Genomic DNA, 135,950 nt, shown 5'->3' on the forward strand with positions numbered 1-135,950 from the left:
GATACATGGCACAGAAGAAAAGCGAAATAACTTTGAACATGGCTCCAAGTAAGTTAAAGCATAAGTTTTGGGACTATAGCAGAGAAAATAGCTGTAAGAGTTTGCCATAAAGAAGTTAGTACGATCAGAGAGTTAAGAAGAAAACGTGGAATAAATCTGAGTTGCAATGGTCCAGAAGATAAATGTGCAATTGGTATGATATAACACTATATAAAATCTGCTTTTTTGTAGATAAAATGTAATGTTTTAGTGTGAACAAAGCTTATAGTTAATCCATACTATACCCATTCTGAGGTTAAAAGCTCATTTATTCATTCATCCTTTAGCAGCACTGGTCATTGGGGAGGAAGGGGAGGGGTGCAACTGGTGACAAGACTCACCTGTCTTTGGTAGTGGTGAGTAGATCCCATATGGAATGACCAGGTCACTCTTTCATGTTGGTGAGCCATTCTTCCTCTGGCATTAATCCCTCTGCAAGGTACCCTGAAGGACAGTTTTAGACATTCTCATGCCAAGTTACATGGCCAGCCCAGACCAGTTTGCACTGCTTGACTGCTGGAAGAAGGGATTCCTGGTAATATACAAGGGTAACAACTATGATTCATAAAATGTAAATGGTTTACTGTTTCCTGATCTGGAGCAACTTCCTCCATCACTTGTTCTCAAATGCCTGTCTTCTCCACCATGTTGGCAGTTCATATCTGTACAGGACTGGAATTATGAGGGATATGTACGGTGTGTTCAACCTGGCCTCTACTGCTGTCACTGCAATCTTGATACAGATGTTTTCGGTGAAGTAGCATCTCTAGAAAGGGTGGCACCCAAGTACTGAAAGCTGTTTACCTTCTCAGCCTGTATTCTGTTCATGTAGATCCCTACTTTACTGTTGCTGCTGACCATGACTTTATCAATGCTGGTCTCTGTTACCATATACATTCAAAATGCTTTTTGGGAAGATCATATATATGCCTGCTATGAGATAAATATTGTCTGTAAAGCATAGATTGCATATGGGCCTCCCACTGATAGAAATAGAGGTGTGATGGGCTCTTGAAGGATTTCTTACATGGTGGTGTCTCAGGTGATTTTGAACAGTACGGGCAATGGGGCTACACTTGACAGACACCTACTGTTGTTTGAAAGTTTCCATTTGGTTATCCAGTATTACTACACTCAGTGCTTTATCACAGAGCTTCAGTAACAAGTATCTCTTTGTTTCTTCTGTCTCAGCCCCTTGTGCCAGCCTCTGTCACGTGTTTATAAAGTCAATGAAGTTGTGGATGAGATCCCACAGATGTGGTAGACATGTTGGGCTTTTTTTCTGTCAGGATGTGACAGTTGATCTGTTTAGCTGTACTTTTGCTATAGTAGTTCCTTAGTGGAGGTGCTGATATGATTCTGGATTACCTTCAGCATAAGTTTGATTAGGCCTATAGGTCTGTAATTTTGGCACTATTTACTGTTTCCTTTCTTTCACAGTGGTATGACAAGTGATTCCATCCATTTCTTGGGCAATGTGTCGCATTCCCAGATTATTTGACATAAAACAGTACAGGTCAGTGTTGAATCTTCCCCACTCTTCTTTAGCAGCTTGGCAGAGACATTGTCAACACCAGCTGATTTCCCTCCCTTCAGATTGCATATGCTTTGGTTGACATCTTTCATTAGGACTGGTAGGCCTGCTGGCTCACTAGTTGTAGCCTGGTTGATTTGGAGGACTTGGGCTTCTGTCCCCAGCTGGAAAGTGTATAAATGATTGCAATATTCAGTCTATCAGTATAGTACATCAGTACTTCTCGTGAGAAGGTGGCTATTGCTGTCTTCAATGTGTTAACCTGTGCCGGGAAGAGTCTGCCTTAGCTGGTAGTTGGCACCCATCCCATTTCATCCTCCATGGTCTGGTATTGGTCCAGTTCTCCTTTATCCCCTTCCGGATTTCACAATTTATTGTTTTTTTATTTGAAAACTGTACATTTTGAGATCGAAAGTAGGTGTTCTTATGTATAGTCTTGGCATGCTTGCATATGCATATGATTTAAATAATCTTTTGCAGCCACATAACATGACGTTGACATGTGTTGACGAGTACATTTTCCTTCTTGTTGGGGGAAGGTATAATTAAAGCATGTGTGATAGCATGAAGAAGGAATGCTTTCAATTGATCTCAAGATTTCAACTGCTAAATATGAAGCTTTTTCATCTGCCTCATGGCCAGTCAACAGTAACTACATTTTATACATGAACTATGCATTTTGCTTATAGCATTTTTTATGTTGTCCAGTGTGGACAATTGTTTATGAAGCTAATGGACATTAAAATGTGTTTTAAAAGGTACCAAAGACTTACTTCTGATGAGGATGAAAAAGGAATTCATTTCTGTTATGTAACCCCCCAAAAACTTCTGTAAAGCTTGTTTAATAGTAGCATTTGTTTTATTTAAACTAGCATAACATAAGATAAAAAATAATGTCAAATTATGTTAACATTGCACAAGAAAGCACGTACTAAATAAAATTATTTAAAATCATAGTAATCAAAAAAAGCAGAACAAGACAATTTTGTCCTCAGCTTAAAAAAATAGAAGTAAACTATAGACATTTAAAAAAAAAGCGTATCACAGCTGCAGGAAAAAAAGTAGCAAAAAATAATTAAAAATATTAACATTTCTTTGTATGTTGTCTGTATGGTGTGTAGCAATGATGTGTTCCTTATACATCATTCTAATTCTTAGGAAATTTAACAAGTCTTGGTCACCTGGTGGGAACAACTGAAATAAAAGATCTTTAGTCATTGTTGTCTAGGAGTATTGCCAGCTGTAAAATCACAGGCAGATAGTTAAGGGTTATCTTTCCTGCACTTTCCTCAAAAGCTGAATAATCAACACCATTTTTGAGTGCCTTTAAAACACCTTTCAAGATTTCTTCACAGTAAGAGGCACCAAGATGATCAAGAAGATACCTGAAAAGCATCTGCTCAGATGCATGCTTGTCATGTCGTCCCTCTTTGACCGATCGATATAAAATCTGCAGTATGCAGTTGGAGGATTCACACATACACTGTTCACCGTATTTTCTTTCCATAGCACCTGCATGTTGAGATATTAATGTATAAGTTGCAGATGGAGTCACCTTACTTTCCTGCCCCTTTTCAGCAGGATGGCATTGCGTTCCTGGTTCAGCAGCCTTTTGAAATTTGCAGACACTGGAATTTGTGACTTGTGAAATGCTTTGGTTGCTACTGCAGTCTTCAGATTCTACGTCTTGCTTCTTAATTACTTGTCTTTCAAGTTTATGTGCAGTCTCTAAATCTTTTGGTCTACATTTCATTTTCTCTTTGGATTTGCAATTCATAAACATTCCCTCACTGTAATTTTGCTTGGGTGCCTGATCCAAAATGTTGTTGGAAGAATCTTCATCTGTTAAAAATGGATCTTTATTATTTTGGACCTTTTCACACATTGCATATTTACAATTTTCACTATTATCTTCAAACTCAGAGTGATGTCTGTGAGAGATGTTTGTTGAGTGCAGCACTGCATTCTCCAGTTTGAAGACAGGAGCAGGCTCCTGCAACAAAACGATGGTACCCTAGTTATTTACAACTCCATTACTTAAGCAACTTTTAAAGTTAAAACTATAATTAAGTTTTTAAAAAATAAAATTTGACTTGTTTGGTTCTCTGTAAATGAAGAATCCCTAAGCAAAATATGAATGGAGAGGAGGCCAGCCATTCAAGAGTAACATCTGTTACAAAACCCTATGAATATGCTCATATGGTATATACTGCTATTTCTGAACCACACTTAGATACAATTTAATTTCCTTACAAGAGAACTTTTTGCACATATCTTGATACCAGGAATTTACACGAAAAACATAGACACGTAATATTTCAAAAGGATATATTCAAATACGAATTCAAAGAACTGCTGACAAGACTGACAATCCACAGGATAATTCCAGGACCATCTTCAACAGCCTTTTAGAACCACTAGGTGGGGATGAAGTGTTGAAAGCAGAAGAGAAATTATATAAGCAGAAATTTACATTAGACAAAGAGATAGAAGCAGAATGTTTAGAGTTAGAATCACACCTTATTTGCTATCATTTATCCTGCTGCAATGCAAACATACAATCAACTCATGAATAGGACATGCACATGAATGCAGATTTTCATACTGTTTGCTCTCATTCTGTAAACTTTTGGGGAACTACAAACGAATATAGACATTTTATGTTCAGACACAACAATTTATCGAAAAGGATTAATAAATATGTTTTATATCTGTATTTGGGGGAATGGGGGTTTATGCCAAGCCAGCAACTTCACAGCAAAAGACTTAAGCTGGCCCTATAAACCAGTGCCACACATAGAGAAAGCATGTCCAAGGTGAGATCTGAACCCAGACAACCAATTGCCCACTGTACTTGGTGACAGGCACTAACCACTGCACCAATGGACTGGCCAAATCAATGCAGATAAGGGACCTAATTAGGTAAAAAAGTTGTTAAAGAGGGCAAGTATTGTATCATCTGTTCATCTGTTTCTCATATATGTAAAGGGTCAAGAGACTGAAGGATTTGAAAGAGATTTACACTAAATACCTTCAATCATTTCATAACATTACTAGTTAGTGTAAATGGTCTATATTTCTTTAAATTAGAAGGGCAACAGGTCTTCAAAACTGGAGAGTGAGTCTAAGATAATGGACCTTTCGCTGCCGTTTGGGTGCCAAAGCAGCCTCTGCAGAATGAGCAGATTTCTTCTGCTGGGTAACACTTGATCTTTTAGGTGTGGCTACTGACAGGCGTCGGAGAACAGCCTTTCTTACTGCGTAAGTTTTTTGCTGTAATGAAAGTACTGGTGTTTCCACCTGAAACAGTCCATTCACCTTCAGTTAGTTAAGATCATATCATGGAACATTATATTGAAAACTTAACAAATCATCGTAGGGATGCACACATTTATCAAACACATTTATATACTTTTGCAACAATACATTGTCCATGTCATAAAAGGAATCAAGAGAGTTTTTATGTACTGTTCATAGTCTTCATAGGAGAAATATACTTCAAACTGCAAAGGATTTATGTTGGAGAAGTGATTGTTCAGATGTTAATCCAAATGACATAAGTTTGTGTGCTATGAAAGAGAACTGAACCACTTTAAGTTGTGGTTTCCCAGATGAACCTGTTTCAAACCTACACAATTGCCTGGCGATTCTGACTGCTTAGCTAAACTTCTTAACCTCTGCTGAATCTCCCTGTGTCGTGCACACTTCCTGTAGCTTGTTTCGACATAACTCTGCAGAGCAGGAACGTTTAATATTTGCACAGCCGAGGGTCTCTGATATGGGTCACTGTTCAATAAAACAGTGACAAGGTCCTCAAGAATAGCACCATTGTGACTGGAAAACAGGAAACAAAGAATGCATTGTTTTCAAGGTCTTCATATTCAACACTTATCATATTGAGAGGTTGGAGATTCAGATGAATATGTTAAGTGTTTAAGTTAGACAGTTCCCTCCAGCCACCATCTTCACCTGTGTAAAACACGACAGTTACAAGACCTCTTTTTTTCTCTCTCCATTCTCACCAAAAAAAGTCAAATCAAAGCAAAGCAAATTCCCTTGGAATGTAATCAAAACTGTCACACAGATGCAACCACTTGAGGTCAATAAATTCAAATAAGTAAACCATGCATAACTAAGCTCATTACCTTGGTATAGGCTCATAATTTCCATCCAAAATCTTAAGGACAAGAAGTGGCAAGTTCTGTGCTTGAAAAGGCACATGAAGAGAGCACAGCTCATAGAGAACACAGCCAGCAGACCACATGTCACTCTTAAAGTTGTAGCTGTGTACTGGTCAAGGTTTTGTTTCATCTTTGGAAAGTTAAATGTATTTTTATGTCTTGTTGTTTTGAAATTACATATCTGAAATCCATATTATTTCAGAAAATACACAAAATGTCACAGGTCAACACCAGTGGCTGCTATCCAAACTAGCCATCACATGGTAGATATTCAAGCCAACCTGAAGGCATTTATCTGATGCAAACAATGCATGATACTACTGGCATGGATAATGGTCAAGATGTGGAAAAACATAACACACCAACCACCTATAAGCAGAACATTTTAAAAAACTGCAAAATATCTACCACTTCACATTGTATCTTGAGATGGTGGCTTCAGTGCAGTGTTCATACAGAATCATTTATCAATTTTGAGAAACAGAAGGGGGCACCACTAAAAAGCATGAACTTACACTATTTGGTCAGCACACAAACAATGTTCCACATAAAGCAAGTATTTCAGCAGAAGGATACGGTTGCCTTTGGCAGACCTCAGGGCTAAGATAGTAAGGTGTGCCAATGGCTGTAAAAGCATGATCTGAACTATCTTGAAGAATCTTGGCAATACCGAAATCACCAAGTTTTACAATGCCATCTGCAGTCAAAAATAAGTTCTGTGGCTTCAGATCTAGAGGACAAAATAAAACATTCCTTGTAAATAAAACGTTCCTTTGGTTTATCAGTGTCCAATTATAAAAAACACAGTTACAACTTGATGAAAGTTCTTTCTAAAACTGAACTGTGAATGTTCGTCTGTTAGTAAGTTTACACTTTCAGTTTATGCTTAGATGCACAAATATTAAGTGTCAAAGTTTCCTACTCTACAGCTGTTACCAGGGCTGTGCTTAGGGGCAGGCAGACCCAACCCTTGTGACAGTTGTCAGGAGACCTGCGCTTTTGATTAATATGGTAATAGGCTCCAAATGGTGAGGGCTTCGCACATGCCCTATGCCTTGCCCCGCAGGAGCTAAGAACGGGCTTGGCTGTTACAATGGTATAATTTTTATTAATGTGGAAGTATTTGCATCAGTCCATAACATAAAATCAAAGCTGTCAAACATAATGAGAGTGAAATGTGAATGAGAAAAGATTTATTACTTGCCTCTGTGTAAAATATTCTGAGCATGCAGGTACTTGAGTGCAAAGCAGATCTGTATAAACCAGTCCAGAATGATCTAACAAAAAAAAAATCCTTTAAAAATCAGTGTACAATCTTTTTTTGAGTAGAGTGTAAATTACTATTTCTCCGAATATGAATGGATAATCTGCTTTCACTCTCAAGATGCAAGTTAAATATGAACAGGATCAATTAATTTGTATACACATTTATACATTGCTACTCTATATGTGAGTCATTTTTTAATATAAAACATTTTGATGGTCATACCATCTACGCTATCTGCTTTGTCGACAATGTCGACTCCTCTTATACGTTTCAATTTCTAGAACAGTTAGTGTGTAACCGTATATTACCTCAACGTCAAAATGAATTCCCCTTTGATCTAAAATTTTCCTCTGCATATCTCCTGCAAAGAAAAAGGGACAGAAGTCCAAAGTAAATGGTGAACTTCCAAAACAACATATAGTACTCTTGTCAATATTTCCGCCACACAACACGTAAGCGCGTGTAAATTTCTTACATTTTCGATAAACAATGCTACAGTTTTCATATATACAAAAGGAACATAAAATACAATATATTTATAGATAGGAAACTTAGCTCTTTCAGCATACCTCCATCTGCATATTCCATGTCAATCTGAAGACAACCATTATTGACATTCGCTTCGAAATAAGCAACGATGTTCACGTGCCGACACCGAGCCAGAACTTTCACTTCGACCAACGCTTGATCCATCTCTTTTTGTCCCAGTACATCCAGTCGAATTTCTTTTATGAACTGATTTTTTGCTTCTCTTATTAGAAAACACTAGCCAAGCTTTACCATAAGACCCTGAACCCAAAAGTGCTATCTTTTCATATGTTCCCGCCATCTCGTCCTCTCCAAAAAAGCAGACGAAAATGGTAGACAAGGGAAGCTACTCTCGTAAGTAAAGTATGGTAATTTCATAGTGCGCATTTTTATTGGTCGAAATCGCCCACGTGGTATTATGTAGTCTGCTTCAGCGAGTTCTGTTTACATCACGGACAGTCTACAGATTCATGGTTTAAATCCTCCACACTTTACACTCAACGTGGTGTCGGACGATGTCTTCAGCAGAAGCGCTCACGATCCCGTATGAGCCACCTAGCTGGACGAAGAGACTAACATGTGTGCCCAAACGAAAGATTGAGGTGCAGTATAATAATGATAAGAAAACTGAAAATGAAAATGATCTAAATTGATAATACCAATACGACTAATACATCATAAACAAAAATCGTTATTTGACAAAAAAGTGGGGACGACTTTGTCAGTTTCAGTAAGTTGGCGAATCTTGATTGTATAGAGTAAAATAAAATTAATTCGTACCATCATAACTTAATTGGTGGCAATCAACATTCTATGTGGGTTTCTTAATGCAGTGTTTTTTGCCCTATTGGATATAGGAGTTTAGATATGCATATATCTCATGAAAGTTAAATATAAAGGCATTATCATTATTATTAGAAAAGGCCTTTAAGACATTATTTTTCCAGAATGTTGAAAACTTTTCATGGGCTTCTTGTACCACAGTTTGTAAAAGCAAACAGACATATGCACACAGACGACAAGTCACATCATACTTAGTGTTATTTAAGTGATCTAGTGTTGTTGCCATCCCAGAGGGGTTTTAAATTTATGATTGTCATAAAAAAAATTCTGGAAACCTTATGCCTCTAAGTGTTTGTGTGTGTGTGTGTGGAGACACTTACAGTTAGCACATCCCAACACACCGATTCACAAATGGACTTTACCTAGAGTACCTGAAGGATTTTCTGTTTTCATTAAACGAGATGACATGACAGGCAGTACTCTGTCTGGAAATAAGGTAAATGCAATTTTTTAAAATGTTGGCATACTTACAGATAAATGATCGTTTAAGGTGATCAGTTTTGCTTAAGCTGTATCTTGGCAAGAGTACTGCAAGGAAAAATAGGCAATTATGTTACGGAACAAAACTGTGCATTGACATCCTGATAAATGTAAAAGCTCACCTCTGATTTCATATGCAATGTTTATAAATCGACTTGCCACCATTAGATGAGTCTCTAGTTGCACAGAGCAGTTTCATAGTAAAGGTTCAGAAAGTCGATTAAGGTCAACTTTATGCCATCAGACTTGTACACTTCAAACCTTTATAACTCACTCAATTTTAGGACTAGAACAACTTTCATATCCAAAATTAAAAAGCTCAAAGCTGTACTTTTTGAAAAATATACAATTTGCAAAATCTCAAATTTTTCACTCATTCTGTGGTGGCAGGTCACAAATATCTACACATATATAGAAACAAATATCTGTTTTCATCACAATAACTATCACTATAGTCACAAACTTTACAAATATCAATAGCAACAGTAATATGTTCTACATGTTGGTAATATGTGTGGAAGTATTTTATATTACTCTTGAATAATATCCTGTCCACTTGAGGTGAGAAAACTGGAGTTCCTGCTGGCAGATGCCATTGACAAGGGCTGCAGTCACCTGATTACCTGCGGCTCAGTTCAGTCCAATCACTGCCGAGCTGTAGCAGTTGCTGCACGGCAGGTTGGCTTGACTCCACATCTCTTCTTGCGTTCGGATGCTGAGGTATGGGTCCATTGCTAGAATAGTCAGGCCATCTTATCTCTTGCTTCACATTCAGTTAATTACAAAGAGAATTTTAATTAAGACTGTTAACCCAAGGATTTTACTGCATATAGTTGTGACTTTCCTTGCATTAAAAGGCAGTTTGTGATAACTTACGGCAGAAAAACACTATTTGCAGCTGACTGTTAATAAATTAAAGATACATTCTTATCAATGTAATATTGTATGTCATCAATCATTTTTCTATATGATCTATATTCTTATCTGATGCTTAAAGTTTGGCATACATTTTTTTCTTTATTTGGTTTTGGTATGTGTATCAATTTATGGTTTTCCTGATGTGTATTTCAGGATGTATTTGATGTTGGATGTGAGGGCAATATTCTTTTGGATCGCCTTTGTGGGGCACATATTTATCTTGTCCCAAAGATCTGTCCGTACTACACACATCTAAAACCCAGAATGGAACGGCTTGCTCAAGAAATACTGTATGTAAAAGCAAAAGCGACATTTGTTTTTGTGTGTTAGTCATGTGTAGTTCTTTCAGTGTTCATTCAGTACATGGTTCTATTACAATACTGCCTGTTTACACATATGTACACACATATGTGCATTCATATATGTCCTTATTCATTTTTGCTGAATGGTTTTTCTATATTTGTTGGTAGCGATGTTTTACAGTAAAATAAATAGCCTTCAGGATTATATATGAAGCTGTTCATGTGATCTAGTAAAATTGGAAACTGCATTTATCAAGTAGATGAGGAATTAAAAGGAAGTTTACTCATGAAAATTTGTCAAAAATGTAAGCAAAATTGAGCAACTCTTGAGACAGAAGACAAGGCAATGTCTATAAATGAAGCAGGCTACTAGAATAGTGATCTTTATTGGTATAATTTATCTTCTTATCACTGCTGCATCTCATTTGGAGTAGATGGAGATAATGGCAGCTTAGGCAAGTGTGACTTTTTATATTATTTACTATTATATTTTATTTATATGTGTGTATTATGTATGTAATATTATTTGTTGTTCTAGTTCTGAAATAAGTGACACTTCAAAATTTTTTTTTAATTTTAAGTTCTTCTCAGTCTTCAATCTTATCAATTGGACTTATCAGTTGTTGTTTTCCTTGCAGTTCCAGAAGAGGAGAAAAATCCTACTTATTCCCAGTTGGTGGTTCAAACAAAATTGGTTTGTTTGGCTACATCAATGTGTTTGAGGAACTAAGACAGCAGGTGTGTTAAAGTCAATGGCATTTCTCACAAACAGTATCTTTTGGCAAATGCTTGGAGAGGGGGGGGATTTATTTTGTTCTGATTTATAGTGGAGGTAACAGTTTAAAGCTGAGGCAACATCCCTTACAGTTTTGTAATTTGTAATGATGGCATGTTTCAGAATGTTATGGAAAACTTTGATGACATGGTCTTTGCTTGTGGCAGTGGAGGAACGGCATCAGGGTTGTCTGTAAGCAATTATCTCCTGGGGTCCAAAATAAGGTATACATGTACTAGATGAACAGAAAGTTTATATACTATTAAAGGTTTATTGGTTAAATGTACATATATGTCTACCTTTGTGTGCAGATTCATAACTGTCTCTGAATATGTTGATTTGCCTTACTTTCTGGCCAAGGTAAATAAAAACAAAAGCTCTAAAACCATTATGTCCCCATTCTGACACAGTAAAAATACGATGACAGCAGCAAGATCAGGTCTACGGCAGTTTACCACTACATTTCTTTCATAGATAAAGATAACTGTGGGTGGTAAATCTCATGAAAGATTTAGTCAAAATTTTTAATGGTGTTTTTAAATCTTCGTGTGCAGTGTAGGTTGGGACATATTTGGAAGTTCTGAAGCATCTTCTTTTTGAAACTAAAGGTCTATAATAAGTGTGAAAGGGTAATCTATGTTTTTTTCAAAGAATATCCTCTCAGCTCACTTAGCAGTTCAAATTTCATCTGAATTATGAAAATTGTGATATAATCTGTCTTACAGCTACTTACCATGGCCTTTTCATGCTGTATATAGGCTGTTGTGCTACTGATTATTCACTTTGACATTTTCCTCCATTTCATTATATTGGACTGCTTTAACAAGTTTTTTGTGTATGTTGCTTTTGACTTGCACCTGTTGAATCCCAAGTTGTAGTTCCTTAGCAAGCATGTGCTATGTTTTTTGCTTTTTCTTTTTTTTCCTTAAAATGTTCATAATTGACATGTACCCATGCCTGTTCTTTTCATTAGCATGCTGGATAAATTCAAGCATGTAGCTTCAAAACATTAGTCAATTTGTGTCTGCTGCAATCACCTTATTTTATTAATTTCAGACTATTGGAACCAAGCTACCTTCGCCATGCAAGTTTGAGTTGTGCATTCTATTGTTTGGTAATCAAAAGCTCTGCAGTGCATCTAAGCAACTAATTTTTTCTTTTGGCAACATATTCTTAATTTCTTTGCAGTGATGCTTGGATATCTTAAGTATACTTTTTTGATGTCATTTCTTTTAACATCTGTAAAAGCTTTTCAAATTTTGAAGATGTTTCGGCTGGTTAGTTTTAACTGTAATTTAGCAATGGTGACTTGACACCATGTGCTGTCCTGAAGCCATACAAGATGTATCTTTCAAATACAGGAAGATATCCATGCTTATTTGAAGTAAAATAAGCATGCTGTGTGTTGCTATAGACTGGATTTTTTTTCATTCAACAGAAAATTATGGAAATAGCTTGTACAAGAAATAACTTTGTTGTACAATCTTTCTTGCCTTAATTATTTTTGGCTACTTAACTTCACTTTATAACACGTTATTTTTTACTCATTAGTTTATTTACATTAAAAATTTTGGTATTTATATTTTTTATTACAAAATTTATTGATTTTGAGAATCATAAAATTTATTTAAAAATTTTTGTAGCTTTTATTTGCATGTATGTTGATGAGGGTAGAGGACGGGAATTTTGATTGCTGGTTATAATTTAAGAGCATTAAGTAAAAGATGTTGACTTTTATGCTTTTGACATAACAGAGTGTTTCATTTCTTGTGGAAAGCAATGCATTTGATAAACTTTTTTAAAAATAGTTTTTATTCTGTTTGATAATTTACCTCAGTGGCCTTCTGGTATGTTGAAGAAAAATATAAAAAAACTTATTTTAACTGTTGGTAAATTACTGCTATCAGGTCAACTTTTAACAGATTTTTCCCATAGATATAAATATTTTATATGTGAAATTGTTTGTTTAAATCATGTTGATGCCAGATTACATGGCATTGTGGTGAGCAACAGTGAGAAGCATTTTTATCACCACTGTGACAAGACATTGCAGAAAGTTGGTCTGACTGATGTTTCTTCAAAGGACCTGGTCAACATTGTAGATGGTTATAAAGGAAAGGGTTATGGTCAGTCTACAGAAGAAGAGCTTGGTATGGCTTTCATTTCAACTGTCTTCATTCGCTTGAATATGAAAGTGAGAGGGTGGTTGTGGGCAGCTGTTGATACATCTGCTATTTATATCTATTTTATTTTTAATGTGATTACAAGTTCTTTCCTCTCTCCCTTTTTAGTTCCTACCTTTCAAAATCAAACACCTTATTAGCCTAATTATAAAATTTCTAAAATTTGTTTTGAAGTTAAACTTAAAAATTGGTGACAAAGTGCTTTCAGTACAGTTACATTACCATTACTGGTTTGCTACAGATTTCATCTGTCAGGTGGCAACATCTACAGGTGTATTGCTAGACCCCTCCTATACTGGCAAAGCTGCTCTTGGAATGGTAAAAGAGATGCAAAAAAATCCATCAAGATTCAAGGGCAAAGAAATCCTTTTCTTGCACACAGGTGTGTTACTGTTCAAGTAAATGGAGCTCGTTTGAGTGTGGGCCATTTATTTGTATTTGTTACATCCCACACAGTTAAGAAACTAATCTAAAAACTGATGTTTAAAATATTGTTGAAATACAAATATTTATTTTTCTTTATTTGTTGGAGGGGATCAGATAGCCTAGTGGCTAGAACAACAATGTCTTAACCCTAAGGTGCACAGACACACCCATTGGTTTAATACCATGTTGGTGTTATTGTTCATCTATGTTACACTTGGAGGACAGCCCTTGAGATGAAACTGGCAGCCATCTGTACAGATACCATGTGGTGCAGCATCTTTCTCCCCTCTCCCTCTCCTAATTGACCCAGATGTGTAGTGAGAACCTGACCTTGTAGAGGGTTGGGGAAGTTAAGACCGAAAGGGAGAGAGCTTTAACACCTTACCATGGCTGTCAAATTAAGGACTCCCTTTATTAGGGATTCTATTAGTATAAGGGCATTTTTCATCTAGTGGGCAAGCAAGTTATTATTAAGTAAACCCAATATTATTACCTATATTTTTCTCTGCTTTTCTTATCCCTTTTTACTAAACATTGAGTTCTTCTATAAAAACATGCTTTTGAATCACACATAACTCACCTACTTCATGTCTTACTGCAGGGGGAGTTTATGGACTTTTTGATGGAAGGATGTCAACAGTATTGCAGAAGAAAGAGGACAGCCAACCATCCATTAAAATGTGGCCAGATGTGGAGGGACCTTGTCCTGTTGATGTCTGATAGTGGAGCTTTATGTAGCTTGACAGCTTAATTTGTCAATCATTGTACAAGCTATCACAGCTGTAATTTTGGATGTTCATGTGCAGTAGAAGAGTAGCTTTGAAAAAATATGGGGTGGTTTTTTTTAATATATCAGTCAACATTTATCTTATTTTTTAATGTGCTATAAGTGTGTGATCATCTCCAAAGAACAATGAGCAAGAATATCTTTCCATGAGCATGTTTTTGAACTCGGTTATCAATTTTGTTTTCCCTTCATGTGACCACATAAAAGCATAAGATTTAATTATCCACAAACATTAGGGAAATATTAAATTATACTCTTGAGTGCATGTCACATATATATGAAAATATGAAACTGTGATAGTTGCATTTGCATTTATTCTAAAAAGTGATATTTTTTATTAAATGTGTCTATTTGAGAATACTTTGCAGCTATGACTGCTTCGTGAAATGAACAATTGTAATAAGGATCATATAAATATAGTTTAGATTTGAGAACTTTTTGATATTTAGAAATTTGTATGTGTTTATTGCCTTTACATTATAACTTTTTTTGCATGTTTAGCATCTTTTTACTTAAGGTTCATTAAGTGCATTTAGAAGCAGTAGGTATTGACTAGTAAAATAGATACACCTTTTGAAGGCACTTATTGTGCATGATAACAACTTTTTTGAAAATTTACTGGGACAAAAGAATATTTATTGTGAAGTCACACTTTTGACATTACCTAAAGGACCCAGTAGACCAGAGACATGGATAGTGCTATGCTTTGCTGTCTTCGTAAACCACTAGATAAGATTTATTGCTTCTTTTCCAATTATAGTGCCAATATGTGCTCTGCAATAAATAAGTCAAAACTGTGAACTCTCTGTTCACTCTGTGAATGCATGCCATAATGGAAACTTCAAGCAAGGACGACCACAAATCCTAAACGTTTGATGCTTCAACCATCCAAGAGAAATGTACAAATGATGGTGAAAGAGGAGAACTATCCTCCAGTTTTGCTTCTTGTGAAGTCGACTTAGTTGCAAATGAAACTTTATTTGTGTAAGGGTCAAGGGGGGTGCGGGTATAAATATCTAACACAAAAATACTTTGGACCTTTCAACGTAAAATTACTTTATTATGAGAACAAGTTAAATAGTGCAGGATTTATACTATTATAATGCAAAGTCATTCATTACGCACTACCTTTAACCACAATCCCTGAAGTACAGCTGCACCCGTTGCAAGAGCTAAAGGGACATCATTCACAATTTGGAGATTAAAGAAATCTAAGGACATTAAGACGAAAAGAAAAGAAATAAAAAGCAACGCTGCTCCAACCCAGTACAATTTAGAGGACTCTGCTTTCAAATAGAACTGAATACACAAATTATGAATGAGTTCAAATGCATTTAATTTGAAGTGTAGCTGCGGGCATCAGCTTCTGGATTGTGGCCCTTGCGAGTTGATACGCACCTGTGACTGAAATGTTTTTTATACAAGTCATCGAAGGTCGCACGAACAGACTCAGTCGCTGTGTTGTGTGGTTAACGTGTAATAAAAGTAGGAACTCAGCGTGCTTTTCTACACAAACAGAAATTGAAACGAATAAAACTGCCTCAACTGGCATAGCTACAGTTCGATATGATCCACCGGACTGGGCAAATAATCTCGCAGGTGTACCAAAACGAAAGATCCAGGTACAGCAAGGAATAAAAAAAAATGTGCAAAATTGTTGTATTATCATTAGAGTGCACAGAAATAAACAATATTATGCCACCATCTCATATCTTACCGCTGTATGTGTGAGTGTGTGCAATGTCATATATCTTTCAGTTGTACACAAAATAACAGAGAAGCACTTAAAAATATGTCTTACTAAATGCTTATTTTAACATTACAGTGTTATACAAACTTTTTTAAACAATGTTAATAATGTACAAACGCAGAGTGGATGAAATTATGCCTGTTTAATATCAATTGCTTTATTTTACACCATAAGCAAATTTGTGATAGTGTTTCCCCTCTCAGTTGTATTCCATAATCATGACCTGGTGATGGGAAGTGTAATTGGCTGGCCACATGCTGATCGAGTCTTCTGTGCTATATAAACATCATTGTTATTATTATTGTGTAATTAGTATTATGTAGTAACTTTGGTTTTTGTAGAAATACATTTGATAGGATGGAAGAAGTGTTTTAGTGTAATGTATTTTTTAATTGCTTTGCAAATTGGAATGTATAAATGGACTGATCAGGTCATAGAGACTTGATGGAAAGAATTGTTTGAGTGTAATTTTTTTCTTGTAAATGTCATTGGGGGAGGGATGTGTATAAGCCTTCGCTCATTATTATTGTTATTATTTATTGAACTAAACAGTATTTTTAAAAATAATAACAAATCTGTTTGTTGTTCCTTTTTGTTTCTAGCTGGCACATCCCAACACTCCTATCCACAGATGGGCACTACCTGGCCTACCTGAAGGATTTTCTGTTTTCATAAAACGAGATGACATGACAGGCAGTACCTTGTCTGGAAACAAGGTAAATTTCATGGGGATATAATAGGGTAAATATAAGATAAATTTCATGGTGGACATGTCTAGAACATTTTTAGAAACTCATTAATGATAGCTGTTGACATTTTTTCACACACATGGTTGTGTATATATATATACACACACAAATATTAATTTTGACAAGTTGCATGTGACTGGCATATTTCTTATAGTATCACAGCATCAGTTGATGCCATCATCTTATTCTATTCTACATTATCATTATACATTAGTCATCGTTTTTAGCCACAATATTATCACTGGCATCATCCAATCATCTTTGCTTTTGATTATATTTCTATGCCTCCACGTACGTTTCTGCGACACAAATCAATTTTTTGTGTTCTTAACTCTTATTTTTTTTCACTGAAGGTGAGAAAACTGGAGTTCTTGCTGGCAGATGCCCTTGACAAGGGTTGCAGCCATGTGATTACCTGTGGCTCAGTTCAGTCCAATCACTGCAGGGCTGTGGCAGTTGCTGCTAGACAAATTGGCTTGACTCCACATCTCTTCCTCCGCTCAGCTGCCGAGGTATGATCAAGACTGGTTAGAAGAAATGTGCTGTTTGATGACAAGAAACTTGGATTTTAATATTCATGGGAGCTGAAACATAATTAGTTTTGGTAAGGCAGTGAATTAAACTTTATCAATTATTTGACAGGAAAAAGTCATTTTTATTAGGCCTTTATCATAAATTTTATTTTTTTAAAATTTAAAACAAGTAAAACGGTGTAGTGCAAACATCACCACATCAGCTGTAAGCATGGTCCATGTTTATACACGTCTGTTCCTGCTTCAATAGTTATTGGTAAATTTTAATGTATAAGGAAGTAATCCCCAGCTGCAGGCTTACTGATTCACTGATAGCCCTTTTTGAAAGGGCTCATTATTTGCTGCTAACCAAATGCTCTATTTAGTCCCTTTTACTCAAGAACTGCTAACCATTCTAGGGAATGAACTGCAGTATGGAATTAATTCTCTGTAAAAATACCTTGAAATATATTTCTGATGTCACGACTGAATTGTTTGGTCTGGATGGGATGTGCCCACACACAGTGTAAAGAATCTAGTGCCTTAGAGTGTACAACTTTAGCCTCACAATAATTGTCATTAATTTTGCCATCTTGTGAGCTTTTCTGCATCTTGGCCTCTGTGAGCTTTTATTTCCTTTCATTGTCACAGGAACATTTCTTTCCAGGATGTATGTAGCTTAGGATGTGAAGGTAATGTCCTTGTGGATCGAATGAGTGCTGCAGATATTTATCTTATCCCTAAGATGTCTCCCTACCTCACACATCAAAAACCCAGAATGGAAAAGCTGGCTGAAGAATCAAGTTAGTATGTCTAAAACACACACATCCACACAACTAAAGAAGTTCACTGCTGCTTTGTTAAGTTTGATGTGAGTTACAAATGCAATAGCTTGAGAATTTCTTTTAGGAAAATAGCAAGCAAATTTCTTTTGGTAGTGTTCAAGAATAGTATTAGTAAGCTATATATAGCTATAGACAGTATTTCAGAGCTGTTTTCATGTAGTTATTGATACAATATCTATAAATATCTATGAAGATCATCAGAGGTTATTTATGCTGCATTGCAATGTTTTATCAAAATTTCTCTATTGGCTGATGAGTTCAAATCTAAATTTTAGTGATTGGCATCTTTTTTCAGAAGCTCCAGAGGAGAAAATTCATATCTGATCCCTGTTGGTGGGTCTGATCATGTTGGGCTTTTTGGCTACATAAATGTTGTTGATGAACTGCAGAAGCAGGCATGTATATATTCATAAGTTGTGCTTGGTTGAGGGCATGTACTTGAGAAATATATATATGTGTGTGTTTTGAGAGAGAGTGTGGCAGAGAGTTCAACTTCTCTATGGCAAATTTCTAACAAACATTCCAAAAGTATTAAAATATTTTAATATATAGATTAATAATGATAAAACTGTATATTTAAAGAAATGATGCATGATTGTGGGTTGTTACAGAATGTCATGGAAGATTTTGATGATGTGGTCTTTGCCTGTGGCAGTGGAGGAACAGCATCAGGGTTGTCAATAGGCAACTATCTCTCTGGTTCTAACCTTAAGTAAGAAAGCTAAGCCTTCGTCATTGTTTCATTACCTTTAAATTTTGTTTAATTCTGTTTTTAGATCACTGCCTGCATGCTTGTGTGTATTAATGTCCATCTATCTGAGCATTACAGGACATTAAAAAAGAAGTGCAATTTACCTTCTGCATCACAGATCCATGATTTCGTGCAAAACAAACTGACCTATCATTAGAAAACATGTTATTAAAATAAATTTGTCAGCTTATGAAGACTGTTAACCATAATATGATTCAACTGTAAAACAGTGTTTCTTTTAGATACAGTATAAACATGGGAATGATTGGTTTTGAACCCTTCCAAGCAATATTCAATTTTGAGCTGATAGCCAAAAAATTTCCGATCTTTGTAAAACAAACATTAACCTCTTCACTCTTCCCTTACAGTTTGCACCAGCGAATGCTCTATAGCTAAATTGTATTGATACACCCATATTGAATGAGTTACAAAGAAAAAGAACTAAAACGTTGAAATATTTGTGGGATATGTCAAAAGGGTGCATGGCGTTGCAGTCAGCGATAATGCTAAATACTTCCATGAACACTGCAATGAGATGATGCAGGAAATTGGATTGAAGAATCTTTCTTCAGAAGATTTGCTTGACATAATAGAGGGTCACAAGGGACTGGGATATGGTGTCTCAAGTGAAGAGGAGCTTAGTAAGTAGTCTGTGTTATTTATTTAGAGCTTTTATTCATGCGTTCAGAGGGTCACTGATCTGTAGCATGTTTAAATAGGCACATTTTTCAGGACAGGAAAGAGGTGATTTCTGACAAATATTGAATTACATTTACTGGCAAAGTATTCAACCTTTCATTCTTGCTCACCTGTTTAAAAGATCTGTATGTTTAGAGAAATGACAGTTAGCATTTACATAAGCAGCCGATGCAGATGCATATTTTTACTTTTTATTTTCCTGTAAGCAGATGGCATAAGAGATGAACACTGTGACCATCACAAACAGCATCACCACTGCCTTTTATTGCGGATGTTTTTTACTTTTTTAACTGTATGCTTTAATCAGCTTTCACAAGAGTGACACTATTCTTTATTGTCTACTTTATTTAATATTTTTGCTTGTAGTGCTTTCCTGGAGACAAGTTTAAAAAGATATAGTAAAGATTTTCCTTTTAATTGGCACATTTTTATTCCTACGGCAGATTTTATCTCACAAGTGGCAGGATCTACAGGCATATTTCTGGATCCTACATATACTGGTAAAGCTGCTCTTGGAATGGTTAAGGAGATAAAGAGAAACCCATCAAGGTTTAAAGGCAACCGGATCCTTTTCTTGCATACAGGTTTGTCGAAGGACATTCTGTCATGTATTATGGATATGATAAAAATCCTGGCGATTGTGATAATCATTAATAAATGTTTTATCGTGACCATCTCAGTTTTAGGGTTTATTGTAGAAGCATATTTTTGTCGAACTTGGGGTGTACTTTTATTTTTAGTCATTATATTTCTGTTTAGTTTTGATTACTGTGTAAAATGAGAAACATATTTTCAACTTTTCAGTCAGGGTTAGATGTTTTAATTTTGATTACAGGAGGAGTGTTTGAACTTTTTGATGGAAGGATGTCAGCAGTATTGCAGAAAAAAGAGGAGAGACAGGTGACCATTAGAATGTGGCCAGATGTGAATGGACCTTATCCTCATTGAAGCTCATCAAATGGAATATCTTTGTTTAATCTGTATTCAGTGAACTGTTCTGCTGGAGCTCTTTAAATAGAAGGAAACTTTCCAAGCTTCAATTCATAACATAGTTCAGCTTGGTTAGTGTGAAATTTGTAGTATATGAGTTTAAAAAAAAAAGGGGGATGTTAATCAGTAACCATACAGTAATCAGTAATCAGATGGTCATAGACGCTCAACATGAGGGCGACTTGCCGCAGGTCGCTTAAAGCATTTTAGTTTCTTGTAACTATTTTCTCATATCAATTGCTTACTCAGCTTAGTGCATAGTATTTTGGGGGTTCACTTCTACGATGGTGTACATGTAAAGGTCACGGAATGTAATTGTACTGCTTTTGTATATTTTCCTGGACTTCGGGTGCAACTGGCTAACAATTAGATGGCGCGCCTCCATTATATGGTACAGTCGTGGGTACCTTCTCGCACTTTTTCCGTCTTCGGGTAACACTCCACCTTGACATTTCCAACTTTCCAACTGATATCTTACCTCGAGATGGCTGTCCATTCGAAGAAGAAGAAGCGAAGGCGTAAATCTCCACCTCCACTTTCTATTCTGCTTTTTAACGTTCAGTCCATCCGGAACAAAGTCGATGAGCTCGAGGCGCATCTCAGATGCCTGCTGGGAGATCAAAGAAATGTGTACTTGCTTTCACCGAGACTTGGCTGAGGGAGTCCGAAGTGAGAATGATTTATATGTCAGCGGGTTTGGCCATCCCATTCGTATGGACACCAATCCTACTATCACCAACTAATCCACGGCGGAGGTGCGTGTTTTTATATAAATGAACGGTACTGCAACACCGTTTTGATCAGGGAACGACTGTGCACCACTGATCTTGAACTGCTGTCCATTCGATCCGCATCTTGACCCGCTGCAGTTTGCCTACAGAGCTGGAAAAGGTGTCGGTGATGCTAAGCTGTTTATACTAATTACTCTGTACAAACATCTGGAGAAACCCAGAGCTCGTGCCAGGTTTCTCTTCGTAAATTTTTCTTCTGCTTTTAATTTCTTACACTTTAATTTTTAAAAAAGTGCTATGTACATGTATAGTTCTCTGACCTCAGTCCAACCATATCTGAAATGGAAATGGCGACGCCCAAGTAATTGAAGGACTTCGCCTCCTTCAGTTGTAGTGCGTTTTTTTCGATCTTTGCCGTGCTACATCCGACGATGTTTGTTATGACCTTGCTCTTCTCCGCATTCTTACACCCCACCTCGTTCTCACAAACCTTTTAAGGTATGACTGTATTATACATGCCAGCAAGACGGGACCGGTCATGACTCCTGCCATTTTGTCTGCACGTGAAAAAAAAATTCAGGCTCTTCCAGGGGAAAATGGCTTCCTTCCTGGAAACAACGACCCAGGTTAAACTGTTGGCCGACGTAAATAGCTGCCATTATCGTTGAGAGAAATTTGCTCTCTCTTGCATGTGTTGTTGGTGTAATGATTTCAGTGCGCATGTCAAGCTGTTGTAGCACGACACAGACGTAACTCTAGTTACGGAAAACACCGTTTTGTTGTGTGGTATTTTTTTTTTTTTTGGTGTGGTTGGTATGGTGTGTGTGTGTGGAGGGGGAGGGTTGATGACAGTGAGGAGTGATATCAGATACCACTCACTGAAGAAATTAAAAATTAAAACAATGGCCTAGTCTGTATTATTTTTCATCTTTACTATATTGCTTTATTGTGTGAAGTTCATCTGATCTGTACTTTACTAGTCATTGCCGTCCTGCGTCTTTGTAAACACAAACATCAAATACAAATGAAAGCGTTGCAGTAAGTAAATATTTATGTGTAGCTTTACAAATTTTAATAACAAGCACCATATATCACAGTGGTCAAAGCAAGGGAGTAAAATTCCCAGGCTGTCTTTAACCTTCGTCTGAATCAATCACACCCAATTGAAGCACAACATTTACTGTACATGGACGTAAAATAGTTTCTTTTCCTCGCTTTTCACGAAGAATGTCCAAGACATTTTACCTCAAATATCTCCTATTGTCATTGCATTTTGATTAGTTTTTATTCTTTTGTATTTTGTTTATGCGGCAATAACAGGCACTTCAAACCTTATAAATGCTTTACACGCAAGTAACTGATTGCAACAGAGACAATACTAGTTTTGAAAAATTATGCAAAAACATTGTTAGACTCCTTAACTTGTTGCCAAGTTACGTGGTAATATATTTGATTATAGAAACATAATTAGTAATATATAATTGTATAGTGTAATATAATTATCGCATTCATTTCAATACCTTCTGATGAAGGTTTTGGAATACTCTCGCACAATAACGCCTCAGACATACACACGAACACATGCGCACCTGCAGTGTACACTGGAATTCCACTTATTCGAGGTCATGATTGTCCTACATCAAGAGTTCCCCACGAGGGGAGACGGAATTTCGAAGGGTACAAAGGTTAGTTCAGTCTATTTGCCGTCTCTCCTCCCCAAGCGGAGAGCATTGACTTCCCTCGTTTAAAAGTTGCAACGCCTGCTCATAGTCCGGCAAACTTTCTGTGACCGAAAGAAAAGAAGCTGAAGTGTCCACTCGAAAAAACGAAAACACTGGCTTGTGCATTCCCGGACCGAGCTTGGGCTCACAGTCCGCGGCAAACGCAGGGTTGTCCTGCCCGGAAGTGATGAACTGGAAAGTGTGGCACGGGCATGCGCACGCAAAGTGGCTAAAATCCACCTGCGGGGTGTTCCTTTCTTCCGGTGAAGCTGTTGTAGGAGTGTTATCCGGAACATTCTCTGTCCTATCTAACGTAGTCCGAAGCGACTGTGAAGATTGTGGTGAATCTCCCGGCGCAGGGGCAGCTAACACTTCATCTCCAGTATCACCAGATGGAGGGATAACTCTCTGAGAGTCATCGGCACGAGATGTCGGTCTCGGATTTTCGAGGTTCACAAGAGCTGTTCCCCTATGCCGGCACAGACTACATTCACCAACGATCCCGGTGGATATCGCGAACACCTGAGGAGGATTTTGTCCAAACAGGTCCGAGTAAGATGGTGGTGGGTTGGCCAACGATGACGTGAAAGCCTCGTCTTCGTTGTAGCTGGAGGAAGCCGTGGAGTCGCTGACGTTGCTCTCGCGCCTGTGTCGTTGTTGCTGTTTGCGCTGGCATCGTCGTATGCAGAACCACAGGATGCGCAGGGCAAAGATCATGAGAGGAACGGCTGCTAAGATGATGTAGACCTTTAGGTCGAAACTGAGAAGGTACGAACTACCGCCTGGGCTGTCATCGGGAATATCTAAACGCAGAACAAAATTAACAGTATAATTAGCAATCATAATTAGTCCACTCACAAAAGTGAGTTCGTCACGATATGTGTAGGATTTTGTGTATGTGTGTATGCGTGCGAATGTCTAAGATTTTTCTGGGAACATACTGGCACATACCTTCCTTTCGTTCATGAAATCATACCGTTCGATAAGCAATAAGTATATCGAGGAGAATAATTTCCCCCATACCCTTTCATTCCCTTTCCCCACGACACCGCGAAAATGCTAAACGCTGACAACTGCCATAGGACACCAATAAAAACAAAACATGGCCATTGTTGACAAACTAATTGCTACCTGTGCAGAGAAATCGAAGTTCGTAGTCTTGGCACTGCCGGCCCCCAGGTTGTTGTCTGTTAAGACAAATGATACCAAACTTGGTGCACGGCTGAAACAGGATGTCCACCTGACTGCGGTTGTAGGTGTAGCAATCGAAGATGTCGGTACTTTGGGTCACTCGACACTGGCACGAGGAAACTTCTTGACCAAAAGGACAAATCTGTTGACGTTGCTGCAATATAAGTATAAAAAAATAGGTAACTGCAGTCACTGCAAACTTCGATATCTGTGCTCATGTAGTAACGGCATTAGATGTAGAGATATAAATTGTCTAGCTGGACACAATGTAGAACAGGTAAAAAGTTTTTTTGAGAACTGTTTCCAGTATGGTCATCTCCACATATTTCCAACAGTTTATGCGATAATTGGGAATGATCTTCAGATGAGTAACCTTGCAAAAAACAAAAAAAAAACAAAAAAAAATGTGTCTACCTTTCACAAATACTGAAAAGTCTAGCCATAAATATTGCTCACACATTCTACCTTACAGCGCACATATGGTCTTTATTTATCCTGTTCCTCACCTGTATCTGATCAACCGTCTCAAAGTCTCCTTCGCCATTCCAAGGCCTGTCGGTGTTGTACCACTGCGACCACCGCGCCATACTTTGACCTGAATATGACAATAATGAGGTTATATTACTATTACAGGCGAAGTTCAGTAGTAAATTCATGTCAAAACAATGAAAAACATGCGAACATTTAATTCTTTTTTGAAGGTGCAGTCATAATTTGTTTGAACTCTAAATTCTGCCGCAAGGGCTTCATCTCTCTCTCTCTTATTCGATTTTCCCTTCTTTCCCAAATGTTTAAAAATTTTCCTTTGACATCATTCCTCCAGCTATGGTAAATCACTAAAAGAGAGATAGAGTGTGTGTGCGTGGGTATACTCATTTTTCTTTTTTTTAAAAAAAAAGCATCTATCTTAATTTCGATCACTGGAAGCCACAACATGTAAGGGCAGACAACTACGCTCCAAGTATCGCAGTATAGATGTTTACCGCAAAAGAAAAAACTTCATCTAAACCTTCAAAAATAGGAAAAAGGATCTCGAGTGGGCATTTTAATCGATAGTACCGTCTGGTCCTCTTTCCCAAGTCAACAACACAAGGCAGTGCTTTGTTTTCTGTAGGTCAACTGCGCAGAACAGAAGCCGCGCACGAGGGAGACATACAGATTGTGAGTAATGATGAGTGAGAAAACAAGTCACGAGCGAATGATAAGATGGCTGGAGAATGGGGAGGGCGGGAATGAAAAGATGGAGGACAAAGAGAGAGAAGGGAGGATGGAGTGAGAGAGACAGAAAGTGAGTGAGAGAAAAAGAGAGACACGGAGTGAGAGACAAAAAGACAGGGAGAGAAACTGATGGAGAAAGTACGAAAACAAGAATTTGAGAGAAGAGAGAATATCAAGGGCGTAGATGGAGGAGTGTTGGGAAGGCGAGGGGCAGGTGAGAGAAGTGTCATCGACTTGTTGACATCCTCTCTAAATGTCGCAGGAGTTCCAGTACAACAAATGCTTGAATAAGAACTAGCACACGACGCAGTGACAATAATTAGTTGATCAGCTGTTAAACTTTGAAATGGTGTTAAATACACGAGATTAACATGCAGGTGACACCATGTTTGAAGAAGCTGAGATCGAGTTACCATGTTTGTTGCAGGCAGACATCAAATCTTCTCAGGTCCCTGCACTAATGTTAAGGAAACAAAAAAACGAGTAACATTCTTGATCTGACCTCAGGAAGATGAATGCCATTCCGCAACCTTTGTTCTTGACCCGATCACCAAGGCTGAATGTCATGACATCGATTTTGTTATTAGTGATAGCGAGAAAACGAGAAAACAGCGGGTGTCACGGGTACTCCGCCACCCGATCCAAAACAAAATGCGTCGTGTTGCTGGTTACAAACTCCTATTTTGAAATAAAGGACTGAGGAAATATTTTTAAGCATCTTCGGCATCGTCTGCTCTGTATTCACCAAACGCTGACTTTGACCACGGTAACCTGAGCACCACACAGCTATGTTTATATGGCTGCCGGGGCTATATAGCTATAACATATACCAGGGTCAGAGCAAAAAGAGTGTTGTTAAGGAACCAGCAGGGTGCAATGTTTCCAAATGAGCTCGGCACAGAATATTTTTCAAAATTTTCATGGAAAATAACTTATCCTCTACTTTCTAGACACAGGCTTACAAATATCACAGCTAGCGAAGAAGTGAACACCACTGATGTCAGGATTGAACATACGTTTGTGTTTTGAGGGTTAGTCGTGGGAGAAATGTAACCATATGCTAATTAGGCGCATGTTTGGTCTCTCATAGCGATGTTTGTAGACAAGTGTATCTCGAGAACAGTGGGGTGTTATTGATTCGTATTTTATGAAATAATGTGTTATACCGAATTCAACCTTGTCATTCGAAAAACAAATTGCACTTCAATAGACATTTAACCGGACGTGGAATGTTGAATACGTAAACGTTTGTGGATTTTTTTTTATCTATGACATCATGTAAGCTATGAATAACATTATCGGGAAGTTCAGAAGGCCTTAATAGTTATGTAAACAAAGTCATTTCCATATCATTTGTGCTTAGGTGTCATACAGTCCAACTTCTTGGTGTCCAGCGTAAACAAGCGATATAATCAAGATGATTATCATAAAGCAACTAATGTCGTCTGAAGATGTGACAGGACAATAAAATTGTCGAGGGTACGATAAGGGTAGGACGCAGGTCAAGAGTGACGTTCACAGTTCATGGATGTTTACGTCAGCAAACCTTTTATCATTTTCATCGCCTCGCAAATTCGATCCCTGATCTACGTCATGACAAAAACACTGCCTCGAGCTAAGGGAAGATGGTTATCACGACGAAGGTTTGATGCGTTGAGTCAAAATATATCCACATAAAACAACTTAGTGTGGAGGAGGGGACAGCCATGCATATAGGTGAAATGGTAGACGCGAAAAAAAACCTCAATACACGTGAACTGGACATTGCCCGAGACCCTGACCCAATTGTGGAGGGTTGGGTTACGGGTGGGGTGATGTACAACATGGTGCAGGGTGAGGTATCCTGTTTTCGTTTCAGAGGAACTGCTGATAGAACTGCGTTTTTCTTTTTTTAGGTGTCAATTCGCAGCCTGAGGCAGCTCACGCAAACACTCAAAAAAGTTTACATACACAAACAGACGTCGAGTGCAGATACATAATCAAGGACACGGACTGGTGCACTCACCCACACCCACACCCACACCCTCACACATCAACAGAACGGGTATGACTGGATATTAGTGTGGAAAAGGGAATGGATGAAAGGGAGAGTGGACGAATAAGAGATAGTGGATGGAGAAAGAAAAAGAGAGACGAGAGAAAGAAAAAAAAAACAGAGAAAGAGAGATGACAGGCAGATACACAGTGTAACCGAGACACAGGTTAGCTAGATAGATGCTTCAACTACCAGTGCCTCACGATGTGCATTGAGTCATACATCAGGGTGGAAAAACTCCGTAAATAAGTAACAGCAATAAATACAATATGTTTACCAAAGAACCCTCCAAAATATTTAATGTAAGTGTAAGCATACAGTACAACCTCAATACTTACGCTTGTCTCGAGCAGTCCTCTCCTCGCTCCGCAACAGCAGGTGTCTACCGAATGGCAGGGCAGTGCAGTCGCTGCAGCACAGCACCAACATGACGCAGCACAGCTTCACCCCGCATGACAGGGTCAGGGTCTGGAACCGCTGCCAAGTCGCCGCCCTTGTCCGCTGCGCCATTCGCGCCCGTTGATGAGTCAAGACGACGTGACGACAAGTTCGATAAAAGCTGCACACAGCAGGTGGACACCAGTCTGAGTTTCTTCTTATTGACAGAGGGAAAGCGATTCGCTCTAATAATAAAAGTCTCCGAAATATGGCACCTTGCTATGTTTCGACTTAGTGTCAAAAATTTGTATGCTACTGCAGACCAATTTTTTTTTACTTATGCTGGAAAGGTCGTTCTTTTCGATTATTTATTTATTTTTTAACCGGAGTGGGTTGTCCTTCAAGACGACAATTGAAAATTAACTTTCAGTCTACATGTTTGCACTAAAAATACAAGCAGTGTGCAGTGTCTGTTATCGACAGACGGTTCACTGTAATGTAAAAACAAACAAACAAACAAACAAACAAACAAAAAAACCAAATGAAATAGAAACGGAAGAAATCGACATCATTATTTTCTTCCGCGATGGAATGTAACCGACCTGACTTTTATTAGAAGCGCTGATTTGACTGCATGACACAGAGGCTGGAAGTAATGTACGCAGATATTGTGAGCACGTGCAGTAAGTCACCTGACACATAAGCTAAACCAGTGGATGATTATGAGTCAAAGACTGGCACACAATTCTCTATGACCAACCCTGGATCGTCCTTCGGAAGCGCCCTGAAGTCAACTCCAGTATCTTACTGCGCATGCGCCTTGGAGAAATTGAGTCGTCTGCTCACTCCTCTCCAATTTTCCCTTATGTTCTGTTCAGCGATCTGAGCTGTGGTTAAAACATGGATCGATAGTCAGAGTTATTGAATCTTAACGTCTTTTGCTAAAAGGTCAGAGGTCGGAATGATATCGGCTGTGTTAACTACCTGCAGGTAGCTGTGTACTAGTGGGAGTTAATCGTGACTGGCAGACGACGGAACTTCCCTCCCCTTGTTACTCTCACAAAAAATCATGGTTTGCGATTTTATACAACTATAAAGCAGACAGACCAAGAAAGGTGAAGGAAGAGTGTTTTAAATTTCATGCATTGAAATGTAATCGAGCTGATGGATATCGACTCTAAGGGCCGTCAGCAATTCATCCCCGAGATCAATACACATAGCTGACAGTTTCAAGTCGGCCATCTTGAGCATATACACTAAATCATTAATTCTACACAAGCCATGCACGGAATGTTGACTTAGCCTTTGGGCTTAGTTTAAGGATTCTCTAGGATCTGAAGAGAACAGGTTTCAGCTTTCACCGGTTGAAAAAGAAACCTTGGAATGTGAAGTTAAAATAATCTTTGAGAAAACGTTGCTATTGTTATTTCGTTTATATCCTCGACGACATTGTCAAACGAACGAGAAAAAAAAAAAACCAACAACAACAAAAAACAAACAAACAGCAATTTCCTGAAGGAAGAGTGATAAGCCTGCTCTCCTTGTCTGTTATCGTAAATGGAAGCAAAGTACAGAAAATACTGTAGTGCCGAACACCTAGACCACACTTTATAACATGCTGCTGCTTTAAACATTTATTGTGCACAGGAAAAGTTGGACCTAAAGTCGGGGTGGGGTGGGTATTGATGTTTAATCGTCGAGCCAGCAACTAAAGCCTCATTGTGGCTGAGCAGTTTGTCCTCTTAAACACATTTGTACATTTCTTCGCTCCTTCGCTGCCTTAACTTCCCAATCCTAACAAAGTCACCATCATATCTGCCACCATACCCCACATCCTCATTCTTCTCATCTTACAATGTTGACAGTGTGTTCAAACTCAGATAAATGTTTCTTTAATCTTTCTGAACATATGAATTAAAGACAGTCCATCATCATGTGTTAAGTGCGCACAGCGAGAGAGACAGAAGAGAGCAGGTTCGTTTAGAATGGTAACACCGTTTCAGTCGCACGCAGCACGAGTGTAAAGGAAGATATGAGTTGTACTCACCCTTCGATTTAAACAAGGATTTTCTTATTCTCTTGTCGTCGGGAAAATGGTTATTTCTCAGGCAACACGTATAAACTGTCAACGTTAATTTGCAAGTCTCACTTCCACAATAAGCTTTGTTTACTGTCCACCACTGTCAGACGAGGGCATCGGTATTTTAACTGCTGAAACTGTAAATTCAGCACGACACATCTGTGACTAAAATACCCGAATGAATGACATCAACGTATCGCATTCAGCGGAGAAAACGAGATTACACACTCGCAACCGAACACTGTCCAGACTCCCTTAGTCGACGTAAATGACTTCAGTGCTCGGCGGCTGAGTATACATTACCGCCACGAAGGTCACGTGACCAGCTGTTGCGTGTCTGCGTAAGGGGATGGGTGAAGAAATGGGGTGCGGTTAGCTGCCCCCGGCTTCCTTTAAGTTTTTTTGGTGTGTGTGAACGCGAACAAATAAGCGGAATGCGACGAAACGGTTGCCCCCGCCGCCGTTGTGACGTCACAAGAAAGGTGCGGTGAGGTGGTGAGCGCGCGGGACAACGTACCTCGCACAGAGCCGCAGCAGGTGGGTGGACTTGGCTTCACTACCTGATGTCATCGTGTGGATAACAAATCAGTGACGGAGACACTGGCGAGGGTGGGTGAGAATAAAACAATAATAAAACACGATCCCGAAGGTTAACAGGTGCAGGACTCAAACACTGTCCTCGCCAAAGCTGCACAGGTTCAACGTTTGCTATCTTAATGCGAGAATTTTTTTTTTTTTGGTCGTGAGTGTAATGGTTTCTGTTTTCAAGAAAAGTACAAAAGCACTTGTTTGTCAGAAAACGATACAAAATACAGACCCTAAAGAAAGACAATACTTATTGATGATGGCAGTGGTGATGACGAATATGATAAATGAAGACGAGGACGAGGATTATAAAGACTGGTGTTACGACGCAGTTGAAAAACGTCGTCTGTTACCTCCTGTCCTCTTCGTCAATGAATTTGTTTTGTTTACATAATTGTGTACCGGCTTCATCGTTCTTTTCTTCTGTCTTTCTCTGTTATTTAGGTGCTGGGTTTAGATCTCGTATCGAGTACATTGGTTTTTCTTCCCTCTAAATGTGGCTCCTGTAAATTAAACGACCGCCTACTTTGCCGCTGCTGGCTCGAAGTAAAACATCATTTCCTTACCCCACCCGCCTCTTCTTTTTCTGGATTTTTTTTTTTTTTTTTTGACACATTTGAGTTAATTTTTTCATGTGCATTATTATTAATAAAATATAAACACAAATGAAATGTGCATTTGGCTAAGATAAACCCTTTATCATGCCTCTTCGTAATAAAATATCACCGAAATGATGTTTTGAGATACTTTATGGCATTTATGCTCTATTTCCAGCGATTTTTGCTGAGGGCTCGTGTTGCCCTTTAAGTGTCCCTCCCACACCAACTAAGAATCTGAAAACTTCTAATTATTTCTACTTCGAGGTTATTCGCTGTGAACTGTAATGATTCATCATGTGTAAGGTACGACACTTAGAAAGAGAACTCCAGCTTTCTTTTTGACTCACGCCTTTGCCTGCCCTAGTAAACAAAACAAAAAACAAAAGGTTTTCGGTCGCTGGCCTAGGCGAGTTTCGAACCTTATGGATAGAAATCTTTCCCGAGTTGGGTGTACGTTTCGAGTAATTTTTTTCTTACCTTCAGTAGCAGGAGGTGGAGGTTGTCATTCCGCGATTAACCATGGGAGAGGTATGTTCCACTGTCTTTCTCACCTGAATGACAGGGCAGGGAAGCTGACAAGTGAACAACTCAGTGTTCTGATTTTTTTTTAAAATGATTACTGATCACAATCTCTCCTGAACATGAAAAGTCATAAGAAAGCATCACACGTGTGACTTGTCCGTGCAATATTTCCCTGCTAGTCACATCTCCCTCCAACTCGAACGTTTGGTGGATCACAATGTTCAGGTATCGTTGTCGTCGTTGTTGTTATTTTCACCATTGAGTGCCACAGGCTACGATCTTTGAGCTACTCGTATTTCTGTGTCTATAAAACCTTGCATATACATCATTGAAGCTTGAACTGGAATGTTTTGTTACAGGCACTGGCATCGCCTGTTGTCCACAATTTTCTAGTCAACACTCGCCTCCCTAATAAAGATTATCCACAGCAGACGACAAGCAAACAAGTTGTCTCTGTGATCGCGGCGTCTCAAAGTTCGTCCCACCTGTCACTTTTTTTTCTTTTTTCACCTGCCTGGCATGGCGCACAAAATGTTACAACGGTCAGACACAGCGTGCACGGCGGGAAAGTACCCGACAGGGTGTGGTTTAAAAATGTTTATGCGAGCAACAAGTGTCATTACCTCAAGGGCGGAGTGGCAACATGGCCTTGTATTATTTTGCTCCTTGAAAAGATGAAATAAGCTTATGCTTAAAAACATGTTTGCTGTGGTGGTACAAAGGGTGCATTGTGAGTGGATAAGCGTGTTTCCTTTTTTAAAAAAAAATCCCAGGTGTTTGCAAACAGCGATATGGAGGAAGGCCCAAGAGAAGACAACTATTGCGTGCCTAGGTGTAGGTAAATGCCTGAGGGATTTATGTTAAGTAAGTAAGTGTAATGTGGCCCTATTCTCCTCAAGGAGCAACAAGGAATAAACTAAACAAGTGTAAACAAGTGTCTAGTAGGTAGAATTGTGATCAGGTGTGGTAAGGGGAGGGAATAGGTGCAATAAGGTCAGGTAAATACCCAACGCATTTTCCACCCGTCAATACATCTCAAGTCTTGTCATTCCCGTTCAAAGGTCTTGTTTTCCGTCGGTGGAACGTTGGCTAACCTTGTGACAGAAAAAAAACCTCGTCTTGAGAGTATATTTTTGGCATGTAATTATGACAGAACATCAGTAACGAATCTGGTCAGAAATGCGTTCTCACATTGCTGTGAACTGTTATCTAATAAAGAAGCAAACGATTTCGAGGTGGGTCGTTTAGACCTTTTTCGGTTGAGCTGCTATCAGTGGAACAAATTTTTAAATTTCGAGGCTGAAGTAAACAATCGTGATGGTGCATGGCATTTGTGAATTTATTTATCTCGTAGATAAACTGTCTTAAGTAAACAAGCACAAAGTTTATATTTGTTCTTCGCTGTTTTTCTCACACGGAGAATGCATGCAGGTGTATATCATGTCGCTGTGAAGTCAGCTACACTTAAGGAGACATAATGTGTGTCACATCATCTCATCCATCACCCCTGACAAAGTGGTGTGAGGATGTTCCTCCAACGGAAACAAAGACGTGTGTGTGTGTTCATTCATCTCTTCACTGGTACCCGTTGACGTACGGGTGTGCTGGTCCGCCTTGACCCTACAGCAATCCATCCATCCTCTGCACCAACCTCTGTACAGTTCGTTGTTTATGAACGCGGAGCAGACAAACACTAGCCGCCTCGTAGTCAGTTCAAGGACGAAAAAAGAAGAAACGACAAATCTTCAGAAGAAATAGTAATCAAAAAGTAGAAATAACAAAGTGTTGTGAAGGGAAACCGTTTGAAGACATAATAATAGGAGAAAATAGTCACTTCTGGAATTTTGGTTGTGTGTGTGTGCACAGAACACTTATGTAGAACTTATGTTCATAGATACTGTAGTTTCACATCGCCCCCTACATTTATTTATTCAAAATCAAAATAGTTACAACAAATGTATAAGTGATTGAAAAATAGTGCATTCTCTTTTTATCTTTGATATTGAATATTTTGATCGTGGCAAGTTACTGATGATGGATTTAAGTGAGTAATGCACTACTCATGTCAAGAAATGATGCATGGAATTATAATTATTGTGATATTCATCACCATTCTCTCTCTCTCTCGCACACACACACACCCTAAACCTAACCCTGAAGGTTCTCCTCGGTGCTGCTCTCTGTTCAAACAATCCTACAGACAATTTCTTTCAGAGGAAAGTACCCCCACCTGGCAGTGATTTCGTGCTAAGAAAAGGGGCGATGACAAAAGAGGAAGAAAGCATATTAACCGAATAAAAACTCTCAAAAGTATGAACCTAGAAGCACTCAGAATTTTAGACATTCTTACGGTGCTGATGTGAAGCGTGCGTGTGACCACTGCACCTTCTCCCCCTTCTCCCTAATTAGTTATTAGCACCTGTCCACTGCTTTAATTTGTACCACGGCAGTGGTGAAAGTTCCTGAGGTCACCATGGGATTCCCGCTGAAAAGATAACGAATCGCAACGACGACGACTTTCCTTGCTGAGGTTTGATTAGAGGAAAGGCAGAGTGCAAACTTGCTTGAAGCTTTTTTTCTTTTTTTTTTTTTTTGTCTGATTTATAATGGTGCTGTGAGAACATTTATCTTATTTTTATTTATGTACTTAACATTTGTTTCACTTTCTGCATTTCATCTCTCTCTCTCTTTCTCTCTCAAACCTTTCTGACATAGAAAGCTGTGGAAACAACAGTACTTTATCAGCATGTTCTGCTCAAGTACAAAAAACTCATCAAAACCTCTTAGTAATCACACTGCAACCAAACCATTAATAGCATATCATTTTATCTGGATTAAGAAACTTACAATCCCATCAAAATTATTCACAAAACATACAGTACGGTCTCAAACATCAAACACTAACAAAGACATCATCACTGACCGATAACAACTAAAACAATGATGACACGACTTAAAAGTCATTCATAAAATGTTCGTAACTCGACCTCGTAAAACCCTCCATAATACATCAACATAAATACACATACTGAAATCAAAAAACAATAATGAAACAAGCTGACACAACACAAAATTCACAATTTAAAAATACTCAGCCATATAATCGTTTAGTCTGAATAGTTTCTCGGCGATCATTTTTCATAACATTGCAGCAATATTTTGAATCAAGGCTATATTTCCATAAGCGAATCAAACAATCTCTGAAACCTATTCGGGAAATAAAGTTTCATGTACAAGTCAACAGAATAATAAAACTGTATTTATAGAAACACAACACAAGCCATAACACAAGGAGGCCACTGTCCTTCATTGAGGTTAAAAATTATACTAATGTAATAGTGTTATTGCTCAAAAATGAAACCTAAACCTTTAGTTTAAATTTAAACCTTTGCTCTGTATTTTCTTCGTTCATTGCCCTCTTCTCCCGTTGCAGCGTGTTCGTCACTGAACGATGAGTAATGAAATACCCGGGATACCTTTCACAGGTGCAACTCCAAAATAAAACTCTGGAAGTTTTATGAGACATACTTTGCAATTAATATTTAGGAAGCTTTTTATCAACGAAATAAAGCACGAGAAATTTCCCAATTACAAGGTGAAGTGTTTAGAAGATTTTTTCGTAGATGCCTCCATTCACTCCAGTCAGTCGGTTATTTTATATCAACACGGATAACTCTCGACGTTTGGGGATAAATCTCAAGATTAAACTGAGGTTTCTTTAAGGAACTGCATATTACAATTTATGAGATTTTGTGTCACATCTTGAAGGTAAAGAAATTTCGAGATATTTCCCCGAGGTACAAGAAATTTCAAGATTTATTTTCTTGTCAACTATCAAAAAATGTTCTAATTTCTCTTGGGAGCATGTCTAGGTTGATTGTATTCATGATGAAAATTAAATACATAACCCCGAAGCAAAAAAAAAAAAAATCAGTATTTCAATATTTCAGTAATATACTAATTGATGTGCAATGTATCTATTTTAAAATCCTAATTTAACAGTAGGATTTTATAAACGGAAAGTAAATTAGCTCATTGGAGTATCAATAATGGAGAAAGTACAGAATCTGGTGTACAATTAAAAAAAAATTGTTAGCAAACGTGTTCTGTTTACCATACTGTTTATTGGCATTTAGAGAGAAAATCTAACAATAAACAAAAAGTCTTATTGGTCAGTTAACTATCACAGTGGACTAATTCAGATTAGCGAAGACACATAACAGTTAGTAGTTCGACACAATCTACTTTCATCTTGTGAGGTTGAGTAGCTCTTGCTTTTTGGGGGAGACAAAGAGCGCTTCATCTGCATCGTTAGGATCCCATCCTTTCTCTCCTCCTTTTCCGTGGTAAGCTTGGGATACCCAGACATCCATCCTGTTCCTCCTCATCTGCTGCCTCCACAACACGAAGGAGAAGATGGCAAGGCCCGCTACTGCCATGCCCAGGCTCACGATGACCGGAAGTACCCAGGATGGCATTTTTGTGTGAAATTTTCTGTGAGATCTTCTCTCATTCACTTCGGTTGCATACTTTTTGGAGTTCGAGAAGTGTGTCCTTGCCTTGTCATCTGAATCATGCTGCAAGGAAATGTCGACCGTTGTCTTAAGATATGATTTAACTTGGGGCGTCCTTCATGTAGACATGAATAATTTCACAAGTTATTTTTAGTCGACGAGATAAATTCAAAGGATTATTCCCCCCCCTCTCTCTCTCTCTCTCATAATCTTTTTTTTACTTATGTGGATGGAAAGATAGGTGGAAGAGGAAGTGAAGATAAAGAATCTTTGTGAGTGAGTATTGTATCTGTCTGAATTCTCTTTTACAGTAAATAAGGTGATTATTATTGTTAATAAATAGTTAATAATAATAATAATAATAATAATAATAATAATATAAAATAATAATAATAATAATAATAATAATAATAATAATAATAATAATAATAATAATAATAATAATAATAATGCATATAACTCACTTCCACGTGGGGATGCGAGCTCGATCCACTATCCACGTGATGCTACAAACGAAAAAATTATGCCAATTATTTCTTAGTCATAAACGCAAATAAAATACGAAAATCTCAGTTATGGAAGAGAGCTAATGTCTTTTTTCTATTTTTTCAAATGAATTTTGCGAGCCTTACAGCGTGGGTATCGCTCCCCTCCTCGTGCTCCTCGGGTAAGGAAAAGGGACCACACCGGGGGAAGCCCTCGGGTGGCGGTGGAAGTTTTCCATTTTCATCGAGAACCTCCATAGCGATGGCCATACCCAGTTCAGCGTGAAACAGGAGATGGCAGTGCATAAACCACACACCTGTCATCAAGAAATGAGAAAAATACCCGAAGGAAATTGGTTTGTACACATACTGAACAATATGGATAAAGAGTAGAGACAGAGGCGGGTGAGCAGTTGTGGGTGAGTTATGGAAAGAGTGAGAGAAAGATGTAACCTGGATACCCTGTTCAGATAGACAGGACTGCATCACGATTAAGAGACAGAGAAAGAGAGAGAGAGAGCGTGAATTGACAGACGAGAGCAGAAGGAAGGGAAAGATGAAAGAGGAGGAGTAATCTAGGGTGAATAGAGACAGCAACCTCACGGCTAACACAGACTACATAGCTAAGATGGTATCACAAAGTATTTGACAGTAACTCACCAGGGTTGTCGGCTTTGAACCTGATGACGGCGTATCCTCCGTCAGGTAGCGCCACCGTGTCTTTAAATGGCGCCAGGTGGAGCTTCCGGTCTATCAGACCTTGCTCGTCCAACTCTCGGAACAAGGCAGGTGTCATGACCTCCGTTAGCTGCATCATCATCATCATCATAATCAATCAATCAATCAATCAATCAATCATCGATCGAGCTTAATTACATCAAACAGAATCAAACAAAAATTTTCGAGAATTTTAAAAGTGAATTAGGTAAATATAATGGATAATGACAGAGATTTGTTTATTTAATACAGTTTATGTTGATTTTATAATCTGATGCAAGAGTAAGTAAACTGTAAATAAAATGATAAAAGCAAATTTTGATTTCTTTGATTTCTCCCCGGCCCAATTTTCCACCTTCCTACCTTTACCCCTGACACACGTACGCACGTGCAAACCCTCACATACCCGATACCCGTACATATGCCCACAAGCACTCACTCATCTCTAATCTCAACACTCTCGCGCGCGCACGCACACACTCGTGACGTACTCTGTCGATAGCGACGACACGAAAGCTAAAGCCGTGGGTGTGGAACGGGTGGATGAAGGTGGTAGCAGGGATGGGGCTGGTGATGACTATCTCCACGATGTCGTTGAGGTTGACGGTAAGCAGGTGGTTACACTCACACCAGTCACCGATACAGTTGTCACCCAGGTCAGAGCTGTTACATATGTGTCCCTACAGTTGAACAGAGAAGCGCATGAACACACATCACGAACACAGATGATAAGGCTGTCTGTGAATGTAGCTGTAGCAAGTAGCTGCTTCCCAACATTGTAAAGTACGAAAATCTGTAAAACATGGGGTAGATTTTAAAGAATATTAAGAAAGAAAGAGAGAAAAGGATAGACAGACATACATAAAAAATGAAAGAAAAACGTACATGAAAAAAAATTACAGAAACTGTAACAAGATGAAAAAAAAAGATACAAAAAAAAGATCAATTAAAAGAAATAAGCTTGACGAAAAACGTGAATAAAAGAAAAAACATAAATAAAAGAAAATGAATACAGGATGAACTGAAAGAAAAGAAAGACACGAATGAATGAATGAAGAGGAACGTAAAAAGAAAATAAAGGAAAAAAAACTGAATGAACGAAATTAAAAGAAAATTAAAAAACAAAAATTGTGTCACAAAAGGAGAAGCAAAGTACACGAAATAAAAAATAGCGAAATAGCGACGGCGATGGAAAGCTTAGAAAGAATGAAGTCACGTGCTCTCCTGCACTCTCGTGCTCTCCTGTTCCTTTTGTGGGCAGGAATGTGTTTGTCTGCGTGTCTCACCTTCGGTATTTCATCCATCTGCGACAGCAGCGGCACGGGACCCAGCCTGTTGCTGATGCCGTTGATCTGGGGTGAGCTCGCCGTGGCGTAAGGCCCGCTGTTGGCCGGGTACAGGTCAGGGTCGAAGAGGTGAAGGTTGTTCACGGGGTTCAGGCTGAGCTCCAGGATGAACTGATGGTCAGGCTTCTTGAGAAGGGCGTCATCGTCCTCGGACAGGGCGTCCATCGACAGGATTTGTGACCGGAATCCGCGAGGTTTGGCTCAGAGTTCTGATCTTTGGTTTTTGTGGGCACTGGCCTGTGTGGGATGTCCCAGTAATTGAAGACCTGTACAATAGCAACAACAATAATAAAAAGGGGAAGAGTACTGATCAGATCAAGTTGGTTCGGTACCAAAAGCTTGACCTAGTTGACCTACTTGAACTAGTTGACACAGTTGTTGAAGAATCTGCGAGAGAGAGAGAAGATAGGCACTGCACTCATTCAAAAGCCGTTCCCGAGATACGAAAGGTCACGGAACGTCCTTTATCTAATTACCATCATTGCAATATTGTTATAACACACACACACACACACACACACACACACACACACACACACACACACACACACACACACACACACACACAAACACTTACATTGTTATTTACACGATGAATAGTTGACTTATAACAACGAGAGTCATGATGATTTGAAATCTGACAAAGACCGCCTGATGTGAAAAGGAAGAAAATTACTAAGATATTTTTCATTATGTTATATTATCGCTCTTTCACTGTTTATGGAAAATGTTAAATCAGATAAAGAAGAAATTGACAAAAGATCAGGGGCGATCAGGATAGTTGTTAAGAATGTAATGATTATATATCACCTACGATTCTGTCCTGGTTAAGATTAAATTTATTTAATTGACCTCACCAATGAGTGGACTTTTTTTAAAAATTAGAACATCACCACGTAGAGTTCTACAGTCTACACGACAAATCGTGTTGAGGATGTTATCACGTTCTCCAGAAATTAGTACAAGGGTTTTAAAGGAAAGAGCATGTGCTTCTACAAAAGGTACTACTTAACTCACCGAGCACAGAAAAAGGTCAAAATCTTGACATTGTCATTGTCATCATTGACATAATTATTGCCCCAGCTCTTCCAATGATAGAAGACTTTACGCCGGAAATATACCCATGTACAATTTTGATGCCCGACGATGTTTGTAAGTTTGTCTCTTGAGAAAGGAAGAGAGAGAAAAAGGGGTAAATTCAATCATTTCTGGGAAAGAAAGTATTTTGTACTAATCACTACAGAGTGTGTGCCAAGACTGACAAAACATCTAAGATGGGAGAAGGGAAGCAACTCGCCATAGGGTGGGAAGGCCATACAATTTAAATGAGTTATCTGGCTTCTTACTTTCCCCTTGATCTCGGGAGCTGGTGTCTTTTCAGGTTCCACAATGACAGTGTCGGTCAAATGAAGATCACCGGAAGTGGCGGAGTTGTTGCCCGGCGTGACGTACTGGATAACGGCCAGACCCTCCGTGCCGCTAGCCGCGCATGCGCCGAGGCCTGTAGCTCGGAACCAGAACGAACCCTCCTCGCGCACCGCCGTCAGAACGAAGTCGTAACGCTCGGCACTCAGCATGTCGATGGAACCCACCTGTGACGTCAGTAAAACCGTTTACTTCGTCTTGAAAGAGGCCAAAGGTTAGATAGAAAAGAAGACAGACGGAAATGCAGGTAGAGAGTCCGATCGAGGCTGATTGTTGATTGTTCTAACCTTTCTTCACTATCTCACCACAAGAAAAATCTTACGCTGTTCCTTCTCATTGTTCATTTCATTGTTCCTCCCTACTTTAGATTCCTTCAGTTCGTGAATCAAAATCACTAATAATGGACGAATTAAACAATGCCCTCATTTACCTCGAAGGGCACGAAGGGTTTGCCGTCCGTGGCGATGAGCAGCAAGGTATGGTCGTCGACAGATATACGGAGAGGACAAAATAAAAAGCCGGCACTGACGATCCGGAAGCGATACCGAAAGCCTGCTTGAACGTTGAAGACAGCCTTGGGCAGTGTCAAGACCCCTGTGGGATCTTCTGCTCGACCTGACAAAATAAATAAGCGAGTTGAAACGAAACGAAGCAAAAAGAAGGTATTTTTCACTCGTAAGAAAAGTAAAGGTAGTCTCCCGACATTTTCAGTGAGAAAAAAAACCCCTCTATGTGAGGGCGGTGCCCATCTCCTATCCCTCACTGCTTTACCTTTCCCAACCCTTTATTGAATCAAGTATTCATTTCCCACAGCTAAGTCGACAGGGCGAAGTTTGCTGCTCTACACGGGTATCGAACCTGCGCGCCTCAGTTTGGATGCCAGCACTCGGCTATCCACTCCCAATCTGAATTTCTGCTTAATAACATCCGAAAAACGTATCCACGTACAATCCTAACACTTCTGTCCTATCAACCTGTCAGTGCATGGTGTTGCTCATATAAATGTTTTGCGGTCCGAGACAAGAATACTCGGAGAAACACCCGCCATTTTGCAGGTGCATCAGGCCTACCCACCATTGATGAGGATGGCCGAGAAGCCGCTGGTCTGGGCGTTGCCCATGTTGTTGATGGCGAAGACCTCGTCCATTGGCTGGTCGGTCCATTCGTTGATTACGATCACGTGCTCTGGCAGATCGAAGTCGTAGAGGGAGATTTGAGGCTCCAGAGAAGGGGGCTGGCGGACCACAAAGCTACCGAACATACCGTCCCCCCGTTGTACCCCGGCGTGCGCGTGCCACAGGTGTGTGCCCTCGTCCTCGATGTGAAACCTGCACGTGCAAGGATGGATAGATAAATAAATAAATAATCTGATAGACACATAAATTGATGGATGGATAGACAAATACGTAGAGAAACATCTCCATAGAAAGACTGATAAAGGGAGAGATCGATGACACAATAAATGGATGGATAGGAGAATGTGTGAATGAATTAACAGGCAATTAAATAGATGGATAGACTGATAAATAAGCAAACGTGTTTCAGTGGACATTAACAGACAGACTCGAAGGTAGAATACAGAAGGTTTTCTTTCATGTTATTTTAACATTTGATGGTACTTTCCAATCTCGAGTTATATTTCTGTCAGAAATAATTTATAAACTTGACGAATGAAATCATCAGCTCAGTTTGAAGTGACAGTTTGATAATGAAAAAGAAAACACCAAGAAGTGGAGGCTTTGACTAACTTGTACTGAAAAGTGCCAAAGGTGATGGGGCACTGTGTTATCATTGGCACCCCGTCCATGTGCTGTGCATCTTTCTGGAGGATTCCATGCCAGTGAATGCCAACTCCCTCAGTCATGGCCATGACGGCGTCCACGTCCACGATAACCGTGTCCCCCTCGCACACCTGTCAGGTGAGAAAAAGACGTAGAGTAGATGATGTCCCCCTCCAACCATTTATTTCTGGGCATATACATACATTGACTAAACTAGGAACCAGGACGAGTGATTATAAACCCTAGAACACACCCACGCATACATGAACACACATACGAACACGCTCGCTGCACCTGGATGGAGGGTCCGGGGACGATGCGGTTGACGGACAAGACGTTGCGGATGAAGCCGTTGGCGGTGATGCAGTGTCCGCGCAGGCAGTCGGTGACGTTACCGGAAGCGCACTCGTAGCAGGCCTTGGACATGGTTTGATATGTCTCGATCACGAAGTCGTATCGACACACCATGGGCTCTCCGCCATCCTCGCACGGCCGGACACACTCGTGGTCCGAATAATCTGTTGGACACACAGACTCGTGAGAACACAGGAGTCAGTCGGTATTCATCAACATTTTAGCACTTCCTACAAAGGTACTCTTTGAATAGCAAGTTTGTCCGACACAGGAAAGGTAAATGTAAAAGTACTTAGAACCATTGCTCCGAGTACCTCTACCACCATTACTCCCAATATTTCCTCCCTTCCCATGAGGTAGACTCTTCCTTTGGGGATCTTTGAGGGCGTTTGGGTGGATCCTAACTGATTGAAATACAAGAGAGGAGCGAGAATTTTAGAATGTCAAGGAATAATATTTAGCTTAAGTTTTCCAAGTATTACTAATTTTTTTTTTTTTTTTTTTTTGAGTCTTAGCGCAAGCGTTGGTTCATTCATTACATATCTCACAACAACATTCCCATGATTTATCTTAGGTCGAGAGGTCAAACACTAACACGCTCCTACATTATTTTTCTTTCTTGCAACCTTCTGTCAGACGAAAATGGCTGACATGTTAATTAAATTAACGGAAATGAGAAGAAAATGGCAAAAAGAGCGGAATTCGGACTATAGTTATGAGTGTCTGGTCTCTGGGACACCGTCCTAGCTGCAAGATTCACTAAACACATCGCAATAAGTAATGTCTGATGTCACAGGGTAATGAGTCACTGATAAGTAGAGTAAGTATAGATATACTTTACAATCTCTTCAACCTTATTTCTTTCATATTTTTTTATTGCAAAGTGCAGTACTTGTTGTCTACGTTGGCTTAAAAACTTTTTTCAAGAAAACCCCGCCTCTCTCGGTTTTTCTTTTTAATTTTAAAGAGATAAGTTTTGATAGTTTAAATCAAACGATGTTATATTTAGTAATACTTTTTTCTGATTTGAGTTTTATTGACAATTAGTGAAAATTACATTGCTACTATAACAACAAACAGAAAATATAACGACTGCACAACAATTATACAATTACCCACTACTCAAACCATTACTCGATATTTATACAGTTGGGACTTTGTTCCGAGGATTCTTACACGGATTATATAAACTGCAGAAAAAAATAATTTAACCTGTCAGTGACGGTCTCCTACTTATTAATTTGAAATATTATTGACTCACCTGGCAACATCCGGGACTTTTGGGCCTGAACCCCGACGATGGCGAAGAAGACGAGGAGCAGCAGAAGCGACTTCATGGCGCAGGACTTGAACTGTGGATGCTCCAGACCGCGAGCTCCTGCCTCCCTGCGGGTCCGAGTAGTTACAGCAACTATTGCACACCTGTGGTAATTACCTGTCCGCACTGCTGAAGATACTGCAATACTTGTGCTGAGGTCAGAGATAGGATGCGACGGCGAACTTCACACGTAGGCAGTTCAAATCAACTCAGCTGACTGGTGATTATCTCGGTGTGTCCACGTAATATCGGGTGGAATATGGGGTGCGAGGGTACAAGAATTCACCATCCACAATGATGTTATTTTCTGTGCGAACGTGCAATATGGAAGTGTGTTTGTGTGTGTGTGTGTGTGCATTCTTGTATGTGTGTGTGTGCATCCTTCAGTGTGTGCGTGGGTGAGAAGGGTAGAAATTAAAGAGAAAAAATTTGCTATTTTGGTCTCGGTGATTTTCTTGTTTTAAAATGCAGTCATATCAGCACACCATTGTAATAGTATTGCGATTATTACATGAAGATTCTAAAGTTGCTATTTTGGCAATTACTATTTCCGATTTAACTTCGAGTTCCCAAAATATCTATAACTCATATCACGCTGTTGTCCGTATTTTTAAGCTCTGTTCTTCAAGCACAGAAGTTAATAAGTGTAACATTTCGTGAGATAACATTTCAACTGGCCTTAGTTTGGGGCGTAGGGGGTAAGAAACGACTGGAAACAAAGGTGGAAAATAATAATGATGATGATGATGATGATGATGATGGCTACTGCCAGACATTTTTTTCCAGTTAACTACTAAAACGAGGCAGGTGTGTCCAAAGCTTCCGGTTTAGTCACATTCATTGTTTAGGCTCGCTGAGACTAACAGAGGAGAACTTCGCAAGAGGCTAAGAGTTGGTCTCGGCAGACAGACAGCAGTCCACCTGTACACCTCAGTGCCCCTTCTTTCTTTTTCTTTGCCATTGAAACACGCACACACACACACAGACTGATTATTGCTCTTCTAAACCAGGATACATAGACTGACAAGGGAGGTACCTCACTCACAAATACTCCACGAAATTTAATAGATAACCGAAGTATGTACCAAACAAATCCTGGTGAGGTGGCGATAAAGTTTCGCACTCATTAGTCGACAACGAGTGCATGAATGTCAACAACTTTATTTTGTGGAGCAAGAGACTTGATGAAGGCTGTCCTGATAGGGAGCTGGTGTTTGTGTAACAAACAGACTACTACAGACCTTGAAGCCTGTTACTGAACACAGTATGCTCACTACAAAAATTGTACCAAGATTCGAGCAAGAGTGCATACATAAGCACACCCACAAGCACAAGTTTAAGAAAGAAAGAAAGCGATAAAAAGGATATTCAAAGAGGATGGACAGACAAAATAAAATAAAAATTGAAATAATATAAATGAAAGGGTGAGAAGAGAAACAGTGGTGTCGTATCGTAAACCTGCTTGCTTATTTGTTTGACAGATTGATTAGTAATTAACTAGTAATTAATTAATTAGTAAACACCTGCTAGTCATGATGAGATCAAAGACAGTGGCCTCTCCCTATTGTCTATCATTACATCACACGCTGTACCACTCACCCCTCCACTTCATCAGCGATGACATACAACGATCACAACCAGAAATTCACAAATAGAGAATAGTGAAAAACATCAATGGTGCTTTTCCTTTTTTATTGATAATATGCAGAGAAATATTTATCAGTTGTAACCTCCGCCTGTAACAGAAGTGCTTTGGCTGGACAATAACAATAACAATAACAATAACAATAACAATAACAATAACAATAACAATAACATTAATGCTGATAAAAGATGGTTTGCCCCTGATTCAATATTACAAACATGCTGATCAGTCCGGAGTAAAACAGATGTTGACAATAAAATCACTTTCTATACAATTGTGAAGCATACAAAATAAATGAAATATTTTATTTCTCCAAACATAGAGAGTAGAGTAGGTATTCTAAGAAATGATCATATAACCTCTGTAGCAATGTACACAGCCCAAGCAATTGTTTATTGCTAAACAATTTCAGTGGCCACAAGTTCTATAAATTATATCAAGTTGTAAATAAGAATAATTAAGACATCGATTCAAAATGAAAGTAGTACACAGAATATATGTTTCTATTTATCTGCAATCTCAAAATAAGGAACACTGTAATGAGACTTACATTTAAATGCATGATGGTCATACATAATTTTATGGCTGATGGTCACAGATATATTTCTGGATTAGAACTGAACTAAAATTTTCATTTTTACATGTTGGTTTCAATATTTTGCTTTGATTTGTCAAAAGTATGTTTGAATATTCCCAATCTCATAATGGTAAAGTAAATTACATTAAAGTTATACAATATAAAATGTCAAGTGTCGAGTACATTGTTTATTTTCGATTATTTCTTGTGACCAAGACATTAGTGTTTATAACCGTTAAACATCAGGTGATTGTTAGGCTCATCGATGTCCAGTTTTATTTTGCTGTCAGAGACGAAACTTGGGAGTTTGGACCACTGGTAGTGGCCATGTCCGAGGTTCCTCAGCCACAAAATGGACACCAAGAGGGCAAGGACGACGACTGCCATGCCCAGACCAAGGATGGTCACAAGAGCCCATAGAGGAAGCGTTGACACTCCAGAGTTAGCTACATCATAGTTCTTGCAATCGGAATGACCAGCTGTACTTTGGTATTCGGATTCTCTCTGAATTAACGGAAAAAGTCAATTGGTGAATAACATTCCCCAAGATCTGTTCATCATCATTTTTGCGATTTTCTAATTTGTTTTTCTAAACATTCAGTAACATTCATTACACATGAAACAAAGTACAGTCAAAATTAAAAAATTAAATTAAAAAGAAACCACAAAAATAAACATACAGGAACATCTAAACACAAAAATGGAATTTAAATGTCGCAAAAGTAATTCTTGACCTTTATTAGGGATTGCAACATATCCAAACGCATGTTATGTGGGTTTCTGATACAAAAATGACCCATAGTCATACCTGAGGTGAAAGTGATCCCCCTTCCAGAAAGTCCTCATCTGATGTCCACACAGGCTCATAGGGGCCACAACGGGGGAATCCTCTCGGGACAGGCGGCAGCCCCCCTCGTCTGTCGACGACTTCCAGAGAAACAGCCATTCCCATTTCAGCATGAAACTCGAGATGGCAGTGCATGAACCATATGCCTGTCATCAAGCAGAGAAAAAACATATCTAGAGGCGAATTGCATATTTTGTAAAGTTTATTTTCCACTATTTAAACCACCGATCTTAAAGTACTAAGTAGAGAAGTTGTTGAAGGCACCTCGCCGCCATCTTGCTACCCACAGCTTTTAATTTCTGTCCTAGCTTTCCTTTTGTATTGATGTAGATACTCGTTACTCTTTCCTACTTTGTGCTTGTGTCAGTGGAACATGGACTCACCAGGGTTGTCTGCAACGAATCGGATGACAACAAAGCCACCGTTAGGTAGCGCCACTGTGTCTTTGAATGGCGCCAGGTGGAGCTTGCGTGCTATCAGTCCCTTGCTGTCCAGCTGACGGAATAACTCTGGGGACATTAACTGCTGCAGCTGTGCCATTGAAACATTAAGTATATCAGCATCATTACTGAATTTCAATTTTCTCTTGAGATATTTCTTGTGCAGTAAATAGATACGATGAAGTAAATAAAAATATACGGAAAATATATATACGTGCATGCACACAGTTGTAAAGATAGACAAATATTGAAAGTAAGAAGTTTGAACGATTGATATTGAAAAGTATTAATAAATGTACTTTACTCTGTCTATAGCCACGACTCTGAAGCTGAAGCCGTGCAGATGTATGGGGTGGGTGTACCCGAGATTGGGGTTGGAGCTGGTGATGACCATCTCGACCACGTCGCCGACATGGACTCGGAGAATGTGGGTACATTCACACCAGTCGCCTATACAGTTGTCTCCCAGCGCCGAGCTGTTGCATAGTTGACTCTGCAAGAGAACAATGACAGACAGACAGACAGACAGACACACACACACACAAACACACAGACACACAGACAAAGATGGAGGGAGGTATGGAGGAGTAAGTCTCCTAAAATTAAATAGTTACTTTAAACAATTACAAAAATTAAATGTAGTGTCATTCCCCCACAGACTAATTTAACATCAACCTCCATATTGACTTCATGACCCACAGCTTCACTGACGTGTCCTGCGCCAAGAAGTCGACCCCATGACCCCGACCCACCTCTGGCATTTCTCGTCGCTGAGGAAGCAGCGGCACTGGTCCTAACTTGTTGGTGATGTTGTTGACCTGTGGCGAGGCAATTTTTGGGTATGAGCCCCTGGTGGCGGGGTAAAGGTCAGGGTCGTAGAAGTGGAGGTTGCTGATGTTTCGGAGGCCAAAGTGCAGGAAGAACTGATGGTCGGGTTTCTTCAAGAGGCTGTCATCGTCCTTAGCCAGAGCGTCCATAGCCAGCAGCTGCGAGCGCGAGTCGCCGAGTGTCTCAGGTCGGCCTCGTTCTGGTACTGGCCTGGCCTCCATCTGCCAGTAGTTGAACATCTGTGGGGTAGAGTAAACAGGTTCAACTGTAGGTTATGGACCTAAAAACAACCACGTCTTTTGAACACACAATGAGCAGAGAGAAAAAAAAGGAATGAAAAAAAAATGTCTGGAACTGGAGGAAAAGGGGAATATGCATGGATTGGTTCTTTCTCTTTGGGTGAACAATTTCATCAATAACTTTGACTAACTTTACGAGCGAAGAGACGAAAAAATTCGATGAGAGAAATTGTGTTACATTTCCGTTATTTTCCGGCGCCGGTCGTTCAACGGGAACCGTCAGGGCATCGTCCTGCAGGTGCTGTTGGTCGTCGGTGACGTAGTAGAGGATGGCCCGCTCCTCCAAGCCCTCCTCCTTCTCGCAGTCGCCCAGCCCTCGTGCGCGGATCCAGAAGGGCCCTTTCTTTTTGACTGTGGTGAGCACGAAGTCGTATCTCTCCGCGCTCAACATGTCGAAAGACCCGACCTGTCGGCACATTCATTAGTCAGAATCAGTGGATGAGAACATGAACAGGAGGGTGTTTTGTCGAATGGGTGGGCAATGGGTAGATGTTGATTATAGAGTTGAGGGATTGAGCGGATGCCAATATTTATTTTTTTAAAGCATCATCCTGCATTAAAATTTATCGATGGCGACTGCAGGGCAGATGACCCTTTCTATCCTCACCTCATATCTCTCGAAGGGTCTGCCGTCCGAGGCAATAAGTAGCATCGAATGGTCGTCAATGGAAATCCGGATCGGGCAGAATAAGGTTCCAGCATTGATAAACCTAAACCGGTATCTGAAGCCCCTTTTGACCCTGAAGACAGCTCTGGGAAGGCGTTTTGTGGCACTCCACGCACGACCTAAAGAACCAAGTTAGAACTTACCTTTCAAATCCTTCTCTTTAACAATTATTTTTTATTTTCTTAAAGACGTAAAGACATCCCTCCATTGCAAACTGAAACCATTCTTCTGCTTTAAAATTATTATTTTATTACTCTTGTAAATTTTCAATGCTTTCACGCAGCCAAGAAGCTGCAGACCTTCGAACAAAACAAAACAAAACAAAACAAAACAAAACAAAACAAAACAAAAACAAAACAAAACAAAACAAAACAAAACAAAACAAAACAAAACACTTACCGTTGATCAAAATGGTGTCAGCACTTTCTCCTTGGCCACGAAAGGCAGCCTCGGTGAGCACCTCGTCCATGGGAGTGTTGGTCCACTCGTTGACCACAACAACATGTTCAGGCAGGTCGTAGTCGTATAATTTGCCCTGGAGGTCCAGCTGCTGCGGGACACGGACAACGAAGCTGCCGAAGAGCCCCTCACCTCGCTGAATTCCGGCGTGTGCGTGCCACAGGTGAGTGCCACGTCCTCCACCCGAAATCTGCAAGACACAGGGTTGAGAACATCGCCCCCTTGACAGAACTGTCTTTCCTATTGCCATTCTCTTTGCCTCTATTTCGAGAAGGAATAAACTTTTTGCAGCCTTTTGCAATACTGTGTAGCTGGCACCCTCCCATTGTTCAAATTGACAACCAAACAAAACTACAATAATCACCCTCAGAACTGCTGGTAAGTCAAGTGGAATGACTTGCTACAAAAATTATGTGTTTATGTGTTTAGGGTGAAGAGGTCTATGCCCCAGAGTCACAGGACTATGTAAGAGAGTTCTCCCGTGGCTAGTCCTGCTCGTGCACTGATACCTGTATTGAAAAGAGCTCCCAGCAGGTATAGGGCACTGTGTCAGCATGGAGACCCCGTCCATGTAAGGAGACTCGTTCTGGAGGATTCCGTGCCAGTGGATGGTGATCCCCTCTGACATGGCGACATATGATGTGACATTCACGACCACAGTGTCACCCTTGCATACCTGCAGTCAGCAGTCAACATATATACAATCTTGTGGTCATCAGTCAACAACATGTCTCACCTAGGGATTAATGTGACGATTGAATTCCCTGTTCAAAATATTCAATCGAGTTCTAATTTGATACTAAGTTAAAAACAAATGTCTCCCTTATCTACATTCATCATCATCCTGTTTGTCACTGACCTGTACGGAGGGCCCTGGCAGGATGCGGTTGACTGTCAGGACGTTCCTGACGACCCCGTTAGTGGTGATACAGTGTCCCCGAAAACAGTCCGTGATGTTACCGGAAGTGCAGTTGTAGCATGCGCGGGACAAGGTGGAGTAACTCTCCACAACGAACTTGTACTGACATTCCTTCGGCTTGGCGTCCTTCACGCAGGTTCGAACACACTCATGGTCGGAGTAATCTGTAACAGACCAATAGTTACAGCGGGTTCGAAACCTCTTCCTCCTAATTTCTCTGTCTTTTGTGTGCGGTTACTCCTTAAACATAAATACACAGGTGCTCGTGGTTGATGCTGGATGCTTTGTTCAGCAGACATCGCCTCTCATTTTTGTCGCTCGGTTTCTTCCTGGACCGATAAATATTTTCTTCAACTCCTGATCGCTTCTTGTGTGCAGGGACGTGGCTCATAAACAAATCTCTCCCTCTCTCTGTATGGTCTCTGTTGTTTTGTCTGTCTGTCATTGTTTGTTTCTGACCCTGTCTAACCCTCCACCCCAACTTTTTTTGTTTCCTTGAGACTACTTTGTCGATTCTCCAAGGTTTCAAAACATGTTCATTGCCAGACATTGCAAGAACAACTTTCCTTTGCAACTACAGACTTTATTTATTGGAAGTACTAAATACCATACACTTCTGCGCATATCTTTCGCACCTCTAGTTACGAAATGGTCCATAATTCTAGTCAGAGAAATGCATTCGTTCAGCCAGCAAGTAAACTACCCACACAAACAAATAGTCTACCACATTTATATATTTCATATTTTCCTTCACGTCCTCGTCTGTCCCTTCTTTCTCGTCATAAACGAGAAGATGCAGCTTTCAAGTTTTATATTTTTGTGGCTTCTAAACCAGTGAGGGTTCTTTAAAAAAGAAAATTAGATAATAAAATATACTGGGTGCAGCCTATATACATCTGAGCTTAATAGGAAAGTAACTGTTCCGTTGACGGTTGTTACCTGACGGAGGTCAGGACCTCGTGAGTTATCTCTGATAAAACGGACGAGAGATGTGTAACGGATCAGGTGCATAGCGACATCTGTACCACACGCTATCTCCATAGTGAGTGGAATACAAGCGACCTCATCACATATCTCAGATACCCTATGATGTCACCAGAAGGAGGACAAGAAAAGACTATTTTAACTTAAGAGTTGTGTCTCCTGATTCTCTTGCATCAGCAAAAAAAGATATCAGAAAGTTTCTATCTTAAATATGTCTTAGTTTCGGGACGCAAGGGCAACCATCAGCCATGACTGCATCTCAGTGTCTGATGTTTGTAAACAGGCCCGTTCTTAGCCCCCGCGGGGCCCGAGGCAAAGGGCATGTGCGGGGCCCTCACGCCACGATCACACGGTTTTAGTTGGGATCTAAAGTCACTTTTTTCCTCAGGGATATCTCGTCTTTTATCATTGACAGCACGCTGTATACACATTACAACATAAGCCTACGATTAATTTATTTGTAACGTTCGTCAATCAAAAGCGCGGGGCCCCTTGAAGCGCGGGGCCCTAGGCAGATGCCTCGTCCGCCTGCCCCTAAGCACGGCCCTGTTTGTAAAATATTAATTATATTGTTAAAAAGAAGAGGTTTTAAATTCTGATATTAGTTTAATTCTCTTTTTTTCTTTCTCTCTCTCTCTCTCCCACTCCTCTCTCACACACATTTTTGACAGAGACGAACACACATATGCATACAACACACTCTCTCTCTCTCTCACGCACACAATTTTGCACCCAGCCTCTCTTTCATCTCAAATGAACTTCCTCGTCCTTAACTCATGATGTATATACGTATGGCTCATAGTCGGAAATAAAGAATTAAAGAAATCCGCTTAGAAACATCCTGCTTATACAACTTTGACACTGCTGTCCGACAGAACTGAGCTGTCACACGTCCTAACACGGACTTCCGCCGGAAAGATGTCTAGAGTTATCGACCATGAATCATAACTCAGCAGTTGTGTGCGTGTGTGTGCGGGGGTGTGTGTGTATGTGAGAGAGAGAGAAAGGCAGTTAACTCTATCCTTCCTTCCTTGCCAGTGGTATCAACTATATCTAAGTAAATTATTAATAGAGGATAATAATAGATTTCGGGGCAAATTTTTTTTTTGAAACACCTGGGACTCAACATGTATAGAATCAGTCAATCGCATAATCAGCGCCCAAATAAAATAATAATAAGAACAATAGTTAGCCTATTCATGGCGCACACAAAAACTCATGAACGTATGCACAAACACATCTACACACACACGTCCTAACACGGACTTCCGCCGGAAAGATGTCTAGAGTTATCGACCGTGAATCAGAACCTGGGACTCAACATGTATAGAATCAGCCAATCGCATAATCAGCGCCCAAATAAAATAATAATAAGAACAATAGTTAGCCTATTCATGGTGCACACAAAAACTCATGAACGTATGTACAAACACATCTACACACACACACACACCATTGAAAGATAAAAAGGCAAATTTCAAGAGCCGTTTTGAGGGAAGAGAGAATAGTTTCCTGTGAGTATGGAGGGGGAGTTCATTCCAGGTAAGAGAACTAGAAAAAAAAAAAAACGCGGACCAAATGTAAGAAGGGAGATAATCGCAGTACAAATCCAGACAGGTTCCGTTAGACACTTTCAAAAGCCAAGAGTTGTGTTCCCAGAAAAATCATTTATCGACCCGACATCAGACTGTCACGTGCTGATTACTGACTGCCGTCATTCCGCTCGGGCAGTCACCTGGTCTAATGAAGGTAACCACAGAGAATGACTCTAAAAATAGTGCAGTCAACCGCCGCGGCGATGTTTGATAATTACGATTCCGTCAGAGCAATTTTCTGGACTGAAAGAGTTCCTGACTTTGGTTGCACGCTAACTAAACGCTGACTGACGGACATCCCAGGATGCAACAGTGCCTGTTATTCTGGGTGACTGGTTAGGTGGGATACTCCAAGTCTACGCTAAGTAAATAACAACCGGAAGTCTGCGGAGTATTATGGGATAGAAGTCAGTGCTAGATTAACGGTTACCTGTGAGGTATCTCGATCCACTTTTGATCACAGTTAATACCTCCATGTTATCTAGACGAACTACTGAATTATCAAGATTCGAGATTTTTCGAGTTTTCGCCTTCATAGTTCTCTCAGTTCCATTTTGACTAGCGCCACCTGGTAAAACTACAGTTTCAAAAGGGAGGGAATACGTTACGATCGTGCCGTAACTAAGAATCTCTTACAATTAATGATGACGATGCAGTTTTAAGTGTATTGTAGAAGCATTGCTTTGTGTTTTTGAGATACATATATGTATGCAAATCTCTTTGATATTAGTTTTCTGCTGGTGGTAAAAAAATGTCTAACCACAAACATAACATTTGTTAACGAATGAAAAACGTTTAGACATATGTTGTCGTTCAAAAAGTCTTACCTGGCAGCATGTGCGACTTCTGACCCTGTACTGTGGCGACAAGCAGACAAAGAGAGACCCATGGCCCCAGGAACAGAAACATCGGGGCTGAAGAGTTTTGGTGAATTAAAAACAATTTTGTGTCTTGAAGATGCGCTGTGAAGAAAAGCGACTGGCAGAGGATAATGAACTAGACTTAAAGACAAATTTTGTTTGTATGTGTCTTTACCTTGTGGTGTGTGTCTCCGTCTAGATGACAAATCCGTTAAAAGACTCCTAGGGCACTCCATGCTTTTTGTAAACCTCAGCAAATCTGACTAAATACCATTCTTTTATTTTCGAAATATACGCCTACAAACCTCACCATGCATAGAACGAGGTCAAAATCGTGAGGCCAATGTGTTTAATTAACTTATATTGCTAGTTCTGACACTCAGAGGTTTTTACAGTATAAACATTTGTAAATACTGACCTCAATTTTGTTGACCTATTAATATTCATGATGATGTATTCATAGGCGTGAATCTCTAGAACTGGAAGAGAAGTTTACACAGATTTTGAGAAACAGAATCTTGCACCGAGCTTTGCAAATTATTAGAAAAAAAAACATTTTGCACCCTGCTAGGTCTTTAAGAGCTAAGAGCCTCTACATCCGGGATGTTATGAAACTATTCGGCACAGACTTCGCACTGCTTGGCGGATGCTAGTCCGGGGATCCGCCTTTTCCATTATATGCTAATGTCACACATCTGTATATAGAGATAGACATACAGTCACTAACCCTGTCCTTAATGTCAGTCGTTGAAGATGAGAAAGTTGAACTTCCGACTGACAAGCTCTAGGGAAACCCCTTCTGATGATAGCACGAAACATGTTACTGTAGACGTATTGCGAGTGGAGGATAAATGCAAGTGAATGCTCTCGATAAACATGTTAAAGGGCTTTATCAAAATTTCAGACCAAATACGGAGAGGAAAACATCATTTGTATCAAAGAAAGTCACTGAAATTAGTCTTTTGATGAACGGATGGATCGATCAATTAAATAATTTTTTTTTTTAAATTATTTGTCGCCGACTGGGTTAATGATTTGCTGATGACAGTTCCCGCTAACTCAGGGGATGTTTAGGTCATAATCACAGAGATAAACATGTCTAAATAATTTATTTATTTGAAGAGCTTCTTTTTTCAACTTACAAACGTGGGTTAAAGCGTGTTTACATTAACAACCACCTGTACACCAAAGTAAATAAGTCCGCACCTTTAGCAGTCATCAAATGCACCCGACGATCATTTCTCTCATTCTCTCTCACTCACACACATACACACATACACACATTTACATTCATCATAAAAGAAAGAAAAACGTTCAAGGTAAATAAACAAAATGAGAGAAAAAGGCTTCAGAATTTCAGCATAGCTGTTCTTTTTTTCATATATATATATCTTTACGTTTCAGTGGACAGGCAGACAACAAAGGAGACCACAAATATTTCAGAAAGGTTTACTCGATCTACAGAAGAAAACATAGTCTTAAAGTTTCTAGCATGGCGGCTAAGGTACCAACGGATAAGACATTAACAATTTTTGTCTGTGTACAATATATCAGCGAGACGATGGGTGGAGGAGGGAGTTAGCATCAGTACTTTAGCATCAGTCAACAACAACAACAACAACAACAACAACAACAACAACCTAGCCCTAACATCATGGCATGTTGTAGTGCTGTACATTGCTGCTAGAAAGTAAGTGGCTCACTGGCCCAGGGTGAAAACCGAAGGACGAGCCCATCTCAGGTCTGTCTAAATATTTCCTTTGCGTGCTTTGGCATTTCTATTTCTAAGCTGGTGCACATGTAGAGCCTGCTTTCTGTCAGACAATCATGTAAACTCTTTTCTTCACAAAATATCTCGTGTTCTACAAATATCCCGTGTACATTAACATGGCCATCCCCGCCTCCTCCTTGTCTAATGTGCTCACAAAATATCTACACATCAAACACTGGGTACTTGTGAAGCTGACTCTAGCAAGTTTAGAAAATATGCAAACGAAGCTGACGAAATTCGAAATTGATCAATTAACATGATAATTTGAAATTTAATTATACACCAGTTAGAGGTAGAATCTAACACAAACACTGTGCCTTTTGGAATAAAACATGTTTATAATTAAGAGAATATAGCAGATAAGCAACTAAAGACACTTCTCTATATCTTCATTATCTCCGTTACATAATGACATAATGTTACCCACCCTCACAAATCACGTGTTTGAGACGTGAGGTGACGTGACATTTTGAGTTGTGAGGTTTCTACTCGGTCAGAAAAGAGTGAGGGAGAAGGATAAGTAGATAGGAGGAGTGGGAATTCCTGAGGTTATGAGGACGAAATTATTACAAGGTGATGCAATGACAATGACAGTCGCCTGCTTTCGCTGGTCGTCGTCCATTATTTGCTGGAACACAGATGCTGGCGCTCATCGGCGTTGTAATCGTCTTGCTCATCGATGACCAGTCTTACTCTGCTGGCAGAACCATCGTTTGGAAGTTTTAACTGCTTGTAAGAGCCATGTCGGACATTCTTCGTCCTCAGTACGGACACAACGATAGCAAGACCCACAACTGCCAGACCAAACCCAACCGTAAGCATAAAAGCCCAAAGTACAGGCGCTGGCACTTCATACGCACGGACTTGAGGGTTCTGGACAACGGAATGACCATCCATACTTTGGTCTTCAGGATTTCTCTGAATTCAAATAAACAAGATAGTTGGTAATTGCAATCATATGTCTACACATTAGGAAGATGAGAGTTTTTGTATGTTCTTATAATTTTATCAAACTCATAACGAAAAATAGGTCAGTGCAAAAGATTAAAACAACATGTTTGATATCAAGCAGTAACTCCTAGTATAAACAACAACAACAACAACAACAACAACAACAAACTCAAATTAATGGAAAATAGGGCTTAATTGGAAATGAAAAGTGAAAGATGAAACTGGGGGTCTGATTACCTACGGAAATTTATAAGAACGTGTTCCTTTTAGGTACAGGAAAGGACCGTTACCTGAGACGAGAGTGATTTCCCCTGCCGGAAGTCACCCTTCGACAGCTCAAAAGGCCTGCAGCGAGGGAATTCTGGAGGGACCGGCGGTAGCGTGCCGTTGTTAAGGACTTCCAGAGCAAGAGACATTCCAGTTTCTGAGTGGAACAGCAGGTGACAGTGCATGAACCACACACCTGTCGGGGTACACAGGTAAAAATACTTTACTTTCTGATGTACATCCTCGCAAGATGGTGTTTCCTTTATAAACACACCGTAGACGACCATTGTATTGAATTCCTATCTCAGTTTAGTTTTTTTAAAGCTATTATCTTCTGGTTTTAATTTTTATTTACCTGTCTTCATGGTTTCTGTTCTCGTGTATGTATGTATTTTATTTTTAGTTATTATATTTTCTCACACCGGTCTTTGCATTTCTTTGTGATTTTCTCGTCTATTGGAAATGCTTTTCTCGGTGGAACTTAGACTTACCAGGATTGTCGGCAATGAATCGGATAATAACAAAGCCACCGTTAGGTAGCGCCACTGTGTCTTTGAATGGCGCCAGGTGGAGCTTGCGTTGTATAAGTCCTTCTTCATCCAGCTGACGGAATAACTCTGGGACATTACTTGCTGCAGCTGTCATTGAAAACAGTTTTCAATTATCAGCATCGCTTTTCTTTTCTTTGCTTGGTCTTTCTACATCAGAATGCGATAAATGTAGCGATAGATTAGATAGATATCTAAGTTAGATAGATATAGATAATCAAAAGATTTGATACTTTAATGCAAGAAATGTGAGCGTACATTTTCCATTGCGACAACCCTGTAGCTGAAGCCGTGCAGGTGAATGGGGTGGGTGTACCCTAATTGGGTGCTGTTGTTGATGATGACCATCTCAACTACGTCACCCCACTGGACTTGGAGTATGTGGGTGCATTCACACCAGTCGCCAATACAGTTGTCTCCTAGATTTGAGCTGTTGCACAGCTGTCCCTGTGAGAAACGATCAACGACAGAAGGTTTAGGAGAAGATGATCCAAAGTGTGGATGATTAGAGATGTCTAGAGATCCCCGTGACCCCACACCCTAATCAGGAAGCGAAAAAATGGGTACATCGACCAAGTGTTACACGAGAGCTAAAAATAACAAACAAACAAAAACAACAAAAACAAAAACAACAGCAAACAACCAGAGACAGCTGAAGTATCAATAACAGTGTCAGTCAGTAGGTATACTTCTCACAGTCCCTATTTACTTCTGCTTACTCTATCGTCATCAAAAATGTCACCATCAGCGGTCCTCCTCCCTGTATACCTCCCCCTCCCCACCAAAAGCTCACCTCCGGCATTTCGTCTCGTTGATAAAGAAACGGCACTGGTCCTAACTTGTTGGTGATTCCGTTGATCTGTGGAGAGAAAGTCTTGGGGTATGGGCCACTGGAAGCGGGGTACAGGTCAGGGTCGTAGAAGTGGAGGTTGTTGACATTATTGATGTCAAACTGCACGAAGAACTGATGGTCCGGTTTCTGCAAGAGGCTGTCATCGTCCGCAGCCAGAGCGTCCATAGCCAGCAGCTGCGAGCGGGAGTCGCCAAGTGTCTCAGGTCGGCCTCGTTCTGGTACTGGCCTGGCCTCCATCTGCCAGTAGTTGAACATCTGTGACGGACAGCAAGTGGAAGAACTGTAAGACCTCCACAAAATGATCAAAGAGAATGACACTTACTGGAGGATGACAGACCTGAAGATCTTTTGTCCCTCCGTTTGCAATACGTGAATCATATAAAAGGGTCAGGAAGACAGGAACTCCCCCCTGTCGACTCTGATGAGGTTCAAGGCTGAAGTAGCGAGAAAAGTCGATGACATTATCTTACATTTCCGTTATTTTCCGGCGCCGGTCGCTCTGCGGGAACCGTCAGGGCATCGTCCTGCAGGTGCTGTTGGTCGTCGGTGACGTAGGCGAGGATGGCCCGCGTCTCCAAATTCTTCTTCGCACAGTCTCCCAGCCCTCGTGCACGGATCCAGAAGGACCCTTTGTCTTCGATGGCGGTGAGCACGAAGTCGTATCTCTCAGCGCTCAGAAGGTCTAAGGAACCGACCTGAGTTGGACACAAGAGACGGTAAATGGGAACACAGGTGGGTTGGGAACTGAATGGATGGGTGTTGTTAAAGGATGAATGAAAAGTCTAGCTGTCGACACATTTGAGAAAAAATGGATAATAATTATTCAATCAATTTCTGCTATTCATAGCGTGTGCTACCATTTGGAAGGCCGGGTCTAATTATACAAACATTAACTTCGAAACACACCCGCGACTGCACGCCTTTAACACACCATTTTTGGTTGGCATATCCAAATATATCCATATTTCGATAATAATCAAAGAAAGAAAAAAAGTTCTTCAATACTATTTTTCATCACAAACTATTATCCCACCTCAACATTGATTTACAGAAGCTACAGGGCAGATGACCCTTTGTATCCTCACCTCGAATCTCCTGAAGGATTTGCCGTCCGATGCAATTAGCAGCATTGAATGTCTGTCAATGGAAATCCGGATCGGGCAGAATAAGCTGCCAGCATTGATGACCCTGAATCTGTACCTTTTGCCACTCTTCACCCTGAAGACAGGTCTGGGTAGGTTCAGGTGCTTTGTGGGATCCATGGCACGACCTAAAGAAACATCAAAACAGCTTCCTTCTCATGTTCTCTTTTACACTTTCTCTTTTTCTTTTGTTTTTAAATTAAGACATAATTCACTGGAAAATAAATAGTAAGGAAAATCATTCCATCTTCGTAAACTTACAGCTTTATTATTGTAAACTATCGGATTTAAATTTGATAGCCTGTATTGTTTAGTCTCTCTGGAAGCGATGGTTCAGTTTCCTTTCAGAGGTCGTAATTATGAAGCAAAAGTAAAGTTTCTCTAGGATAAGTTACAGGTTGAAAGTGCTGCTGTAATCAGAGAAGACATGAGAGTTTAGTTGATTATCTAGAGGTCCTCAGACCAGGGTTGAGACCAAAGAGGTTGTAGGTTTTGAGACAGAGTTAAAGCTTATCGGGAGGACTGCGAGGTTGCGAGTGTCCCAAGTTATAATTTCGGTGTCAAACGCCCTCGTGTACCTCAGTACCTCAGCTTGATCTCTGGGACCCAGACCTCGAGGGTGCTGCTGACCTCCGAGAGAAAAGAGGAACATGAAGGAGCCTTACCGTTGATCAAAATGGTGTCTGCATCTGGAGGCATGAAGAGGAAGGCTAGCTGGGTGAACTTTTCGTTCAGTGACTGGCTGGTCCACTCGTTGACCACAATGACATGCTCAGGCAGGTCATAGTCGTACAACGGGCCCTGGGGGTCCTCCTCCTGCGGGACACGGACGACGAAGCTGCCGAAGAGTCCCTCACCTCGCTGGATCCCGGTGTGAGCGTGCCACAGGTGAGTGCCCTCGTCATCCACGCGAAATCTGCAATCAAAGGGGTAATAAATAACATCCTCTTGCCCGTTAAAAAAATACATAAATATATTTTGTTACAATGCTGAAAGAGATATCTTAATCGAAGCTACTACAGTAGCGAACAATAAAGGGCAACGAGGACTGATTTTTATTATCAAATATTTTCATTAATTGCGATCGAGACATCGGAGCGCCCATTACAAGAATATATTTACAGTGGTACCTCGACATACGAGTTTAATTCGTTCCGTAACCTTGCTCGTATGTCAAATTGCTCGTATCTCAAAGCAATTTTCCCCATTGAAATTTATTGAAATGCCATTAATCCGTTCCAGCTCCCAAAACACCACCTCAGTTGTTTTTGTTAAGTGTTTTTGAATAAGAAAAAGTGTATTTACAAGAAGAAACATTTATTTATGAATAACAAATAGAATATATTCTATAAACACATATTAAATTCTTCGTTTGTGGAAGTGTGTGGGATCTGCTTCAGCAAATCACCGTAAATCGCTCGTGCCTTCTCACACATGATGCTTTGTGTTAAGGTTCCTCCTTGAAGCTGCTTCTCTGTCACCCACACAGTCAATAGTTTCTCCATCTTTTCATGGAGCTAAGTCCGGAGCTTAGAAATTATTGTAACGCCCCTAGCTGGCGTTGTACCCTTTATCAACTCCTGTTTAAGCTCAGAACATATCATTGATGTGCTACACCCGTACATCCTCGCCAAGTCAATTACTCGCACACCTTGCTCGTGTTTTTCTACGATTTCGCGCTTTAATTCAATAGACATCATCTTCTTCGGACCATGGTTACAAAAATAAATGTGATAACGTTTGTAAATGTACAAAAAGCAAAAAAACGCGAACCCAACTTATCAAAAATGTTTCGAAAACGAGGGAAACAAGCACACAGACTGAGGTTTAGTCTGAGGTGGGAGAAACTGTTAGACGCTGCACACGACCCCAACATCCGCCCTGCATGTTGGGGTCGTGTGCAGCGGTGTAGTGTGCGATTCCTCGTATCTCAAATCTTGCTCTTATCTCGAAGCAAAATATCGCTCGCTCGGCGGCTCGTATCTCAAAACACTCGTATGTCAGGGCACTCGTATGTCGAGGTACCACTGTACCTGTAAGAGTCACATAAACATGGAAGGTCATGTTTCGCATGCTTGTGTGTTAATACAGATGTGTTTTTTGTCACCTGTACTGAAAAGAGCTTCCGGTTGGTATCGGGCACTGTGTCAGCATGGGGACCCCGTCCATGTAAGGAGACTCGTGCTGGAGGATTCCGTGCCAGTGGATGGTGACCCCCTCCGACAAGGCGACATATGATGTGACATTCACGACGACAGTGTCACCCTTGCATACCTGCAGTCAGCAGTCAACATGTCTTTAATCAGCATTATTGTTTCAGTCATTTCCACATCGTTTTTTTTTTTTTTTTTTTTTGTTGGTTTTTTTTGTCATATTTGTCGTTGTCTTTGCTGCACTACTGACCTGTACGGAGGGCCCTGGCAGGATGCGGTTGACTGTCAGGACGTTCCTGACCACGCCGTTAGCGGTGATACAGTGTCCCCGACGACAGTCCGTGATGTTACCGGAAGCGCAGTTGTAGCATGCGCGGGACAAGGTGGAGTAACTCTCCACAACGAACTTGTACTGACATTCCTTCGGCTTGGCGTCCTTCACGCAGGTTCGAACACACTCATGGTCGGAGTAATCTGTAACAGACCAAAAGCCAATAGTTACAGTGGGTTCGAAACCTCTTCCTCCCAGAAGTTAGGATGGGGCTGGGGATAGTGAACGTGGAGGAGCTGATGATTTGCGTAGACCAGTAACCATGGCTATATCATGGCAAAGCAGTAAGCCCTGTATTCTTCAGAGAACTGATGATGATGATTGCTGATTGATGATTGATGATTGATGATGATGATGATATCCATAATGAAAACAATAAAAATGTAACAAGGGAAACTATTTCACGGCCTTACATATTTACACACTGGCCTATTTGTTTCAATGACTATTTTTCACAGCCCCTAATCGGATCTTTGTTTCAAACATGTGGCTAATAAAAAAAATTCTCTCTCCTCTTCTTCTCTGTCTTCTTCTATTAGATCTCCGCCCGTCCGTCCGCCGTCTATATATTTGTTTTGCACCACCAGGTCTTCCCGGCTCAACTTTTTATTTTGAGACAAATCTAACCCTAACCCTGACGCAATCACATTTCATTTCACACAGTGCCAGGCAAGTGCTGGTAAAATTTCCGGTGCAACTCTTGTGCAGCCATTATTAATTGTCTTCTGTTTAACAGAAGGAAACTGTTAATTAGCATTCTTCAGGTCAAACTACTAAAGCAGCTAACGGGATTTTGGTTAAAAAAGTGGAGCTCACAACTAGTCTCTGTTTCTTATTTCTTTTTGTCCTATTCGGTCTGCTACATACTTCGTATGAAAAAGGATCAACTATCTTGTGTATTATATATAAAATGCATTTTCTGTTCTTTGTATGACATTATTGTGCTTTACAGAACGTTCTCGATAATGTTTACACTTAGTCAAATGTACATTCGGCCTTTATTGCTCTTAAAATTTTACTGTTCTTAGTTTCTGTTTATTTCTTTTTGACATGTTTGTTACATATCTATGTGACTGAGTGTTCTGTATGTATTGTCGTTTTAGCTGGTGTTTTGTGCTTATTATTTATTGGTCTGGTTTGCTGTGATGATGCACGATAAATACGTGCTTCCAGTTCTGTCTATCTACACACATATATGCTTACGTCTGTGTGTGCGCGTGTGCATGCACTTTCGTAAGTGCTTTCGTGATCATGTGTGGGGTGCACATACTCGTGCGAGTCCGAGCTTCCTGCCAAGTCATCATTCAACAATGAACCCGCCGATGAGCTGTCATCTCGAACAGATCGACAAATCGTCGCTGATCAAATGCTTAGTCGATGTCTAGCCTTTTGACCTTTCGGGCGACACGTCAGATAGAGGACTCTAAATGAGGTTAAATAACTAAATTAACTGTTAGGTGACAGACAAACAATCGCTGTTCTGCACAAAAATTTTATTACAATTATTTCTCAAACACACGTATTGCGGGCTTCCTCTATAATCTGTACACATATTCGTGATATGACGCAGGAAGTAAACAAGGATCTTTCAGTTCGTGTGTGTTCCATTAAACAGGAATATTTTACGTATCGTTATACAAGTAATGTCAGAAAAGGAAACAATGGGAATCTCTTCAGACACATCCTGTTCACTAGGACACGCTTTCTTTTGTAGATATCCGATCTTCAGTCTGTCCGTGACGGACTTCCGCCGGAATTAAGGTCCAAAAGTTACGAACCTGAACACTCAGGACTTTCTATTTCCCAGGATCAGCTGCTAAATTCGATTTTGCCGAGAACTTGTTGACAATAAGGGGAAGTGGAGTGCGCGAACTGTTATTTGCTGTTACATGACTTTGTTACCAAATTTGCAGTGTTCTCTGATTTGTCTTTATTAGGAAATGAACCAATATTTATACCAAAAATCCCTAACCTGAATTGTTCAGCTCATTTTGATATATTCATTACTTCTGAGCAATTTCTTCTTCAATTTTTTTTTATATAAAATACTTGACATTAAATTAATCTTTGTGCGTTACCTTTGCATTCTACCTCTTCGCTCAAAAGAACTAGAAGTGATTTTTGCTCCATTCTCTTATCTTTAAGATAAGATCTCTACAATTTAATTTTCCCGTGATTTCTTAGATTGAGCTCCAGTACTAGTGTCTGCCGTATGTGAACAGTTCTTAAATAAAGAAGTGAGCATGAGAAGTACGACCGATCTGGAGTACATGGAAACTGTGATTGATGAAATGGCTTCCTTGCAGTTGGATGAAAGTCTATTAAACCGATTGTCAGAAGTTTTTTTAGAATAAATACTGATGAAAACCAGTCTGAGCGCACCACAAACTACTTCACAGTGAGACTGGTTACAAGTGTTTTAGACATGGTCAAGTGGTGTAGAGGACTTCATCAGCAGGATGCTGCTGGCCCTCGTCACACTTGTGATCCTCTCCTCCCAACTCGTCTTGGCTTCTTTAAAAATAGTTAATTAACTGTTAATTCATTATCTGTTATTTTGTGATAGATGCTGCTATTTTAAGGGAAAATGATATGAGTGATGTTTCTAAATGTATTTATAGCTGTGTGAATGTCGCCGTAGAAAACACGTGAAGCTGACGTAACAGTACACAGTACACGTCGTGTGACGTATTTTCTCTTTTTTGATCTGCCGATAGCGATGTCTGTAGATAAGAGGTAAGTGTAACGACCCATTCTCAGAACCTTCAGGTTATAAACGATGTTTTCCAAAAGGACTAAACTTATCTGGCTCATTGTATGTCTTCTTATCGTTTGGAGATCTCTCCCTTTCTCTCTCTCTATACATATGTAAGCAGATATTAATATAATTTTCTGTTCAACATTCTTCTTTCATTTATATTTGGTTTGAAGTATGTTTTTGAAATATTACTATAATCAATGTTTACCTATATTCTGTGCGACTTTGTGTGTATGTGTGAGAGAGAGAGACTTTTCTAGTTGTACGTAGTCTGATGATGAAGAGAAAAATATTGGAAATAATGGGGGGAAAGACTTCAGGACAACACAGATCGGCCAGGCCAGATAATCAGACAAGAAAATCCCTATATATACTAATTTAATAAGCAATACCAGTTCAGTACTTCCTTAGCTTAGATGGTCAATGGTTCACCAGTCCTCCTCAAGCAGTTCCTAAACATTTAAACCCTATTTATGTCTCCATGCACTAACCACAGAATACAATATAAGAATATTTAAATGAACTATTATTAAGACAATTCTATCTCTTTATCTTTATATTTTTCTTTGTGCGGTTTTTGAAATGAATGAGAGCGGCACTGAACGAGAAGAAAATGCACTACATGCTGCACTTTAAACTGCAAATTTTCTAACAAAGACTGTTGCAGTGTTCATCCCGATTCAAAATTCGTTCTAACCCCAGAACTACTAGGTTCATCGAATCTGCCGGCCTGGAAAAAAATTTAACCTCTAAATTTTTACCAACTTTTTTTAATGAATAAGAAAGTGCTTAAGTATCTTACATTGAAGTTAAAAGTGTGTTTTTACATTTTTGCTCTAGGAGTTATTACATTTATTAAACATTTTTTAAATGTATAAAATTAAGTGTCACCAAGGGGCTGACAAGTGAAAAGGTTAGTGTTGAGATTGTGCTAGAGCTTTTATAATTTTTTTGAAATATTTTGAAAGCTGTTTGGTTTTAATTCTGTAAGTTGCGGGACCGCTGTAATTAATTCCAGTTAATTTTCAAATACCAGCGAAAAATATGAACAGTAAAATACAAAAAATTGTGTTTTAATATAAAGTCAATATTGCGATAGATACTTAACCATATTTAATAAACTGTATTGAATAATACAGGTACTTAATTTATTTAATGTAAAGCCGTAAAATAAAATCAACACAAATGTAAAACTATACACCCTCAAATAATCTGTGATAAAAGTGTAAAGTTGCATAACCTTGATGCAAAATTAAAACTGTAAGCTCTGTAACAGGCTATACAGATATTAAACTATCAACCTATCAAACCTGCCATAAAGTTGACGGAGGCAAATGTCTTACCTGGCAACATGCGAGATTTTTGTCCCTGCACTGTGGCGACACACATGCAAAGGACGACCCATGGTGCCAGACGACAAAACATCGGCGAAGGAGAAGATTGGACAACTTTTTTGTGATGACAAAAGAACTCTTCTTCTTCTAGAAGCTTCTTGATGTCCGGCGGGGGTAAAGGACTAGACCTTGACTGACAATTTTCTCTCTAAGCACCATTTAAAAGCTATAGACTAGATCACTTTTAAGAAATTGGGATTTCCCATTAGCTATTCTACTGCCTGATGAATTTTCTCAATAAAATGTGTTACATCCTTTTTTTTATAAAATACTTGATGTCATCCTCTTGATGCCATGTTGATGGTAGTGGGTTTCTCCGTTCCTTGCTGTGAGTGAGTGATATTAAATTGATGTCTAAATTGAAGCCTTTTTCTCTCAAAATAAATGCATTGTCATAAACTTTATTTCTTTAAAGTTTTCAAGCTAACCCCCAAAGATGTTGTTGACAGAGAACTGCGAAGGAAAGTCGGCGAGAGTGGTACCACCCTCACACTTAAAAAAAAAAAAAAACTGGCCCCGAGAAAAAAGAGTCTCGAACACCTCATTTTTAACTTTTCAAATATACTCTAACCCTTAGTATCTCTCACATAAGTACTACTAATCTCTACGCATTATCTCGCCACTATAAATAGAGACACGTAGATAACAAACTATTTTAAAATTTGTATTGTCCCTGTTGAACAGGGGTGCATAGGAAATGTTATACACGTGCACGTGAATGTGATGGGAAGTTACGCGTGCACCACGTCATCATCATCATCATCATCATCATCATCATCATCATCATCATCATCATCATCATCATCATCATCATCATCATCATCATCATCATCATCGTCATCATCATGACTATTGTTGCTGTTGTTGTGATCTACAATCATCACTGATTAGCCATGCTCATTAACAATAACAAAAATAACAACAATTATTGACTTTTCTTCTGTCTTCAAACCCGTCAGGACTGGTACAATCAGGGCATTGTATTCCTGTCTTCATCATTTATAAATATTTAATCACACACAATCCATTTTTTTCCTTCCATTTTTCTTTCCTCCCTAGAGGTTTTTTTTTTTTTTCATTCTTCACTTTTTGTTTCTCCCTTTGCCTTCCTCTCATCCTCTTTCTCTTGATTTTCGTTTTGCTCTTTCACCTTTTTCGAACTCCCACATTTTTGTTCCCACTTTCATCTCATGAACTTTACTCACGCATGAACCTCCCACATGAACCTCCCACATGTTTCATTCCTTCCTTCACCTCTTCAGCTGCATGAACCTCGTAAATTGCATGAACTGTTGAACACACGCTCTTTAAAAGTCAGCTACTTGTGCTTTTCTCTTCCGCTCTTCTTGATATACAGGGTACACATATTACCTCCCCATTTACCCGCGTCTTCTTCGTGAAAGTAGCATTTGTTTACAATATAAGCTTTGTATACAGGTACCCGTTTATCACCTGCTTCATTCCTCCGCCCCACCCTATTTTCTTTGTCCGTCTTTCTCTCTCTCTCACACTCATTAAACAAGTTCGCAATTTAACTCATGAATTCTAGTTAGCTTTTTCGGCAACTGAAGTTTTGTTAAGATTTCCGGAGAAAACTTGTTTCTGGAGGAAAAAAAAATATTTTCTTTGAAAAAGAAACGTGTGTGTGTTGGCTGGTGTGGTGTTACATCCAGACCGGCAAATGGAGTAAAGTTTATTGTTTCATTCCCTGTGGCTGTAAGTGTAGAAGAACAGATGCACGTGCGGCTGTTGGAGTCTGGTAGCCTCGCCATACCTCACCCAGGAATTTATTCCTCACTGCCGCTCGGGGGTACTCCACGATCGCCACAGCGAACGTTGGTTAACGGCGAACGTTGGAATTGATCCATGTACTCGGGGTAACACTCCCTTCTTGCCATCCTGATCGCTTAATATCTGTTTTATCTGTTCGTTTTTTCTCATCTTAAAACAGACCACCCGCGCTCACTTTCCATCAACCTCTGTGTACTCTCTCCCTCAGTTCGCGGTGAATATATTTGACGCGATTTCCTGCAACCTGTCGCGTCGTGACCCAGTCGCCGTGTTTACCCTCGCGTTGGCCTTACGCCCGTCACTGGTCCCCCTGCCTCGACAAACCCCACGTACACGCACACACACAGTTATCTTGCCTGCATTTTTTTTTTTTTTTTTGAAGGTGGGGTTAGGGAGGAGTGGAAGAGTTCTCGACAGGCTGCGAAACAGGAGGCCATTGTTTAACGGCTGTAGTCATACCCCTGTCCTACTTGTTGCTTAGCGAACAGAGATAAACTTCTTTTTTAACCGATGACCTGTACCTTTCCCTAGGAAAGAAAACACGAAAGCACACATTGACACACACACATACAAGCACGCATACACAATACTACGCACATGGGCGTGATATATACAGCTACCCAAAGTATTGAGCTATATGTATATTCAAAGCTAAATAATACATACCCAGGGTACAAAAGCGTTGCACTTGGATATAGTCATGAGTATAAATAACATGCACGTTCACGAACATGCACACACACATATGCGTACAGGTGTATATACACAGGCCCACAAGTGCAAACATATCTGCACACAAGCACGAACATTGCATACATAACATGCACGTGTGCACAAACACACACAAACAGACATACAGACGCACACAAACAGCAAACATTGAATACATAATATACACGTGTACACACACATACACACGGGCATACAGACGCACTCAAACACCTGAACACAAACATCAAACATTGCATACATAACAAGCACACACACATACACCCTGACTTACAGAGGCACACAAACAGTAAACATTGTATAACACACACATAAACTCACAGACAAACATTTTTTTTCTTCTCTCTCTCTCCATTCAGCCAGCCAGCCTTGCGACTCCAGCCAATGTGTGTGTCGCGGCGATAGTATTCCCACGGCAAGCGCTGTCCTACCTGACCGACCCTTTAGTCTTTGAAGGCTCTCCCCCCTTTTCTTCCCATATCCTCACCTTTAGCTTACCCACCTCTCCTTCTCCTCCCCCCTGTTCTTCCTGCGCCCTCTATCCTATCGTTTGACTCGTCTGCCGTCCCTCAATCTCTGTCTACACCAGGGCTGCAGCAGCAGTGGACGTAGAGAGTGCAGCAGGCGCGGCAGCTGCAAGGTGTGCGCCCAGGTGGGTCGTGTGTGCACCTTGACGCCGGTGGTTTGTTGCTACAAGTTGCCAGCAGGTAAGTGCTGCCATTAAATCTCTCCTTTTCCACTTCCGCTTCTCTCGGCTAGCACCACAGAAATCTCCTGCCACTTAATTAGAAAAAAATGGAAAGAAACTAACTTATTTTTGTAAGGATCGGTGTCTTTGCTTCGCCTGCTGTCAAGACTTTGAACGAAATCGTATAAGATTGCACACTCCGCCGCAGTTGACGCTAAGGTCAGCCGCGTGTTTTCTCCATGTGACCTGCTTATCTAGATGTCGACTTCTACTTTCGTGGTACTTCGGTTGAAAGTCGCGGGGAAATTCGAAGTCAGCTGTGGATACCTTTTACTAAAAGCGTTTGAAAACTAACTCCGTGTTTCAAGTATACTCGATCAAAGTCAACAGGATGCGTTGCTATGGGAGACCGCAACATAAATGTTTGTCATTAGCAGAGAATAACAATGCTGCCAATGTGGTGATGACTAACATGCAGTGTCACCTGTCTTTGTTATCATTTAACTTTGTTGACTTCAGCTTGTCGCCCTGTGCTGTCGGACTTTATCTTGACATTTGTATCATACTGCAGCTGAGTAGATTTTTGAATAATATATACAAACAGGGTTGGTCAAAATAATGTCAACACAAATGAATTATTTTTCTACCATTTATGTCTTCACATAATTTTGACTAACCCTGAATTATCTAAGGAATGTACTTAAGAAGAAAAATCTGTTTTATTTGACGAAGACAAATATTTATGCAGTGAAGCTGGTGAACTATGTTTTATTTATATGAGGACTTGCATTAAAGGAAAATGAGTCTTTAATACAAGTATTTCTTCAATGCATCAAAACAACTTTCCTTAGTAATTAATATCCATTTCGTGTGTGTGATACTGGGGTACCCGGGTACTTCCGGGTGGAAAACGAGGTAGAGAATATTCCTCCTCTCGATCACGTGGGGGCAGGGGAGGATGCAGGTTGTAGAGGTGGAGAAGAGCCACCAGTGTGCAAGAAGGTAGTGATGCAGCATGTGGAGGATTTAACGACAGGAAGCAGCCATTGCTGTGTGACGACATCTACGGCGCCACCGCTTGCAAGGGGCAATTACCCGGCAAGACGCTAATTTACAGGTAAAATAACGAAAGGATATGTGATAGCTCGTTTCGTCGTAGACAGAAAATAAACGCAAAGCATACATGCACGTGAGAATGGTGGTAGGGGGAGCGGTGAGGGGAAGAAGACTGGGAGGAAGGTATGAGTGGAGAAGGGGAGGTGTGAGAGAGAAAGAGAAAGGTGTTGGCAGGAGCCGTTCACCTTGGCAGCGCTTGCCTCTCGCATCCCCTGATCCGTCTGACGGTTTTATTTCCCCGCCCAGGTCAGTCACCGAGCTCGGCTTGCATCTAACAGGTAGGATAGGTTTCTGGCGCTAATCCCTCCCCCACCCGACAATACACACACCGTATCCACCCATCATGCACCCCGTTCATGCGAAGCCGTGTGAGATGAGAAGGCGGTGGGAGTGGTAGGAGTGGTAGCAGGGGGGTTGAGGTGTTGCGAGTGTTGCGGGTGTGGCAGTAACTTGTCACCGTGTTTTGTCTGGCAACTGGCGAGAGCCTTGCTGATGTCGCTGTTTATGGTCAAAGCGACTTTCACCGAGCAGACGCGCGCACCTGGCTCAGAGCCACTCAAACACTAACAGATGGGCACACCTGGAGAGAAAGAGAGAGAGAGAACAAAAAATGCCACACGACGAGGGACGACACACAAGGTAGGATTCCATACATCTTTTATCTCAAATGTTTCGGGTTCTTCTTGCGTGAAGTCACGTGACATGAACGATGATGGCGCTGTAGAAAAAATGAGCAGTTGGCGAAAGCGGGGTGGGGTGAGGTGGGTAGGTGCCACGACCTATTTTCGAGGTTTGGTGTAAATCATTTCATGGTCGTCTCGGATGGTTGGAGACGGAACGGCGCTCAAGGAAAGGAAATAAATTTGGGCACACGACTGAAGTAGACTACTCCAGACGACGAGTCTTGCGTTACAGTCAGAGTAGAACAAGTAGATATGTGTCCAGGACTGCGAGAGAGATGGTGGTCGTGTAAAGAAATGTAGAGGAAAATCTCGCCGAAACTTCAACTCAGCTAACCCTGAGACTCTTATAAATCTCTGAAGAAAAAGAAAGAATTGTTAAAGTTTGAAAGCATGAGACATGTCTGAAACGGGATGGACGTGGAAAAAAACCGAGTGAGATAGTGGCTGCGATGGAGTGTGACTGAAACGTGACTGAAACGTGACAGAAACGTGACAGAAACGTGACTATCTATCTATCTATTCCTCTTTGTGCATCAGGTTGCACATAAGGCCTCAACCAGAGTCCGCCACCGATGTCGATCGGCTGAAACCCGCTCTAGGTGACCCCATGTCCAGCCTTTCCTTCATCTCCCTTTCCACTGTTCTTCTCCAAGTTTCCTTTGGGCGCTCGTTTTCTTCGGCCGTCTGGAGTCCATCGTAGGGCGACTCTGGAAAGGTCTGCTGTCTGCTGGCGGAGCACATGTCCAATCCATCGCCAACGCTTCGTTGAACCTGGTGGTGATGGACTCGGTTTCACTTCTTCGGTGGATTCTTCGTTGGTGATGGTGTTTGCAAAAGATGTTAAGTATGCGCCTGAGGCATCTGTTTTGGAAGACGTCAAGCTTGTTACTGATGGTTTTGTCATCTTCCAAGATTCTGATCCGTAAAGGAGGGTGCTGATCACATTTGACTTGAAGATTCTCAGTTTGATCTTCTGGCTGATGTTTTTTGCCTTCCATGTGCTCCTGAGTGAGGCGAAGGCCTGGCTGGCTTTCGCCAGTCGGCTCGAATCTCCACCTCCGCATCCCCAGTGTTTGACATTTTGGACCCAAGATAGGTGAAACTGTCAACTTCTCAATCTCTTCTCCATTTAGTTTGATGCTGTCTTGGACTCTGGCGTTCACTCTCATACTGTTAGTCTTTTTTTGTGCTGACCTTCAAGCCAAGGTTTCCAGCTGTTTCTGAGAAGGCCTTTTTTTTCCTGCATGTCTTGGTGGCGGTGTGACAGCAGGCAATGTCATCAGCAAGTCCAAGTCTTCCAGTGCTGTTGTTGCTGTCATAGTCATGGTCCATCTGAGCCCTCTCCTCTCGCTGTCGGTGGAAGTCTTCATGATCCAGTCCATGGCCAGGATGAAGAGGAACGGCGACAGAATGCAGCCCTGCTTCACCCCGGTACTGACGTTGAAGGGGTCTGTGAGCTCCGTGTCACAGACAACCTGGGATTGAAATCGCTGTACAGCATTGCAATGACCTGAACAAGTTTTGCAGGGACTCCGTAATGCCTCAGGATCTTCCATAAGGACTCGCGGTGGATGCTGTCAAAAGCCTTCTCCAGGTCGATGAAATTGATGTACAGCGGTGTGTTCCATTCGTTGCTCTGCTCCAGAATCTGTCGCAGAATGAAGATGTGTTCAGAGCAGGATCGCCCTGGCGAAATCCTGCTTGCTGTGGTCGGAGGTCTTTCTCAAGAGTTGCCGTCAGTCTTGACAAAACAATCTTGCTGAAGACCTTGCTGGTGAGGAAAGAAGTTTATGCCCTCCAATTATTGCAGTCTCCAAGATCTCCTTTCTTGGGTAACTTGAAGATGAGCCCTGTCTTCCACGCAACAGGACCTGCCCTGATTCCCAAATTTGCCTGAAGATTTCAGTCAGCTTGGGAGCTGTCACATTCACATCTGCTTTCAACATCTCTGCTGTTATTCCATCTGCCCTGGTGCTTTGCCGCTCTTCATTGTCTGACTGCTGCTGTCATTCTTCCAGGCTTGGTGGGTCTGTGCAGATGTCAAGTCTATAGCTGCTGGCTGGATGTCTGCAAGCTGAGGGGATCTGTCTGTTCAGAACCGACTCAAAATGTTCCCTCCAGCGCTGTAGTTTTCCTGCCTCTCCCTCGATGACATTACCGTTCACGTCTTTCACTGGTACATCACTGTTCTTAAACCCGTTGTTTAGCTGTTTGTTTATCTTGTACAGTGTCTTCAGGTCATTTTTACTTGCTGCATTTTCTGCTTCATCTGCCAGTTTCTCTATGTGATATCTTTTGTCGGTTCTTGCCATCCTCTTTACCTCTTTGTTCAGTTTTGCATATCTTTGTCTGAGTTGTTCTTTCAGGCGTTCAGATCTGGTGCTGTTGATTCTTTGTTTGGCTGACTTTCTCTCTTCTATCTTCTTCCATGTCTCTTCTCTGATCCACTGTTCTTTCTTTTTCCGTTGGAAGCCCAGTATTTTCTCTCCTGATTCTGTAAGACTCGATTGAAGTCGTCTAAGGTCATCTCTTGTTGGTCTCCTAGTGCCTGGAACCTGTTCTTTACTTCCATAGCAAAGGCCTTTCGGTGGCTGGATTTTTTAGTTTGCCGGAGTCCACTCTCTGCTGACGTGCCTGTTTTCTCGTGATCGACGCAGCTTCAGAGAAACTGTGGCTATCACAAGAGTGTGGTCACTGGCAATGTTGCTCCTCTGTAGCTCTAACATCTTGAAGTGAGCTCCTCCATTTTCGGTTGATGATGACATGTCTATCTGGTTCTTTGTGATCCCATCTGGTGATGTCCATGTTGCCTTGTGGATGTCTTTGTGTGGGAAGAGTGTGCCTCCAATCAGTAGGTTGTTTTTCACAAAAGTCTGCCAGTCTCTCTCCGTTGTCATTGATGTTCCAATTCCATGTTTGCCCATGACATGCTCCTGCAGGTGTTGTCACTTCCACCTTGGCATTGAGATCGCCGATGATGAGCAACATGTCGTGGGCTGGAACGCTTTCTGAGGCTGCCTGGAGCTGATCGTAAAAAGCATCCTTGTCTTCTGCCTCAGAGTCATTTGTTGGTGCGTAGCAGGCTAGCACTGTCAGCTTGGTGTACTTGGAATGGAATCTTGCTCTCAAAAGCTGGGTCCATAAGGCTTCCATTCCAGCAGTGCCTTTTCCGTTTTCTTGTTGAGGAGTAGAGCTACTCCTTCAGAGTGCTGAGCGTCTGATCTTCCTGAGAACAAGATGTATGTCCTGACGCTAGTCTCCTCTTTCCCGTGCCGTCCATCTGACCTCACTGACTCCAGATGTCCAAGTTGTAGTTGTCAAACTCCTTGACTAATTGGAGCATCCTGCAGTCTGGTACAAGGTCTGGACGTTCAGCACCCCACCCTCAACTTCTGCCTCGGCTTCAGTAAATCCGCTGTCGGGCGCCAGCTCCCTTTCGGGTTTGGCTGTCGTCCGTCATTAGTCCAGTCTCCTGGTGTGCTTCATTACCTTCGCCATCTGTGACGAGTTCTCTGGTTTTAGTTTCTGTAACAGGATTTTTTTTACATGTGGGTTGTTAGCCCTACACAACCTATTTTACCTCTAGGTGAGTGTCCACCTTAGTCGCCTCTTACGACATGCCTGGCTGGATGGCAGGGACCCTATTCTTGCAATGCTTGCTAGGCAAGCATACCCCGGGGTCCCACAGGGGAGAAACGTGACTGACACATCTGTATTCTCTGTATACATCTGCATACATGACATCTGTATTCTCGTCTTCCTCATTGTCCTTTTTATACGATTATTACATTGCAGCTGTATTCTCTGCTTCTCGATTGATTACCTGACATTTATCTCTTCTTCCTTCTCGATATCCCATGACATTATTTATAAGTCACAGCTGTATTCTTTCTCGATGTGGTTTTTCTTACACTCATTATTACATGACAACTGTATCTTCTTCTTTTTTCATGTCTTTTATAGTGATTTATTATGTTGCGTCTGTATCCTCTTCTTTCTCGATGTTCTTTGTACAAATACTATCACGTGACAGCTGTTTCCTCTTCTTTCCTTTTTAACATGCATTACCTTTTACCTGCATCCTCTTCTTTGTCAGGCCATTGTTACACAATTGTACCTTTGTTGTCTGTGTGTGCTTGCGGATGTGTGTGTGTGAATGTGTGTATGTGTGTATGTGTGAATGTGTGTATGTGAGTGCGCATGCGCGAGATACCCATTGTCGGCTACCCTGCTGGAGTCGGCAGCAGCTAAACTCAGGTGTTTGACTAAACTCCATAAAACTCCACTAAATATACAAATAGCAACAAAGAGAATTAAGGCAGGCGAGGTGGGGTTGGGCGAGGGTTACTCCTCCTCACTATTTCACTGACAGGATCCCTCTTCATTACCCTGACCCCAGTGTCACCGCAAGGGGAGACTATGTCTTTTGTGAATACTGATCCACACGTGAATATAATACTTGATGGCAGATTTGGGTTGTAAACCTCCCCGCTTAAACAGCCTACAGTCGACCTTCCTTAGCAGCAGGTTTTGTCAGGAATGGGAGTTTTAAAATGTACACTGTCTTACCTTTGGTGTTGTCAAGTATGAAAAATATTTATTATGTCTGTTGTAATAAAAAAAATAGTTCTCCTGCGGTAAATACATCCGTGTTCATGGCAACTGTTTCGACAGCATTGTCTTCCTTAGAACGTCTGGATGTCAAGGCAGCTGGCAAAAAAAAAAGTATAATTTGCTGGGACAGTGAACTACTGCAGGCAACATTTTTTTTAATTATTATTATTCAGCCATACAGAAAAACCCAACCACCTCAGGGAGGATGTTCACTGCTCCATTAGTCTGGCTTCATTAACCGATTTGTCAATTTTTAAAACTGAAGATGTCTCGGTATTGTTGAAATTATTATTATTATATTTTTTTTTTGCTGAGCTGCTGTTTCTCTTGAACGAGAATCATCCCCCACCCCACGCAGCCACGCCCCCATCCCACCCTCCATTTCAATACTGGGTATACAGAAGGTCATGTGACCCGAATGCGTTCTTCAGCTCGTCCTGCTACCCGGATATCCGGGTATTCAGACAAGCGTGGCTGTCGTCTTTCGGTCTTAACGTCCCTTTACAAAAGAGAGACTGGGAGTGAAAGAAAGTTTGAGGGGTGGATGTGCTAGTGGGGGTGGAAACAGTGATTTTATTTAATGTAGGCGGTGGTGCATGACTGAAGTCGGTGAACATCCGTCATATATGTTCATTCATGCAGGCATTCATAAAAATAAATAAAAATATACATGCATAATAAACGCAAAATACACAGAATAAACAACTCATAAAATTGTGGTTTAGCTAGATTAATTTTAGCTCTGATAGGTATATACAGATTGAATGTACGCAAATGTTTATAAGTCTCTGGCCGTTTATAAAATAGAGTACGGGAAGGAGAGTTGGGGAATGAGAGATGGAAAAGAGAGAGAGGGAGGGAAAGGTTGAGAGAGAGTGAGAGAATGCATATGGTAACAGGTCGTACACATTATAACATTTAAGTTTAGTGCTTTCCAGTGATGGCATGTCTCAAAGAGTTTGGTTCAGCTCACTTCCCTCCACTCCACTCCGGGTAGCATGCCCAAGGATGTGCTAGAATCGTCCTGGCTCCATTGGTGTGTGCCAAGTAGCTATTGGCGTCCTCAGAGTCTTGCGTAATTCGCACCAGCACCTTGTGAACTGCGAGGAAAGGTTAATTTGTTTCTTCAAGGATCTGAGACAAAAAGATTCATCTTCGGCTTTCACGCTCAGAAACTATAGGCGTGTGCAGGCATCACGAGTAACTTTATTGCTTTCGCTTTGAAAGATCAGGACTAGGTTTCAATTTCTTGAGTGGTTTCGAAGTTTCTGAAGCCATTCTTTACTCTGGAATTGTTCACCGACATTTTACGATTAATTTTCAAAAGGAAAAGATTGCTGACAGACCTTGCAGCTCCTCTAAATTGTGTAAGTGTTCTCTCTCTGTTTAAGGGTTATTTTTAAAACTTAATTTAGGACATTAATTTTGGTCAGTAGGTTTCCAAGGAAACTGGGTGTTTAACGGCAGAAAGAGATGCAGGCTAGAACACAGAAACATTGCAACATCAGGATCCAGCGATGAGTATAGTACACTAGGGACTTTCAAGCATCCAGGACCAAACAGCAAGAAATAACAACTGGAATAATCGCCTCTAAGTGGAAGCACTTCTTCCTCTCAACATTAACAACAAAGCCAAATAAACGGATAAATGGAGATAAATAGATAGCTAGACGGATAAACATACAGAAAGGCCAAGACAAAGGCTGCGCGTGCACACATCTATATTCCTACATAGAAAAGCCATGTTCGTTCAGAAAAAAAAAAAAAAACAACAACAACCTGGACCGTATTCATGAAGAGAGGTAAGGTTAACTCTTTGTCTCGAGTGAAAACAGGGGAAATGTTTGTCCCGTAATTATAAAGCAGCATCCAGGTGTCCCAGATGTTGTTTTACCTCTGGGACTATAATTATCAATGAAAAACATTCCTTTTTTTTTTTTTTATTTATTTTTTTTTTTGGAGCAACGACTTATCCTTCGGAAACACAGCCTCGGTTGATTAGCTGAGTCTCTTAGTCTAAATGTTGTATAATTTACCCCTTGTTTTCTTGATTTTTTTTCTTTTTTCATTTCTGTTCTCTTTCCTTTCCTGTCATGCTCTTTCCTTTGTATCCCAGTGTGTTCGATTCTGAACTGATCTCATACATTTTATTTCGCAGAGTCATCAAAGCTGCCAACATGTGGACGAAAGCATTGAGCCAGGACGATGAGCCTGTCCCAGCACAGATCTTGATGTTACCAGTGCAGCTGGACCTTTGGGTTCCATGTAGGGTCCCTCCACAGACACAGGACACGTAGTAGAGCCAACAGCTGCACCGCAGATGACGAGGGCCTCACGCAAGAACTTCTGCATCATCGCTTTGTGTATGTCACGCGCCATGAAGCAGCCCACGAGACCTCGGAGCTCGGCTGTCACCCGCAGTAGAGCTCCTCCATCCAGTCTATGGATTCTACTTGTATTTCACCTTCTTGTCGCCTCGTTGCCGATTGGATGTTTCGCTGTCACCACGACCTGTCCTTCCGGTTGCACATGCGAGAGCATCGCGGTAAAGTGCGGGCAGAAGAACATCACGGACATTCCGGCGACTTTCCTGCCAACGACACAGTCACGCACCTCACCGTGTCAAGGACGAGTCTCACGCGCGTGGCGCCGAGGTTCGAGAACCTGCGCGAGTTGAGGACGGTGGACCTCAACACGAACCAGATTGACGAGATCGCCGAAGGAGCATTTAGAAATTTGTCCAAGCTGGAGTCTCTCGTTCTGAGGAGAAACAATATCTCGGTCGTGACATCGGTGACTTTCTTGGCATGCCAAGCCTTCGGCACCTGGACCTTAGCTACAACAAGCTCGTGCAGCTGGTTGCTGACTGCTTCCAGGAGCTGACCGGCCTCGATTCTCTCGATTTGACCCGCAACGAGATCGAGACCATCGATAAGGACGCCTTCACTGGGTTGAGAAACTTAAAAGTGCTTAACCTCTCACACAATATGCTCCCGTCTATCGGTGGAAATCTGAGTCCGCTTTCCAACTTGGAGACAATGTTGCTGGACGACAACTCCATCCAGGTTCTTTGCGAGGATGACTTGGCTCCGCTTGTATCCTTGAAAACTTTGTCTCTCGATGGAAACCGTTTGATGTCCATTGATTTGGGGCTTTTGGAAAGTTGAATGATCGTGGGCTTCACCTGGAGACGTTAAGTCTGAGAGGGACCGCTCTCTCGGAAGTTCCAGTGGAGTGTTTCAGGGTGTAGTTTATCTGAAAAACCTTGACCTCAGCAAAAGTGAGATCCTCGCCGTACACAACGAAACGTTCAGCGGCCTCCGAAGTCTCGTCAGCCTCGTTATGGACAACCTGCCGAAGCTAACCTACATTGCGCCGCGTGCTTTCAATGATTTGGCTAGCCTGCAGCGCTTGGTCATCACAAATAATCTTGGTGTGAGTGATCTCGGTGCAGGCATGTTTAGAAACCTTTCCAGCTTGCGCGTTCTTGATCTCCATGGTAACGCTATCCGACACTTTGACCAGGGTCTAGCAGACTGGGAGGCTATTGACATTATCGATCTGAGCCAAAACCCAGTCGAATGCGACTGCCACGCCGTCTGGATGTTGTCTTTGATGGACGATCCTTCCAACGAGACTGAAGCTCTTCTGGTTAAACTTGCTTCGTTCAACGGTAATGCATCCTCCTCCAGCAGCGGTGGGAATCGTCACGAAATTCGTTTTGACCCTGAAAGCTCCACCAAAAGCAAGACAGAAACGATAGAATGTTCGGATCCATTGTTACTCAAGGGGAGACTATTGACGTCGTTGAAGCCCTCAGACTTCCGGTGCGATACGCCTGTTGAAAGCACACATCCTACTACGTCATCGCCCTCGTCTGACGCAGCTCAGCGGTTCAAGGTGGGGATCATCGCGGCTGGCGTCGCGTGCGTTCTCCTTGCGTGCGGCGCGGTCTTCATCAAGTTCAGGCGCCGCATCTGCAGCTTTTGCCGCAGACAGTACCGGTACCAAGCGTACAAAGGGACCAACCTCAATGGCCAGTCACACACACTGGCAGACGACGCCGTCGAGATGGAGAGAACGGAAATGGAGGACCTGGATTCTCTTACAGAGGCGATAGACACCACCCTTAAATCGTGACCTTTCCCACCTCAAGATAAAAGAACGACTTCTGAGTAAGCAGGACAGTCTTACTGATTTGTATCCGGGTGCTGCGGTTATATCCTCCAGTGGGGGTGAAAAGGAATAAGAAGCTGGGTGCTGCTGGATTAGCGAATGCTGTCCACCCAGATTGAACCTTCGGGAGTGACAACTGTTCTAGAAAAATGGTTGTGGGGGGAGTACGAGAACTTCCTGTACAAAGTGTGAAGACAAGGCGTACAAAGTTCTATCTCAAACATCCCAGATGAACACAGGTTCACTAATAATTACAGTGTTCTGAGACTGACACCTTTGTTTTGTTTGCACCTGGCAACAGCGCATATTTTTTTTTCTCGCTTTATTTGCACTGTGAATACGAACTCTCAGATAAACGAGGAAAAGTCTGGTTCTAGAAATCTCTACCGTAACTGAGAAGTTTCGATTAAAAAAGAGGTCACATTTGTCATTTTGCTATATTTTAAAGAGGAAAAAGATTTGTCAGGGAATTGTCCACAAATATCATTTAAATCTTTTTTTCTGCTTCTTCGTTCTTCTTGCTTTACTGTTCCTATTTCTTTCTCGTCTTCTTTCTTAACTACAGTTTTTCTGTTTGTTCTTATGTTTCAACTTACTAGTAAATCTTAAAGTTAAATGTTAAACTAGTTAAAGTTTTCATTGCTGTCTCAGAGATACGCTTGCAAATACAATTGCAAGAGGCAAACAGATGCGACAACGAAACGGTCATAGGTCAAGATGGGCAGGTAACTGCATACACTTTTTAAAAGTACAATTGCAAAAGCCAAACGCAGGTGGGGAACGAAATGTTTATAGGTCAAGAAGGGTGACCACTGACATTTACTTTTGTAAATACAATTGCAAAGGGCAAACAAATGTGAGAAAGAAATGTTTATAGGTCGCGAGGGCATGCATGTAGATTAAAGCTTCTGACAATCAGTTACTGATTTATTAGTCCGGCTTAGCTCAGTATATGTGGAACAACAATAAACATTTTGTGTGTGGCACTGTAGCTTTTCCCTTTTCTGTACCTTTTCTATTGGAAGATTTGTAGGTGTAGTCGTGTCGTGTCACACGTAAGAGATTCAGTACGGTGTCTGTCGAGAGCTTTGAGGAGCCCCCTCCCTTCCTAAATAGCACTCAGTCTTCTCGGATAAGTATAATTGAGAATTTAAGACACACACACATACAGATGGTATTTATTTCCATAACATTGTTGAGAGGACAGCGATGATCTAACGTAGCTGTGTTAGAGTGACGGTCAATTGTATCTTCAGTCTGGAAAGCACGTGCTTCGTTGTGTAATGTTGTCATGTCTTTCTTCAAGCTCTCCAGCTTTACTTTTATCGTAAATATATTTTTTTAATCTTCTGACTCCAGAAGCATGCAGTATAGCCTGCTGAATAATATTGAGATCACTTTTGTTAGGTGATTGATTAATTTTACCTCGAACTGCTAAACATACTTTGTGATAAGATTTCACAGCTTCTGTATCGTTGTGTGTGGTTGTGTGGGTATGTATTTATGTTTTGTGCACCTTTATACTCTGGTATACTCCTAACATTTGTTCAAAAATTTTATCTCGAACTTCACAGCTGGAAGCGCTGTGTGAGATCATTTTGTGGCTTTCTGTACGACTGTTTCCTGAAAAAAAAAAGTTCAACCTTCGATTGCCTCTATATAACAAATGATTTTTGTTAGGTGTCTCTTGTTTCTGTGACGCTCGTATGATCGTATCAAACCATGGGACAACGGGAATTTACAGATGATTGTGTCTTCTATCTGATATTGGAAAGCTGCAAAACCGTTTCCCTTTGCTTAAAATTTGGAGCCAGCCAATCAGCTTGTCTACCTGTCCAAATCATCGACGAGGAGGATATAGATAATTCAGTAGTTGTTATTGCATTGTCTTTGGTTGTTGTTGTTTATTTCTCTTTTTCTTTCTTTCTTTTTTTTTCTTTCTTGAACAGTCTGCGTTCATTGTTGACCTTCAACATTCAGCTTTCTACCGAGGTTCATCTTTCAGTCTCGGCTTTAGCAGGATGTAGGATTTTTACAAATACATCCTTTTACTGTGACTATGTTATCAACATGTCTGTATTTGGCATTGCTTTCATGACGCATTGAGAGAGTATTCTGGTAAATATTTGTAAACTAAAATGTTGGTTATTGTTAAATCTTTAGACGAAATCGTTTTCCTTCTAAAAGATCTTATGTTTTGTGATATACATTTATATTTTCATATCAAAATGTTTGCAAATGCTCAACTTTATTGCTTAGCGAAAAAAGACTATGTTTGGTACTTTTTTGACATTTTTGTTGTACACTGGGAAAAAGCCTGAATTGTGTATCGTTGACTTGATATTTTGTTGATTAGCAAAGCACACTGTGAATTCTACAACAGCTTTAAATAACTTCAGAGCTACAGTTGGTGTTGTGTGTATACAGTGTATCCTGGCTTTAAACCGTGCAGGCAGGGTAAACTGAATTTGGCTTGTCTGCATCATCATCATCATCATCATCATCATCATCATCATCATCATCATATCATCATCATCATCATCATCATCATCATCCTTCTTATTATAGCGGGGAGGTTCTACATTTAGCATTATTAAAATGTTCAGATATTTTTTAAGTTGTAAAGAAAGAATTAACACATTTTCTTATGTATTTTTTGTCAATATAAAGTTTTAAGGTTTCTGAAGTAAGCAAACCTTTAACAAAAAACACAGAAACAGAGAAAACAATCAGAGAAATGTCGAACGTTAATTCTCTTTTAACTACGCCCATCATCTAAGTTAAGCATTTGTTTAGAATATAACCAGTTTCAAAATGTTTTCCTATCTATAGCTTTAATATAAAATTGTTTATTTGTTTCACTTTTAGAAAAGTAAGACTGGATGCTGTTGTGTGTCCGAATGTTGAGTGGGATGCATAGAAAACAAAGTAATTGAATATGGAATTACTTGCTTTTTTCTAAAGTAATTCATGTTAATTATCCTAAAGGTTAACATGAAATGTACTTTATTTCCTATGAATGAAACAGAAGAGATACAAAGATAGGAAAGATCTACCTAAACTCCTTTACCCTGTATCCTGTTTTTCTTCTTTGCCTGTGGGCGAATACAAAACACAAACACACACACGCGCACACTCTTTGGTTCTGCTGTGTAATGAAAGTGAAAGCACATGTTGTAATTATCTTGATCCTTATCATTAGTTATTTGCATATCAACTGTTGTTAATTATTTGTGGAATAAAGTGTTACTCTGTTCGGTTTGTATGCTTCTTTATTACATTTCTGAGCACGTACTGAATTGCAGGTGTTCTTGTCAACATGAAAGATGGATGTGTAGTGTGTTGTAAGGGTTAGGATCACCGTCCTTGTCAGTCCCCACTCCGTTTTCTAGCCCTATGCCTCTTTCTTTCTCTCATTTCATACGGTGAACGGGTGTGTTGCTTAATTAACCCATGTTCGGAAACTGTTTTCTCTCTCTCTCTCTCACTATATATCATAGTGATTGGACTACCTTGTGAAGATAAAGAAACATCTCAGAATTCCGAGCAGAAGGTTCTAGAAATCAAGTCAGACAAACTGCAAATTTCCAAGTCGAATGTGTTTGACCGTGTTCACAGCAAACTGAATTCGCCAGTCATTGCAAGATGTACATTCTTCAAGGATAAAGCTGTAATAATAAAAAAACAACACAACAAACTGAAAGGAACGAACATTTACATAGTGTTATTTTAGGACACTGCAATTTGACTCCATAATCAGTTGAATATACCTTCTGACATGGTCAAGCATCTTGACCTCCGTATAAACTTATCAAAACTCTATCATTGTATTTAGGAATGGTGGTCATCTGGCCCACCGAGAAAAATGATATTATGATGGTACTGAGACCAAAAAACCCACTCTTTCTCTACCTCTCTTCCACATCTCTTTTTCTACCATTCTCTTTTCTGTTGTTTCCTCCGAGATGGGTTAGTAGCAGCGATGGCAGCGGCAACGGGTAACAAAGAACAGCCCGGTGGATGTCTAATGATGTGTGTTAAAGGCCAATCGAAAGTGAAAGTCACTTTCTATGCCAATCTGATTTTGGCAAACACCAGCCACTTTCCTGGGTCAAAGCACGGGACCTTTATTCACGCGAGTATGCTGCTCTGTTAAATGTTTTAACCTTAATTAGGAACGTGCATTAACCCTCTCTATAGTCTATAGAGCCAACAACTAAAGGGAGGCAACAGCTCCCAACAGCATAAGACAACGGACATGCTATTACCTACCCCTTTCCACCTCCCGATCTCCCTTCAGATTTCAGCTGCACAGCTTGTTCGATTAATTCCCTCTCAGGTCCAATTCCTCGTAAGTTGCTATTATAGAACGATGAAAATTACCTTTCGTACAAATCTTACCGAAAGATACTTCCAGCCCAAAATCTTTGGGTGTTACTTTTTCAGACTCCCTGCCAGTCTTTCTGATTTAGAGCTGCCTTACTGTTAACCTGATTCTTGCCTTGGTCGTCAAAAGATGATCGAGTCGGCAAGCTGGCTCCCGCCAACATAGCCGATAGCTCTGTAGATCGACAAGGCGACACACCACAAGGTAAATTGCACAAACTGGTGGTGAAATGACGACAAAAGTACTTATTAAATATATAGATTTGTTATTTGTTAGTTGTCTTGGTAGGAAAGTGATTCCACCTAGAGTCGATTTCGTGCAATGAGTGGGGAGAGGGTGGGGAAAGAAACCTGAGTACCCTGAGAAAACCTCCGACGGGTACAAACAGGTGTGTCCCAAGGCGCGAACTAACAAAAAATCGTTTTTAACCTTTACACTGCCGATCACCCCGGAATATTGGTAAGTTAAAACTAAGAATTATGAGAAAGATCAAACATCTTGTGAAGTTTTTAACTAGTAGTCGCCTAGCACTCTCTAAGTGTAGTGGCAGAATAATTAATTCCCCGCTTTCAAATCTTGTGGCCTTTATCCGTTGTTATTTCTGTATATAATCATAGGCAAATTTCAGAAATATAAACGGTTTGTTTATAATCCGATCCCATTTCTGTTTTTTACAATAACCAGAGGGTCTCCATGATTACCCCCCTTACTAGCGAGCTCTTTGAGAAACGATACGAACGTGACCTACTTGAGGAGAAAGATCTGTTTAACTGTTGCACGCAAATATACTTTTACGAAGTTATGATACACACGGATAAATCAAAGGTAAGCCAGAGGGAAAATATATTATTGATGGGAAAGATAGTGTGTAATAGAACTACCAGCACTATGTGGGCAGTGATCACAGATCGACACGAAAAGCATGGATCAAGAACTACAACCGTGAGATTTTGCCAAGAGTTACTGCTCATGCTGCTCCCATTCATATTGAAATGGGGAACTAACAACTTTGCACTCAAAGAAAAAATAGCCATTCCTGGAGCTTTCATCATGCATCATTACGTCTTCTTAGTGTATGTTTGAGAGGATATAGGTGTGCGTGTGTGTTAAATGGCGTTATATGGGTGTGTATGTTTATATATATTTACATTATGTTATGACTGCATGTATAAATTATTTTGGGAAAAGAAAAATTTCTGTTCTGGATTAATGGCTGGTACAGACAATAAAGACTGATTAATTAATTGACTGGAATGCTCAATGCACACCACCCAGAGAATGATATAAATTCGGGGCATATTTGCATTTAAAAGAAATCAAATGGTTTGTCATATTGATGTAAACACGAGCTCTGAGCATGGATATGTTTAACTGAGGCCAAAACTCTTTTTTTGGTTTTCTTGTATTTTCCTACATGTCACAACAACACACATTTCACAATGATATGCAGGAAACAAACTTTTGACTGCTGCTACCTACTGTAATAAAAATATACTCAACCCCATCCTCTTTGTGCTCACATTTGTCTTAAATGTGGAAGCATTTCATGAATGCACAAGAATTAATTTTTTTATATAAATTTACTGAATTTCAATAACAGTATAATATTTTCTACATTTTTGTAAAACTATTGAAAATACATACGACAGTTTTTCCCATAGGACAATTAGATGCAGCTCTATATGGAAATGTAACAAAACCACAACACATTCATATCTGCTCCACTCTCATACAATCGTAGTTCATACTTACATGTGATTTATATTCATTCACATTTAGAAGTGTTCAGAAGTCGCACCTCCAGAACAACATAGAATTGGCTGCCCGAGGATAGCTGATGAAATACTGTCAATGGGACATGCCTGTCATTTTGTAGAATTAGTCTGAAGATCACTGAGCTGTCCCAATAACTGTGGAGCAGGTGTTGTAGGAAGAGAAACGGTCGTTTTATGTGTTGACAATGCTCAACACCCTGTAAAAGTTTTGTTTTTGCAAACTTTTAATTTCCTTTGGCTTTTTTGCTAATTCAGCAAATATAAATTGAATTGTAAGCAGCTGTTGTACTTATGGAGCATGCTGTTTTATGATTCAGAATGTTTGTAAATGTTTTATTATATATCTTTCTTGTGAAAGAGTAGGGAACCTAGAGTTTTTTGCAATATTTGAGTTCATAATTAGGCTATGAAGCTTTTCTGTAGTTGATTAGTATATGTTTATTTGGAAACAATAAATGTGATTAAAGCTTGAATGGTCACAGTTCTATTTAAGATAACACTTCATTTATCCTGGAAGGCATTGTTTATTAATATACATAAAAGAACTAGAGATAGAACTATAGAGCAAAAATCAGAATTGATTTCCATTCTCAACATGGACAGTTTTATTCCATTTTTTGTTTTGATTTTGTGCATTTTTCTGTTGGCAGGAATTCCTCTACCCATTGATGCAGAGTTCACTCAGGTTTATTGGCATCTGGGGCTACTTCAGCTGATTGACAACAATCTGTAGCTGGTTTCTTCATCTATCCTTGCATCATGAGTTTTAGGCGTCAAAAGCGATTCTTCTATTTGCTTATTATAGGAACAGCCTTTCTTTTCCTGATTTACATCACTGGCTATACTCCTGTTCTCTTCGGTAGCGATCCACATGTAAAACGTCCACATATTCGATTTGAGGATGTGGCTGATCAGATTGATCATCGAAAGCCAAGGATCATGATCAACTGGATTGGGCGCATGGGCAACCATCTGTTTGAGTATGCCTGTCTTTTGGGCATAGCCAAGTGGAACAATATGACACCAATAATTTCACCCACTGTTGATATTCTTGATGTCTTTAACTTGCCTGCTCCACAGGGATCTCTGTCTCTTCTTCGAGATCCTATCAATTACTTTTATCCAGTTGCAGCCAAGTTTGACAATGCAACAATGCATCTTCAGCAAAGGGATTATTATCTTACAGGCTACCGTCAGTCCTGGAAATACTTTGAACATGTTAAAGAGGATCTTTTGAACAATCACTTTGTGTTTCATGAGCCCATTTTGGCTACTGCTATGTCCTATATAAATGCAGCACGTAAGGAGAAGAATAAACCTGATGCTGTTATTGTTGGGGTGCATGTTAGGCGAGGCGATTTTGTGCGGCAGCGTATCAAAGGATTTACTGTTGCTCCAATCCCATTTTACTTCAAGACTATGAATTATTTTCGAAGAAAGTACCCGAATGTTCTCTTTATTATCTGCACCAATGACTATTTTTGGGCACTGGATAATCTGGACCATGGACCTGATGTATTTTATTCCACTAACACAGATGGTGCTGTTGATCTTGCAATTATGGCAAACTGCGATCATATGATCATTACATCTGGGACATATTCCTGGTGGGCAGGGTATCTAGTGAGAGGGGAAGTAATATATTACAAAGGCTATCCTGAGCCAAATACAATAATAGGTAATCAGACTGTGAGGGAAGATTATTACCCACCCAACTGGATAGGGATGTAGATGTGCTTTTTTATGTTAGATTATTTGCAAACATCACATTATCATGAGCAGTATTCTTTAAGTCATTTTAGTAAATATTTCAAATGTGATCAGTCCAAAGCATAAGAACAATATTATTTAAGGAGTACATAAAGTGCAACTTTTTGCAAAGCACAGTCAATATCAGAATTGCAAATTTTCCAAAATCTTTTGTTGTTTGAGTAGTACTGTTGAGTGCTGGGAGCACTTGCATGCACTATTTGTTTTGTGGATCAGGTGATGAAGGCAAAAGTCATCTACAACTTGCATTTATGTTTTAATGTTTTATGAACTTTTGCAACATCATACTTTTGTGGATATGTTTCTGTTCATCAAGGTATTGTTAGTTCAGCCTTATAGATCAGATGATGAAGGCAAAAGTCATCTACAACTTGTGTTGATGTTTTAATGTTTTATGACCTTTTGAAACATCATATTTTTGTGGATATGTTTCTATTCATCAAGGTATTGTTACTTCAGCCTTGTATTCACATATTACTGAAAGACTTTTAAGTAAAAAAGCGAAGATCAGGGTTAGTAAGTGCTCATGAAAGTAGAAGAGAAGAGGCACAGACTGCACATGAACTGGACTGCTGGCAGTCTACTAAGGTCACTGCTTAGCCTTTAGCAAAGTGCTAAGCAGTCAGTTGAGCCTTTCCAAAGCCAACATCAGGAACCATAGCAGTTGAGTATAAAGTGCACTAAAAATCTTGATTTAAAAAAATATTTACCTTGAGTATGTTGTTTAATTTTTTACTTTTTTTAATTTTCGTGTTAGCATAAGTTGTCAACTTTCTCTCCTGCTTAGAGGCAATAAACCCAAACACTACAGACCTTAAAGCTTGAGAATTTTTTTTTTTACCTCTGTGAACACAAAAGCTCAATTCTTCTGTGTTACCAGTAAAACCAGAAATTTGTTCAATAAAGCCATGTTCTAGGAGATAACATGAAAAGTTTGACTGCATTTTCAGATCTCTTTCATCCCACGGGACAAATGACAGGTCTGTGCACACTTAAATATTGCACATTTAGCTGTAATGGCTTTCTGTGACAATTTAGCTGAAGAATTTCTTTCACGTTAAATACACTTGTATGTCTAGCTGTACTTGTGTGGACAGTAGGTAAGCATGAAAAAAATTTTGGATAATAACAGTAATAACCAGTAACGTTTACATTAAATGTGACATGCACTGAGCACCCAAAACTGTTTGGATGTTAGCAGCAAGACTGGCATGTGAACTTCAGGTTTATGGGATGCATATGTAAGATTCTTTCTCCAATAAAGTCCTTTGATTTTAATTAAGAGTGTGCAGTGCTAAGTTTAAAACGTTTTGAAAATAAAATTCAATTGATAAAATTTTATTTATTATGTGTTCAGAGGGAATATTTTCATTTTTAGTCAGCTCTCAGAAAGTGTGGTTTGATTGATATGGATGTCAGAATGTCTGCTGCTAAGGTTAATCTTTATTTGTTAAATAAAAATCCTTGTTGCATTATTACGTGTTTATCGATCCTGTTCTCTTAGCTCAACAAAGCGAAAAGTAATGCTAAGAATTTACAAGCACAATATCTTCGGAAAAAAAAGGTTTCTTAGTTCAATTATTCCTCTCTCTCTCACTAGTTACACGATACATTAAAATCAAAATTGTTATAGTTCTATACATTTACAGAAAAACTGTTCTAAACATACTTATTACAAGTTTTCAGAGAGCTGATTAAAACAACAGTCTACAATACAAGATGGATAAAGAATATTCGTGACAAAAGTGTGTGAGGATGGGAGGAGGGAGAAAGTCAAGAACCGTCATTTTTTTAATCGTAATATTTGGGATCATAATTTGACAGGAATCAAAGATATATCAGAAAGACTAGTACCTTTCTTTTAATACATTAGTTCGATTAGCTGCTGCTGTGTATGATAATTTTTCTTACCTTAAAATTCCGATTCGAAATTTTAGTGAAACAGCATGTCTCTCTACGACAAGGAAGTAAGATGGGAGAAGAGTGTTCTACTTTGAAAGTGCAGTATTGGTCGAACGGAGAGAGATGTTGACAAAGTTTATGAGAAAATGGAGGTGGAAGATACCGTGTACGCAAACGAAAATCTTATGACTGTTTCTCAGCTGCTAGAAACGGCTAATCTCGATACGCTGCTTACCAACGACAAGTCTAAGATACAAAGTAAAGATGAAATGCTGTGTTGGTACCATGGCAAGATTTCTCGTGAGGCTGCGGAAAGGCTGTTGGAGGAGGGTAAGTGCATAGAATATGCTAGATAATGGTTTTTATGTTAACAATTATTAATAATTTGTGTTTTTATGTCGTGCAAGGAGAACTTTAGTGGCTTCGGCTTCGTACACAGACAACACGGATGTTTGTTCACAAAGCGACTTTTCATGATACTGATAAAGTAGCTGAAGCAGAACACCAAACCTAAACGCCAGACGTTAGCTTTACCTTTACCAATAGAAAATTAAAAAATATGTTGATAATCGTTTTGTTCAGAGAGAGAGAGAGCGGTGTTGTATTTCCCTCCGATTTCGTGGTTCACTTCCTTCTCTCAAGAAAGGTAGTGGTGGCTGCTGATAGGGGTGGGGGGGGGGAATAGGGGGCCTAGTGTTACTAAATTGAGACCCAAGAAAGTACAGTTAGGAATTTTTCTTCAATTTACTATCAGTCTGTCCTGTTTATTTTCCCCCAATGCACATATGCATTCATGCATACAAACACTGCCAGACATGTTTTCTTTTCTTCTCACTCATCGGCTTTGATGTACACTACCACACTATGCTAAGACAAACCGCAATCTACAATTTTTTTTTACATGAATATTGTTTATCAAAAAAATTAGCAGTATCATTCATGGATAAAACTGTTTTATTAAGTTTTAGAATTCTGTTATTTATTTTAACAATATTTAATAAAACAATACTATAAAAGAAATAGTAACTATAATATTATAATAGTAATCATAACAATAATAAAATGAAGCTGTTATTAACATTAGCATCAGTCTTCATTAATGATAAATCAGAGAGGTAGTTTGGAAAAGCATGTGAATTTTTTGGTATTACGCTGCAGTAAAACTTGACCATATTTAGACTTGATGTGGAAAAAGGAAGTAAAAGAAGTAAATTGAATACTTGTGCTGAGTGGGTGAGTAATGAGGCCTAGAAATAAACTTATCACTGGCAACAAAGTGGAAAAATGTATGAAATCCAGGAAGTTTGTAATATGAACTTTACAAATCATCAATAGCACTTTTGAAAATACGAGAATAAATTGTGTTTCGTATGTGCCTGCATATATATATATAAGTGTGTGTGTGTAAGAAAGAGATTGCTTAAAATTTGAACTTGTCAGGGACACACATTCGATGTGGACAATACACACCAGCAAACAGTGCGTCACACGTGTTCTTTCTCATAACAAATCACAAAGATCTGTCCATGGGCTCCATGTTTTCTGTTGTCAGGAGTTTTTATTATCTTTAAGGGGAGACAAGAAAAAGCTACTCCAAGAACATACCAGTAACAGCTATAACAAAGTCGCGTCGTAACACATCATTTACATAGGTTACTTTCACCATAAAACCTCTAGATACAAAAGTTAATTCTCCATTTTGCATAAATTCAGTTTTCCAAGTTCTACATTCTCTCAAGTGGGGACTGCAACTGGTAACACCAATGTCCCAGCCCGGTGTTGTACATTCAATTAAAGTTGGTATCCAACCGCACACTCTCACAAGCACATATAAATCCCCTTGGATTCTCTCCCTTGTTTGTACTGCCAATGCTATCCATGCGACGATCCATTGCAGCTAGTGCTGGCTAAGAAGGTACTGCAGATTAATGAACATGACATCACGACTTCTATAATCCTTGACAATTGGTGCTGGCTGTGATGAGGATGATGTTAAAACTCCTATAATCCTTGACCGCAGCTGCTGGATGTGCAGACACTTCAGACTGATTAGGGCGATGTTTTGATTTTTATAATCCTCTGTGTTCCCATATTACTTTGTCCCCAGCTAGTTGCCATGTTGGAACTTACAATGCGATGCTGCCTTAGAATCTGTTTTTTCTTACTGCTGTATTTTCATATCGTTATTTGAACTGCCTTAGTTCTTTGATTTAAAAAAAAACTGAGGACGTAAGCATCCATTAGTTTCCTCTTGGTTTATATGGCATTACAAGTAAGGGATGGAGCAATGACATCTAAACCCAAAGGCACACACATCAGCCAGTTCAAAGCCTGTATGACACACCATACTCCTCTACCCTCCACAACTAATAGTCCCAATTGTTGAGTGGTTTCCCAATTTGCTAGAGGTTTAAGGTTTTTGGAGAGAAGATGTGCACACAGTAGGCACTACCCCCACAAAAAGTATTTAATTTCTAACATTTGGAACAAAATGTACTTAGATGAACTGTGAGATTAATTGCTTACAACAATCAAAAATTAGATATGGCAGAGAATTTTTTTTCAAATTGAAAGAAGATTAACAGAACTCTGATACTTGGTATTTACCGATAAATATTAAAAATGAACAACTTGGAAATGTTAGTTTATGCTGTTCTTTTTCATTTGTATCTTTATGGTAAGAATTTGATTGTCAGCTAATTTTAATATCATTTAATGTATTTATTTATTTCCCTCTTTAGCTGTTCTGAAATACCAAGGTCGGAGTGAAGTGAGTGGGCTGTTCCTTGTACGAGACAGCACTGTGTCAAGCACAGATTTCTCCCTGTCCATGACATCTGCAAGCCAGACTTTTCATTACCAAATTCAGGAAAAAAAGGAGGGATACTTCCATATTGATGATGGACCTATTATTCATGGTTAGAGACCTTACTAAAATAATTGACCTTATGCAGTTTGTGCTCCTTTTTCTGCAGCATATGTGGATCATTGATTTTTCTTCCTGTGTTTACTGACATGTCTGTGATATTAGGATATGTTTTGGGTGCTTTCCTTAAAGATGTTTTTGCTGGCAACTTGTTATCCAGGTTTGGAGTGCCTCATTTCACATTATGCAGATGCCGCCAATGGTCTGCCTACAAATCTTGAGTCTTTCTGTCGAGGTCAGCCCCCACCTGATGCAGTTCGAAAACTGGGGCACACAAATCTGCTTCATCGAGCAATTGATGAAGGTGAGCACTAGAGTAAGTAAATATTATTAATATGAGCAAATATTGAAATAAATGTAGGCAAGCAAGGGTAAGTGAATTGATCCAGTTTTTGGTTACTAAGTTACTAGGCCACTAACCATAAATTTGAAAACATTGTGCTCACACTACTAACTGATGAAATATGTGAAATGCTTCAATTGTTTTAGGAGCAAGAGGCATAAAATTGAAAACGTTTAATGTTGCAGTGTGTAGTATAAAATCATATCCAAATAAACAGCCAGAACAATTTCTCTGATACGGGACTCAGTTGTCTGTTGCCTTCAGTTAGGAAAATGCAAGTGGATGCTGAATAATTCTAAAAAATAGAGACTTTTTAGCAAAACTGCCTTTAGTTTGTTATTTTGTTGTATTTTGTTTTACCAGTGTCTGTGTAATGTAAAAGCATTTGAATGCTGGGAAGCTATACAGAAAACAGTTTACGAACTACTGTGTATTCTATTGCACACATGTGCTTGGAGACAGGCTCACCAAAGTGTGGCAATAACAGGTGCAGGAGCTCTAATAAAGGATTTTTTTCAGTGCATCATTAGACTGCAACAGAAATATGTATTATATCCCAGTCAAAATGATGCTAAGTTTGAATGCTTTAAAACCTTTGCATTAAGTAAAGCTTTACCTTTAATTTTCAGGGAATACAGATGTAGCCTGCAAAATTCTTTCACATCATTTATGTCCATCAATAAATGCCAAAAATGCTGCAGGTTAGTGATGCTCTTTGATCATGTTTCTTAAAGGCCTTACTAGGGTGCAATATTTTTTTATAGTGGCTGCTCTCCAGTGACTATAAAATTGAAAATGGAAACAGTCATGTACAATCCTAACCAGTGTCGTTGACCTCTCTTTTTGCAGGGTAATGTTTTAGGGGTGTATCTTAAGAACGGAAAAGTGGGAGAAGGGTATTTTGAGAAATAGCAGAACCCCACTAGACCTTTAATGTTTGCCCTTCTCATTTTATTAGATTTGCTCTGTGTGTATTTTAAGGCTAAAGCTAATATTTAAAAAAAGTTTATTTAAACGACAATAACTACCAGTTGCTACTTCTACAGCTGATTTAGTGTTTTTGTTTTGAAAAAAAAAATTAGTTTAGAAATGTTTGTGACAGGCTCCACAGCATTGCACCTGTCTGCATACCATGGGCTGGATGATGTGGTTGATATGCTTCTGAGAAAAGGTGCTGACATTACCATCAAAGATATCAACGGCCATGTTGCTCTTCATGTAAGTCATTTTCTTGAACTCTCTACAGAGCATTTCAAATTTCATAAAGTTAGCATAAAGTAGGGTTTCCTGGAGGAAAAAAAGCAGCGCTTTGATTAGTTGAAATAACTTTTTTCAATCTTCATAGCTGTTTGAACACAGACATCCATGAAGTCAAATGTATAATGAACGTGTGTGACCATCTCCATGTTTTGTATCATTCACTTGGCCAATTTCTTTTTCTCAATCACCTTGAAATGCCACTTTCAGCACTTAAAAAAGTACACCAACTTAAAGTTAATAATGACAAGAGTCGTTTCAGTATCAGGTCTTAATTTGTGTGATCTATGTAGTCCTCCTGTGGTTTATAAGTTTTATGCATAAAAAATGTTTGATTGTTTGTTTGTGTTATCTAATCATCAGAGGGCATGTGTGGGACATAGGGCCAGCACTGTCCGGCTGCTTATTAAAAGTGGGCATTGTGATCCGCATATGCGATGTCCACAGAATGGCTGGGTTGCACTACATGAGGCTGCAATGAGAGGAAATGTAGAATGTGTTAAGGTGAGTTTTTCTTTCTGAATCAGAGTTTGATTTTTGTTTTTTACAACTTTCACACTTCACGTCAACTGCCAGATATCATACCGGTTTCTTCTGGTTTTTTTAAAGTGGTCACTACCATGAACCTTCCATAACTGGAGCATCAAACAGTCCTCTGCTTTAGCATTTTCATACAGCTTTCTTTCTTTGTGATTGCGTCCATAGCAGCAGTCTTCTAGCAATTTCATTTCCATTGGCCCGAGTCTCTTTGTAGATCTGAACTCTAACAACTCACACTCATAGAGGGTGTGATATAGCAGAGCAATAATCCAAGCCTATCGCTAATGTCAACGACAGCACAGCTAGATTTTCATCCATGTGTGATTTTTTTATTTTATTTTTTTTCAGTGTTTGCTGACACATGTTGGCATGTGTGTTTTGCACATTCATTAGCTTTTTTCTTGGAAATGCATTGAGTCTTCTGCTAAGTCGGAATGCATAAGCACTAAAATTTACAAGCTCTTAATTACCCAAGTTCACATATGCACATGCAAATGTTAGTATTTGCCTAAAGCAAGACCTGGCGATAAAAAAAAAATTCTGAATTTATTCAGTGTTAAGTGAGACTTAAAAAGTGGTTAATTTTGAAACCAGATGTTAATGAGGTGGTGGTGATCTGATCAACTTAAAATATGTAAACTGGCTTATTGTTACATGTGTATTAAAATTAACTTCTTTGGAAAACTACCTCACATCTTGACTGATATACTTGAAAGAATGGGTTTGAGGATATGTTGAAAACAACTGTCACAGTGTCTTTAATCATGCAAAACAACATTGCAGGCTCTTTTGGAATTAAATGCAACTCCATACCCAAGAAATGATGACCGAGAAACTCCTGTGGATGTGGCAAAGAAGTATGGAAGACTTGACGTTATCAAAGTCTTTGGTAAGAAAGTGTGCCTTTTGAAGCTGTTATATTAAATGTTGGGAAACAGTGCTATTGACCTATCCCTTCTTCCCAGCCAAATCAGCATTTAACTGTTTATATAAACAATGCCATGACTATAATTTTTTTTTTATTCTTATAATGTTATGATTGTGCACGTTTTTATATGATATCTTTTCATCTTTAAATTTGGCAGAAAATTACCGTCCTCCAGAAGCAAAAACAAGTAGAAAAGACTGGTTTCATCCTGAGCTTGATCGCTTGGTAAGTTTATGCTCTTGTTAATTTTTATTCCCTTGTCTGCTGTTTGGTCTTTCTTGCAGCTTTGTAGAATTGCTTGCCATGTTTATAACTATGGCTTCTTGTGTTACAAAGAAAGGGATAGTTTTGCTAAGAATAAAATAAAAAAAATCATTATTTAAATCATGTTTCCTGTGTCAAAACTGTGCCTAACCTATCTCAATGACCATTGAGGGAGTATAAAAAAAATTTCAGTCCAAAACACAAAAGTGCAGCATAATCATAAGAGTGAACAGTCAGTTCTCATAATGTTTACAAGTCTTACCAAGTAAAAACTGTACACTTTCTTGACTGTAGGGAGCTGTTGAATTGCTGGAACTGCATGGTCTGCAGTCTGGATTATTTCTGATCCGGCCAAGCAAGCGACAAGAGGGTTGGCATGCCTTGAGCCTTTGCTTTCAGCGAAAAGCCTTTCACTATGAAATTAAAAACACAGTGAGTGAAGATTGCTGAAAGCTTTTCTTGTGTGTAAAGTGCAGTGTAATATATATGTTTCAAGCATGCACATCACAAATTACTAGGGCATGGCATGTGGAAGACATGGCCCAGTCCCTCTCTCTCTGTGCCACCTTTCATCATCCCTAATAAATCAGGTACCCACCTGTCAGGTGGTCAGAAGTTTTCCAGGACAAGAATCCCAGACCTGCTTTGAAGTTGACCCCACTGAATGCCAGGCTACAGTACCCTAGTTCTGTCCTTCCTACACTATGACTACTCTCTTCTTGCTGGCATTCAGAATCAAATTTCCAGAAACTTCAGAGAGTGCAGAAATTATGCAGCATGACTCATCTTTAGTGTAACTTTCTACCTCCATAATTGTTAAGTTGCAAGACTTTAAAAGTATCTTTTTTTGTATCTAGTGAGTAACTAGTAACCACTTGAGGCAGTGAAAGCTGGAATAAGCTTAGAGGTGTGTGATATATGGTAAATTTATTTCTAAATTTAGTTAAATAAATTTATGTAAGTGCTTCTAATTTGTAACAAATATTATGCAGTCCTGGCATATTTCCTACAATTTTGAAGTGACTAAATATGTTTTGGCGCATCACAAAAAATATTTTCCTAGTTGGCATACTCTTAGCTTTACCTAGGGTAACCAGGTTTATTAGTATTTGATGTTATTCACTTAACATAGTATGAAGATTTTATTGTCTTTCTCTTTTTTGAACATTATAAAATTTCCCACTGGGGCTAGGCATTCATCTTCATCATTTTTTTTGCAAGCTTGTAGACAGTTATGCGTATATCTGCTCTCACAATCCATGCTAAGGCCAAAGATTTGGCCTTTTTTTCACAGAATTACCTTGATCGAGTTGTCCACTTCATTGACCATAACTGGCCTTTGCTTTATTCACAGCACTACAATGACCTGTTTGTCCACTTCATTGATGATGGGCCTTACCTGCTGTCCCTAGAGGCCCTGGTCCAGCACTATAGCACGACTTCTGATGGCCTCCCTTGTACCCTTCGCTTTTCTATAAACACTTGTGAGTATTACCATGCTTGTTTTTGATAAAATCTCACTGGTAATACAATAGTTTTAGAAGGCTAATGTGTAGTAAACGTGGTGACTATTTAAAAATAATTAAGTTGGCGATTGTTGAAGAGGAGTTTCTTTGTGTCTTGGTTCTTGCACAATGTTATGAGATCATTTAAAAAATACACACATTATATATTTTGTTTGTAAAATCTGTACAAGTATATACACACACAAATATCTTTTCTCAAATCTAATGTAATGCCAGAGAATTGAGGCAAATGGCTGCAGTGTTTGTTACACTGCTGCATCCTTGGTAATCTTTCCATCGTCAAGGTTATGTCCTGGTGATGACCCTTGCAGCATCATACTATTTCATGCTCATGCCCCGGGCTAGTCTCCAAGTTAGCTGCCTTAACAAGAAAGAGTAACTCTAATAAGAGTCAATGAGAGTGACATCCTTTCACCTAACTGGAGGGAGGAGGTTGTACTGTGTCATTTTTGTCTCATCTAACTTTGTCTTGGTGTTGAACTTCTTGTTGGTGTGTGTATTTGACATGCCTGCCATCATGTATGGGGAATGTGGTGCCTCTTTAATCCATGATGGTGGCTTTGATTCAGTTTCTGTTTGGAGATTTTGTGATCGACATAGTTCATTTGACTATGGCTTCAGTTCTGTTCAGCCTCTGTTGATCAGTGGACTTTTGCATGTGTTTGGACTCGTTTGTCGTTCAACTCTCACTTGGACCATCTGTTAGGTGTGGTGCTTTGCGCTACATCTGCTGTGGATGTGTCTTCCTACTTGCTTACTGTGTGGACTGCAGAATGTAGTTTATACTGTACATACATGCTACACTTTGGCATGAAGTACACGGTCTGTACATCCTATGTCATTAACTCACCCTAGACCAAATAGGCAGTTATTATTTACACGTTCCCACTGTACAAAGTACTGGGTGGAGTCCTTTTGGTGTGTAGACTAAGCAGCAACTAACCTGCACTGTTTCTAGTGGTATCAATGCCAGGGCTCACATGGGCAGTTTCCTGCCTTGCATCCCTAGAACCCATGTTACCCTTTCTCCGACCTCACCTTGACATCTAACTCCTAACTGATCACCGGTCTTTCTATCCAAAGAAACTAGCCTTATATTTGTGACGTAAAATCTGATGTTACTCTGCAGCAGCTATCTCCCATTACATGCTATATCAGTGTAACAGCTTCAGTTTATTGTTGAGATTTTTAGGTAGAGAAGAGTGCACTTCATATTTGTAAAAATTGTCCAGTCTCATCTTTTTAAAAAAAATATCTTTGCTAACGGGGATATTTTGTTTCTTACATGAAAAAATTATGAAAGTAAAAATTAAGTTTCATTATTTTAGTTTTTGTTGTATTGTTTTGTGTGTAGCTCATCATTTGGTTGAGATGCCAAACTTGGATGACTACTGTAATGTGGTGTCTCCATCTTCAGACGGTTTGTGAAAGTTTTTGTTTTTTAATCATTTGCTTACATTTACAGATGTCATAATTGTGTGTCTGTGTGTTTGCATCTGATCTCCCAATTCTTAAAAGTGTATCAAGATAGAAGCTCTGGGTGTGTGTTGGTCTTGATGCAACATCTCTGCTATTTTTGTAATTGAAACATATCGCTAGCTGCTGTTGGCACTGTTTTACTTGTTCATGACTCATTCCATTCTGCAGAGAAATACCGACCAAACCTACCTCCCCGACCACCCTCCATCAATGATGATCATTCACCTCGCTCTCCAGCCACCCCTCATACAACTGGACCAGGTGCAGCAGCTGCGAAACCTGTACCTCCAAACCATGTAAGCCGCCTGGAAACAAGATTTGATATTGCATTCCATTTATTTTAATCATTTTCTTGAAACTTTTTAGTATGATGATGATGTGGCAGATCAGGTTTTCTATCACATACAAATGTGTGAATTATGTCGGAGCTCAAAAAGAAAATTTATATTTCGTTTGAAAAATACAAACACTATGGCATGGAAAAACATAAAAGAGTTTAAGTTGAAGGTCTCATCACAGAAGACATTTTGTAATAAAACCAAACATATTTGCCATTACAGGTTATCAAATAAAAGTGACACATTTATGTGCATAAAAACATAACACTAATAAAGCAGTTTCTTATCAGGAATCAAAATAATATTAACATTTACTGGTCAATAAAACTCACAGTATGTTCATTAGAACTAAGAATTCCTCCCTCCCTCCTGAAAGCTATGTAAGTAATATTAACACAAAAGTGGATCACTTTGTTTTGGCAACAAACACTCCAAGTGAAGTATCAGTGAGGTAGACTGCCAGTGTTTCTTTCTCTCGTTTACTTTTAGCCTCCTCCTGGTGGTCGAACTGCTAGGGCTCAAGATGCACCAGCAGCACCTGCTCCTGAACAAGAACTCTACAAGATCAATACAAAGCACATCAAGAAAGGTTAGAAACTTTGTATCTGTCTTGTTTTTTGAGGAATGTTTGGCTCTATTCATAAAAAATATCAAGCGCTTGCTAAAGTACATCTACCATTCTTGTTGTTATTAGGTTTGTTTGTAGTTGTTAATGTCATTACTCAGGCATTTTTATTTTAATCATTTTTCTTGTTTTTAATTAGGCCTGATTTTTTTATTTTATTTTAAGGAATGGCCTATGACATCACTTTTGTTCTCAATGATAAAATTGGGTCCAAAGATTGGTTAGCCAGCAAATATTTTCATTTAATGATTGTTAAAGACATTCTTTATAACTGATGAAGCAGGCTGAGTATTTTAGCATGATATAAATGTTATGTATTTAGTGCAGTAAACATATTTTAATTGTATATTCATTGGTTGATCTAGGTATTGAAATCGGGCAAGGCGAGTATGGTTCAGTGCTAAAAGGCCACCTAACAGAATATAAAGGCAAAAAACAAAAGGTATTGTTTAGATGAATTTGTTTTACAGTTATCTTGTTTGCTCACTTAAAAATAAACTCTGTGGGAAATGTAACATGTAAACACAATTTTTATAAAAAAAACCAGTGAGCACTGTGTATTGTATCTCTTAGTATCAAAGATAAAAGTTCACAAATGCATATTTTAGTTACACATATTAACAATATCCTTGAATTGGCTATTTCTTTATTTTTCTGTTGCCAAAATTGTCCTGGTCCCAAAATGGAGTGTTATACAGGTTTAAAGCGTTAAAGTGTGCAAGTACTATATTTGCCATTTGTTTTATTTTAGAATGTTTTTTACTTTTTTTTTTTCTTTCTAGACTGCTTAATCTGGTCATTAGATCCCAGCATTGGCTCTTGGTAACAGGCATATCCACTTAGCCAGTGGTCTGTCTTCCCTTTCTCTGTTGCATCCTAGATGTAATCTCTTGCTTGTGTGCTGTTTGGGAAAAAAGTGGGGGGGTTGTGTAGATCTCTACCAGCTAAAAATCTCCTATGATGTATGCTTTTAGGTGAATGTTATAAATGTCACATTAAAAGAAGGGAAAAAGACAGGACAAACAGTTTTAAAAATGCAGTACGATTGTAGTAAAAATGAACAGAAAAAGAACTTTAAGACAAAAGACATAAACCTTCAAAGAGATGGGAAGCTGACCCCTAGATTGCTTTCTTAAGCCCAGTTCAAAAGTTGCATGCAGACCAACTGATTTTCAACTAGATAAAGGTGTGTTCTTTTGGACGTACCCAGACACCATGGCTACTCTACCGAACGCTGGTTGGATTCTGGCGATAAATACTTTTTTTTAACATTTTCCTATTGTTTTAATTTTGTCATAACTGAAGGTCCTTGAAGGAGTATAAGAAATTATGGCAGAGAATTTCATATCATTAAAGTGTGTGGTCTCATGGGTGTGAAAGTGTGTGTCACTGCATTATAACCTGTATTACTGGCATAGTGTAATATTCTTACAACTATGTGTGTATCCATATATTTATGAATACATAACAAAAATGTTTCAAAGGTCAAGAGTAATTGTTTTCTCATGCAGTTTTTGTTTTGCCTCCAAAAGATTGATGTAGCTATCAAGGTATTTCATGATGAGTCAGTGGAAAATCAGAAGAACTTCCTAGCAGAGGCTCTTGTGATGCAACATCTGGAGCACCCATGTATTGTCCGGCTACTAGGGGTCTGTCAAGGGCCACCACTAATGCTGGTGAGTTTTAATACCTTTTATGATTAAACACCACATTTATTTATCTTGCTGAAGGTATAAATTCACAGACTTGTGCTTTAATCAGAAGAGGTTGGATGTGACACTAGAAACTAACATGATTGGTAAGCAGTATGAATATTGACTAAAGTCGCTTGCATTTTTCCATTAAATGTATGTATTACTGTTTTATAGCGCAAATATAAACTTATCTATGGTTGGAATCACTTTGTTTTTTTTTTTTGTTTTTTTTTGTGGTTCAAAATAACATTGATGGTTTTGTTCTGCGATGCTTGTCAAGGTGGAAGAGTTCTTACCCAAAGGATCAATGCTAGAATTTCTGCTGGACTACCCAGAACAGGTGCAGGTCAAACCTGACCTGTACCTCTGGGCAGCACAGATTGCATCCGGGATGATGTACCTGGAACAGAAGCAGTTGGTGCACCGTGACCTGGCTGCAAGGAACATACTTATTCAATCTAAGAAACAGGTACAATGAAACTTAAGAATTCATATTTTTGCCCTTGCTCATTCAGAACATATGTAGTTATCGATTTGTCTGCTCCAGAACTTCCTGGTTGACTCATGTCAGGACTAATACTAGTTGAGTCTTTTTGCAGTGTTTGAAGCAGTGTCTGCATCTGTGATAGAAAGGGAGTGTGGAAGAGAGAGCAAGTGAGGAAGAGGGGTAGTGTGTATGTACATATGTATAGGATGGGCTTGATTATTCTTTTTCTTGTTTGTTTTGTCTCTTCCATCATCAAGCTGTATTCCAAATGCAGTGCCACTTGGCCCATAATTCTTATCCTCAAATCTTTGAAGCAGGTGTTTTTAAATGGTTTAATACACAGCAATGATATTATTTCAAAAGTATATATTTTTTGGTAGCGAGTCAATTGTATGGCAATAAGTTTGGCAAGTACAGTAAAAACATTAATTATTATTCATTTTATTTTTAATTCTTGAAACTGGGATCATGTCATCTGGTGATTACCTTGAAGGCTTGATTTATAAAAATTACCAGATATGACAGGTCACTGTTGTTTAATAATCTAATGGAAAAGTGAGTTACTTATATTTTTATTATTCTCAGTTCATTGCCTGTTGAATCTGATATTCTCTACTAGTAATATTTGGTTAGTAGATTATCAAACATGTCTGAATGTTGGCACCACTTCTGGAATATTCAGGTTCTTTTAAAGTATTCAAGCCATTTGCATGCTCTGATGTCAAAAAAAGATTTCAGTGTATAAAAATACCCTCTTGATTTACCTGTTGTCTAGATAGTTGTTTTGTTAAACTGTCTATCTGATAAACAGGTGAAAATTAGTGACTTTGGATTATCAAGGGCAACTGGAGCTGGGACAGATTACTACAAGGCCTCTCATGGTGGCCGGTGGCCAATTAAATGGTCAGTTTTGTTTTCCCCCAACATTTCTTGTACTCAGCTGAAGAAATTTAACCTCTGATCCAGCTGTTTTCTTGTTTTGTATAAAAATATTTAAACATAGAAATATTTGGCCATAAGTCTAGGAAATTGTGATTGGTTGGTCTTTCTTCCCATAGTATTTTCAATAGAAGAAATGCCATCATATGTATAAAACCCTCTTCCCAGTCTCAAATTAATCCACAACATCAAGGATAATGCATTAAGGCTTTCCACACTACCTTCATCTAAAGACAGACACTATGTGACACAGTTTGTTACTGTTATGCTGAATAAGTAATTTTGTGTTAGGTATGCCCCAGAGAGTGTCAACTATGGTCATTTCTCCCATGCGAGTGATGTGTGGAGCTTTGGTGTGACCTTGTGGGAAATGTTTAGTTTTGGAGAGTCACCTTATGGAGACAAGAAAGGTGTTGAGGTAAGATTTTGTTTGAAATTTTTTATTCATCTTGAAATGTAGATGCACTGCTCTGTCCTTAAAAAAATAACATGCAACTGGAAATGAGTTGGGCAAATTTGTATATTAACTTAGAGAAAGAGGCAGCAACGGCTCAAAAGTTGATGAATCTGATAAGTTTTTGTCATAAGTGATTTATTTTTTTTTCTTCTTCATGAGAAATGAATTGCCTTGTTTAGGTGGTGGATTTTATTGAACGTGGCAAACGGCTTCCTCAACCAGAAAAATGCCCAGACACTGTCTACAAACAGATGCTCAGATGCTGGCAAGCCAAGCCAGAGCATCGTCCTACTTTCCGGGAGCTCAATCAACATTTTGAGGAGGATCCACTGTATGCTGATGCAAGAGCAATCATGAGAGGGAGAGAATCTTGAAGACTGGCATTGATTACTAGTTGATGTTTAATGAAGGAATTAAATTTTTTGCACACATGTGTGTGTGGGCGATGTTTGTTGTGGGTGTGCACTTGCATGCTTGCATGCATAAACGTGCACTTAATTTTGGTAGCTGCCTCTCATTGATTGAGACAGGGAAAGGTTTTTCACCGGCAGTTATTATTTTCTGATGTGAAAGTGTCAATATGGCCTCTGCTGTACTGTGTTCAACTGTTGTGTGTTAATTTGCTACAGTGATTGTGGACAATAATGTTAAGCGACAGACTGTCTCATCAGCAGATGAGCAGTTGCTGAATTATAACATCAACATTTACTTTTTAGGAGACATTACCAATGTTTTACAAACACATAATCCATAAGTCATGATGAAAAACTTTCATTCCAACAGAAGCAATATGTGTAAACAAGAGAATAATAAAAATATATATGCTCACACTTCACACTGAGTTTCTCCAAGAAGTCTAACATTTACAACCATTACAGCTGTTCATAACTTTACAGTCAAGCAAACAATAAAATTCTGAATTCTGCTAATGCCCATTAAAAGATTACAGTTAAAGTTTAGGAGACTTGTAGAGCCCACTGATTCTCTTGAAGTAGTTCAGGGGACTGGGGAATGTTTGAAACTTTGTTAGTGTGTGAATAATTGCTGATCACTTAAAAGATTTGATCTGAATATCATTAGATAAACAAATATTTTTATGAATTAAACTTCCTTTATTTGTGTAGTCTGTGTTGCCATTAAGTAGATTAAACCTTTGGCAGTTTCGCTGTGAAGTCTATATCTGCCTTGAAAGAAACCTTTTAGTTACATAGTAATGAGTGTGCAGGTAGTGTTTCAGTGCTAGTGTGACATTTCTTAGTGCAGGTTTGATTGTTTACATGCGTATGCCTACCCAGCCATACCCAAAGCAACCATTCTGCCAAGGAGGGTCGTGTGGAGGAATTTGCTGAGCTGCATAAATAAGCAGATCTCATCCACAGTCTTTAACTCTATACAGTTCAGAGTCTTATTCTCAATCACTGAGCAAATGTGGGGTTTTTTTTGACTGTAAATCATAAATTGGGCTGAGTTAACCAGATTGCCCTCATGATAATTAAATATAAATAATTCTTGAACTAAATTGAACTTTAAGAATTAGAAAGACACTTGTAGCATACATAGTAATCTAATAACATACTTCGTGCATAAGCCACAGTTTCCTTTTTTGTTTATAAAAATAACAAGCTCACCAGTGCTTGCTGTTGATTTAATAGCATGTCGATTTTAATGGTTTCTGGCTGGGTAATTATTGTGGCCACACAGACAGCTGTCTGTTGAACTGTTTGCGCAGCATTGTTTTTTATTTTCTCTTTTTTAATGGAAAAGTGAGAAAGTTTGAAAGAAAAAAAATGAGTTTATATATGTGAGATCTGTTTACACCAAATATATATATAAACGAAAGTAACTATATGGTTCTCCACAGAACCAAGAGGATAAGTCCAGCTGCTTTATTGTCTTTACATATTCTTTACATGGATTCTTCCCTATAAAGATGATAGCCATACCTACAAAAGGACCATCTGCAAAGATTTATATTGTACATAATTTAGGCCCACTCTCATTGTCTTGTGTCATTTGTCACCAGACTGTTGCTGTGCCTCAACAAAGTTATTGAAAATATTCTTATGCTTGCCTTTTAAAAAAGACTAAAGGCAAATAAGCACAATTAAGCACCATAATTGTCTTCATCAGTGTGTAGTGAAGGTTTACAGTTTTCTGGAGAGTGTGTGTGTGGATAGCAGCTGAATACCATATTATAATCACTCCAAACATTTTGAAGCTTTGGATTTATTTTACCTGAGTGTTCTGGTGTGTTTGAAAGAATTGTGCATTTTCTGCCGGGAAGAAAATGCATCCGTTTTGGTTCCAGATAGCTGCTGGGCTGTTGAAATATGGGTAGAATATTTGAATGAAAATGATCTTTCAAAGTGTGGTATTGTTTGAAAAGAGACATTCGAGCAAAAATTATTTGAAATATTTTAGGTCAGCCTGTCAAACAAAGGGTACAGAGAAGAATTGGTAAATAGATCATCCACTACTGGGTGCTATGCATTAAATATATGTTGTCATTATGTCTGGAACAAATTAGCACTAAACATTGTACATCATATAAGCACACCTTAATGGAAAACATTCTGTTATTGTACTATTTATTCCAGAGTCCCATGGTGTAGAAAGTCTGCAGCATTACCATTGCATGTTTTGCTATAAAACAAAAATATGATGTTGATTTTGAAATTTGCTAAATGAGTGCAAAGCACTTAACCAGAAGTACTTACAAAACTACATAATATAAAATAAGAAAATCATGATTTTGACAGACTGTCACAATTTACAACTCCATTTATACGGAGCTAGTGAACAATGATTAGAATTTCATTTTGAGAAAACTTGATGCTGAAACTTTGTGGCATTAGTACCATTAATAGTAAAGAAAAAATACGCCAATCATTTAAAAATAAAATCATTGAAAAATAAGATTTCTAGTTTGAGCTCAACATTCTCTTGGCTAATGTTATTTCAAATCATAGAATTGGTCTATGCTTGTTGCATCCAACATCTTATTGCTATCAAAGAACATCTCTGTCCTCGAAGATTGTGTATACATTAGTCAATTTGCATGATGTTTACACAGCAAATAATTGTATACAAGAGTACTTATTGTTCAGTATTATTCTGTATTCCTTTTACACATTCTTCACACTTGTCCATGCATGGAGATATGTAGCTACACACCATTTGTTAATTTTTTTAATTTTTTTTTTTTTTACCATTGCCACGTATGTGTTAGTTTTATCAAGATTTTGCCAAAAGGTAACTTGAAGCTAAGCTTTACATTTCCTCATCCTGGCATATGTCTGCACCCTACATTCGCTGCACATGTGGCATGACAGTTGCCCGTACTTTACTGGCTGAAATAAATTGTTTGAAATGGAAAACCAGAACTTTGCCAGTGATGCATGGACTGGAGCAAGGTTCTCATATGCTGGCATGCAGTGCCATTCTAAGCATTATGTGTCATTGCTGTTTTTATCACATGATATTAAAGTGATGTTTGATGTCTGCAGCACTTGTCATTTTTATAGTCTAAATGCTTTCAGACCAGATAATATTTTGCCATGTTGTTTTAAAAGTAAGTTGATGTCCTACATTTCTAGATATATTTTTTTTTGAAACTTATTTGTCACATGTGCCATTTTTTTTATATACCTTCCTATTTACCAAACCCTTCAGTTCAAACATAAAAAACTTTGACATAAATGATAGTGAATGTAGAATTTTGAACTATGTACCTTTCAGCCATGATGAGCCTGTGCAAAGACACTTTGACTTGCACAGTGCTAGCAGTGCTAGCCCATCTTTTGTACCAGCTGTTACCTAGCTCACAGCTGTGCAATTACATCCCTGCTTCTACTATAACTGCAGGACAGAGTGCTGACTGGGTTTTGTGTCGCTAAGCACAAAACCACAACAAGGAAACTGTCTTGAAATGAAGTAAAGTGCTCTTTTTTGGCAGAGCTAACTGTGTATGGCTGTATTTTCAATGGCCTTTATCTTTATTAGACGCCCAACAAATATTGTGTGTTTGGCATTTTTTTTTTTTTTTAAATCTTGCAAACGGACTATTTTGAGAAATATGTACTTTTGATAAAACATCTGGATTTTTGTGTTTTATCATGTGCTCTCTGGACAGCTGAATCATTTTTTTTTTTTATGTTTGTTTTGGTTCACTTCACATTAATTTAAAATAATCGTAAATGCTGCAGCTGCTGAATGTAACAATGAAAACATTGATAATGATGTGCAGTAGATGAATCCTGATGGTTATAATTGCATGACAATGATCACAAGAAGCTTATAATGACACAAATCCTGCACATCATGTGGCAGACTGATGATTAATAATCACAATGACAACAGTTAATGATGATCATAATGGATTATAATTATTATCAATTAAAAGATGCTGATCAAAGTTAAATAACTCCTGTCTGTTGCACTGTCTGATCTTGTTTGTTCTCATGTAAAATAAGAATCATTACAGAACTATGGTAATTATTTTGTGTTCTTGATATTTTCAAGGAGTTGAAATTGTAATCTTCAGACAGAAGAACAAAGCCCTTTGCAATTCATTGTGTCAAATCAGGATAGTCAGCTGTATGAAGTCTTAACAAGTTCAAGGGTTTTATTGCTTTAGCTGTGCCGTCTGCAGGCAGTACGGTGTGAAACTCGTAAAAACTGAATTATAAATTTCTTGTGTTCCTCTTGTGAAGTGCAGAGAGTGTTTTTGTGGAAAAGTTAAAGTAATGTAATTTCTTTCATGAGGTGTTTTGTATCTGTGTGCTGTTGTGATTTTTTTTAAAGAATAATCATGGTGCCGCTTCTTTCATAAGGTTTATGAACGTTGCTTTCTTACATTTTCTTGAATCAGTATCTTAAAATCTTGTTTTACTTTTTAACTGCAGTTACAAGTTTGCTGTTATGTAAGCAATTCTCTGTTTAATTCAGGAGAATTGTTGATCTGTACTTAAAACACATAAATATAGACTTTGGTAGAGCTATGCCACATGTCTGTAAAGGAAATTGTATAATTTTATGTTTTAGGGTGAGTTAAATTCACAGCATATTATAGAGCAATGTAAACCATTAGATGGTATCTTGATGTAATCAGATACTGTATTAAACCTTTCAGAATGTTGGACATAGTGCTGTAGTTTAGCCCACTAGTTTATTTTTACTCACTTCACATATTTTCCAGTGTCATTCTTGTCAATACATTATACCCTACAAAGCACAGTCATCATTCCTTGTGCCACAATGGAAATTTCCACAGTTCTGTTGTAAGACCAGTCAGATAGTAAGATTATCTAATTATTTTTTAAAAAATAAGTCGTGAGTGGCAGAGCAGAAGGACAGGAATATGAAGTCGCTAATGTGGTTGAACTTCGATTCTGCTTTTAAAAAGATAGATGTGTATAATGTACCAGTTGATTGTATTTAAAACAAGGCGTAACTGTGGTTAAAGAAAAGATTAGCATAACAAGCCGTTGCTTTCACTGATAATTATTTGGGTCCCTTCCTCCATCATCCGTTTCTTGCTTGCCTCTTTTTCACAGCTTCGTGTTTTCGTGTCTTCATGATCAGCGCACGATATTTTATTTGCGCCAAGAACATGCCCTAAATCCTTTGCCCCATTACAATCAATGGAAAATGACTTTTAGGTTAAAAAAGAATCTTCAGGAATGTTTTGAAGGCAAACAGCTCCTCCTATACCGGGGAAGGAGACAACCGACAAATCAACGACTGTGATAATGCGTGGCGCAAACCTCGAACCATCCTCTCTAACTTTTCTTCCCCAACCCTTTAGGAGTCTGGCTTTCCTTCACCTTTATGCAAGGGAATTAAGTGGGGAGTAGGTTGATAAAACGATCAATGATTTAAAAAGTACTTTAATTGTTTGAAACAGGTATCTAGTCCATAACAGTTTACTAACCGACTAAAAAAGGATTTATTTTCAACTTAAGGTCTTTGCTTGTTACCTTGTTCACTTTTTCCAGGTATTCTCTCTTCCTGTCGGAACCAATTTTCTTGCATTTTTATTATACAGGGTTAGTCTAAAGTATGTTAACACTAATAGGAAATGTGGTGTCATCTATTTCCCGCGAAATGTGTGTCCGGTCTTTATAAATGTACTGTTACTATTTGGTTTTTATATGTTGAACACGATGGTGAACAGGTTGAGACCTTCCTGTAAATCATCTTGGACATACGATGAATGTTTTGTGAATAAATGGTGTCTGCCATTTAACTGTTTACATAATTTTGACTAACCCTATACTTCCTAATCCATCTTTAACATTTGTGATGAGCTGATAGCTTGTACATTGTTGAAACTGTTAATTCAAACCAGTTTTTTTCCCCAGACTGGATATTTGTTGGTTTTTCTGTTGTGTAACGCCATGAGTTACTTGTTAGCTGTTACAGTCATTGTGTTAAAGGGGTATAACCATTTTCAACAGTTAAACGTTGTCTGGTTTTAATTTTAGGAGCAGGTTTTGTTGTCTGATCTGATCAGAATGTTACTGTAACCACAGAAGAGCTATACTTGAGATGAAATTATCGGAAATGATATGATTAGTCTACAAACACACCCTTTCAGCAAAATGCCTTGAATTTTTAGTGCCTTCCTCTGCTGCTTGTAATGCTTAAAAAAAAAAACTGTGCCCCTTTGTCAGGGTACCTGACGACCAGTTGTAGTAGCATATACACAATCCATCTAAGTAGATGTTTCTTCGTGACTTGCACGTGTTATGCAGAATAACAAAACTTAACAACAGCAGCAGAATGGGATATGGGTTTGAGTAAAATGAATTTTTGAAAGGACACATTGTTATTTCCCAAGCTTCAGCAGTGTGCTGTATGAACAAAGATCTGCAGTAAATCGACTAAATGAAAAAATGACAAATTCGGAAAATTTAAAGTTTGTTTTTTCAATGTCACTGGAAATGTAATCGTTATTATTGAACACGCGTCTGTCTTGATGACAGTCGAGGCTTTTGTGACAGGAATCAAATGTAAAGTAAGGTCAATGGAGGACCACACGATAATTAGGCTGATAATGCGCTGTATGCTGAATAATGTTCTGTTGTCTTCACCCGACTTGATATCATACAAGTCTGGGAAACGTTTGATACTGTTATTTGTGTAAATAAAATAAATGCAGTTGTTATTTCGTTTGTTTGTGTGTGTGTGCGCGCGCGCGTTCGCGTGCATGTCTTGATGCCACTAACCATGTTTGGTTTTTTTTTTTATTATTATTTACAAACAAATCGGTATAGTTTTTACTAAACAAAAGTCGTCTACAGTATGATGAAGTTATCGAGGACCGTCGACACAAATGTGTAAAGAGAAAAGATAACAAAACTTAATAAAGTCCATCAGCTAGTCAGTTTTTCTCAGAAATGCGGCTGTACCTCGGTCAAACCCAATGGTGGTGTCAAAAACAGTTTTTCTTTTCCACTTTTTTCAAATCTGTTTTATTTATTTATTTATTTTTTATTATTAATATTTTTTTTTTTTTGGTGGGGAGGGGTTGGGTGGCTTTTTATTTCTCGCTGCCTAACTGAGTAATGGACGATTATTTCGATGGAAACGCATGATAACTTATGCGGCACAGCATACTAAGAATGCAATGTATTCAATACATTTTTTACATTAAATGCATTAATTTTTTTAAGGGTGGGATGATATTTCTCATGTGCTAGAGAAGTGCAAAACAATGTATGTATTGTGTATACCGGAACTCGCTTCAAAGTGCAGGGTTAATATTTATGGCAATGAACAGGTCAGCGCCATCTTGGTGGGTTGGTCTCCAAAATGTTCGATCAATGCCCCATGCGACAACTGTTCATGATTATTGTTTAAGCACACCTGCTCTCAAAATCATGAAGACAGTAAAATCCAAGATAGCGAGCACAGGGGGGAGAAGGAGTTTTATACAAGAATGTAGCTTCTACTTAAGCCGGCGACACTACCAAGATGGCGTCTCCTGTAGTTTGGCTGTAGATAGAACACAATATGAACTGAAACCACTCTGGTAGAGGGACCAAGTCACTAAATGGTGTTAGCATGAAAATTTCAGGCACAGACAGAGCAAGGGAGAGGAGGGGGCGCTGCTTGTTCCGAATATTCCAGAGAGTGTTATGCACTTGAGCACGACAGACAGAATTTATGTAAACTAAACGAAAAATCTGTTTAGTAGTTGTCTGGCTGCGTGCGAATGGCTCTACACGTTTCTTTTGAAGACGCCCACTAGATTGTAGAACCATAAACATAATCGCTACTTGACATGCGCATACTACAGACTACATGATGGGCATCAAGCATTGACCACCGTACGTGGGAGTCACGCACGTGTTAGAGAAGCCGAGTGCAAGTGAGGTCAGTAGACGGTTATCCCGGCATTCATTTTGTTGCTTATTTTTTTTTACCATTGTAATTAACATGTAATTACAAATTATACACAATGTGTCAACAGCACATGACAGTGATCTGACAGTGACACATTCAGACTAAGTCTCGAGTCCTCAATCGCTTAATCAGATTAAATGTAAAAAAATATATAGATAATTAAAAAAACCTGATCTCCATCCTCCTGGCCCGACTAAGCCACTATGTTTTGCACGTTCCACCAATTTCCGGTTTTGCAACGGCTTGGATCCCCACCCATCCTGACACTACACCACCACAACAACACACAGCAATGGACTAAGTGCGTTGCTGTGACTCATGATAAGAACCACCTACTCGGTAGCCTTATAATCATCATTACAACAACGTCAAACCTCAGCTCGATTAAAACGAAGAAAGCTCCCCACTACCACCCCATACCTAATTAGTTGTGCAACCTACGGTTACATATTTTCGCCTTTTTTTGCTTACTAATATTGTGCAGTTTGTTCCTTGTGGGTGGTACATAGCAACAGAGAACCGTTAACATCAACATGCTCAGTGTGTGCTGATTGTAACAGCATTTTCTGACACAAAGCAGCCTGCTCCGTGAGTCACAATAGTGTTTGTGTTCTGAAAAACTGTAGTCTCTACATGTACTGGATTTTCTGTCGAATAGTTAATTAACTCAGCGCGCAGAGAGATCCCATGAATAATGCTTATCGCTAATGTATTTTACCTTCAATTTTATTCAACAAAACATTTTTTTCGGACGAAAAATAACACTTTTATTTCGGGTTAGGGAATGGGTGTGTGTGTGTACTGAACCCGGGTTGTAGCTCTAGTAACAGGATCGTGGTTGTTGATCTTTTTACTTTCTCACCCCTTTGTGTGGTGGTACTCGTGCGTGGTCCAACCTGTATTTTTAGCTCATCGAGTACCAGACCAAGTCAGCTCTCAGAGCAAATAACAGCACTGCAGTCGGGAGCGATAAGGCTACATGGCCATACATTCCATGGCTACATAACGACTCTCTGTCCTTCCTCAGTGTCTCGCTGTAGTCTAGATGTTAAAGATTTAACAAATATTTAACATCAGCGCTTGCTTACCCCCTGAACAAATGTCTATCGGTCTATAAAGCCTGTGTTGCACTGTGCGACTGATCGATGTCCGCGACAGATTGTCAAAAACTAGTCTGGGATCGTTCACAACAGTGACTTCTAGAAATTTCATTTCTATCACAGTTATTAATTTTTGTAAATGAAATTTTGATCATCTTAGTTGAAACATGTGTTGATAGTTTTCAGAGAAGCAGGAAAAGACCTTTGAAATACCATTCCTGCAACTGCTGGTGTTGTGCTGACATGCCCCGCCCCTTTCCGCAGCGTGAAGCTTGCCTGCACTGCGCATGTCAGAGAAGGGACGCAACCTGAACTTCCTGTTTTGCCGAGTTATGCTTAAAGCGGGCGGCAGACGACAGCTCCGACATTGTTGCTCGAACAGCAAGCAGACGACTCTTGGTTAAGGAAGAACATTGCAAGGCACACGGTTGTTTATCAGGTCGAACTTGGAAATGGCTCTGCAGGTAAGTTGCAGTTCACACTACTTAATTTTTCGCTCATTTCAGATATATATAAAACTTCCGTACTCTCTCTCGAGTGGTTTTGCAGCCCTGTATTCAGTCTCTAAGATTGCGAAAGAGATATCATTTGCTTAGTGGTGCATGAGTCAGTAATGCATGCAAGCAGTGAGGTGGATTGATTAGGCAACTCTTATCGGGTGCTACTTGGCTGGTTGCTCCACCTAAAGCAATCTACACTACATGTATCTCAAAAAGTGGGCCACCAGTGCACGCCTCACGCTCAGGACTTCACACTTGTCTATTGATAGAACGAGAACTCAGCGGCCTTGGCTTGGCGAGAGCTGAAAATCTTTCCAACCCAACACGTTCAGCCGAGCTGAAGGGCTACACGCACTCGACACTTCCGCTTACCTTGCTGTGCTCTCACTGCTGTGTTGATGATATTTTTGCCTTGGCCTTATCCATAATGTTTCGCATGCTATTCTGGGGACGAGAGCAAGCTTGCATGTACCTTTCGCCATGTAAGCTTCATCTGGATTTAAATCACAGCATATATATATATAACTTTTTTAAAGGCGGATAATCGGTGCAAGGTCACTTCTACTGCGGAATGCGCTTTGCATGAGCGCTGGGTTTTTTTGCGCTGCCTCGATTTCAACCCAGGGATGGTCAACTGACCTTAGTAACAGCGTGCATTCTGTTCTGTATGTCTGCGTGCGTGCGTGCGTGTGCGATGTATCGGTGCGGATGCTGACTGAACTGTTGTGGCAGAACTCTTAGTATTTTTGTCAGGAGCAGTCGACATTCCGGCGGCGCTCGGGAGCAGACCGTACAGTGCCGCCACCTGCCGCAAACTGCATCGTGTCCTGGACGGACCGGTGGCCGGTTGATGCGGTTTACATCGTAGGACCACCATTTTCGTCCCACGCTGCGCAGAGGAAAGTCTGATAAGCTCTCGATCGAACCAAAAATGCCCAAGTACAGCTATTCAGCTACCACCATATTGGTGCCCGTTACACGAGTTTTACGGGTATTTACTGGTTGTAACTAGATTACTAGCTTTGTGGCCGACAGGATATTAGTTTTATTACTTTGCCCGAAACTGTGACAGGAAGCTTCTGCCAGGGGAACTGGGTGCTGGTAGAACGGCTGCTGAAAGCATGCACATCAGGAAATGCATAGTGCACGCGCGCGTTCACATAAACATAATAATGAACGCACTATCATCATTTTCATCATAGTCATCGTTATCATCAGCAAGGGCGTCATCGTTGAAAGCTGTGTAGGCACAGCCTACATAATGTTAGGTTAAAATGGATTTTTTTGCGTTAGTGTTTTGTTTCCTGTTGTCATGTAGAGGGCGCTCATTGTCAAGCTCATAACACCAAGCTGTCAAGATAAGATTGTATTCAGAGGCATGCTGAAACCGCGGCTTACCTTTGTAAATTTATGATAAAAAAAGACTAAATTAGGGCAGGGTAATGTCAACAGCAAAGGTCAGACCACGGATTACATTGCATGGAAAGTGACCTCTCAGCCTACATAGTCACAAGGTGTATACGCCCCCATCTACCATCCATAACCATGTTGGTCTTATGCTTAGAACGAGCACATCAATCATGTTGCCGGGAAAGGAATATAGTTTTAATGTGTGAAGTCCCTGACCGGAAGTACATAGGCCTGATTCCGGCTTGCATACCGTGTCCGGTTGTTTTGTTCCTGATTTGCCTGGCGAGCACTGGTCCTGTCAACTAGCTATCTCCACTTGCATTCCTAATGGACTGCTGACTCGGGTCACATGATCTAGCGGTCCCACGGTTGCCGGGTGATACCAGGAACGGCCGACCTTATTTGTTTGTGCATGCACTATGGCAAATGTCCCCTGTGATAAGTCCTAGCTTGACAGTAGCTCATTTTGTTTTTGAGTAAACTGTTTTCTATGCATTTCTGTTGCAAACATTTGTATTTACAATTTTATTTATGCTAGTTGTACTCGCTTTTGCATAGCAGCTTTGTGGTGGATGGAGTGAGAGAAAAATTAAGTGGGACGGAGAAAATAATCTGCAATTCCAATTTCGTAATATTTGGACAGAAGAGACAGGACAGTTCAGAGATAGAATGAGAGAAAGAGACATTTGTGTTCATCCGTGGAAAAGGTCACCGAACAGAAGGGTTGTGTCCCTGCAGTGACTCATTGTTGTCCGTAAAACAAGACAAGGAACACATTGTACCAGTGGGATATGTTGAATTGGGACACTGTCCATTTCCCATAATTGATCTGCTTAATATGCAGCTCTGTAGTGGAAATTTTATGGCAGATAGGACATTACCTCATCAGCTGGGAATTGTAGTCACGTGTCGCTTTTGGTCTCTGGGGCAGGTGGGTGGGTACAGGGGTAGGTCGGTGGGTGTATTACCACTGATAGAACTTTGAGGAGGTCTGTAAGTGAAAACAGATGCAAGTCTTCGTCGGTTTCTCGTTCTAAAATCCGGCAAGAAATGGAACATGCAGATGAAGATTAACTGAGATTAACATTAATTATTCTTTGGTCGACAGTTTTACTGACTTCTCCCGATGTTGATCAAATCCGAAACTTTTGAGTCACATGTGAGAACATTTTGAGATGATCACATCTTTGTCTTTCTGTCTAATGAATGAATACTAAATATATTCTTTTTCTGGCCAGTACGATTATTGTGCGTGTGTGGGGAGGGGAGAGGTGAGCGGAAACGAGGATCACTCTTTCACTTTAACGAGGTTTGTTTTCGGTGTGCATGACCTGACAGGTTACTTCGTCTTCGCCGTTATCGGCTGCTTACATCTGATCTGTCCTGTTACAAGTACAACGAACCTTTAGGCTGTCGGGAAGGCAGGTGCAAGTTTTGAGTATACAACGCGCTGAAGTTGGCAGTTGAACGAGTTTGTATTCAGTGAGGAAGAGCTATTCCCATAGCCAATGTTACATTGCACCCGTGGTACTTATTGCTTCAGTAGAACAGAATTTCGCCAGTAAAGGTCGAAATTATTATTATTAATTAGCGGAGGAGTGTGGTGCCTGTTCATGAGGTGAAGAATGGGAATGACTGAGTCTTACTGAGTGACATCGGTGACCATGAGAGAGAGAGAGGTTTGCTATATTCAGTACCGGCCGTGTATGTTTGATTTATATAAACACAGTTGATGTATAGATGTATACTGTGCATGCGATAAGAACATAACCTCCACCCAAGTTCATGTGAATGGACAAAGACATACACTTGGTCAAGTATGTTCATTCAATATAATTATAGTCTCATACACTCGCGTTCACTTACATCCATGGACATTTGCGCATTCAAAAAGAAGAGACATTTCATTTGACTGTATTTTTATTTTCAAACACAAATAGTCGGTGTGTCTGATGTAGGAGAGCCAAGTTTAGTCGGTTTGTGTGCTGTAGGAGTGAAAAGTTTAGAGGAAAAGTGAGGAGAACTGGATGGGTAGGTGCACAGCCACTGACCGATTGGTTAGATATTTTTCGGTCATTTACATTAATGTTATGCAGGACAAGTGCTTTCGCCTAAAGGCAGCTGTCATTTAACAGAGTACGAACAAGTACCACATTCTCTCATTGTATACGTAGAAGTTTGAAATTTACTTGAATTTACACTCACAGGTTCGAAACGAACTAACATCACTATGAAAACAATATTAGTTTGTCGCAAGCTGCGTTCGTCTGGTAACACCCACCGCGACAAATGTCAACTGCTGCCATCACTATGGTAACCAACAGTATCACCATCGCCTCCTCCATCGTCTCTCTTACTGTCCCGCAGCGACATTTGCAGTTCATTCCCCGGAATCAGTTCCAGCCATGAGCTGTAGTGAGCTGGGGGATCCGCATTCGTCAGTTTCTGTTCAGAAAATGTCATATTGTGTCCACGTAAAATGAACATTTAGTCCCGATGGTCCTGTCCTGCTTTCTATGTCTTTCACAACTCCACCAGTCGCCCTATCTCCCGGGAACAAAATGCATCGAGTGGTGAATTATGCATTTTTCCAAGCCATGATAACAAATAATTTGTGGTCATTCGTGGTAAAGTCAACAGATGGGGTTAAGCGAGGGAATATCAGGACGAGAAGTTGCTTTGCTTCCTCCATACCTAAGTTTGTTACTCTCTCCACAAATGATGCTTTTCTCTTCTTCCGTTTAAATAAGGAAGTGAAACTGTGATGATTGATATACACTCAGAATTTTTTCTGATCGTGCAAACTTTAAAAATTAAAATAATGTTATTTTTATGGGTGTTACGGAAGTATTTATTTCTTAATGCCCATTTTAACCGGACTAAAGTCCAACGTTTCACCAAGTTTGGTAAAGTTTTGTGTTAAGGTCACATGAGGTCAATGGTTTTAGGGCCAACGAAAACACTGGAACTGTGGTCAAGTTGACAGCTTGTTAAGCAAAGACTTCTTTGCCAGTCTGTCACTGATACATCTGGCCTAACAGAAAAAATAGCGACCTGATATACATTGTTTTTGTGACCCTTTCTCTTTGCCTATCCCCCTTCCCGTTCGCTGCTCTTTGACACCGCTCTCCAACTGGTCGTTGTCTTCACCACATAATCAATTCCGTGCACATCTTGATGTTAAAAGTTAAGACTTTTCTTTGTTAAGGGTAATGTTTCTGGAGAATGGATGGGTTATTATTATTATTGCGCAGAGAGGTTTTATCTCCTTTTGATACACCGGTTGTAGAAAAAAAAACCCAAGATGATTACTGAGTTATTCTAATCAGAAATTACAGAACTGATGAATATTAATGTATGGAGGTACTTATGAAAATGAAATTATTAATACATTACTGACATATTACATGGACAAAACTAATTAGAATGTAATGGTGATTTGCTATGTGGCCAGTTCCTTTTGTAGCAGTACAATCTGCTCTGATGATGCAGTGACTTCGTTGTTTTTAAGTTTTATGTGGATCGTGCTGCAAGATGCATGTTTCTGACGATAGTTCACAAACTAGTTCTATGCCATAGTAAGTGAATATTTTCTTGTTTCATTTCCAGCCCACCATTAAACCAGCCTCTCCCTTTAGTCCGGAAGCAGCTTCAGAGAGCTTGCGGAAAGCCATGAAGGGACTGGGTAAGATCTGAATAATAATCACCTAGCGTTCGACATAATGGGTAATATATGAGTTCCTGCTGTGCACCCGCTTGATCTATCGAACACAACATAAGTTCTTGTGATGTATTCGTCTAACACATTGTATAGCGCATCAGTTCCTTCTGACAGTTTGGTGATTTGATACTATTGATCACTGTACCATAAGTGCACTGAAATGAATATTTTTTGCTAGGATTGTTCGACGGATGATGACTCCTCTGAATAAGACCAGAACAATGAGAACTTTGTTGTTGAATATCTCAGGCAATGCTAACTTTTGTGATGTTGAGATCACGAAAACATTATCTTCGAATTAATTTTTTTACGTTAGTCTAGTAGTAGTTCGCTAGTAAATAATATCTGTTGTGTGTGTGTGTGTGCGTTCGTGTGTTTGTAGGCACGGACGAGGCCACGATCATCAGCATCCTGACGCATCACTCTAACGAGCAGCGACGAGAGATCGAAAAACAGTTTAAGACGATGTATGGGCGGGTAAGTCACGTGGACTGACCCTTTAACCAACAACCATTTAATGCTGGAAAATAAATGACGTAAATGTCGGCAGGACAAGAAAGAAAGTTTAAAAATGACGCAAATATATGAACGTCAAGGGTGACATTTTACGTAAATGAACAACGCAAATGTCGTCATGATAAGAATGAAAGTTTAAAAATGACGCAAATATCTGAATGGCAAGGAATGCATTTTACGCAAATGAACAACGTAAATGTCGTCATAATAAGAATGAAAGTTGGAAAATGAAACAAGCATTTGTGGCAACAATGGAGAAAATGTCAGCACCTAGCATCATAACAACATTTTCTAACACATATTTTTCCAACGACCCAACGCTTTAAGGGATACTATACTGTTTTATCAGATTTGACAAACCTCTGGCAGTTTATCTCTCATTAGTCAAAACGGAAGCAGCTTTCTATTTTAAACAAACAAAATTTAAAGACATAATGCTTGAAAAGTTTTATTTTTTTTTTTTTGGTGGTCATTTTGATTATTTAGTTGGTCTCAATGAACGAAAAAGCCTCTAAATATGCAATGTATATAACATCAACAGGACCTCAAGTCTGACCTGAAGTCGGAGCTTAGCGGCCGGTTTGAGGATGTCATACTCGCCCTGTTGGACCCTCCACGAGTGTACGACGCTAGAGAACTGAAGAACGCCATCAAGGTGTGAAACGAGGAGACAGCCGGTGGTCTTCTTTAAAATATTTAAGTTAAAACGACATAACAGTTGGAGAGATAAAGGTAGAAAGAGTCAGAAGATTGTGCTGATTGTGGGAAATATCATAAGACATCCTTTGCAGCTTTACTTAAACTTACACATCGCCTATCTCAAACTACTGAATAGACCATGCTATTTTTTATCATCTGGCAGGGCGCTGGTACAGACGAGGCAGCCCTTATCGAAATCTTGTGCACAAGGTCAAACGCTGAGATCAAAGAGATTAAAGAACTCTACAAAGCTCGTTAGTATCTGTAATAGTTCCTTCCGAAGTGGAAGTTGTGATGTGATGATTTAGACTTTCTAGATGTACAGCCATTTATTTAAGATATTTTTTAAAAGGGAAACATGTCTTTGGGAAGTTTGTTGCAGGAAGTGCTTTGGCTGAGATGAATGCCAGATTTTAACTCGATCATTTTGGATGGATGTTGCTCTGTGCTGCAGATTTCAAGAGGGACTTGGAAAAAGATTTGATCTCGGACACCTCTGGTGACTTTCGGCGTCTGTTGGTGTCACAGGTCAACGGCCACAGAGACGAGTCGGGCCACGTAGATGCGGCTCTCGCCAAAGCCGAGGCTCAGGAACTGGTTCAGGTCAGTTCGGAGGGGCTTTCTTGACCCTGTGTTAAACTACTCGTGTTACCGTCATTCCGATCTTCTTTACAAATATGCCATCATTAGAAGAAGAGATTCACATGCAAGTCATTTAATATTTTTGCATCGGTAACTGGTGAAATACAATTGAAAGGATAAAAGGAACAGTCAACAATGTGCAGTTGTTACCTTACGGATTGTTTTAAGGGTTTTCAAAGTAATTACCGTGACTATGCAACAATTACAAAGTAAGGTGAGATTTGCTGGAAAATTCCTCTGAGAAATGCTTTTAAGAATGACTGTTGTAATCTGGAAAAGGCATCACAAGAAAGCGAAAATGTATAAATGATATGTAACATTCTGTATGAATTCATCACCAAAGAATTCCGCAAGGTTGCAAAATAGTCAGTGGTAAAAACTTATCAGAAATATATTAGACAAGTCAATAAAACAAAAGCATTTGTGGACGAAAGTGCAGGATTATTTAGAGACCTATGCTGTAAAATAGTTTCTTTAATAACTATCTATTTGCACAGTGAAAAGAAAACCCTTGTCGAATTTGGTGCAAAGAGACTGACTAAGGCTGTTGCCCAAAACAGTATCACATAGCATGGTGTAGAATTCTTTCACTGCGCTGAAAACCTCCTCGTGACCTCAGCCTTGACCATTTGCAGGCCGGGATCAAGAAGGTCGGCACCGACGAGGAGACATTCAACCGCATCCTGTGTCTCCGTAACTACGCCCAGCTTCGGGCCACCTTCGACGCCTACAAGCAGATTGCCGGCAAGGACATCGAGGACTCCATCAAGAGCGAGATGAGTGGGAACCTCGAGAAAGGTTTTCTGGCCATCGGTGAGTGATGGTGTATAAAACTGTCCCCACTCCACCCACTTTAGTGCAGACAGGTTTAAACCAGCGCCGGTCTGCATCGTCCATAAAAAGCAGTTAGGATAGGTGTGGCCCAGTCATATCGCAACATCGTCTAGGAGTGTCACTTATTATACAAAGCATTATCCGTGAACTCAGTATTGTACATCATCTAGTCTGTGACCAGCACAACACTGCAACATTTAAGCACAACACTGCCTATCATTCAATCTGGGAAGTATTTTATTGTCTGTGAGAATTATTTCCTGTATCTACAATATTATTGATAATGCAGTGGACGACTTATTTCCGACGCCCACTACCAGCACTTCATTTCTGTGGCTAATTTCCTTGTCTGTTGCTTTTGCTCGTGCAGTGCGTGTGGCCCGCAACGTCCCGGCTTTCTTCGCTGAGCGCTTGTATGACAGTATGAAGGGTGCAGGGACCACTGACAATACCTTGATAAGGATAATAGTGTCAAGGAGTGAGGTGAGTTTGAAATACCCTCATCGAGGTAACAGCTGTGTTCAGAATCATAGTGTCTAGGAGTGAGGTGGATTAATTGATATCCTAATCAAAATAAGTGTCTCTATTTGAGATGAATTGAATGTCTCTGTTTAGAATATTGTGTAGGTGAGTTTGTACCCTGATCAGGATAGTGGTGGTGGTGCTGTATCCATATTAACTAGTTTAGTAGAAACATTAAATGATCTTTAATAATTCCTCATATGACTTCTCAGATATTGGTATTAAGTGCACGAACGACATTGAAATATAATTTAAATTGTACAGAATTTTCAAAAAGTGATTGTTTATCAGGTGGATCTGGGCCTCATAAAGCGAGAGTTCCAGAGAATGTATGGGAAGACCCTAGCGAGCTTCATCAAGGGAGACACCACCGGTGACTACAAGAACACCCTCTTGGCGCTCTGCGGAGAGTAAGCTCCCTTGATCCCATTGTGTCGTCTAATTCGCTGCTTGTACAGGAGCAGAAAAGAAAATTAATGTAATGTAGACTAGCTCTATCTGTTTTGTGCTACATACTGCCATGAACATTGTTAATAAATCTTGCAGTGGACCAAGTCAGCTCAGAAAAAAAATAGTTGACCGGATTTGATTGTAAAGCAAAGTTTTGAAGAATGAAGCATTAATAGAGAGCTTAGGTGCAATTTTGTTTGAACCCTGAATTAAAGCGCAGAGCAGCATACTATTTCTCCAAATCTGTGTGAACACAACATTTCTGTTCTCAGCATACTTACTTACAAACCTCATACGCTTAGGTTGTTAAGCTCTCAGCCAAAAGGGGAATGTGAAACATTTCATCAGCATTTCTGTATACAATCGAAATACGGCGATTTTAAATTGTAATTAGAAAAAAATTGCAACCTACGTGTCCTTTTAATAATTTTTAAATATACATTACTGTATATCACAGTATTTTTCCTTGTGCTTTAAATTGTTACAACCTAAGTATTTTTCTTAACAGTTCTGTTTATAAAATGATCACTAATTACTATGCAGCCTATCACAGTTTCCATCTTGTATACAGAATCTTTTTTATAGCAAGTAAATTCTTTGCCTTTACTGAAGCCGATATGTCACCAAGTCATTATTTTGCATAAAATCTCATACGAGTAATCTTTTTAATGTATTATTACTAATCTTTTATTCCTCTAATGTTTATTAGGTGTTAATCTTTATCAAATAATATCATTTCCTGGCCTAGTGCATTAATTAACCTTTCCTCCGTCATTGTTACGGCATTTTGATAAATCAAGTTTTATAAAATATGATATAAAACATGATCCACAATATACTTTGTGTTGTTTGTGAAACATACTTGATATTGTCCATACAGCCCTAAAACTTGAATGTGGTGACTGTTGTTAAGATAACCACAAACCTTTACTATTGTTACCTTGTACAACCATAAAGTATCAAAAGGTCATCACCGTCATCACTGAAAGATTTAGGAGTAACAAGTAATAGAGTAACAGGTTTAGTACTAACAAATTAACATATATATATATTGCTGTAGCTGAAAACTTTCGCAGATACCTTTGTCACCTGTCGTTTTTTAATGATGTAGACCTTTGACGATACACGATTAATTTGAAAACGCCAAGTTTTTATTTAAAAAAACTAAGAGTAAACAATTTAGAAGAACATTTTTTCTGATATATTTTTTAATGGAGTGACCAAACTATGCATTTCATTTTAAAATACAAGGACCATAGCAAAACCATTTACTTCAGCATCTATTATATTTCGTCTACGAAACAGAAAGAAACTTTGTAGTTTCTGAAAACGTCGTTACAAAGTTTAGATCATTAACTGTGTAATGTTTATTGTTTTTGTCAACATCAAAATATACGTTTGATGTACTTAGCTAAGACGTTTTGATCAAACGAAATAAATTTGTCTGAATCTTAAGATTTTACTATTTGGAAAAATGTAAATTTGAAAAGATGTCATTGGATATTTTTTAAATTTTGGTATGTGTTTAAAGCAGTTTAAAATGTTTTTATGTAACGTATCGTCTCTTTCTCATCATTTTTCTTGTATATTTTTATGAATTCGAAGTCCCAGAACTTGGCAATCACAACAGCTTTTTTCAGTTTTTCCCAAATAAACTACTGTCGTCAAAATTTCATGCCTTTATCATCATCAGTGTGGCTGCCAGAAGAATGAGTCGTAGATTACACGTCTCAAATTTTGAGTTCATTAAACTTTTGCAATATGCGGATCTTTTCATTATGGGGGAATACTATATTTACAACATTCATGCTATTCTTATCTTGAAACGTCTCTCTTCTTCTCCTCTGCCTTTCATCGTGATGATGGTAGCATGTATACCACTAAGTTTATCTGCTTTACTAAAAGTTTGTCAATTCTAGCTCTGTCTCAGAGACTGCAGGACTAATTGTAAACTAAATATGTCCGACATTGTGAGCTGGACATCATGACTGCACACCTGGCGGAGGGACCCTCTGACAAATGATATTCTTTCATCCTAAAGCATCTTTAATCCCGGGATACATTTGTAACAGGATTAGGCAAATAATTCCCTAAATTTATCGGCCCTCTAGGCCATCTACGACTTTATTAACTTTCTTAGGTTGTCACGGGGAACATTTCTCACACACACAATATTAGTTCCACAAAAAATCTTCTTTAAACAGTCGGAGATACAGCACAGGTAGTGCACTAAAATGGGATAGAGAAGCTAAGGGAAAAAAAGTAAAATGAGTGGAAAATAAGATTTCAAACAGCTGAGACTAAAGCTGTCATCTTAAGTGTTCGTCAACGACCTGACCCTGCACTGCACTGCCGATATTAGTTCTTTTCATCTCCTTATGAACACACCTCATGGTCAGTTTCTTTACGGCTATGGCAACGTCTTGGATATTGTTCTGGACTGAATGAACGGATCTGTCTTTAACTCCTCGCCTTCTTCCATATTCTTTTTGAAAGCAGAGTACCTCAACAGCGGAGACTGTCCGTCAATATTTGCCGTCAGTGCCTACCCATTCAGAGCAATCTTAACAGTCTTTAAAAAGCGTATTTGAATGCGATTCAGCTGGAGGGTTTGCTTCTGTGGCCTCTGTGATACCAAGCATTTCCTGAAAAGCATGAAAACAAATGCTGCATGAAGCCAGAACTTGTTAGCACTCTTTGTTTTCCGCAAGTGCGTCGATGGTGGTGAAGAGGACAAGGTTTGCCAGCACGGAAGCAGGTATAGACCGGAAAGATTCACGATGCTCTTTTGATTTCCCGGCCCTGGCCGATATGTGTGTGTGTGTGTGTTGACAATATCAACACACGCACACACACACACAGACAGACAGACAGAAAGAAAGAGAGAGAGAAAGAAAAAGTTTTAAGCGTCACGAAAGAGCAGCAAACAAGAGAGATTTGTGACCATCGACTTATTCTCTCTTCCCTCTTTCCCCACCCCTCATAAACATGCTCTTTCTCTCCTTTTTTCTTTCTGTCTTTCCATCGACATAAAATCTTTTTAATCGTACAGTTTCTTAAAATACAGACGAACATACGATTTATGTGTGTGTATATGTATGAATGGGGGAATGGACAGGTCGAGTTGGGTCATGGAATGGATGAGATAAATTGAAAGGAGATTTTGGAAAAAAACTGAACTCGAGAAAGGATGAATTGTGCTAATTTTTAAAAGTAAATTTGCGAAGGTGTTCATACAAAATAATGGAAAAGGATGTTAATGAATTATACTAGTAGATTGGGTTAGTGACAATGAGTCTGATCAAAGAGGGATACTTTTTATAATGTTTTATTTTTAATAAAATATTAGAAATAGTATTAAGAATCGATAAAATATATATTAGAAATAGTATTATTGATTTAAGAGAATACAGAGCTAATCATAAGAGTAAATGTAAAACCATGTGACTGGGTAGCCAGTCACAGACGTTTTACAATCAACAAGGAGACGGAGGGGAGGAAGAATGAACTCTTCAGGTAGTCCTTGTAGGTGTGTTGCCGGTGAAAGTGTTGAATAAACCATAAAGATCTGCATATGGTGTATATTATATGTAAGAGAGATTGGCAACCTTGTAACAATGTATCGCATTACAATAGTAATTTATCACCGTATGTTAACACTGTATTACCCTATCGTTAAAAGTTCTCATCTCACCCACAGCCCTGCATATAGAGATGCCATATAAGGCCACGCTGGACACAGGACCCCCTGTAGGCTGTTAAAACAAGCAACGGCAGACGAGAAATAATCAAAGCCAGTCTTCACGATACGACATGCCGCTCATTAATCTGTGTGAGACAATCTTTAGCGCCGCCAGGTGCCCGAGTTTATTCAAGCAAGAGAAACAACACTCCAGCTCTACTCGTTCTTGTCGTGGGGCAGGGAGATGCAGGTAGCCTAGGCCTTTTGACAGCTTGTCTGCACCGCTTAATGTCTAGTCTTCAAACAAAGCGGTTCTTTGTCGCCACAACTCGTTTTAGCAAGAGTTAGTCCTTTTTTTTTTTGGTTTGTTTTTATTTTTGATGTTTTTATGGCTTTTTATTTTTTTCGTGCGGGCTGTTAAGGGAAGCTACTCGTGGTAGCACACAGCGGGCGTGCTGAAAGGAGTTAACGTCTCTTCCCAGTCAATGTGAGAGAACATTTCCCCGATGAAAAGCGAGGTTTAAAGAAATGAATGTTTTCGTTTATTAAAATCTGACCGGAGTTACAGCTGAAATCTTTCTTTCTCAGGTTTCCTACGAGAGCTCACTTAAGTCGCCAGTTCGAAATTCGAACTATACGGGTGGGGCTTCTTTACTGTATGGATTATTGACTAATTTATATGCGTGTTTGTTTTGCATGACTGGAACCAGATTTAAAATATATTTTATTCCAAATCCAGGAGATATAAACGGCATACGTACACATATTTTTAAATTAAATCAACGGAAATCGGTTGTAAGGAAATATTTTGCATTGGAATAAAAGTAAAACAAACAATAGCAAAGTGAACTGGAACTGAGAAGAGATGAGATAGATTGAAGACAGAGAGGAGATAGAGAAGAGGGAAGATAGGAAGAATGTATATGAGAAGGAGAGTGAGATAGTGAAGACAAAACAAAGTGTACAGAGGAATAGGGGTGAGAAAGGAATGGAGACAGAGTGGAGAAGCGGAGACAGGGACAGAAAGATTGGAGACAGAGGCTAGTGTAATGAGGAATCTGAATGGAAAGAGAATGAGACAGTGGAGACAGAATGGAGATAATGTGGAAACGAAGGACAGACAGTTCAGACAGAAGAGATCAAGTGTGGACGAATGCAAATAATAAGGGAGAGCATGAGAGAGGAAGAAAATACAGAATCAACTGGGGGAAGGCGGAACATTTATCCAAAAATATTCGAAATGTGTAAGCTGATGAGCTAGTGGAAAAGAATTGCAGTACAAGAAGAAAATACTTAATATTGAAATAGTCTTCTTCCCACAACATTCTTCGGGGAGGTGGCAGTTCTTTGTTTTTTATATTCTTTATTTCTATATGTTATTCCTAGATTAATTATATAAATTAAATAAGAGATTTTAACATCTTTGTTCCTTTTATTACAGGATATAGATAATAGGAAACAGGTAAACTAAAACACTAATCTTAATGTAAAACAACAATACTAACAGACAGCCGCGTACCCAAGTTTTATTGTTATTAGTTTATTTTACTGGAGTCTATCGTGACTGTATACGTTTTCCTTTTCTTCTCCTTTCAGTTGTGAAGTCTGCTTTTCTACGACCACAATGTATCATCGGGTTACAGCATTACAATTTTACTTATGCTTTCAGTGGAATGTGTACTCTAGTATACTCTACCGTGTTTCCCCGAAAATAAGCCCTAATTTTTTTTTCCAGGATGCTCATGATATAAGCCCTCCCCTGAGTTAAGTCAGCCAGGAAGACAGATTTCTTTCGTCCGTTGAAACACATGACAGACGTACTCAATTGTAAAGCAATGATGTTACTATATAAAATAATATAATTTCATTACATAGATGGCTAATATAAATTATTTTAATTAAGTATTTGCAAATGAAAAAGCGGGCACTTTTGGAGGAGAGCTATACGCTTAGGTACACATGGAGTCGCAAGAAATTCAGGGTTTGGAGAGTTACGACTTGTTCCAGAAGATGACATGCGTGTATAAGGAAAAAAATATTGATTTAGTACTTGAATAAAGGAAGATTTTTGAACATGAAATAATAAGACATCCCCTGATGATAAGGCCTAATACCTCCTTAGGAATAAAAATTTATATGACCAGGATTTTCTTCTTTCTTTTATTTTCGCTGTCATCAACATGTAGCCATTTTTCCATTAGGCCATACACGGTTAAAGCAGAATTGTCAATAAAATAAAAAAAAAATATTCTTTGTATGTAGCAGGATATCTGAGAGGGTACAAATAATAAGCAAAATAATAGGAGGACGAGGAATATCTGAAAGGATACTAATAATATGCAAAATAATAGGAGGACGAGGAAAGCGAGGGTGGAGGGAAAGAAACGAAGATCGATAAACAGACATCAGTGGTTTTAATAGATCATTTTTGAGCTTTGACTTCACATTGCGAGACTAAATGACCAGAGGTCTTGTTTGTTTTGTTTACAGTCGCAACTCTGCCTCTACACCTCCACTGTCTTTCCTGAACGTGCAGGCACTCATGTACTCTTCTGCGAGCTCTGATTCACAATGCTCTTATGGGTAATTGGGAAAAGATTTGTTGGATTCCATTCCTAGTGTGTGCTGGGTCTCAAAATGACGGCGTAGGTCAACTTTGCGCTGGAACGCCCTCCCGCACTGTGCGCACGCAAAGGGTTTGAACCCCGTGTGCTTTCGGCTGTGTGTTATCAGGTTCGACGACTGACTGAAGGCTTTTCCACACTGTTTGCACTTGTGAGGTTTCTCTCCTGAAACAAAAGCGAAGTGGTTCAGAAGGCTGTCGAGAGAGAAAATTATATCAGTATATATATCGAGAGAGTAAATTGTCAGTAAGTAGACTGATAGAATGATCTGTTTTTAAATCAGTTTGGGATATTCGATTTGCGAGTCAAAAATAATTTGGAAATAATAATAATAATAATAACAACAACAACAACAACCAAAATTTTTAAAGCGCATACTCACACTCCTATAAGGAGCATGCTCTTAGCGCGTAAGAACAAGAACGAAACCTGGACAGGATACGAGGGACAGGAAAACAAACAAATAACATATGAGCTATAAAAGAATAAAAAACATACCAAACGAAGAATAAAATCAAATACACAAAACACAAAGAGGAACCAAATAACAAGAACAAGAGCTGATAGTAACATGAGATTGTAAAAGGAAGGGTGTGAAAAAGGACTAGCATTATGGGAAAGGTTGTTAGGAGTAATGTTAGGAGAAATTATTTTTCTTTTTAGTAATAGCACTTTGAGCCCGCCTTTAATGGTGGGGAAAAGCTCTATATAAGGTGACCAGACGTTTCGGGGGCGAAAGCGGGACACGTGCCGATGATGGTGTCGTCACCGTCAAAAAACGCCGAATAAAGTGATTTTTAAAGACAATCGGGACATTTGATGGACTTGCCAGAAAGCCAGAAAGCGGGACATTGGGCGTCCCGCCCGATATTCAGGCGGGACACGAGGTCAAAAGCGGGACTGTCCCGCCTAATGCGGGACGTCTGGTCACCTTATCTATACAAATTAACATCATCATTATGATTATGATTATGATTATGATTATGATTAAATGAGAAAAAAGCTAGAAAAAGCAGGTTACAGACAGGAGCTAAAGAGTGCCGAAAGACAGGCTAGACAAATAAATAAATAACAAAACAAAACAAAAACAAAAACAAAACAAAAACAGAAAATGTAGCGATGCAACAAAACAAAGAGACGAACATATGCAAACCACAAGTTCAAAAAAGGCCATTTTGTGCTGTTAATATATCTCATAGGTCTTGCATGGCTGCCAACACTGATTTCCCATTATCCAGTCATCTCAACACCTCTCAAATTAATTTCATTTTAACCTATTCTCTCTGTCAAAATATTTTCGCGCCAGAAAATGTCAGAAGAACTCCCAAGTGGCCAGCAGCGCGCGCAATACCAGGATCCCTTGCGCACCAGACATGCGCACTGGTCCCTGATCTCTTTGACAAAGCAGACGACAGATCTCGACAGCTTGACTCGCCTCCTGAGATTTCTAGATGAACGCTGTGATCTTTCATCGCCGCCAGTTCATCCTCTACTCTCGACACGCTCAATCTCTGACTGAATATGAAATCTCGCGGAACATTTTGGTGGTAGGTCGCTGACATTTGTATTGACCTTTACGTGGCTCGCGTATTAATTTTAATCGAGTGAATCAGCGGTTCATGGTCGTCCCAGCTCGTGCAGCTCCGTGCACGCTCTTGTCTTCAACATTTTACCACAAAGAAATTTATCTAAACTCATTATTATGTTATGAAGTGGAGGGACCAAGACCTTACACAACACATCAACGCTTCACCGCATTTTAAAATGTTTTCATGAGAATTATACAGCGAGAGGAGTAAGTTGAGTTCATTTTAGATTTTTTAAAAAATGATGAAAAGTAAATGGATAAAAATTTCAAGATTAGGTTTCCACAATATTTTAATTAAAAATTAAATTACGATTTCAGAGCAAGACGAACCAGAACGGAGTGGTTGGCGTTTCTTTGCAAACTTGGCATTGGTGTGGAAACAGAGAACTCCGTCAGATCATATACAATCATTTACCTCGGGTGACCTCCCTGCTCATTAATAATTAATCAGGCGCTGATGTGCAGGAAAGGCCGTGTTACCCGAGGTACAACAAGAAAAGGGTAATGTATACACCGAAGCGCCATTTGATGCGATCCGAGCGGGGGTCACTCAAGAGATCACAGGCTAATCGAGGAGACCCGTGGAAAAGAATACAAACAGACAGAAGCGATAAAAAATCGAAGCTTTGTCGGACAGGAAGGAAGAACACGCAGTGAGTAAAGATGACAAATAGATGACAAGATGAGAGATAGACATTTGCTTTATCCACTCCTCGGGTCTTTCTATGTAATTTCTGTCTAATCGTTTTCCTGTCTGTATGTGGATAAATAACTTCTGAGTAGTTTGTACAGCTGTGGATAGCGACCGATATCGGGAAAGCAGCTACTGTGAGTCACAAGCAATTTTCGAGAAAAATCTCGCACACCTCGTAGGTCCGCAGGGACCACGGGGGGTCTCTGGTTAGTTCGAACTGTATTCATTTCAAATTCCTAGCAGAAGCATAATGGGAAAAAAATCCCTTGTGAAAGTGAGTGCGTATTTAAATGCATAAGTTCGTCAGCTGTTTTTATGGAATTTTGACTTATAAGTTTGACATCTTGGAGAGTGAAACAAGCAATATGAAGCTGTATATACTATAGAGCAACCATTATCCTTTCAGTCCACAAGATGATCACATCCCGCTTTAATATCGTTGTATTGCACTCTTCTGTATAACGCATATATTTCATTTCCAAGTAAGGAAATGTCCTCTCTGAATCCTCTTTATTCAAAAAATTAGTATTATTATTTGCATGCATTCTTTAATAATGCTATTAACACATACACACGTTTTAATAATAATCTCATGCACCCACATACCTGTGTGGATGTAGGTGTGTTTCTTCATGTCCGACTTTTGGTGGAAGCGCTTGCCACAGTAGGGGCAGGGGAATGGACGGGTGTCGGAGTGGATGAGAAGATGGGTGGAGAGGGTGGAGGAGCGCTTGAAGCTCTTGCCGCACTGCGCGCACACGAAGGTGCGGCTGTGCTCGTGCACGGCGCGGTGCTGGTCGCGGCTGACGGCGTGGCCAAACGTCTTCGTGCACACGTCGCAGGCGAAGGGCCGCGTGCCGGAGTGCAGGCGCCTCACGTGCACTTCCAGCCCATGCGGCGTCGTAAACAGCTTCGGGCACTGCGCGCAGCGGTAGCTGCATGGCACCTCCGTCATCGTCGCCGAAGGAGGAAGAGGATGATGATGAGGATGAGGACCTCCCGCGGACGTCACGAACAAGGACGGCCCAGGTGAGATACCGGACATGATGTCAGAAGCCGAGGGATGATGGGAGCTTGGATGACACAGGTTGGGGTCTTTCTTGTCGCAAGGATGAAGGCTTTTCGAGTTTGTGGTGGTCTCGGCGTATGAATCGCAGAAGCCGAAGCGCAGGTCTAAAGTGGCGGCACCGGCTTGCCACCAGCGGCAGGGATAAAACAGACTTGGAGGAAAGAAGCAGACCTGGTTGAAGTTTCCTGGTGCCCAACAACCAGTGTCGCTTCTCTTTGGAAGAAGGTCTCCTTGGTCCCTCTTTCGCATCTTCATCCTGGCACCACTCTGTTTGTCATCTGCAAACATCAATAGGGAAGTGCGTGAATAAGTGTACATTTTGCATCCCTCTCCACCTGTGATTTAGAGGGTGATTTGTTTTCCTAGTGATTGGGTTAAGGCTCAGACACTAAACTCGCTAAATCTGGACTATCTATCTTTGGTTGTCAAGGTGCGCGCTAAACATCACCATGCACAGAATGAGATAACACGTCCACAGATAATCCTACTTAACATATGGGGCCAGATAAATTTCGATTACAGAAAAATTTTGCATCACTTTCCCTTAGAGTAAGGTAGGAAACATAAATGATCTAGTGCAGTTTCTTTCTCACTCAAGTTTAATTAATTTCATTTCGTTTCATAAAATTAATTTCAATTTAATTAACTTCAACGGGTACTCAAAGTTAGTAGACCAATCAGCTGTTTTTCTGTACTGAGAATTCGTACTCTGTGATGATGAATTTATAAAAAAAATTTAGAAAACACTTCCTACTGGCTGATTTATCTTCTTTGCAGTCAGAGGAAATCGCAGACGATAGCCACGGTCTGAAAGGTTTGAAATTTCCGTTGACTGTAGCAGACGTGCAAGACAAGCCTGAGGCTGGGGAATTCGCCTCGCTTTCATTAGTCTTTGAATTCTGGTGACCTGCAACACACACATTTTCATCAAATAAATGTCCAGTTTACCGTCTATCAATATCTATTCAAAACTATTCAAAATCTCCTTTCGTATTATAATATATAGATTTCCCCTTCCAATTTTCGAGTTCGAGAAAAATCATGGACTTTTCGCTTCGATACTTAATATATCATCATTAACTTTCTATTCGATCTTGAACTCTTGTGTTGAGCTTATAGCTTGTAAATTGTTAAAACTGGTAATTCAAACCAGTTTAAGGGCGAACATTTTGTGAATAAGTGATCTCGACTATTAAAATATGAACATATGTTTGACTTTCCTTGGATGATGATGGATGATGGATGATGGATAAAACCCCAACCAAATCGCAATTTATATAGCGCATGATCACATTCACGAAGAAACTCGCTCTGAGCGCGACAAGAACGCGACGTGGACAGCATACGAAGAACGGAAGAATAAATAACAATACTAACAAGTAACAAAAGACTAACATAGAACATAAAACTTATTTCAGACTCCTGAATTGTTAATCTTGTAGCAAAACGATGCAAAATACTGTCCGCTTGCTTATTGTCCAAAGAAATTTTATTTTATTTTATTTTATTTTATTTTATTTTATTTTATTTTATTTTATTTTATTTTATAACTAAGATTTCAAATCCAAACCAATCCTAAAAAGCTTGATATTCTTTCACTCAAAGCATTTTTCTTTCTACATTTTCTACAAAATTTCTTTCAAAACCTACTTTTCGAATTAAAAAAACTGCTAACAAACAGACCGGGTGGTTTTCACGGGGCCTCAGCTACCTGAAGTTTTTGTCACTTGATCACTCGATCATGTAATAAAAGAGTTTTACCTGACACCGGCCGCGCATAAGATGAAACATGCAAAAACATTTTTTTCATACAGAGCGATGTTTTTACTGTATTCATAATCACGTTATTATACAGATGAACTGCAAGGCGAGAAATCCTATCCCTCCTACAATTTTTTTCTCCTAGGTTTGTAAACATGGAGACCTGTGGAGAAATCTCCTCGGTCTGAAACAGCAATTAGTAGTTGAGGAGATAGCAGGCGTTTACTTTGCGATTGAAGACGAAACCAAACGCACCTCTTCTTCGGGAGAGTAAGCGGAAGAAAGGGAGGAATTGAAAAAGAAGTGGTTTGTCCTTTAAGTTTCCAATTAGCACGTGGCAAGAGATTGAAAAGATGATTTAATTTAGCGAGATTTGGTTTGTGAAGAGCGCTTCGTGAAGTGATTCTAAGATGGTCGCTCGACGAATGGCAGTCGAAGATTTGTAAACGTGTCATGCATATTGCATGATATGGAAACTGTAATCTGATGAGCTAGAGTTTACCCCGAAACTATTGTGAATTACCGATTAAATGATTTGTTTAAATGAGGGAAAAAGAAAAATCCCATGGGAAAGAAAAAGAAAAAAAAAACCGAAAGAAGAAAAGGAAAGGAAGAAGAAAATAAAAAAAATAATAATAATAACGCAACAAGAGAAAGAAGGAAAAAAGTGGAAAGACAGGAATTAAGGAAAGAAAATAGATAAAGAATAATTGACGAAGGAACGAAAAGAAATTATGCAAACAAGAAAAACACGAAAAAAAAAAAAACGAGAACCAAAAAGAACAAACGAACGAACAAAAGGTATAAAGAAAAGAACAAAATAAATAAAGAAAAAATAATTAATTAACTAACAAACAAAGGAAATAAAGAAAGAAAGTAAAAAAAAACACCATAAAATTTGACATTTCTGTTCCTTAGGGAATCCTGTTGATATCAACGAGATACTATCACATTTTGTTAACTACCTCTTAGTTTGAGTCTACCTGTAGCCATAAATAAGAAAAAAAAAAGGACAGAGAGCACTGATTAAGAAGTAACTGGCGTCCTAAATATTTCTCGCACCAGCTTAAACGACTAAATAAAATTGATAATAGTAAAATAATAATTCTTTAAGGCGTCCAATCAGCAAAATGTTCAACGGTGTTGAAAGAATAAATGTTTAGTATACACGATGTAAAGTTTTTGACATTAAAATAGTTCTTTCAATTTGAACACCTGTCAAACATATCAAAACTTTACAACAAGCAGTGGTATAGCTTTGGGAAATGATATTTACAAAAAGAGATTATCAAAGGAACGATTCCGGTGATGATGGATGATGGATGATGATGATGATTGATGATTGATGATCAGGATGATTATGATGAATATTTTAGCCTAATAATGCAAAGAAACAAAATTAACAGCAATGCTAGTAAACATACAAACTGCCACCCACTTCTTTCAATATCTCTCTATCATCAGTGTCTCAGTTGTTTCCTGTAATGTAACTCACCCGGAAGTGACGGGACGACCAGCCGGAAGGCACTGACTCTGCTTTCATGGCTTTCTCTGACGCTACTTGCGCTATCGTCGATGTTTTCTGTGACGTAGCGTGTGTTGAAGCCAGGCCGTTGTGTAAGGAAGATGGAGTCTGTGTGGCAAGGACCCATCACATGATCTGCCATCACTTTCTCCTCATCGTCCTCCTGGGAGACAGGCACCGGGATCCGCGGCATGCTGGTCGCTCTGAAGGGCTTCAATGCCACCAATCGGTTAAAACTATACTAAAGCCTGACAGTCTCATTAAATTATCTTCACTTAGTAAAATATTGATAAATAAATATCCATGACTGGGATGCCACCACACTTTACACAATAATAGACACAACAGCTGACGTTTCTTAAAAGGAGTGTTGGGTGTCTGGTCACGCTGACATCTTTGGCAAGACCCTCTAGGGAGAAAGTTCCCGCGGTCTACCTACGCAACTTAACGACCATGCACAGACTTCTTCAAACCCCAGTTTGTCTCAACATTCCATCGCCAACTGAAAGTCACGGTGCCCCCTGGTTCCTTAACTCATGTCGTCCTCCGGAACAGTTCCGCGGAAAGGAAGCCACGCCCCCCACTTAGCAGACCGTGCCATTGATGGCGACACCGCCAGCGCTCCGCCAATCAAAACCTTTGACGGCAACTGTTCGCACGTGCGGGTCTGTAGTGATCGGGCTTTGTAAAGGCAGAACTACTTTGCCAGTCGAGTCACATCAGCGAGTAAAATGTGTGATCGAAAGGAAAAACAGTTAACCATGAGGTCAGAATGATGACAAAGTTTCTGCGCATGACGGAAGAAACAAGCACGAGTCACAGCTACGACCTTTATGTCCTCTCGAGTGAAGTTTTCTAAATATCATGGGTTCTCACCACGTTCTCTGTCATGTCGTATATCTGTGTGACTGTGTCTGTGTTTG

At 39.6% G+C, this 135,950-nt stretch overlaps 10 protein-coding genes, 1 long non-coding RNA gene and 1 pseudogene across 16 annotated transcripts; 6 read left to right on the plus strand and 6 right to left on the minus strand.

Moving 5' to 3' along the window:
• Window positions 1-1,205: 1,205 nt before the first annotated feature.
• On the minus strand, window positions 1,206-7,855 carry LOC112555005 (serine/threonine-protein kinase Nek5-like). Its single transcript, XM_025223120.1, has 8 exons — window positions 7,591-7,855; window positions 7,330-7,382; window positions 6,959-7,031; window positions 6,331-6,484; window positions 5,719-5,856; window positions 5,206-5,407; window positions 4,712-4,873; window positions 1,206-3,566 (listed from the first exon to the last, which is right to left on the minus strand). The coding sequence occupies exons 1-8, from the start codon at window positions 7,712-7,714 to the stop codon at window positions 2,784-2,786; spliced, it is 1,689 nt and encodes a 562-aa protein (XP_025078905.1). The 5' UTR covers window positions 7,715-7,855; the 3' UTR covers window positions 1,206-2,783.
• Window positions 7,856-7,954: 99 nt separating this feature from the next.
• Window positions 7,955-15,060, plus strand: LOC112555433 (bifunctional D-cysteine desulfhydrase/1-aminocyclopropane-1-carboxylate deaminase, mitochondrial-like). The gene is made up of 9 exons (XM_025223834.1): window positions 7,955-8,151; window positions 8,715-8,828; window positions 9,434-9,592; window positions 9,944-10,080; window positions 10,731-10,830; window positions 10,991-11,091; window positions 12,854-13,017; window positions 13,292-13,432; window positions 14,078-15,060. The coding sequence occupies exons 1-9, from the start codon at window positions 8,065-8,067 to the stop codon at window positions 14,194-14,196; spliced, it is 1,122 nt and encodes a 373-aa protein (XP_025079619.1). The 5' UTR covers window positions 7,955-8,064; the 3' UTR covers window positions 14,197-15,060.
• A 452-nt stretch (window positions 15,061-15,512) lies between these two features.
• LOC112555431 (bifunctional D-cysteine desulfhydrase/1-aminocyclopropane-1-carboxylate deaminase, mitochondrial-like) lies at window positions 15,513-21,865 on the plus strand. Its single transcript, XM_025223833.1, is given in 10 exon segments — window positions 15,513-15,885; window positions 16,616-16,729; window positions 17,116-17,274; window positions 17,942-18,077; window positions 18,415-18,419; window positions 18,422-18,514; window positions 18,731-18,831; window positions 19,348-19,511; window positions 20,013-20,153; window positions 20,405-21,865. Coding segments are annotated over 10 exon segments (1,239 nt in total). The 5' UTR covers window positions 15,513-15,672; the 3' UTR covers window positions 20,518-21,865.
• Window positions 21,866-22,323: 458 nt separating this feature from the next.
• On the minus strand, window positions 22,324-32,341 carry LOC112555430. 3 transcript variants are annotated; one of them, XM_025223831.1, is made up of 5 exons: window positions 31,575-32,341; window positions 27,794-28,014; window positions 24,709-24,797; window positions 24,143-24,356; window positions 22,324-23,814 (listed from the first exon to the last, which is right to left on the minus strand). In XM_025223831.1, the coding sequence occupies exons 2-5, from the start codon at window positions 27,963-27,965 to the stop codon at window positions 22,982-22,984; spliced, it is 1,308 nt and encodes a 435-aa protein (XP_025079616.1). In that variant the 5' UTR covers window positions 27,966-28,014; window positions 31,575-32,341; the 3' UTR covers window positions 22,324-22,981. The 3 variants fall into 3 exon arrangements, with proteins under 3 accessions (XP_025079616.1, XP_025079615.1, XP_025079617.1); XM_025223830.1 differs by lacking the exon at window positions 31,575-32,341 and adding an exon at window positions 29,881-30,653; XM_025223832.1 differs by lacking the exon at window positions 31,575-32,341 and adding an exon at window positions 28,436-29,766.
• Window positions 32,342-34,338: 1,997 nt separating this feature from the next.
• On the minus strand, window positions 34,339-43,739 carry LOC112555573 (annotated as a pseudogene).
• Window positions 43,740-45,233: 1,494 nt separating this feature from the next.
• On the minus strand, window positions 45,234-53,831 carry LOC112555632 (laccase-like). The gene is made up of 11 exons (XM_025224062.1): window positions 53,647-53,831; window positions 50,181-50,404; window positions 49,779-49,997; window positions 49,262-49,511; window positions 48,803-48,981; window positions 48,374-48,601; window positions 47,821-48,135; window positions 47,373-47,561; window positions 47,012-47,159; window positions 46,590-46,774; window positions 45,234-46,285 (listed from the first exon to the last, which is right to left on the minus strand). The coding sequence occupies exons 1-11, from the start codon at window positions 53,726-53,728 to the stop codon at window positions 46,001-46,003; spliced, it is 2,304 nt and encodes a 767-aa protein (XP_025079847.1). The 5' UTR covers window positions 53,729-53,831; the 3' UTR covers window positions 45,234-46,000.
• A 1,195-nt stretch (window positions 53,832-55,026) lies between these two features.
• On the minus strand, window positions 55,027-66,005 carry LOC112555634 (dihydrogeodin oxidase-like). The gene is made up of 11 exons (XM_025224063.1): window positions 65,797-66,005; window positions 61,615-61,838; window positions 61,319-61,485; window positions 59,877-60,127; window positions 59,155-59,339; window positions 58,540-58,764; window positions 58,010-58,324; window positions 57,471-57,663; window positions 57,160-57,306; window positions 56,692-56,864; window positions 55,027-56,368 (listed from the first exon to the last, which is right to left on the minus strand). The coding sequence occupies exons 1-11, from the start codon at window positions 65,876-65,878 to the stop codon at window positions 56,072-56,074; spliced, it is 2,259 nt and encodes a 752-aa protein (XP_025079848.1). The 5' UTR covers window positions 65,879-66,005; the 3' UTR covers window positions 55,027-56,071.
• A 17,941-nt stretch (window positions 66,006-83,946) lies between these two features.
• LOC112554855 (galactoside 2-alpha-L-fucosyltransferase 2-like) lies at window positions 83,947-88,917 on the plus strand. 3 transcript variants are annotated; one of them, XM_025222908.1, is made up of 3 exons: window positions 83,949-84,235; window positions 84,716-84,856; window positions 86,457-88,917. In XM_025222908.1, the coding sequence occupies exon 3, from the start codon at window positions 86,566-86,568 to the stop codon at window positions 87,535-87,537; it is 972 nt and encodes a 323-aa protein (XP_025078693.1). In that variant the 5' UTR covers window positions 83,949-84,235; window positions 84,716-84,856; window positions 86,457-86,565; the 3' UTR covers window positions 87,538-88,917. The 3 variants fall into 3 exon arrangements, with proteins under 3 accessions (XP_025078694.1, XP_025078693.1, XP_025078695.1); XM_025222909.1 differs by lacking the exon at window positions 84,716-84,856 and having other exon boundaries at window positions 83,947-84,235; XM_025222910.1 differs by lacking the exons at window positions 83,949-84,235; window positions 84,716-84,856 and adding an exon at window positions 84,917-85,155.
• A 583-nt stretch (window positions 88,918-89,500) lies between these two features.
• On the plus strand, window positions 89,501-110,449 carry LOC112554854 (tyrosine-protein kinase HTK16-like). The gene is made up of 19 exons (XM_025222907.1): window positions 89,501-89,808; window positions 92,220-92,396; window positions 92,565-92,708; window positions 93,377-93,448; window positions 93,850-93,965; window positions 94,368-94,508; window positions 95,328-95,433; window positions 95,630-95,697; window positions 96,031-96,168; window positions 97,091-97,220; window positions 98,617-98,682; window positions 98,910-99,037; window positions 99,569-99,668; window positions 100,070-100,146; window positions 101,237-101,380; window positions 101,679-101,867; window positions 102,697-102,788; window positions 103,116-103,242; window positions 103,461-110,449. The coding sequence occupies exons 1-19, from the start codon at window positions 89,625-89,627 to the stop codon at window positions 103,653-103,655; spliced, it is 2,394 nt and encodes a 797-aa protein (XP_025078692.1). The 5' UTR covers window positions 89,501-89,624; the 3' UTR covers window positions 103,656-110,449.
• Window positions 110,450-113,097: 2,648 nt separating this feature from the next.
• On the plus strand, window positions 113,098-123,754 carry LOC112555081 (annexin A7-like). 2 transcript variants are annotated; one of them, XM_025223267.1, is made up of 10 exons: window positions 113,098-113,254; window positions 114,023-114,281; window positions 118,310-118,385; window positions 118,804-118,898; window positions 119,479-119,592; window positions 119,800-119,890; window positions 120,091-120,239; window positions 120,914-121,091; window positions 121,483-121,595; window positions 121,926-123,754. In XM_025223267.1, exons 2-10 carry the CDS (start codon window positions 114,222-114,224, stop codon window positions 122,046-122,048), a joined length of 999 nt encoding a protein of 332 aa, XP_025079052.1. In that variant the 5' UTR covers window positions 113,098-113,254; window positions 114,023-114,221; the 3' UTR covers window positions 122,049-123,754. The 2 variants fall into 2 exon arrangements, with proteins under 2 accessions (XP_025079052.1, XP_025079053.1); XM_025223268.1 differs by lacking the exon at window positions 114,023-114,281 and having other exon boundaries at window positions 113,100-113,254.
• Window positions 123,755-127,692: 3,938 nt separating this feature from the next.
• On the minus strand, window positions 127,693-135,361 carry LOC112555910 (endothelial zinc finger protein induced by tumor necrosis factor alpha-like). The gene is made up of 4 exons (XM_025224485.1): window positions 134,998-135,361; window positions 132,496-132,648; window positions 131,279-132,019; window positions 127,693-128,555 (listed from the first exon to the last, which is right to left on the minus strand). The coding sequence occupies exons 1-4, from the start codon at window positions 135,218-135,220 to the stop codon at window positions 128,344-128,346; spliced, it is 1,329 nt and encodes a 442-aa protein (XP_025080270.1). The 5' UTR covers window positions 135,221-135,361; the 3' UTR covers window positions 127,693-128,343.
• Window positions 129,412-134,044, plus strand: LOC112555911. Its single transcript, XR_003097562.1, has 3 exons — window positions 129,412-129,937; window positions 130,297-130,631; window positions 132,519-134,044. It is a non-coding gene; the product is annotated as an uncharacterized LOC112555911 (long non-coding RNA).
• Window positions 135,362-135,950: the final 589 nt, after the last annotated feature.

The sequence above is a fragment of the Pomacea canaliculata genome, linkage group LG14 (assembly GCF_003073045.1).
Source record: "Pomacea canaliculata isolate SZHN2017 linkage group LG14, ASM307304v1, whole genome shotgun sequence".
Lineage (NCBI taxonomy): Eukaryota > Metazoa > Mollusca > Gastropoda > Architaenioglossa > Ampullariidae > Pomacea > Pomacea canaliculata.

Excerpts from the sequence above, each read along its gene's own strand:
- LOC112555005 (XM_025223120.1), bottom strand. The coding sequence starts at position 7,714 with ATGGATCAAGCGTTGGTCGAAGTGAAAGTTCTGGCTCGGTGTCGGCAC. Across the intron at positions 7,383-7,590 it reads CATGGAATATGCAGATGGAG|GAGATATGCAGAGGAAAATT; the intron begins GTATGCTGAAAG and ends TTTTCTTTGCAG. Across the intron at positions 3,567-4,711 it reads CACCCAAACGGCAGCGAAAG|GAGCCTGCTCCTGTCTTCAA; the intron begins GTCCATTATCTT and ends GTTTTGTTGCAG.
- LOC112555433 (XM_025223834.1), top strand. The coding sequence starts at position 8,065 with ATGTCTTCAGCAGAAGCGCTCACGATCCCGTATGAGCCACCTAGCTGG. Across the intron at positions 8,152-8,714 it reads TGCCCAAACGAAAGATTGAG|TTAGCACATCCCAACACACC; the intron begins GTGCAGTATAAT and ends AGACACTTACAG. Across the intron at positions 8,829-9,433 it reads GTACTCTGTCTGGAAATAAG|GTGAGAAAACTGGAGTTCCT; the intron begins GTAAATGCAATT and ends TGTCCACTTGAG.
- LOC112555430 (XM_025223831.1), bottom strand. The coding sequence starts at position 27,965 with ATGGCGCAGCGGACAAGGGCGGCGACTTGGCAGCGGTTCCAGACCCTG. Across the intron at positions 24,798-27,793 it reads GAGGACTGCTCGAGACAAGC|GTCAAAGTATGGCGCGGTGG; the intron begins GTAAGTATTGAG and ends TGTCATATTCAG. Across the intron at positions 23,815-24,142 it reads ACTTCGATTTCTCTGCACAG|ATATTCCCGATGACAGCCCA; the intron begins GTAGCAATTAGT and ends TTCTGCGTTTAG.
- LOC112555632 (XM_025224062.1), bottom strand. The coding sequence starts at position 53,728 with ATGTTTCTGTTCCTGGGGCCATGGGTCTCTCTTTGTCTGCTTGTCGCC. Across the intron at positions 47,562-47,820 it reads AGCGACGAGAAATGCCAGAG|AGTCAACTATGCAACAGCTC; the intron begins GTGGGTCGGGGT and ends GTTCTCTTGCAG. Across the intron at positions 46,775-47,011 it reads ATTCGTTGCAGACAACCCTG|GCATATGGTTCATGCACTGC; the intron begins GTGAGTCCATGT and ends GCTTGATGACAG.
- LOC112555634 (XM_025224063.1), bottom strand. The coding sequence starts at position 65,878 with ATGTTTTGTCGTCTGGCACCATGGGTCGTCCTTTGCATGTGTGTCGCC. Across the intron at positions 60,128-61,318 it reads GGAAGCTCTTTTCAGTACAG|ATTTCGCGTGGATGACGAGG; the intron begins GTGACAAAAAAC and ends CTTTGATTGCAG. Across the intron at positions 57,664-58,009 it reads AACGAGACGAAATGCCGGAG|GGACAGCTGTGCAACAGCTC; the intron begins GTGAGCTTTTGG and ends CGTTTCTCACAG.
- LOC112554855 (XM_025222909.1), top strand. The coding sequence starts at position 86,566 with ATGAGTTTTAGGCGTCAAAAGCGATTCTTCTATTTGCTTATTATAGGA.
- LOC112554854 (XM_025222907.1), top strand. The coding sequence starts at position 89,625 with ATGGAGGTGGAAGATACCGTGTACGCAAACGAAAATCTTATGACTGTT. Across the intron at positions 97,221-98,616 it reads TCGCTTTTCTATAAACACTT|CTCATCATTTGGTTGAGATG; the intron begins GTGAGTATTACC and ends TTTTGTGTGTAG. Across the intron at positions 99,038-99,568 it reads AACCTGTACCTCCAAACCAT|CCTCCTCCTGGTGGTCGAAC; the intron begins GTAAGCCGCCTG and ends GTTTACTTTTAG.
- LOC112555081 (XM_025223267.1), top strand. The coding sequence starts at position 114,222 with ATGCCCAAGTACAGCTATTCAGCTACCACCATATTGGTGCCCGTTACA. Across the intron at positions 114,282-118,309 it reads CCGTTACACGAGTTTTACGG|CCCACCATTAAACCAGCCTC; the intron begins GTATTTACTGGT and ends TTTCATTTCCAG. Across the intron at positions 120,240-120,913 it reads AGGCTCAGGAACTGGTTCAG|GCCGGGATCAAGAAGGTCGG; the intron begins GTCAGTTCGGAG and ends GACCATTTGCAG.
- LOC112555910 (XM_025224485.1), bottom strand. The coding sequence starts at position 135,220 with ATGCCGCGGATCCCGGTGCCTGTCTCCCAGGAGGACGATGAGGAGAAA. Across the intron at positions 132,649-134,997 it reads GGTCGTCCCGTCACTTCCGG|GTCACCAGAATTCAAAGACT; the intron begins GTGAGTTACATT and ends TGTGTGTTGCAG. Across the intron at positions 128,556-131,278 it reads ACACACCTACATCCACACAG|GAGAGAAACCTCACAAGTGC; the intron begins GTATGTGGGTGC and ends CTTTTGTTTCAG.